This window comes from Camellia sinensis, chromosome 8 (genome assembly GCF_055761805.1).
Source record: "Camellia sinensis isolate YWXY chromosome 8, ASM5576180v1, whole genome shotgun sequence".
Lineage (NCBI taxonomy): Eukaryota > Viridiplantae > Streptophyta > Magnoliopsida > Ericales > Theaceae > Camellia > Camellia sinensis.
The window spans coordinates 16978921-17121261 of record NC_138968.1 but is presented as its reverse complement, the minus strand read 5'-3'; the positions used below and the strand labels follow the sequence as shown (position 1 = coordinate 17121261).

Genomic DNA, 142341 nt, shown 5'->3' with positions numbered 1-142341 from the left:
AATTATGATTTAGATATGACATGTTATCTTATTGACTTTTTAGCATATTTTATCTTTTTACAACTATTTTAACTTGGTAGTTTCATGCCAAACAAGGGCTTAGTAATATGACTTCAATGGTGTACTAGTTATTTCTTTTATTTTTTTCAAATACACAAAAAAAAATAATAAAATTAAAATGCCATTCACTTTGCTTGTTTTTGGTTTTCCAAAAACACTTTTCAGAAAATTCTACTTTCTTGTTTTTCGTATTTTTTTATTTTTACTGAATTTTTTTAATATTTTAAACAAATTTTTTTTAAAAATATTTAGACACCCCTAACATAAATACACATAAAAAGTATAATTTTGTGAAATTTTTTTTTTAAAAATTCACTAAATACAAATAGCCTATATTTATATTGATTAAATTGTTGGAGTTTCCTCGGGTGTATCATGTATGTGTATATATATACCTATATAGTGTTGTAGTGTGTATGTGAATTTCCTATTGTTTTTCTAGTGATAATTGAGTTTCCATCTACAATGGGATTTTGCTAAATACTGAAATGTTGTCCATTGCTTTTCTGCTGAAGATTGGCATTTGAGTTTCATCTGCTGACTTCTCAGATAAAGGGAACATAATTTCAAAGCAAACATTTTTAGTTCATAATAGCTGCTCTCTCAAGGTGCATTCAGTGGCAACTTTGAGAGTGAAATTACTTTCATGGACAAAACAGGAACATGAACTAGAAATTGGAAGGGTTGGGCTTGCTCAAGTTCAAATATGAACTTAGAAGCCTGTGTAGCTGATTCCATTTAAATAATCTGAACTATTTATTTTGTAAGATTCTTAGTATATATCGGTCATGAAAAAAATTAAGTTTATTTGATAATCGTAACTTTTCATTTTATAGTGTCTCTAAAAAATGAATGGTTTGTTTGAAAAAACATACTTGTCTATTTTTTTTAGAGATAAACGTCATAAAATGAAATAGTTATGATTACTGGATCGATTTAATTTTTTTTTCATGGATAATATACAAAGAGAACCTTACAAAATAAACGATTCAAATTATTAAAACACATGGCCCTCAAGTTCTCTAAAAAAGCCCAATCTACAATAATGATTCATCCCACTAAAAACATTACCACTAATAGCACTAATGTATTAAAAAAGTAAAAAAAAAAAAAAAAAAATACAACTCCAAGAACAAAACATCACATCATTAATGGCGGGACCCACTGCCACCTCATTAGTGGGAGCACTAATTAGTGCTCCCAAGCATTTTTCTTCTTTTTATGCACGTGTCATAACTGCTAGAAAATTGTAAGCCAGTTGAAGCAGCCACCTGCAAAATCGCAGGCATTGTTTAGCAAGCATGCCAAATTTATATGCACAAATATATACGTTTTACCTTAGAAAATGATGTCACATGACAAGTTTCACCTGCTTTTTATTTTTATTATGTATCATATGATTCATTATATTTACGAAATAATAGAAACCCACCATCATGACATTTGTTGTGTGAATCCGAAGATGACATTTGTTGTGTGAATTCGAAGTGAATAGAAAAATATTTGGTGGCCCGAAAATATGTGACTCGAATGGCTCAAAAATGACAAAACAATATCGTTTTACACCCAAAACAATGTCATTTTAGGTGTTTCGAGCCATTCGAGCCACATATTTTGGAACCACCAACCAATGCTGGAAGTGAATAACTGGTAAAATTCATCTTAGCTGATCCCGAGACAACACATTTTCTAGGTCAAGTGTTACTGTGCTCTTGGCAACTCTAAATTATATCATTTTTGAACTGCAATTTTGCTTCATTGTGAGCATATGTGTATATATATATGGCATGCCTCCAGGTGGTTTTAACAGCAAAGGGTTTATTATGAATCAAAAAAAAGAAAAGCACAATACAAGGCAAAATAAGGGTTTACTGAAATCAAAATAGCATCTGTTAATCGCCAACAATTTCCTTCGTTTTTTCCTCAACAAACACTATTTTCTGGGACCTCTGTTTATTCATCAGCAAAGTTCCATCACAATCTGAACAATTAAATAGCAATATTAACAAAATAACTGATAACATCCTCAATCCACTAAACATGATGTCCCATAACCACTAGATAATAACACGAGGTCATCAATCGACACCTCAACAGCAAAAGCTCATGGCTGAATCTATGCTTGCTAAAACATCACCTTCAGTTTATTCCCAAGTAGCTGCATTTCCAACTAACCCAAAACCAAATACGGGCTGCTAAAAATCGACTATGAAACACAAATTTGTCGAGCCGGGGTTGGCGAATCACGAAGAAGCATAACCTCCCTCTTGACAAATGATGGCAAGGCAAAGGCAGCTGTGTGAATCTGTCAAGAAAAATGGGGAAAAAAATTATTGAGTTCCAAATTTTCTATACAAATTCAACTGCATGTTCCACTACATGAACAAATGCTAACTTGCAACAGTAAGCCCCGGGCTTGGTATACATTATTTTTCAGGCACATGGTATACTCCCTCAGTCAAAAATTGTTTGTCGGGCATGAAAAATGAGAACTTAATAATAATATATTGTACCAAAATTTTTAAATTTTTTTTTTACCAATTAAAAGATCTCTTTAAGTACTTTTAATTTGTGAAAAAGATAAAAAAAAAATTGAAAATTTTGACATTAGAATACATTATTTTTAAGTTTACATTTTCCGTACTGGACAAATAATTTGATGTCAAGGCCTTGTCCAGACCATCTACTGATATTATTTCGATATTCGTTTCCAACAAAGCCGCTATCAAGTTTAAAAGCCTACCAAAAAGAAGGGGATCCAAGAGGAGCATAGCGACATCCTCTTTTTCTTTTATTTTTATATAATATAAAAGCACTTTTGCTCTAAAATCATTTGAGTCAAGCAAGCTAACCAGGCTAGCAAAAAAGAGTGAATCACTAATATATCCAAGCAAAGGAATGGATAACACAAATTATGATTTGAGCGATGGATTGTAATTACCTCAGAGTTGTAAAACTTTAGTTCTCTTCGATACTTGAGTGCTCCCTCTACGTTTTCAATAGGATTGATAGGATGCATAAAATCCACAGGTGGCCCCTCCGTTGAGCATATAACAAATCCAATGACGCCACTGTATGCACAATAAAGAAACCATTTTCAAATACTCAATAGCATCAAACCTGGTTAAGAAACTTCTAGAACTAAAATATTTTAGTAGACTAACTATGCCACTGCATCCACAATAAAAAAAAAAACCATTTTAAAATAAGAATTAACCCATAGCATGAATTTGTTAAGAAACTCTATAACTAAAATTGTGGAAAAAAATGAGACAATTTTTAGTTGAGCTGATATTTATACCAAGATGCTGCAGCCTGCAGTTCTACAAATTAAAAAAGAAAGGATAAATCGATAAAATTATAAACCAGACTAAGGGCTCCATAAAATCAAATTGTGAGGTACATGGAAAACCCACACAAACATTCGCATTATAGGGTACCTTGGATATGTGGGAACGTTTGCCCATGCATAGTGGACAGAACCCTTGAATGTTTCACGGCAAATAGTGATCATATCCTGAATAAGATGCGTGTGAAGCCACATACTCTCCGCCATGTTACAAAGAACACCACCAGGTCTTAATGCTCTTGCTATTGTCTCGAAAAAAGGCTTTTCCACAAGTTCTTGGGCAGGACCTAAATCAAGAAAAGAAGCCCAACAAATAAATAGCTTTATTTCATTATGTATTTTTGGACATAAAACCCATCTCAAGTGGGCATAGAAGTTTAAATTGGACCCTAAAGTCATGGTGTTCGGAATTATATAACATCTACCCATATGCATAATCATGTGCCTATATTCCAAATAGTAGAAAAATCAAGAGAAAACTAAGATATAACCTTCCATGTTGTGAATACATATGTTCCTAACTTTTAAGGACTAGAAATATAAAAGAAAAACTAAGACAACTGTTCATCAAATTTTTTTTTTTTTTTTTTGGCATAGTTTGAGATCATGAAGCATTTGTTAAGTAACATTATGAAAATAAAACAATTCTAACAGTTGTGCATAAGAAAATTTACTGAGTGATTATTTCAAGGAATCAATACTTCAAACTTTTTATGAATAGGTGTCAAAAGAATAGGGGATACATACGTGTAGGTCCTAATAAGTGGATTTATTGTCTAATAGGTTCTATGGAAAAAAATTTGTCATAAGAAAACGTCACTAATTATAAGTTTTAGCGACAATTTATAAAAATCATGACCAAAAAAAGTCACTAATTGTCAATTTTTAGCGACCTATGTAAAAAATTGTCACAAAAAAATTATTTTTAACCACAATTTTACCAAGATTTATTTTTAATAAGACTTGATGGGAATTAAGTCCAACTATTAGGATCTATTAGTAGTTTACCCAAAGAATAGTCCATCAAATAATTCATTAAAAAGATTCAGAAAGCCCTAGCCTAGCCTTCAAAAAGTTACACATAATTAGATTTGCCTCCACCTAAATAAAAAGCACTGTAACAAAGGCAAATAAATAGGAAAAAGGAAAACAGGTAGAAAGTGTGAATTACAAACATACCAACAGGGTCTGATGAATCAACAATAATTGCATCATACTTTCCTTCAGGTACATTCCGTAAAAATTCAACAGCTGCCACAATAATGAAAAGAAGATTAACAGGAAAGTCTAGCTATATAATCAGCTGTACAATTAGGAGCGTTAATTACGTAAATTATTAATAACCTAGATTAATGGATCCATTCAAAATGGGGCAATAAGATTTCAAATGCATATATTCACTAAACTGCATATAAAAAATAATTGGAACATCTTTTCCACATACCATCACCAATATGTAGTTGCACACGAGGATCCTCAAAGCCAATAGCTAACTCTGGAAAAAAAATTTTACTAACCTATAAACAAGAAGTTGCAGCAACATACTTGTTACATAACAAAGAACACAAATAATATCTAATCACATGAATGGGTACATCATTCACCACATACATCTATAACCATCTTATCAATCTCACAAATATCAATGAGCTCCACAGTGTTGTGGCGAGAGATTTCCCTAAGAACTCCACCATCACCACCACCTACAACCAAAACCTACATCAAGTAATTCAATTAAATTTGGCACACATACCTAGGGACAAACAGAATAATTATAGATTGCATAAACATGAAGAGCAGAAGATAGCTAGCTCTACCAACAATGTTTTCCTCAATCATTGGCAACTTAAATTATGAGTTCTCTTTCTACTTGTAAATATGATGAATTGAGGCTGAGAGTTCATAGAAATACTATTTGTTCACAATTTAACAAAGAGACAAAAACATGGTAGTCTAATATTCAATTCTAGAATTAAATTTGTCATACAATGCCTTCAATCTAATAGACGGAGTAAATTTTGCACAAATCACTCAAATACTATTTTGTCTGAAATTCCCTAGGAAGAGTGTGCAACACAGTGATAATAAAAGGAAAACCATTTTTAAATTTTTTGTTCTTATTTTGCTACTTTTTATATTAAGAAGATTAAAAAATGAAAGGGTAGTAAAACAGTGAGGAATATGGGCCCCTATAGACCCTATTCCTCAACAACAATCCCTAAGGAAGAAGTCTCGTCACACTTCCACAGTAGTCCTCAAACCTCTTGGTAGATTGATAATCAAAGAGAGTATATTTTTTTCACCATAACAATTATGTGTAGTTGGACATTTAACTTCAAATGTATCTTTAAGTACATATGCTTATTAAAGTTCAACTAGAATAAAAGAAAAGAAAAAAAGAAGCTGCTATGGATTCAAAAGGTTCCTTAAACTTAATTGCATTATAATTTCAATAATCTAAGTATGGCCATATGTCATTTGAAATTAAATTTGAATAAAAATAGAAACAATAAACGCATCGTGAACTATGGAACCCATGATTTATGAAAATTACAGTTTTGGGGGATTGAATTGAACAAAGGGGAAGAGGAGTTATCATCTCCTGATAGACTCATTCATCTTTCTCAATCAACTGAACAATGCCATCAAGCACAAGAACTTTCCCATATGTTGAGGACTGCGAATAAAAGAACCAGTATCAGCAGGAAATTCATAAATAAGACAATAAATGGCAGAAAAACAGAAAGCAAGTCATCACTGCGAAGAGTCTACTACTAGAAGCTGAAAATGCTGAACCTCAAAAACCAGGATTTCTTGGTACTCGGATTTATCCTTGTACAAAATCTTCTCTACTTTCATTGAGTGTGCTCCTCCTACAAGTGAAAACTCAAACTGACTTAACCATAGCCGTCGAATAATAAATCCTGAAAAACACTGACTAAATAAAAAGGGACAATTTTAATTTTAATTTTTTTTTTCTTCATTTAGAAGGAACACCAGAACACTCTACTCAAGCCCTTAATAATATAAGCATAGGTAATTATGAACAATCAAGATTTCAATTACAATTTATCATATTGCAAGCATGCCTTACATTACATCTAACAAAAAAAGTACATTCCAGTATGACTCTTTCCCCTCGAGGATATATTGACGAATGCATTATAAGTTTTCTGGCCTCTAATATGTTCCAAAGGTAACATGATTTATATAGGTGAGATAAAAAATGCAACAAAAATAACATATACCTGGCCACATTGGGTTATTGAAATAAACCCGCTTGCTAGCTTTACCTGTAAAAATAGAACAAATAAGAAAAGGAGTCAACAAACACCACCCTTCGACTATCATCAAGCAAAATAAAAAACCTGTACTACAAGGAAAATAAGGATGCTCGAAAAAATGTCCAACGGAAAAAACAAAAGCAAAGAAGTATAAAAATAACGACCAGAGCATGATTCAGGTTCGGAGAACCATCCAGAAACAACTGTTGAATGGCATTTAGCCTCAAGCTCAGTGTTTGAAGCCTAGCCTTCAAGCAACAGGAAGGGATAATAGCCTTATCCGAATCATTCACATTGTCATTCGCCTTCCCATCCATAATCTTCTGGCATTCCAAACCTTTTCCTGCGCCGTCCTCCATATATTATCTTTTTCTTCTCCAGCTCCTGTCTCAAACCAACAAAAATGTATTCTAATGAGAAAAAATCATTGTCATCAACAACACTGCCGAGGCATCATCAATAATGGTGTCCACAAGCACAAAGACAAAAGGCAAATTTATTATGTGACCCTTTCTTGGATATAAATAAAAGTGAGAAATCCTAGTAGACAAAAATAAGCAAGTTTTTCATGTGACAATTTTTTATTTATATTTTTTTTTGCTTATTCATCTTTTTGGATACAAATAAGCACACCGTGACAAAAGTGAGGAATCCTTTGCATACAAAGAAAGACATTTCAGCTTCCCTTAATATTGTGATTTGTAAATGTTAAGACAAATTTTCCTTTGAAAGAACCACTAAAGCCATTTTGTTTTTTCACTACGCTTTAACTCAAAAGCAATACATTGTAACCAAAGAGGAAGTATAGCAATAATAACATTTAATACACTATCTTTTAGAAATAGAAAGCAAATCTAAACACAAGTTTACCAAATTTGCCATGTATTTTCCGAAGCAAGAACAAGAATTGCAATTTAAAATCACAACAAAAGTATAGCATTTAATACACCACCTTTTCGAAATAGGAAGCAAATCTAAGCACAAGGTTACCAAATTTGTCACGTATTTGCCTAAGAAAGTACAAGAATTGCAATTTAAGCATCAACAATCACACACGCACTTAAAACTATTTCAAGTAACGAAAAAGTTAAAAGAAATCCTCTAAAACCCAAGTTAGTCCTTCCCTCCTAGTGGCTTCCAAAAAAAAAAAAAAAAAATCGAAACCAAGAATTTCAGAACCATGTTAAAAAATAAAATAAAACAAAAAAATATAGTAACGAATTTCCTTACATTTCCCGTCAAATTGAAATAGTTGAAACTTGAACAACTAAATCGATTGGACGAGAAAGCTGACGACAACAAGCCGACGACAACGACATTAAATTTTCAATTTCTTTTCCCTTAAGTTTATTTCCACAGATTTCTCGGGAACCAAACAGAGCATTAGGGTTTAACATACAAAAAAAAAAAAAAAGGCCCCGAAGTGAAGAAATTGGTACATGACTTACCTCTGTTTCGACAGATTACAGGAAGAAAAGGAAAAATTCATAGCAATTGTAATCATAATCTAGAGAGAGCTATAGAAAGAGAAAGAGAAGACGATGCTGAAAAGAAAGATAGAGAGAGAGAGTCTTGGAGAGAGATCATGCCTGATTTTAATGGCGATTTGGTTGATCTATATGCGTATCACTGTATATATGTAAACGTATATTTGTGTGTAGTGGGCGGGAAAGACGAATCGAAGAGAGAGATTTGTTTCGCACTTACATGACTTACCTCTGTTTCGACAGATTACAGGAAGAAAAGGAAAAATTCATAGCAATTGTAATCATAATCTAGAGAGAGCTATAGAAAGAGAAAGAGAAGACGATGCTGAAAAGAAAGAGAGAGAGAGAGTCTTGGAGAGAGATCATGCCTGATTTTAATGGCGATTTGGTTGATCTATATGCGTATCACTGTATATATGTAAACGTATATTTGTGTGTAGTGAGCGGGAAAGACGAATCGAAGAGAGAGATTTGTTTCGCACTTCTCCTCTGCTTCTCTCTCTCTCCGCTTTCGCAGGGGTTTAGAAGTAGAGCTTGTTTTTTTTTGGATGGAAACGATTTGCATATATTTACGGGTGATTATTCAGTACTCCATGAGTATCGACACGTGGTTTTTCATAATGTTTTGATTGGTGGAAAGACACAAGGGCCCACAATTTATGTTGGAGATGAGGGGACAACATGAGGCTAACTGATTGGTGATTGGTTTGGAGTATGGACACGTGATGCTCCGGGAGTATTGAATAATTTCCCTATATTTACAGGGAAAGAATTTGTTACACCTTTTCAATCGATGTCTACGGATGCATTTTTCCATTTCATAATTAAACCAACCAAAATATATATATATATATATATAATTATTAGAACCTATACCAAAGTAATTCTAATTAAAAAATAAAATAAATTATCTACACTTCTCTCAAAATTTAGCTAAATTATAGAGCCTCCGTTTGGGAAGTGGGTTGGCTTTTTGACTTTTTAGCTTTTTTGGCTATTTTAGCCTGGGCTAAAAAGTTTAGTTTGGGAAGGACTTTTTGGCTTTTTGACTTTTTTGGCTTTTTTTGTGAGAGAAGAATGTAATGATTATGGGTTGGATATGATATTTTGTTTTTTGTGGCTAAAATAGCCTATTTTGTTTTTTGTGGCTAAAATAGCTAAAAAAGCCCCGTTTAGCTCTTGCCAAACGGAGCCAGATTTTTCTTGAGATTTTATAAATTATATTCCGCCCTCTGAAATTTATATTCGCATAACAATTTAACCTCTATCATTAACTAAACGTTAAGAATAGTTAGGGAAATTCTATTTTCACATACCTACTTATCTCAGTACATACACTTACTGAATCATTATTTTAATGACAATTATATCATAAAGTAAAATAATCATAATAGACATCAAAACACACCCATATTATTATGTAAAACTATTCTCTATACATATATTTTAAAAACAAAAAAATCTCAGTGCACATATTTTAATAATAATAAAAAACTAAACCCTAATTCCTTCATTTTAGACAAAAACAACAGGAAACAAAGTAAATTAGGAGATTTTTATGATTTTTTTTTTCTTTTTTCTTAGCATTACTTTTCTAGTCAACCAAACAGATTAATATCACATATTTATACATCTAACCAAAAATAAAAGCATTATAAAATAATTAAAAATTCTTGGTTCTAGGAAGGAATTTTCATTACATATTAAACTTTTAAAAAAAAAAAATCATTTTTTAATTGGCTAAATCTAGCATTCTACAATAAACTCTTATGAACTAAACCCTAAAAACAAAACCTTAACTAAGAAGAAGCTGATGAAGCAAAATCTAAGGCTCTGTTTGGTGGAGCTTTCAAAATATAATTCCACACTCACTTTTGAGTGTGGTGTTTGTTTAGTGTTTTCAAAAGTTAATTCCACACCCATTAACTTTTGAAAATTCTTTCCAACGCGAAAAAATTTGGACTAACTGGTCGTCCTTCCGAATATCTGGCCGGTTGACCGGTACAGTGCAAATATATATATATATATATATATATATATTTTAGAACCTTTTATTTTTTATATTTTAAATAAAAAAAATTCAGAATTTTTAAATTTTTTTATGAGTTTTGAATAGAATTTTGAGTTGTGTGTTTAGTTATGAGTTACAAGTTTTTGTATCAAATATCATATGTTACATCAAAAATCCCTCACTCAATTCAAAACTCTCTTCAAAACTCATTCACCAAACAAATTTTCCACACTCAAATCATAATTCAAAAACTCACAAACTCAAAATACAAGTCTATTATCAAATCATATTTAGAAAATTCTACCAAACGCTACCTAACATTTTCATTATATATGAACTACCATCGAAGAAAATATATTGCAAACCTTAATTGGCTAAATCTAACATTTTCATTATATATAAACTACCAAATCGTTACCATGATGAAACAAAGATACAAATTAAACATCTTAATAGCAAAGACCCAGATGAGATTTCATTCAACTAATCAACTTGTAAACAAAAATATAGGGCTTGTTTGGAAAATAGAAAGATGGGTTTGATGATAGAGGTTAATGAAGATAATGGAGATGAAATTCTTTTAGGTTCAAAGTAACTCTTTGTTAGAACTTCAATTTCCTCTTGATCGGAATTTACGTTATAGCGATTCCGGTTTTGTTCCGACCTTTATTATGTTTCGGATTCAGGTTCCGTGGTTTATTGTTGTGTCAATGTCTTCTTTTCTCCCTCTAACTCTTGGAATTTGAGTTTTGGAATATCTTGGGCGTGTTTGGAACAGGTTGGTTGTTACTTGGTCTAGGTTGTTGTTGCCTAGATTTTGGCTTCTTCGCTCGAACGAGACTTCTTGTGCTCGAGCTAGCCTTGTGTAATTTGCCTCTTCGCTCGAGTGAGGTTTCTTTCCCTCGAACGAGTTTTGAGGGTTCTCAGGTTTCTGTCCCAGACGCAGATTTTCTAAGAGGGTAAAGTTCTTCGCTCAAGCGAGATTTCTTGCGCTTGAGCGAGCGTGTGCGTCTGTAAAACTTCTGAAGTTGTGCATTCTGTGCTCGAGTGAGGTCACTTGTTGTGTTTGGTCGCTCAAGCGACAACTCCTTCGCTCGAGTGAAGGTCTCGTATATCAGTTTGCAGCTGGGCTATTTTACATCACTTTTTGATTTCATTTCTTCCCAAAACCCTAATCTAGCACACTCTTTATCTAAAGTTCTCTCTCTCTCTCTCTCTCTCTCTCTCCACAAATACTTCAAGATCCAAGCATCTCTCAACCCTAGTCCCTTTGTTAAAGAGTTAGAGCATCTTGTGGGCTTCCTCTTGATCCGAACAAAACCGAATTTGGAGCATTTTTGAAGTTCTTCATTATCTCCTTTAAGCTTTTACTCTTGAGGTAAGGATATTCTACTCTTTAATATGGGTTTTAACGTAGATATTGGTCATTTTGTATAAATAGTAGAATTTTGGAGGATTTGGGGTGAAGCTAGGGTTTGGGTTGGAATTTTGAAAGAGGCATTTTCTACATTGGGCTTCTTATATGTATGTGAGGTCTTGAATATGATATTACTTGAGAGTAAATGATGAAATTTGGCCTTGGGTTTGATATTTAAAAAAAGAGAAGATTGCCCTAATTTGTGTTAAATAATTGTTTTGTATAAATAATGAAATTGACATGGGAAATATGAAATTGGAGGGGTGTATAAATGAATGGTGTTGTTAGATTTGTTAAATCACCCACCTATAGAAATTTGATAAATTATCTGTTTGATAAATTGTATATCTGATTAGAAATATCTGTTTTGGGCTATCGGTAGAGGATAGCTATGATTGTTGTAGAAACTGCATGCAGATTAGCGAATTGAAACCTATCGTTTAATTTACCTCATTAAATATGATGGTATGATTGAGATATTGAAAATGTGTTGTGAATAGTCATTGTATATGACGATGTCGTTAAATACATTGTATATGTATTATTGTTTGGGAGAAGATAGGGGATGTACTCCATTGTTTTGGAGGAGATAGGAGATGGACTCCATTTAAAATTAAATTGGCCAGAGTATCCAGGGTAAAAGTCCCAAAATCTTATATATATATATATATATATGGGTGCCGATTCCCTCGGATGAGAATTCCGTAAAATGGCAAGAAAATTGAAGTGTTTGAATAATGGTTGCTATTGAAGTATTGACGAATGAGTTGTAGTCTCGTTTGGAATTGTTTAGATAACAAAGGGATTATATCTATGGATTGATTTGAATAAATGAATGGAAATGGTTTGAGATATTGATGTCGTTATTGGTTGGTCATGAAAAAGATGTCAGTTGGTTTTAAGTATTGCACATTTATCTGATGCTTATATCTTAGTTAAATTTCATATACTATGTTAGTTTATCTCTATCGGGTTTTGGCTCACTCTACTTGGGAAACCATTTTCGGGTACAGGTGACATGCCACCTCCAAGGACATAGCTTGGGAGGATTAGGGGCTGAAAGCTCCATTTTTGTTATTTCTTTTGTATTAAATGCTTATTCAAGCCGAGGGCTTTATATGTATAGAGCTTAAGACTCTTTTGTTATAACCAAGAGATATCTTGGAAAGATATAAGCCCGTAGGTCATTTATTTTGTTGTTATCAATTAGTGTTGCATGTTGTAGTTCCAGAATGAACTTTTTATGAAAGTGTAATGCATGTAATATCTTTTATAATATAAACTCTGATAAATGAAAGTATAACAGTTCCATTATGTTCATAGATCCTGTGAATGGTTTATTAATATCATATTTGAAGGCGTTACACTCTTGATTATAGATCTACCCCATTGATTTGGCCTTGGGAATTGTTCATCGACTCCATGAGAGAGGTTAGATTGATGTGAAAGTGTGTGAAAAGAGGGTTAAGGTGGTGTGTGTACAAGTAGGGATGGCAATTTAAACCCGGCCCGATGGGGACCTAGTCCCCCAACCCCGAATTGAGCGAGTTTTTCCCGAAAAATACCCCCGACGAGGCGGGGATGGTATTCAAAAATCAATCCATGATCAGTTTCGGGCTGGGAATGAGGATAAGTGTTCCAGCCCCGTACCCAGCTCGGTCCCGTCCCTGTCCTCGGCCCCGTTTATCCCCGATGTGAAATTACTATTTTACCCATATATATATATATATATATATAAACCAAACCCTTATCTCAGTGATCTCACTTTCACTTCTCTCTCTCTTTCTGTCTCACAGCCACGTCTCTCATCTCTCTCTCCCTCACTCATTGACTTCTCTCTCTCTCTCTCTCTCTCTCTCTCTCAGATCCACCACCACCGCCGTCCAGCTTGCACCACCACCACCACCACCGTATCTCTCATCCAGATCCAGCGCCGCCACCGTCCAGCTCGCACTGCCGCTTCATCTCCGTCGTCGACTCTGCACCTTCGTCCACTTTATCACTCTTGCACCTCTCATCCACCTCGCACTGCCGCTTCACCTCCTTCGTCGTCCATCACGCCGATCTTCTCTGTCGTTCGTCGCAGTTCTATCGCCTCCGTCGTTCTCTCTCTCTCTGAGATCTAAGATTTGTTGATGATTTTGTTATTGTTGTTGATGATGATTTGTTGATACACAGATCTGTTGATCTCAGATCTCAGATCTGTTGATGATTTTGTGTTCTTGTTTTGTTATGTGAAGTTGTGATTTGTTTTTTTTTTTTTTTTAGATTATTGTTTTTTTTTTCTTCATTTAATATCTATGAATCAGACTGTACAATTGAACAAAAACATGTTCTTGGATGTTTACAAATTTTTTAATTTAAAAATTGTTTGACAGATTAAAAAAAACAAAAAAAAAATAATTTGACTAGCTATTATATTTTAGGGAATTTGTGGGGTCGAGGATACCCGATCGGGGATGGGGGCGGGGGGGTGATGGGCTCCCCGTCGGGGATCGGGGGTAGGGGCGGGGAATTTCTTACTGCCGGGGATCGGGGACGGGGAGTGTAGTCCCCGATCTCGGCCCGCCCTGTTGCCATTCTTATGTACAAGATATGAGTTAAGGATATGATTGAAATATTTGGTGTGTGAAATGAGAACAATAATTAATAATCAAATTACTAGGCCTCGTTTGGGAATATGTTTTTTTAGTAACTTTTGGGCTTTTGGCTAAAATATGATGTAAAAAAAACTAGTATGTTTTAGATGACTTTTTAGTTTTTTACGAAAAGATGTACAAAAAGTAGAGAGAAAATGAGAATATTTGACTTTTTAGTATAGCTTGTTGTTTTTTTGGTTTTTTAGTGACTTTTTGGCTTTTAAGCTAAAAAGTGATGCAGCCAAACGAGGTCTAAGTATGTACACTGAGAAATAATGTGCACTGAGGTAAGTAGGTGTGTGGAAATAGAATTTGCCAAATGGTTAGCTAACATTACCAAAATATTAATTGATGGACGATATTGCCTTTACTGAAATCCCTTTGATAAATCAACAAAATTTACAAAAGAATTACGTTAGATAGAAAAAAAAAATAAGTTTTTTGAACCATATTTGATTTGTTGTTTAAAAAAAAATTTCAAAATTTAAAACAAAAAATAATTTAATAAAAATAAATATGAAAAAATATATTTAATTTGTAAAAACTATTTCTAACCACTCAAAAGATAAAATTATATAAAAATAAAAATAATTTTTTATTTTTTATTTCCTAACCAAATTAATTTTTAATTTTTTTAAAAAAAATTAAATTTTTTTTTTTTTTTTAGAAATCAAACCAAACATGTTCTAAGAATTTTTTGACAAGCCATTTCTTGTGTTTTTAACTTATTTAATTATTTGTTAATTTTATGATATTTTTACCATCTGACACTACAATATATAAGAGTTTTAGAGACCAATTTTTTTGATCTATAAAAGTAAAAATTTTGTTGCAAAAGACATATAGGGACTAATTTCTATCGTCGTGAGGATAGTTAAAAAATCGTCCTGAAAAATTAAAAATAAGGCTTTTAGCGATAAAAATTCGAAAATGTCAATAATAAATAGACTTTTAGGGACAAAATAATTTGGTCTAAAAATGATTTATTTTTTGAGACAAAAAATTTGATACCAAAAAGATAATAATTAATTCCTAATGTTCAATTTTCGTTGCTAAAAATATAATGACGACACTTTTCGCAACAAAATTATTTGGTCCCCTAAAAATAATTTTGTCCCTAAATTTTGATCTCTAAAACCTTAATTTTTTGTAGTGTGATAAGTGTTTTTTCCATTTTAATTTTGCATTTCATAACTTATTTAAAAATGATAATTTAGCTAAACCTCAGGGGGAAATATGTAATTTATCTAAACCTCAAGGGGTAGGTAATTTGTCCGTATTTGTCATAAGGGCATTTTAGTCAATTTATGATATCCGTTAATGGCATTAATTGCGATGGGGTGGAATGTAATTTTTGAAACCTCAAGAGGAAATCTATAATTTCGTTAAATCTCAAGGGAGATGTAGGTAATTTGCCCTTAAAAAAATTATAATCAAATACTATGAGATATTTTGGAAAGATAGTAAAAACTGATCTTTTTGATTTTTTTGATTTTTTTGACTTTTTTTGAAAAAATGTGTAAAAAATGTGAGAGATGATATGATCTAAAATGTGTTAAAAGTTAGAAGATGACTTTAAGCATCTTTCCAAAATATCCATACAATCAAATATTTCAGGAGTCAGAATGAAAATAATATCACAATTAAAGAAAAATATTAACCATAACTAAAAAAAAAACACATAACTAGAGACATATATGGCACAATAAATTTCCCATATTTATATCTCCAGGAGAATGTGAAAATGAGAGGTCTCTCTCTATATCTTCACATACCTAATATTATTATTATTTTTTTAAGAATATGAAAAATATTTATATTAATAAACAACATACATAAATAAAATCCTAAAGGCCATTTTAACCAAACAACAAAACCAAAAAACGAACAACAAAAAAATAAGTCTGCCAAAAAATCAATTATGATTTGGAAAAAACTACCGATATTTTTAAAGATGTGATTTGAAAAAAAAGAATTACATCAAACCAAGTAAGATCTGTTTAAAAGTCCGCTACCCAACTCCGCTACCACCACTACCACTGCGAACTTTAGACACTGCCAAAAGTTAGAGTTGAGAAGGAAGTAGATCTACAATGGTATGGGAGAAGTCTTGAGAGAGGAGGGAACCATTGTACATTTAAGGATAGGTTTCTCAAGCTAACTATTTAAATTGTAGATTTATTTGTTGTGTAATTTTAGATTATTTATGAAAAAAAGTTGGAATCATTCAATAATTATAACTTGTGATTTTTTTAGATTTGTATGCATTTATGAAAAAATTAAGATGAATTTGATAATTATAATTAAGGTTTTTTATTTTAATTTTTTTATTTTTTTTAAAATTTGTATGCAAAAGATAAACAATTTATTTTTAAAAATTATCATTGTCTTATACCAAAATATCACTAAAACATCCAAGAATAATTATTGGATTGATATAATTTTTTTACATTAATGTATAATTGAACAAAATGGACAGTTAAGATTGTAGCAGTAGGGCTTGTGGTAGGTCTCATGTGGCCTAATAGTAAGTCGATTGGAGAGAAGATTTTCATTTTTTTTATTTTGGTGTGTGTACAAACTAACATCAATGTTAAGAATACTGACACCAAACACAAAATGTAATTCACAAAGGGTGAGTCTCACATCATGTGAGGTCTTCTTGCTAGATATATGTGTCTCATTTTGTATTTGATTTATATATATATAAATTTATTGTCTTCTTATTACACAATTAAAAAATAAAAAATATAATATATATATACATTTTTATAATTAAAATACACATATATTCAACTTCAAAAGCCCTAACTCTAACCATCTCCGACAAACTACTCTAGTCTCATTTCTTGACCACTCTCTTCCATAATCTTCTTTGCCATCGTTGTCTTTTTCCCTTTCCCCAACCACCCTAATTCCTCTAAGCTAATATTATCTATCACAACCCCAGTCCAATTCCTATTATATTTGGCCTGCGAATGTAGAGTTAATGAGAGAGAGAGAGAGAGAGAGAGAGAGAGAGAGAGGCGCTAGATTGCGAGAGAAAAGAAATGAGTTCATAGTGGTGGGTGGTTTGTAATGGTCGATAGCGGTTGCTACTAGTGGCAATGGCAGCCAATGGTGTGCGGAGGAGTGTATTGAGAAATTGGAATAATTTAATTAAGAGACAAAATTAGGGGTGCAACTTGGGCGGGTTCAACCCAAGCAACCCGAACTCAGTCCGAATTTTTTTAGGGCTTGGACAAAATATTTTCAAATTCGGTACGGGTTTGGGCAAAAATTCAGAAGTCCGAATTAAATTTGGGCAGACTTGGGCAAAGACATCAAGCAACCCGAGCAACTCGAAACCCAAATTATACATATATAGATATATAAAAATATTAAATATACATATAAATTATTAGTCATTACATGATATTAAAGTAATTTATATTATTAAATCATATTGAATATTTATTATATATACAAATAACATAAAATCTTACTTTTTTTTTCTTTTTATTTTCACTCATAAATTGTAAGGAATACTATAATGACATCTCTCTTATATTATAGAAATTATTTGTTTTGATGGTATTAATGATTTTCTATAAAAAATAATAATTGTAAATAGAGTCCAATTTTAATAATTTCATAGTGTAGCTGCAAAAAAAAAAATAATAATAACTGAAATTTATTTACAATTCGGGCAATTCAGGCAATTCGGGTTTAATTCGGGTCGGGCTTGGGCAGACAACCTCGAGTTACAATTCGGGCTTGGGCGCGCTTGGGTACGTCTCAGCACAACTTGGGCTGGGCTTGGACAACCTCCCAACCCAACCGAATCCGCCCGAGTTGCACCCCTAAATAAAACCATAAAAATAAAAATTGCATTAAATGCGTAAAGTGAGCATTTTTTACGTGTGAAAATAATTTGGTGAAAAAATAAAATTATTTAAGTTTCGTTTGGTATTGGCTAATATAATTAATTTTTTTGTGTTGAGACTTTTTTAGCCTCATTTGTTTCAAATTTTTTGTTTTTTTTGACTTTTGTGAAAGAAAAAATGTAATGAGGTTGAATGTGATATTTTATCTTATTAACTTATTTAGCCTATTTTGTTATTTTATGCTTTTTTAACTCCAAAATGATAACCCAATCCGGACTTAACATGAAATGACGGATATGTCTCTACAAAAATGCTAGAGATCTCAAAAATTTTACCAAATGTCTCACATGGGTGTGAGACCCACATGGGACCCACATTGTGTGGGTCCCACACCCATGTAAGACATTTGATAAAACTTTTGGTAGAATATTTAGGGTTTCTAGCATTACTCATGTCCATAATCTAGTTAACGTGGGCAAGCATTGAATATGGCTTTGGAAAGTAGTTGATGTAACGCCCTCAAAAAAATAACATTAAACCCATCACATAAGACATTCATTGACATATGAAATAACCACATTCTTCTATTCATCAGAGTTTCATTACAAAAGTATTACATGTTAACAACAAAAGCAAAATGCCCTACGGGCTTACAGCTTTCCAATTTACACTTGGTTACAACAAAAGAGTGCTAACTCATCTACACATTAAGCCCTCGGCTTGAATATACATGTAATACATCAAAAAGAAACTAAAACAACAACAATCTGCTCGCCTCTAGCCTCCCAAGCTATGACCTTGGAAGTGGCATGCTACCTGTACCTGAAAATAATATTCCCATATAGGGTGAGCCACAGCCCAGTAGAAATACACTAAACCAACCATGAACAATGACTAAAAGATTAGCAATTGATAGATGGCCAACACTGATACATCCACATAAATCACATTTTATGTCATCCGACTTATAAGTCCAAGTTACTTTTCATTTTCCCTTTTTCAACAGATGAGCATATTAGCTCTATCATCATCTCAACAGATATGTATAAAAACTATATCCCACATTCACAGATAAGCATATAAGCTATATCCACATTCTCAACAGATATGTATAACAACAATATCCCACATTCACAGATAAGCATATAAGCTGTATCTACACTTCACAAAGATAAGCATATTAGCTCTATCTCCACTTCTCTAGACAAGCATATGAGCTGTATCTACGGAGTTCATCCCCTATCTTCTCCCAATACTATCCGGTTTAGAGGTACATCCCCCATCTTTCCCTAAACCGCGGAGTACATCCCCCATCTCCTCCTCTACACATAACGTATACAAACACATTGGTTCTATATACAATTACTCAATACATACACATAATGTATTCTATCAACCGTCAAATTCCATGACACATTCCATTGATTAGTTTCCGTTTGCCTAATCATCATGCATTGTCTACAACAATCACGACTATCCTCCACCGATAGCCCAAAGCAATTATTTCTAAACAGAAAATAAATGCACAAATGGATATTCAATCAACATTTCAATTCGGTGTGTGATAAACAATTCAACTACACCCTTTAACCCCATGCACTCCCAATATCAACAATTCCATTTCATTTCCTCGTTTCCCACAATTAATTATCCCAATTAATCAACCAATGTAATTAGGTCATTTTCCATAATTAACATTACAACCCTTAGGTCCCATTTTCATCAATGATTCAACATTTATTCCATTCCTCTATACCAAACGTGCATCTAGGTTCATTATAAATAAAACCCCAACTTTTGTAAAATAACACAAAAGTCCCAAACTTTCACAAAATTACCAAACCAACCCCAACTTCTCAAAATACTAAAATTTAAAGACAAAATCCATAGAGAGGAGTAGGATATCCCTACCTCAAATTCGGAGCCCCAAGGGAGAAGATGACAAAACCCAACGTGCTCCAAATCCCGAAATTTTCAGATTAAAAAGTAGCCCTCGACGATCAACAACTTTTTTGTAAAGGCCAAAGATGAACAAATCACTCCTACTAGATCAAAATCTAGAGAGAAGGTAGAGTTCTAGAGTGAGAGGCTCAACAATGGTGTTTTGGAAAAGTAGGAGAGAGAAGAGAAAGTGAAAAAGTGATTTGAAAAGTCAAAACTCGGAACTTAAACCCAGTCGCCCCGTTCGAGCGTCAAACACCCCGCTCGAGCGTCACTCACAGACTCCCGCTCGAGCGTCAACAATCCCGCTCGAGCGGCGGATACACACTCCCAGAACTTTTACAGAACCAGGTCCCCGCTCGAGCTTCCAACTCCCCACTCGAGCGGCACTCACACAACCCCGCTCGAGCGGCCAACTCCACGCTCGAGCGTCCAACACTGCACAGGAAATACTGGATGGGTGCAATTCCCGCTCGAGCGCCAAAACCCCCGCTCGAGCGGACAGGTGAAAATCTGGGCAGCTAGTTTTGGTTTCTAAACTCAACCAATCCTGTAATAAACTTGCCCAACACATCCTATAACTCAAATACGAAGTAAAAAGGATGTAAACAAGATAATAATCAACTACCAACATCCACGGACACATGTCCGGATCACTGTACAACAAGGGTAAATCCGGGATCGCTATAACCTCCCCCCCTTAAAGAATTTCGTCCCCGAAATTAAGCATAGGTTTTCAAAAACAAGTTTTCCTCCATTTTAAACAATGTTACATTTTAACATTCAACAATTCGACCCATTACCGGTCACCCCCTCCCTTTAACAAGAGGCATTTCACAATATGTAAACAACATATGTACTTTCAACATGCATCAACATTACGCATTTCCTTTCCAATTTCAACAATATATTCAACATATATAATGTTACATTCAACTTCCATATGAGGCAAGTTCCAAAACATACTTCCAATAAACCAAAACATTTTCAATGTTTCACAACTTAAGACATATATAAAAGCTCTTAAGTTCAACAATAGTTCAAAATCTAAACACAAGATTACATATCAACAAACAAGTCCGAATATTTCTCACGGACTTCCAACTCACGTTTCCCAAGTGGTTTCCTCCATTCCGTGATGTTTCCACAAGACTTTCACCAAAAGAATGGTCTTACCACGCAGGACCTGATCCCGCCTATCCAAGACCCGAACCAGTCTCTCCTCATACGAGGCATCCTCATCTACCTCTAAATCGGTCCAATCCAATATATGTGATGGATCTGGCTCATACTTCCGAAGCATACTCACATGAAACACGTCATGAACTCCGGACAACTGTGGCAGTAAGGCTAAACGATAAGCAACCTCGCCAATCCTCTCAAGGATCTCAAAAGGACCAATAAACCGAGGGGATAACTTCCCACTCTTCCCAAACCTCATCAAACCTCGCCTAGGTGATATCTTCAAAAAGACATGATCACCTACTTCAAACACCAAAGGCCTTCTCCTACGGTCGGCATACGATTTCTGACGGCTCTGGGCTGTAACAAGCCTCCTACGGATAAGCTTAACTTTCTCCGTCGTCTCCCTAACCAACTCCGGACCCAACAAAGGTGCATCACCCACCTCGGCCCAACACACTGGAGACCTACACAGTCGGCCATACAAAGCCTCAAACGGTGCCATACCGATGCTAGACTGAAAACTGTTGTTGTAGGCAAACTCTACCAAGGGTAAGTGCCTCTCCCACGTCCCACTGAAGTCCAGGACACAACCCCGAAGCATATCCTCAAGGATCTGAATAGTACGCTCGTACTGCCCATCAATCTGAGGATGATAAGCCGTACTAAAGGTCAACTTAGTACCTAAGGCACTCTGCAAACTCTGCCACAATCTAACAGTAAAATGAGGATCTCTATCCGAGACGATCGTCACTGGGACCCCGTGCAATCTCACTATGTCCCGAATATACAAGTCGGCAAGATGATCTACCGAATCTCTCACGCGCATAGGAATGAAATGCGCCGACTTAGTCAACCGGTCTACAACCACCCAAATAGCATCACTACCCCGCTGAGTCCTCGGAAGACCTACAACGAAGTCCATAGTGACATGCTCCCACTTCCACTCGGCAATAGGCAAGGGTTGCAAGAAACCCGCTGGCCTCTGATGCTCGGCCTTCACTTGCTGGCAAGTAAGGCACTTCGATACGAAAACAGCCACATCTCTCTTCATACCCCGCCACCAAAACTGGCGACCCAAATCCCGATACATCTTAGTACCTCCCGGATGTACCGCAAGGCGTGAATGATGAAACTCTCGGAGTACCTCCTCACGGCAAGACTCCGGCACAAACAAGCGGTCTCGTATCTCACACTCAGGTCGGGATATACCGCCAAACCCTTCTCCACTTTCCCACTGGAGATCTTCTCTCGGAGGGATTCTACCTCGAGGTCACCTCTCTGTGCCTCTAACACTCGTGTCACAAGTGTAGGCTGCGTAACAACAGAAAACAAGGCCGCAGCCTCAACGGATTCACTCAGAAGTAAATCAAACTCCCCAAGTGCACCCAACATCTCCCATTCCCAGATGGCTATACTAGCTACATCACTAATGGATTTCCTACTAAGGGCATCGGCCACAACATTGGCCTTTCCCAGATGATAATGCAACTCAAAATCATAATCCTCGATGAACTCCATCAATCTCCTCTGCCTCAGATTCAAGTCTCTCTGTGTAAACAGATACTTCAAACTCTTGTGGTCCGAGAACACCTTGAACTTCACACCATAAAGGTAGTGCCTCCAAATTTTCAAGGCAAAGATCACAGCCGCTAACTCTAGGTCGTGTGTAGGGTAATTCTTCTCGTGAATTTTCAATTGACGTGAGCCATAAGCTACCACTTTCCCTTCTTGCATCAACACACAACCCAAACCCTCTCGTGAGGCATCACAATAAACCGCATAACCCAACCCTCTCTCCGGAATAATCAACACCGGAGCGGTGGTCAATCTAACTTTCAGCTCTTGGAACGACTTTTCACAAGTCTCACTCCACACAAACTTGACTCCCTTCCGAGTCAGTCTAGTCAACGGTGACGCTAATCTGGAGAAATCTTTCACAAACCGGCGGTAATACCCAGCTAATCCCAGAAAACTGCGGATCTCAAACACACTCTTAGGCTGTGCCCAATCTTGCACTGCCTCTACCTTGGATGTATCAACAGACACTCCTTCCCCGGATACCACGTGGCCTAAGAACTTGACTTCTCCTAGCCAAAACTCACACTTCCCAAACTTGGCATACAGCCTATGGGCTCTAAGCAACTCAAGCACCACTCTCAAGTGTTCCTCGTGCTCCTCCTCTGAAGGCGAATAGATAAGAATGTCGTCCACGAAAACGACTACAAATCGATCCAAGAATTCCAAGAAGATCCGGTTCATCAAGTCCATAAAGACTGCCGGTGCATTGGTAAGCCTAAATGGCATCACCAAAAACTCATAATGGCCATACCGTGTACGGAATGCCGTCTTCGGAATATCCTCCTCCCTGACCCTCAACTGGTGGTAACCTGATCTCAAGTCTATTTTAGAGAAACAACGGGAACCCTTCAACTGGTCAAACAAATCATCTATACGGGGCATAGGGTACTTATTCTTAACCGTAGCCCGATTCAACTTCCGGTAGTCTATACACAATCTCAAGGCACCATCTTTCTTTTTAGCAAAGAGGGCCGGTGCTCCCCACGGTGAAACACTAGGGCGAACAAAACCCTTATCTAGCAATTCCTGGAGCTGAACTTTCAACTCAACCAACTCTGCTGGAGCAAAACAGTAAGGTGCCATAGAAATCGGCACCGTGCCGAGCACTAAATCAATGGAGAACTCGATCTCCCGATGAGGTGGCAAACTAACGAGATCCTCGGGAAAGACGTCCGAGTACTCACAAACTACCCTCGGCAAAACAACCTGGGTTTCATCACACTCACCACTCTCAAAGCTAGCAAGTAGACCACTAAGCTCACTTCGCCCTCGCGAATCATACCCCGGTGGCAAAACACTACCAACCCGGTCTCCCAAGAAATGGAACCACTCCCCACTCAAGGTACATAACGTGACCCTCTGGCGGTAGCAATCGATAACAGCCCGGTATGACGATAGCCAGTCCATACCCAAAACAACATCAAAGCCCTTCATGGGCATGACAACAAACGGAAAAGGAAGCCTATAGTCGGCGACCTCTATATCACAACCTCTAACACCTTGTTTCAAGATCAGTTCACCCCCAAGAGGTGACACTACACAAATAGGAGATGCTAATTGTGCTAACTCCAATTCCAAAACAGATGCAAATGCAGCAGATACAAAAGAATGAGATGCACCCGTGTCAATCAACACACTAGCAACCGAGTTGCAAAACAGAAAAGTACCTCTCACTACCGATGGAGCCGGTACTAAATCCTGCGCGGTAACAGCATACACGCGCCCTGTAGGCCCCTGATCCACCTGCTCACCTCTAGGAGCATATGACTGCTGCATTGACTGGGACGACGAAGCCCCCAGATTGGCCCTCGAGGCCTGCACAGACTGAGCTGGCTGAAAACTTTGCGTCTGCCTGGAACCAGACGCTCCCGAAGTGGCACTCAACTGCGGGCAAAACCTCTTCAGGTGCCCAGGCTGTCCACACTGATAACAAGACAAGGGCTGCCCCCTGCCCAAACTCTGACTCTGCGGTCTAGCTGAAGAAGAAGCAGCTCTCTGACCCCCACCCTTCTGCGGGCAAACTGAAACCTTGTGACCCAGCTGGCCACACTTGTAACAAGCAAACTCCCCCTGATTGCCTCTCCCCGAGCCTGTACTCGGCACTAGAAAGGTCGATCTAGAGACTGCACCCTGAGGCTGCTGAGGGTTATAACCCCTCTGTCTCCTGCCATCACCCTGACCATCCTGGCTCCTCTTGGAGCCCCTCTGCTCTTCCTCCTCTTCCTGCATCATAATTTCCATATGAGCAGCAGCATCTACCAGGTGTCTATACTCTCGGATGTAAGACCCACCAACTCTCAACTTGAGGCCCCGCCTCAACTTCCGCTCAAACTCATAGCAACGGCGTTCCTCAGACGCCACCAGTTCAGGTGCAAACCTGGACAGACTGGTAAAAGTAGCCTCAAACTCGGCCACTGACAAGCCCTGCTGTTTAAGCCGGCTAAACTGATCCCTTAGCTTCTCCCTAGCTGCTGCAGACAAAAACCTCTCCTGAAAAGTATTCACAAACGCCTCCCATGTACCACTAACACGAGCCTTCTCGTACTTCCACCATTGACCCGCATCCCCCTTCAGTTGGAAGGATGCCAAGGTCACTTTCAGTGCTCCGTCCTCGATGCCAAGCATCTTGAACGTCTTACTCATTTGCTCTAGCCACTCATCAGCCTTCAGTGGCTCCTTTGGATCCCCGATAAATTCATCCGGATTAGACCGGAAAAACTCCCTCTTCAAGAAAGACGGTCCTGCCTCAGCTGCCTGATTCCCAGCTCTAAGAATACCCAAAGCTCCTGCTATCTCTCTGGCCAAGGCACCCATAGCCTGCTGACCTGCTGGCTCGGCCACATTGGCCTGGCCAACTCCCTCCTGTACTGCCGGAATATCACCCGGTAAGGGTACTTCCTGCCTCGCAGGTCTACCACGCCTAGCACCTCTTCTTCATCCTAACATCCTAATAAAGGTAATACAGAACGTTAACACATTCACAAATGTGCCGAAACTAAACACTCATGTCCTAATGCATGGACAACTGTAATTCACTCCACGTAAGCACATAAACACATAAGCACCTACGAATTTCATCTCCGGATAATGATAGCCCTGAGGCGTTACTAGAGTTCCGGTTAGAAACAGCATTGATCAAGTGCTTTTCCAACAAGACTCCCAGAAACCCAAGGATCCAATCAACATCCTAGAAACTACATTCCATACCCACATAGTCACATAAACATGTTATCAATTAAGCACATAGTATGCAACACTATTCCGAAGTCTCTATCAAGCGAGACAAACCCATTGTGATACTAATCACTTCCCACGTACCCAAAGTATTCGAACCCGGTAGGCTCTGATACCAAGTTGTAACGCCCTCAAAAAAATAACATTAAACCCATCAAATAAGACATTCATTGACATATGAAATAACCACATTCTTCTATTCATCAGAGTTTCATTACAAAAGTATTACATGTTAACAACAAAAGCAAAATGCCCTACGGGCTTACAGCTTTCCAAGTTAACACTTGGTTACAACAAAAGAGTGCTAACTCATCTACACATTAAGCCCTCGGCTTGAATATACATGTAATACATCAAAAAGAAACTAAAACAACAACAATCTGCTCGCCTCTAGCCTCCCAAGCTATGACCTTGGAAGTGGCATGCTACCTGTACCTGAAAATAATATTCCCATATAGGGTGAGCCACAGCCCAGTAGAAATACACTAAACCAACCATGAACAATGACTAAAAGATTAGCAATTGATAGATGGCCAACACTGATACATCCACATAAATCACATTTTATGTCATCTGACTTATAAGTCCAAGTTACTTTTCATTTTCCCTTTTTCAACAGATGAGCATATTAGCTCTATCATCATCTCAACAGATATGTATAAAAACTATATCCCACATTCACAGATAAGCATATAAGCTATATCCACATTCTCAACAGATATGTATAACAACAATATCCCACATTCACAGATAAGCATATAAGATGTATCTACACTTCACAAAGATAAGCATATTAGCTCTATCTTCACTTCTCTAGACAAGCATATGAGCTGTATCTACGGAGTTCATCCCCTATCTTCTCCCAATACTATCCGGTTTAGAGGTACATCCCCCATCTTCCCCTAAACCGCGGAGTACATCCCCCATCTCCTCCTCTACACATAACGTATACAAACACATTGGTTCTATATACAATCACTCAATACATACAGTTAATGTATTCTATCAACCGTCAAATTCCATGACACATTCCATTGATTAGTTTCCGTTTGCCTAATCATCATGCATTGTCTACAACAATCACGACTATCCTCCACCGATAGCCCAAAGCAATTATTTCTAAACAGAAAATAAATGCACAAATGAATATTCAATCAACATTTCAATTCGGTGTGTGATAAACAATTCAACTACACCCTTTAACCCCATGCACTCCCAATCTCAACAATTCCATTTCATTTCCTCATTTCCCACAATTAATTATCCCAATTAATCAACCAATGTAATTAGGTCATTTTCCATAATTAACATTACAACCCTTAGGTCCCATTTTCATCAATGATTCAACATTTATTCCATTCCTCTATACCAAACATGCATCTAGGTTCATTATAAATAAAATCCCAACTTTTGTAAAATAACACAAAAGCCCCAAACTTTCACAAAATTACCAAACCAACCCCAACTTCTCAAAATACTAAAATTTAAAGACAAAATCCATAGAGAGGAGTAGGATATCCCTACCTCAAATTCGGAGCCCCAAGGGAGAAGATGACAAAACCCAACGTGCTCCAAATCCCAAAATTTTCAGATTAAAAAGTAGCCCTCGACGATTAACAACTTTTTTGTAAAGGCCAAAGATGAACAAATCACTCCTACTAGATCAAAACCTAGAGAGAAGGTAGAGTTCTAGAGTGAGAGGCTCAACAATGGTGTTTTTGGAAAAGTAGGAGAGAGAAGAGAAAGTGAAAAAGTGATTTGAAAAGTCAAAACTCGGAACTTAAACCCAGTCGCCCCGCTCGAGCGTCAAACACCCCGCTCGAGCGTCACTCACAGACTCCCGCTCGAGCGTCAACAATCCCGCTCGAGCGGCGGATACACACTCCTAGAACTTTTACAGAACCAGGTCCCCGCTCGAGCTTCCAACTCCCCGCTCGAGCGGCACTCACACAACCCCGCTCGAGCGACCAACTCCACGCTCGAGCGTCCAACACTGCACAGGAAATACTGGATGGGTGCAATTCCCGCTTGAGCGCCAAAACCCCCGCTCGAGCGGACAGGTGAAAATCTGGGCAGCTAGTTTTGGTTTCTAAACTCAACCAATCCTGTAACAAACCTGCCCAACACATCCTATAACTCAAATACAAAGTAAAAAGGATGTAAACAAGATAATAATCAACTACCAACATCCACGGACACATGTCCGGATCACTGTACAACAAGGGTAAATCCGGGATCGCTATAGTTGAGATTTAGGGATTGTTTGGGATGTCTTAAATAAGTGCATTTTTTGACTTTTTGAACTAAAAAATTGAGGAAAAAAATATGATTGTTTGGGTTAAATTTTTTACTTTTTATGAAAAAATGTGTATTAAAAAATTGTATAAATTAGTGTGTAAGGGAAAATTAGGATTAGGAGTTGTGCAGCCGTACTTATTGACTTTTGGTGAATAGTGATAACTTTTAACTTTTGAGTAACTTTTTGACTTTTTACCTTTTTTTCAACTTGCCAAACTTGACCTTAAATGTAATTTAATTTGGTGTTAAGTCACATTAAATGTAATTTGATGGACTCTATCTATCGGAAAGTTATTGGGTATTTTTAGAATACGGTCACATGATATTTTAAAGTATTATAATTGATGGAGAAGATAGGGTTTATGATTTTTGTATTGAGTGATTGAGAAATATGAAGGGATATGATGAATGATAATTAGTGAAGGCGTATGGACATGTATAGTATTCCGAGAATACCCAATAATTTTTCCTATCTCAGATCTATTTCAATTATCCAAAATTGTTTGTTTTATAAAATTAGTTAAGAAAATCAATTTATGTCAAAAGTAAGTTTAATCAGATATTGACAGTTACATGATCAAATTAAATTTATCTTAAAAAATAAAAATCATAAATTTAATTTTGAGAATAAATTGTTTATATTTAGGGGTCATTTGACAATAGGTAAAATTAGCTAAAAAGTCATTAAAAAAGTTAAAAAATCAAAAAGTCATAAAAATAAAAAAGTTATTTTTTGCATGTTTTTTTTTCATAAAAATAAAAAAGTTATTCCAAAACACTTCAATTTTTTTAAACTTATATTTTAATCAAAAAGTCACTAAAAAAAGTTACTCTTCTAACAAACCCTTAATGTGCAGGGTGATTTCCGCACTATAAAAATGGGTAGAGCTTCATGGAAGACTAGAGTACTCTGTGTTGGGGATCGGGGATCCCGCCCAAGACTTTTCAGAAAATATACCAAGCAGTAAAACACACCCACACTCAAGGAGACACCATATTTAACGTAGTTCGGCCTCAATGCCTACGTCCACAAGAGAGGAACCAGTTATCACTACAACAATGGAAAGATTACAGAAAGATTACAATAGATGAGGAGCTCACATTCTCCTCACTCACCCACTCACCCGTCTCCCTGGCTCACACTAAGAGAGACAGTCTCTCCGCCTCACATCTCTCACTCTCTTTGGTTGCTCTTTTGGTTCTCTCTCTGATTGCTCTATCTCTCTCAACCCATCACCTCAATTTATACATAAAAGATGGAGTGCCTCATTGGTCACCACCTATCTTTCTACTAGCTCCATCCACTAGCTAGTGGGGCAGGTGGAGTGGAAGAACCACCTTCAAGGTGGGTTGGTGCTTGTAATGGGTTGAAATCCAACAAATCACCCCCTCAATTCATATGAGGTGATCCACAATAGCACCCCCTGCTTGGAGTGCCCGGCACCCCCAACAAAGTCTGCATAGATAACAAACTGTAAGGCTGCTTGATCGAGGTTTGGTCAGAAACCCCTCCGATGGTAAAGTTAGGGACTAGGGGAGAAGAAGAAGAGAAAATGCAAAGATCTTTTATATGAAAATGTTGTTTCTCCTCCAAGATCTTCTCTCTCCGCCATTTGTCTTGCTTGTCCTATTTGTGATTGCCTCCCGTTAGAGAAAGGCGACCACTCCGCCTAACACTTAGGTACAGGTCTATCGTGTGCGCATTTTATCCTTCTACGCTTCCATATCTCCATGTTTTGTTTAGATAGAGGACAAAGTTGTTTATCTCTTGTTGTCTCAACAAATTCATTTCGGAGTGGTTGTTCGACCTAGAAGTCCAACACATTGCTTAACCTATTTCGGAGCAAGCCTTGCATATTGGGCTGAGCTGCCTTGCTTCAGAGCAGGTGTTCAGTCGTTAGGCCAAGCTCCAAGCTTGTCCCACTTTGGTGCGGGTTTAGCGTTGGACCGAACTCTAAAACTTAGTTGGTTTCTACCCACTTCACTTAAGAAGAATATATAAATTTTTAAATATTTTTCTCATCTTAATGACGCTCATTAAAACTATCATGAACATAACCTCTTAAAAAACTGAAAGTTACACTTGCTCCTTGTTTAAATATTGAGATCAACTTAAAAACTTAAATAAAACCTAGCTTCCCTATTGTATAAGATTAAAACATATTATATTATATATAATTTATAAAACAAATGCAGAATATTTAAATAGGAAGTGAAAGTTCCATATTCCCTAATCTCAAGATCTGTCTAATTTTAGAGAAGTTCAAGGAATCATATAGTGGTTGGTGACCAGCACAAAGATGCTAGAACAATTGATGACTAGTCCAATATTCTGGAATAAGTTGATATTTTTATTGTTCTTAAAGGAATTTGGGGAATCTATTTTGTCAATTAAAAAATGAGTTCAGTATGCAGATAGTTATTACAGAATAACATAATGCTTAATTTATTGTAGTTTTGTTATCTATTATATTGAGAATATGCACCCTCTAGAGGAGTGTATTTCCACAACCTTGTCCTGGGGAAAAATGGAATTATGGCTTTATTTAGGGCTGTTTGAGAATTAATTTTTTTAGTGATTTTTTTTTTAAATAAATTTTCTATGAAAATACAAATAAGAAGTGGAGAAAATAATTTGATAATTTATAATAACTTATTAATTAAAATATTTGCTTTCCAAAACATATCTTGTGTAACTTATGAGATTGTCTTTTTATTTATTTTTTTAATTTATTAGTGTTCGGGCTAAAAGTTTAAATTTATATTGTTTCACCAAAATCTACCAGCTAAAATTGGTTGTCATAACGACATGTTTAAGTTAAATGACTAAAATATCCCTTATATATATCGATTTTTGACAAACAAAAACCATTCTCTCGTCTCTCTCTCTCCACTACCACCGTCGTTTCCCTCCACCGTCGTTCTCCCCCTACCGTCGTTCCCCCAACCACCAGCGTCTTTCCAGATCTGCTCAAATCGAGTTCGATTCGGTCGACACTGTTGTTGGTAAATTTGAATTAAAATTTACTCCAATAGTTGTGTCTTTTGAGATGAAAGGGTGTGTCCTTTTGAAGGATTACAACCTTTTTGAAGAGTCACATAGAAGTCTATATATTCCATTTCCCTCACTTCATTTAAAAAAAAAAAAAAAGAATTAGTCATTTTCTTCTTCATCTTTGCATCTATTCTTCATATCTTCTTGAGTCTAATTTTTTCTATAAAGAGAGTACATGCATAGTGAAGTTCGTTAGGCTTGCAATAGTAGTGCTGCTAGTGCAAGACATTGATCGTTGTATCCTAGGAGATAGACGTTGATTGAATCCTAAGCACCGGTGGAAGGACGAATCTGTCTTAAGGGAAGAGTGTCACACACTCGACTCGATCAGGTTTTATCTATTTATGTACTGTAAGTTTTGTTACATTATTATGTTAATTTATTTTAGTTTTGGTTTTGCCCAAAAACCGTATACATATTTTTAAATTATATTTTTCATATAGTTTGGTTAAACTAATTTTTCTAACAATCTTAAGACAGATTCGATCCTGTTTATTGTTTTCGGGAAAATATAATTATTTGTTTTTGTATGTGTTTGGGCACTTATACTGTGCAATTATTTTATATAGAAGTGATTTGCACCAACAATCTTAAGACAAAATTTCGGTTAAATCAATTTATTTGTGTTCGTTCTTATTGCATGTTTATATTTTTTGCACAAAAGTCTGATTACAAATTTATGACGATGGTGCAAAATATCTATCTTGGATCTTCTACTTTGTGTTTCTTTGCAATTATTATTGTTGTATAATTGGAAACTTGCACTGTGAATAGAACTTCACCTAATGGATAATATAATATATTTGAATGGCGTGGGCGGCAGGATATGTTGTTTCTTTCTTTGGATATGTTGATCTGTTTTTTTTATACAGATTTTAGGTCTGAGTTTCTGGTGTTTATTTGATCAGAATTGATCCATCGTTTATGCTTACTGCTAGTGTTTGCATTTAATTAATAATGATGTTCTAATCTACTCAGAATAAATACAGAATTAGTTTTGTGGATTGATAAAGACGACATGTTGAATCAACTTTTAATTTTATAATCAATTGTTTATGGTTTGAGAACTTCATGGAAAACAGATTTGGTTTGTTTTCTGTTTGTATTTTGGTTTAATGTTTAGTCAGATTCTATATTAAGATTGATGATATATTACTGTATCTATGTAATTGTGTTGCTGATGGTTTGAGAAACCGTTATGGACAAATTGGTTGTGATTAAAAGACAGAGAGAGAGAGAGAGAATACCAGGGAAATGGACAGACACAACCCAAGATTTATATCGTGAGTGGGTGGTGGTAGTGACTGGTGAGCCTTTCGGTTTCAGGTATTTCAGTGACAATTGATGTCAATGAATTCACTTTCACAGACAAGGCATCGCCAATGCCATATTTGTGAGGATAACTACCCGGAAGGTAAAATCCTTAACCCATTTAAGATATCAAACAAACAAACAAAACCCAGATCTTGTATTTGGTTCGGGGATTTGGGAAGGGATTTGGAAAGAGAAAGAAAAAAGGTGTGTGAAACTAGGTGAAATATAGGTATGTTTTATTCACATTTCACCTACCTTTCTATTTCTATTTCCAAATCTCTCCTCAAATCTCCTAACCAAACACAACATTAGTGTTCAAAACTGAGAAATGCCCTAACAAAAGGGTGAATGAAAGAAAGAATGAATATAGAGATACATACATATCACTCTCATCACACTCTGCATTTGCCAGAATTATTTAATTCCTCCACAACCACCACCGCACTGATATTATCTCTGCTCCCCGAGACATCTCTAGCTCGGTTAGTACTGCAGCTGCCTCAGCAGCATGGTGTAGACGTCCCCGAACGCTCCCGGGAGGGTGAGCTCCCGTTCTGTTCATTTGGGGTCACTACAGCTCAGGACTCTCAAATTTGTCACGGTTCTAAGTCTGAACCAAAGAGTCCAAATCTGGCAAATCGTTTTGAGAAAACAGATTTTTTTTGAAAGAAGTGTCAAACATTGACTGCTTTGCCAGATACAGAGTCGCCACCTAAATATTTTATTTTGGGAAAAATTTAGGAAACCCTGACTTGTTTGCCTAAGGCCACGTGTCCGTCATCACCAAAGTTGCCTCGGCTCGGGAACTTGGGTACGATTGGGGAAGGTCACTTCGTGAGCACCCCCGCTCGCCCGGTCAGAGACCGGCCTCTACTAACCATGATATCTATTTTTGAAAACATTGTGTGTTCTTATTCCGGTTATTAACCTAGATTACTATGTGATGCGCACAGCATACAAGTATAGACTGAGTCGCCTGAATTGGAACAAAAGATTTCATGTTTGTTTTTGAAAGATGGTTTGCTACTCGCAAGTAGGCTTAAAATGCAGATTTTACCACCCTCGGGTGGGCTTAGAAAAGATGGTTTTGCCACTATCTAGTGGGCTTAAAACTCACAGTTGATGATTCGTTCTAATCCAAATAACCCAACCTTCACCCACAGGCATTCAGGCAGTTATATCACATAAGCATATAGCCTCATGGTAAGCGTGCTATCATGGCATTCACTCACACGCATGCAAGGATGCTAAAGCATAAAACTTACCAAGTACTCCAAGTCAAAACAGAAGTTTACATTAGAAATCATGCATGATCCTAAGTATACAGAAATGCCTAATGCAACACATGCAAAATGCAACTATAGCAGGCTCGGCTGTTCTAAACATGGCATATGATGATGCTACAGCTAAACATGTATTCAACTTGGAATTGAAATACAAATGCAGTTAGTATGATGCGCCGAGCCCGGTGCATGCAAAACAGATGAATGAATGCAAACATGCTATCATACTGTATGCTAATTGAAATATGCCCTAATCTAACATCATAAGCAGGTAAATAAAAGGGAAGAAAGGCGTGGGGTTGGAAGACATACATTACACTCACGCACACTTATTACAACATTGCCCTCACGCAGAGGGTCCGAATAAATATACAGTCCCGAATAAAAGAATATTACAGTCCATTACAAATTAACTAAGAAAGCTGTAAAAAACTGGTGTGCAAGCCAGGGACTGCCTTGCTTCTGATGAATGATGCATGTCTGGGCTGCCTTGCGCGGAAATCCATGACGATGCCTCGATTAGCCTCTGTTTACACCTGTTCTTGAAATGCGTGCCAATCCTCGGAAGACCGCTGATTCTTGATTTGCTGCAACAGAGAGCAGGAAAGGGACATAGCAATGTATTTTCACAAATGTATGCATGCCTCGATCCTCGTGCCACCAATCACGCATATCGAGGCATGATGGCCGAGGAGTCGAATTGCACAATTTAATATAGAATGAATGCATATAAAAACACAACTAAAACCTAATTCCATCATGGATAATCCGGAGTGTCGGTGACTGGAGAATTGAGACACATTCCGTCACTCGGAGTACGAAATGCACCTCGTTTCCCGTGCCCGGGCTAACTCCTATCCCGAACACGATGCAATATGCATGACATGCATGAAATACAACTAAGATACAATCCTAGCATACACAATGTTATGGAATGGCATACACGCTATACGAGGTAATACACAGCCGAGCATACACAATGCTATGGATGAAATGGCATACGCAATGCAATAAATGGGCTTACACCAACATGAGAGAGCCTCAGCCACACTCACACAGGAGGCCATCAGATGAAAACAAGACAACTCGAAATGCGTACACGCGTGCACGCAAACCGAGGACCGACCCTCAGGCACCGAAATGCCACTCTAATGAGACATGGCAAAGACATGGAATATGATATGCAAACATGCAAAAAACAGTAGCAAAATGAGGGGTAAAACAGCCCCGAAACCAAGCGAAATGACACCCGATGCATGGAATTTCTCCCGAAATGCAAAGCTAGGTACATGAAATGGCTTACAACTATACAAAGCATGCATAATTGGTACATGGAATGAAAAGAAAGAAGCAAGGCAGCCCCAAAATAAGCATTTTTACAGTTCAAAGCATGGCCAAACAGCAAACAGAAATAGGGCAAAACTAGCATGCAAAAATGGTCCTAAATGTGAGATAAAGAAGCAACTCACAGCTTCTGTCCCCAAACAGATTAGGGCCCTTCAACAAAGTTGAAGAGGGGCCCAAAAAATGATCTTTCACAGTTTATGGCAAACCACAAAAACCAGCACAGGTATGGCTAAACTCTCATGCAAGAAATGGGCCAAAAGGTGGGCAAAGAAGAAAGTGAAGGTTTCTGGCCTTAAACACAAAGGGGCCCTTCAACAACATTGAAGAGGGGCCAAAAATAATGCATTTTACAGTTGATGGCCGGACCCAAAACAGTATGCATACAAGCCAAAAATATCATGCAAAAATATGGTCAAAAAGAGAGGTATAACACAAAGTATGTGAAGGATGCCTCTAACAGTGAAATATGCTTAATGAAACATGAAGAGGAGGCCAAAATAAGACTGTTTCCAGTTCTGAAAATCACCCAAAAACAGAAGCACAATAGGCTAATAAATCATGCAAAAATGGGGACCAAAGAGGGGTATAATGACAAGTGGTACATGGAGGACCCAAACAGTGATGAGCCCTTCTTCAATGTTGAAGAAGGGCTCAAAATAAGCCTATTTACAGTTTACATCATGCTCCAAAACAGATCATACATAGGCCAAAATTACTATGCAAGATTATGGCATACAAGAGGGATAATGAAGCAAGTGCGAGATGGGGACCTCAAACAGTGAGAGGCCCTTAAACAAAAGTGAAAAAGAGCTCAAAATAAGGCCATTTTCAGTTAGGGCCGGAGCTCGAAACAGCAAGCATGTATGGCTTATAAATGATACAAGAAATGGACCAAAAAGGGGGAAATGCTACTCACCCTTGAAGACAAGTCTTTGGTTGCTTCTTGGCTTGAGAAGTGATGCCTCCTAGCTGCTGGAAAGCTCCCCAAGCTGCTGGAAATGGAGTAGTGGTGGTGATGCTAGGTGGTGATGAAGAAAAGGTGGTAGAACTTGGTTGTTCTTGCTTGAAAGAGAGAGATAGAGGGAGATATGTTGCAAGGCTTGAAGGCAAAAATTTCCCAAACCTTCTTACAATATTGGAGGCTGGTTATATGGACCAAGGAGAGGGAGAAATGGAGAGGAAAAGGTGGGGGAAAAGGACCATGTTTTCTCCCAAAAGCTGTCCCCCGGATACAGATATTTTTGGGGGAAAACAGCTATACAGCTGTAAAGTACACACTGTAAGGATTATGGCCGGCTAGTTTTTGGAGCTGCAGGTGGCCGGCCGGCCACCTCCCATGGCCGGCCGGCCAGGGGTCAAAAGGGTCAAGGTGATTTAATGGCCGGCCATCACAAATAGGTGTCCTCCCAGATGCCCTCAACACAACCCTGTGGTTCAAATTTGTTAACTGTAAAACAGGAGAGAGAACAAGCCATTTTTAAGAAGGGTTCAAAAGGGTCAGGTGGAATTACTGGCCGGCCACCAACTTTTGGTGTCCTCCCATGTGTGTACAACACAAATATGTGGTTAAAAGTTCGAGAAAATGGCCCAAGGTTGTTCAACATTGGCTTGGAAGTGAAGAAAAACGGGCATCGGAGGGCGCAGGAGGAATATAACTGGTTGCTGAAACAATTGCTGGCCTCCCACCCTTCTACGGCCTTCCTGGTGATGAAACAGAGATACCTGCCAAAAATGAACGAAAACCGATGCAAAACGAATGCTCGGGGGCCAAAACGCGCAGTTTGGGGCCCCGAAAACTGCCTGTTAAATACCGAAAGTGGCATTCGACCACGAAGTGGGTCTCTCAGACCTCAGTGTCCCTCAAAAGGGAGTAAATAAGAAGTATGCCAAAAATCAGAGCAAACGGAGATGGTTAAGCGGTCCCGAACCGAGGCGCACGGCCAACGGTTCCGAAAAACCGGGAACCGGGCTCCGAAATGGGCAAAATGGCCTGCAGCCACAAAATGTAGCTCACGGCCACTGAGAGATGGTCTACGGGACCTCTCCCTCCCCTCAGGAAAAGAAACAGAGAAAACCGAGTCTGGTTCGCAAACCAAGACAAGGCACAGAAGAGGGTTCGGAAATCCGGAGGCAGGGCTCACGGCCACGATTCTGAGACTTCTGAACGAGCGCGATATGCAACATCACCAAGCGCTCAATCGGTGACGTCTGAGTCTTAAGGTCGGTCAAAAATGGGGTGTCTACAGTTGCCCCTCTTTGACAGAACTCGGAAGTCATAAGTGACGGGAGTGAATGTCAAAGCCCAGAGACGACCCATTTTTGACAAGGCCGAAAACTTAGACAAACGTACAAGATAAGCAGAGATGTGCCCGCAGGCATGCTCGCAGGCAAGGGGGCAAAATGCAACTGACAATGCAAGAAGCCGAAGGTACCTCATGACCATGTAAATGCAGCAAGCTGTAATGAAGCAAGTATTCGCAAATAGATGCAACAGTTTTAAGCAAGAATGCAAATCGAACTACATTTCATGCAGTTATGGTGCAATCTTAGCGAGCATGTGTGATAGATACACAAAAGTGAAGAGAGCCTGCTGGATACACTAATAAAGTGTGATTTATACACTAAGTGAAGCAAAGTGTGATAGATACACAAAGTGAACAGAGTGTGATTGATACACTGAAGGTGAACACAGAGTGTGATAGATGCACTATGTGAATAGAGTATGATAAATATACTGAAAATGAACACGAAGTGTGATAGATGCACTTAGTGAACAGAGTATGATTGATATACTGAAAATGAACACAAAGTGTGATAGATGCACTTAGTGAACAGAGTATGATTGATATACTAAATGTGAACACGAAGTGTGATAGATGCACTTAGTGAACAGAGTATGATTGATATACTAAATGTGAATACGAAGTGTGATAGATGCACTTAGTGAACAGAGTATGATTGATATACTAAATGTGAACACGAAGTGTGATAGATGCACTTAGTGAACAGAGTATGATTGATATACTGAAATGTGAACACGAAGTGTGATAGATGCACTTAGTGAACAGAGTATGATTGATATACTAAATGTGAACACGAAGTGTGATAGATGCACTTAGTGAACAGAGTATGATTGATATACTAAATGTGAACACGAAGTGTGATAGATACACAAAGTGAACAGAGTGTGATTGATACACTGAAGGTGAACACAGAGTGTGATAGATGCACTATGTGAATAGAGTATGATAAATATATTGAAAATGAACACAAAGTGTGATAGATGCACAATGTGAGCAGAGTATGATTGATATACTGAAAATGAACACGAAGTGTGATAGATGCACTTAGTGAACAGAGTATGATTGATATACTGAAAATGAACACGAAGTGTGATAGATGCACTTAGTGAACAGAGTATGATTGATATACTAAATGTGAACACAAAGTGTGATAGATGCACAATGTGAGCAGAGTATGATTGATATACTAAATGTGAACACAAAGTGTGATAGATGCACAATGTGAGCAGAGTATGATTGATATACTAAATGTGAACACGAAGTGTGATAGATGCACTTAGTGAACAGAGTATGATTGATATACTAAATGTGAACACGAAGTGTGATAGATGCACTTAGTGAACAGAGTATGATTGATATACTAAATGTGAACACGAAGTGTGATAGATGCACTTAGTGAACAGAGTATGATTGATATACTGAAAATGAACACAAAGTGTGATAGATGCACAATGTGAGCAGAGTATGATTGATATACTGAAAATGAACACGAAGTGTGATAGATGCACTTAGTGAACAGAGTATGATTGATATACTAAAAATGAATGAAGTGTGATTGATACACTAAAGGTGAGAATGTATGTGATAGATACACAAAATGAAAGAAGTGTGATTGATACACAAAACGAGAATATATGTGATAGATACACAAAAGTGAATATGCGCATGGTAGATACACAAAATGAGAATGTGTGTGATAGATACACAAAAGTGAATGAAGAAAGTGTGATGGATACACTAAAGAAATGATCTTAAACGGAACTTCTTTGAATGAACCGTACATACAATATTGTGCATGAATGAGAAAGAAACTTGATAGGTACAATGCAATACAATGCATGATGTTTAAGGAACGCAATAAACAAGCGTAACGGCGCTTTAGAAAGCACCTCATGGGGTGAGTGGCGATGAACCGCTCTACTCTGACGGGGATCTCCCCTCGTGCTCTTCGAACACTTACCTTCAACTCACAGTACAAAGGCTCTGAAATACTGACAAGGATTCTCCACGTAGAACACTTTGGACGCTGCCTTTCTTCCTGATCATATTCACAACTTTCCCTATTCTCCAACGGGGTGACAGACTAGGTTGGTTCAGTATCCAGAATTGAGGTGCATACACGCTATCTCAACCTATGGGGCTTCCATACAGATTTCAAGTCGAGGACACGCCTCTGGGTATTTAAACCAGACTTTAGTCCCGGAAATCCCGAACCTTTACGTTCTAGGCATCAGCCATTCGAACTCTAGCTTCCATCGTCGCAGTTGGTCTCCTAGGAACTCATTGCGAACACAGCCAAGATGCCTCTGGCAGGGAATGGTACTCGAGAAGAGCACTTCTGATTGCCATTTTGGCTTGAAGCAGACTTGATCTTGAGCTTGAGGTAGAGGCACACTCATACTTCGGAGCTTTGGCAAGACTTGAAGAGGTACACACGGAGTGTAGTCCTGGAACTTACTGAAGTTGAAACAAACTCAGATACCCGACATTTCCTCTTTTCTTTTGCTTTGTAGTCTGGAACCCATATGGCTTCAAATAGGTCCTAGTTTTGCTGTTCTGACATGACCTGGGTTGAACCCTGCGGTTTTTATGAAAGAACAAATCTTGTTTTGTACAGATGTAGAGAACGGCACGGCACTCTGAGCATAAAACGATTCATTTTTGCAATTGGGAGATGAGTTTTTGACCAAGTATTGAGCCTACAACTGAACACAGCAAAACGACTCAACAAGGAAATAAAAGGCACACAACCTAGACACAGCGAGTAACACTCGAAACGACTCGAAACAAGAATCAAGATAAAACAAAAAGACACGACACTCAGACGTGCACAGGGAGCCTGTTTCACCGGGTAGTGTTTCCCACCCTTTCTCATTTGGGATTCTCACATCACTCGGCCTTCAAGCTCTGTTTTTCTGAAAAAGCCCTCTTCTCACTTTTCCTCTCATCGCACATCTCTCTATTCTTCAATCTCTCATTTTTATCCCTCCCCAGGGTGGTTGATGGATAAAGAAAAAGTTGTAGGCTCTTGCCCCTAGCACTCAGCTAGATTCTCTTTCTTCCACTCACAGCTAGTGAATTCCTCCCACGGAAAGGTTGCGCTACAACTGGGTGTGTAGCAAATTTGCAGCTGACATCGGTTGACGATGCTCTGTTGGGGAGTTCGGACGTGATCAGATCTGTCCAGATAAGGGAGTGGAATATCTTGTCCCATTCCGGTTCGTGCTTCGCACTCGGCTTGATACCTCGTTGCTTGGAGGATAAGAGAGCTTTCAGCTCCTTTGTTGACAGTTTCAGCTGTGCCCTTTTCTGGCAGGGAGAGTGCCCTTCTTGGCCAGTATGGTGCCTTTTTCGACAAGTAGAGTGCCCTTTCTGGCAAGTATTTTGACAAAGGGGAAAAGACAGAACACCTGACTCAACTGTGCCCTTAGTTCATCATTTTGACCATTTTTTGTTTTTGCTTTCTACTAAAACAGTTTTGACCAACATGAGAGTTAGATTAACGCGCTTGTTCAATTTTCTGATTTAAAATCATGCAAGTCAGGCCATGAGCACTGAAAATTTTCCTCTTTTGGGTCCAAGAAATGGTCCAGTTTTGAAAATGGAATACTTTTCGAGAAGATTAGTCAACCTCAGTAAAAATTCTTAAAAACTATTTTTGCAAACGACCACTGCTCAACGAGCACGGAACCTACTCTTGAGATGCGCAACCTCGGATCCATGGCAATGGAAAATTGCCCCTTGTTTGAACGGCACCGCATGGCAACGGAAAGTTGCCCCTTGTTTGAAATGACACTGCGGCGTTTTGAATGGCAACGGAAAGTTGCCCCTTGTTTGGATAGCACCGCAGCGCATTGTAGTCAGTCCTCAGAGCGACGAACACAACCAGACTCTCAGATACAGAGAAGACAAAGATGACCAAAACCATCGCATGGACACAATCGATTTGGAAGTGTTTATGGCTGGACTTCAGAATGAAGTTGCCTACGTATCCCAAACATGGGAATCAAGCCTTACGTAGTTCGGGGTTAAGGTACACTCGGGTATTAACCTCTCCTTTTTAGGCTCTAACTTTTGCCAAGGCGCCCGTCGCGGGTTTTCGACCTTGCGAGCTTTGTTCTTCTTTTCTTTTCAATTCTTGTGTTCTTTTCTTTTCTTTTCCTTTTTTTTGATTTTCTTTTTTTGTTCTTTTTCTTCTTTTCTTGCTCTAACTTTTGCCTGGGCCGCCCTTCCGGGTTTTCGGCCAAGCGAGCCTCTCAAAGGGTAAAAGTGTTACAAGTCCATGCCAAATGGTTTTAGGATCTCGAAGCCATCCGTATCCAAGAGAGTGGCTGTTGTATCGATTTGCAGAAGGATCCATCTTCAGCTCTTCGAGCATGTCTGATATGTTTGCCCCTAGTTCGAGGGGTACTTCTGTTCTAGCTTTGTAAGCTTCTTCTGATCTTCTGATCTTTTTGATCTGACTTTCCTGCCCTCTTGTTCGAGGGTTGCTTCAAATCTAGCCACACAGGCTTCACATCGTAGTTGACCGTTGAACCTTCTGAATTCAAGTTCAAGGTTTGGAAGCGAAGGGGTTGAGTCTCGACGCTGAGAGCGATCCTAGGCTGCACAATCTCAAGAGCGATTCCACACAGGTCTTCGCAGGATCGCGCAAAACATTTTGTTTTTGAAAGTTTTTAAGAAAGCGACAAACCGCTCGCGCTGAAGATAGTGTGAAACCAGTCTGGATCAAGCCAGGGTCCTTCTCAGTACTCACGCTAACAAGCATGATTTCATTCATTAAGGGCTTAGCACGCCTCTCTTTCTCTCAAATGATCAAAGTTTTGCAAATCCCGAGGAATTCCTTCCTCTTCGTTTTCACCGCAGTGTTCAAAAAATTTTCTGAAAAACTTAGGTCAATGCAATGATTTTGGGGTGCAGAAGAGTAGGCGAAAAGTACTGCCGTTTCATTCAAACTTTCTGGCACAATTGGCGCACGGCCGAGGCAAACACAAGAGTGTGAAAATCACTGCTGTTTCATTCAAATCTATTGGCATAACTGGCTCCCCGGCAGAAACAGACTCAAAAGAAAGCCAAAAAAGACAAGCTCAAAACAAGCATGTGATGTCCGAGGTAACACCCCCGAAATCACCAGACTCCAACAAAACAAGACTGACTCGGTACAACAAGACAGACCCGACTGACTCAGTATGAAAAGATTGACTCAATACAAAATGACAAAACTGACCGAATACCCAAGTCAGAAACTAGCATTTGCAAATGCTCAAAACAGTGCCTATCCTTCCCACATCTAGAGTAAATCGAGTGCCACCCGCAGTTGGTTCAACCTCTGATCAGATCACATTATCCCCCCACAAATTCACTGATCAAGCGCCGATAGACTTTGTAGGACCTGGTGTGGCAATGACCCCGTTGTCAAACAGATCTTGTACATCATGGCGCAAACGAAAGCAACTGTCGGTGTCATGACCGGTTTGTTGATGGTAGGCGCAGCATTTAGTCTGATCATGCTTTGCAGGGATAGGATCGGATAGGGGCCGTTGTTCCAACTGTTTCAGATGCCCTTCCCGGATTAAGACCTCTAGAGCCTTTGACAAAGGCATATGAAGTGGGGTAAAAACCCTCTTGACTCGAGGTGGGTATTTGGTTCCTTGTGAGCTACTTCCGGACGCACCGGTGAATGGGGTAGCTGTTTTTGATACGGTGGTGGTAACCATGCCCACATCAAAAGATCTTGCAGCTGCATCACCACTGGTGGTCGCATTTGAACTGCGGGAAAACGCCCTCCTGGGCTGCTCTTTCTCCTGGTCAAGAAGGCCCTGCTTCATAGCATCCTCAATTTGTACCCCCATCTCATGTAAATCAGAAAAGGTAGGGAAGGGGAGTACAATCATCTTTTGCATCAGTTTTGGCTGGAGATTGAGCACAATCATCCTGATCTGGTCCTTATCAGTAGGTCTCAGGGTCATCATTGAAGCCTTGGCCCTCCAGCGGGCTACGAAATCAGAAAAACTCTCCTTAGGCTCTTGCCTTGTTGTCTCAAGATCACGGGTTGTGACCTCGATTTGCGTGTTATAGGAGTACTGCGCAACGAAGGCCTCGACCATCTCATCCCAGCTTCGTTTTACTGAATCCTCCAATTTGGCGTACCAGATGACCGCAATACCCGACAGGGTCCTGCCAAAAAGGGAGAGCTTTTGTAATCTTGTCAAGCCCATCGGGTGCAGAACATCTGAAAACAAACTCAGGTGGACCATGGGATCTCCTGACCCATCAAAACGGTCGATGTGAGGCATCTTGAACCTGTCCGGCAGAGTTACAGCTGCGTCGGTGTACCCGTCCTCAATGTCCGGGATGGACTTTACCCCCTGGGATTTCTTGAACAACTTTTCAAGCTTGCTCAACTTCAACGCTGTGGGATCGACCTCGAACTCGAAGGGAGAGTCCTGTAGATTGGTAGGTGTTTTGGATAGTTGGGGTAAAATTGGGGGCGGAGCCGGCCCGCCTAGAATGTCCGTATCATCCTGGACGTTTGGAGTCTCCCCAGGTGCTGGAACTCCTGCTGGGGGAGGAACTTGTTATGAAGCGGACGCGCCGCTTTGCTGTTGCAGCTTGGTGATGAGCTCGGCCTGCTGAGCCATGATTGCAGCTTGCTGCTTGGAGAATTCTTCTTGGCGGACAGCATCTTGCTGCATGAGTTTCATACTTTCTTGCATCTGGCGCATCATTGCCTCCATCCCTGACGTGTTCTGCTGATCCATCTGATTGACTGGTATCTATCCCTGCAGTAGAAACTGAGACCTCAGCCTGACTGTTCACTGGTGGGGCGGATAAGGGCCACTGATCTGGTAACTGCTGAACTGGTGATTTGTGCCTGACTAGCCCTTTTACCCTGCCTCTGGCAAAGGAACACTGATTGCCCTTGAACTGAATCTCTGACCTGACAAAGTCTATCAGCACAAGTTCGATGAACCTCGGGGAATATCGAAGCCTTCTGAAGCTATGGTTCCTAGACTACCCTAACAAAAGAGAAAATAGACAGCATCTCAGTCTGATTCCATCTGAACAGATACGAGCATAGTTCGAACATAGTTGAATGAGTGTGCCCTCTACTGAATTCTGCCCGTAAACTGATACCCTCAGGTAAAACTGATTCTTCCAAATACTGATGCCCGCAGGCCTGATGCCCAAACTTGTAGACTGATACATGCATTCCTATAGAGACGCACTCTAAAAGCACATAGCAGACAAGTGAGAGCCAAAACACCCCTATGTTGGGGTAAGGTTTCCCTGTCCTATTTTGTCAGGAGCTAGGGTTTCACTACGCACGCAGCGGTTTCAAACAACCTATAAACGGGTAAGCAACCTGTCCTAGTTTGGAATGGTCACTATGGATCCGAATATGCACTAGGTCGAATGGTCAAAAAGGGTGCCCCGGTAAAACCGGGGTTTGTGTTCCCATACTGGCAGAGCCCACAATCGGTCAGCCTTATGGTCATGCCTTGACAAGACAAGCCTCCGGCAAACCGTTCAGGAATAGCAGATGGCAAACACGGTGTCCTAGGCGCACCAATGCAAATGCAATGCAAAGAAACACACAAGTGTAGTCAAAAACAGATATCATGAGTTCGAGTTAAGTTCTCTAAATCCCCAGCAGAGTCGCCAGAAACTGTAGACGTCCCCGAACGCTCCCGGGAGGGTGAGCTCCCGTTCTGTTCATTTGGGGTCACTACAGCTCAGGACTCTCAAATTTGTCACGGTTCTAAGTCTGAACCAAAGAGTCCAAATCTGGCAAATCGTTTTGAGAAAACAGATTTTTTTTGAAAGAAGTGTCAAACATTGACTGCTTTGCCAGATACAGAGTCGCCACCTAAATATTTTATTTTGGGAAAAATTTAGGAAACCCTGACTCGTTTGCCTAAGGCCACGTGTCCGTCATCACCAAAGTTGCCTCGGCTCGGGAACTTGGGTACGATTGGGGAAGGTCACTTCGTGAGCACCCCCGCTCGCCCGGTCAGAGACCGGCCTCTACTAACCATGATATCTATTTTTGAAAACATTGTGTGTTCTTATTCCGGTTATTAGCCTAGATTACTATGTGATGCGCACAGCATACAATTATAGACTGAGTCGCCTGAATTGGAACAAAAGATTTCATGTTTGTTTTTGAAAGATGGTTTGCTACTCGCAAGTAGGCTTAAAATGCAGATTTTGCCACCCTCGGGTGGGCTTAGAAAAGATGGTTTTGCCACTATCTAGTGGGCTTAAAACTCACAGTTGATGATTCGTTCCAATCCAAATAACCCAACCTTCACCCACAGGCATTCAGGCAGTTATATCACATAAGCATATAGCCTCATGGTAAGCATGCTATCATGGCATTCACTCACACGCATGTAAGGATGCTAAAGCATAAAACTTACCAAGTACGCCAAGCCAAAACAGAAGTTTACATTAGAAATCATGCATGATCCTAAGTATACAGAAATGCCTAATGCAACACATGCAAAATGCAACTATAGCAGGCTCGGCTGTTCTAAACATGGCATATGATGATGCTACAGCTAAACATGTATTCAACTTGGAATTGAAATACAAATGCAGTTAGTATGATGCGCCGAGCCCGGTGCATGCAAAACAGATGAATGAATGCAAACATGCTATCATACTGTATGCTAATTGAAATATGCCCTAATCTAACATCATAAGCAGGTAAATAAAAGGGAAGAAAGACGTGGGGTTGGAAGACATACATCACACTCACGCACACTTATTACAACATTGCCCTCGCGCAGAGGGTCCGAATAAATATACAGTCCCGAATAAAAGAATATTACAGTCCATTACAAATTAACCAAGAAAGCTGTAAAAAACTGGCGTGCAAGCCAGGGACTGCCTTGCTTCTGATGAATGATGCATGTCTGGGCTGCCTTGTGCGGAAATCCATGACGATGCCCCGATTAGCCTCTGTTTACACTTGTTCTTGAAATGCGTGCCAATCCTCGGAAGACCGCTGATTCTTGATTTGCTGCAACAGAGAGCAGGAAAGGGGCATAGCAATGTATTTTCACAAATGTATGCATGCCTCGATCCTCGTGCCACCAATCACGCATATCGAGGCATGATGGCCGAGGAGTCTAATTGCACAATTTAATATAGAATGAATGCATATGAAAACACAACTAAAACCTAATTCCATCATGGATAATCCGGAGTGTCGGTGACTGGAGAATTGAGACACATTCCGTCACTCGGAGTACGAAATGCACCTCGTTTTCTGTGCCCGGGCTAACTCCTATCCCGAACACGATGCAATATGCATGAAATGCATGAAATGCAACTAAGATACAATCCTAGCACACACAATGTTATGGAATGGCATACACGCTATACGAGGTAATACACAGCCGAGCATACACAATGCTATGGATGAAATGGCATACGCAATGCAATAAATGGGCTTACACCAACATGAGAGAGCCTCAGCCACACTCACACAGGAGGCCATCAGATGAAAACAAGACAACTCGAAATGCGTGCACGCGTGCACGCAAACCGAGGACCGACCCTCAGGCACCGAAATGCCACTCTAATGAGACATGGCAAAGACATGGAATATGATATGCAAACATGCAAAAAATAGTAGCAAAATGAGGGGTAAAACAGCCCCGAAACCAAGCGAAATGACACCCGATGCATGGAATTTCTCCCGAAATGCAAAGCTAGGTACATGAAATGGCTTACAGCTATACAAAGCATGCATAATTGGTACATGGAATGAAAAGAAAGAAGCAAGGCAGCCCCAAAATAAGCATTTTTACAGTTCAAAGCATGGCCAAACAGCAAACAGAAATAGGGCAAAACTAGCATGCAAAAATGGCCCTAAATGTGAGATAAAGAAGCAACTCACAGCTTCTGTCCCCAAACAGATTAGGGCCCTTCAAAAAAGTTGAAGAGGGGCCTAAAAAATGATCTTTCACAGTTTATGGAAAACCACAAAAACCAGCACAGGTATGGCTAAACTCTCATGCAAGAAATGGGCCAAAAGGTGGGCAAAGAAGCAAGTGAAGGTTTTTGGCCTTAAACACAAAGGGACCCTTCAACAACATTGAAGAGGGACCAAAAATAATGCATTTTACAGTTGATGGCCGGACCCAAAACAGTATGCATACAAGCCAAAAATATCATGCAAAAATATGATCAAAAAGAGAGATATAACACAAAGTATGTGAAGGATGCCTCAAACAGTGAAATATCCTTAATGAAACATGAAGAGGATGCCAAAATAAGACTGTTTCTAGTTCTGAAAATTGCCCAAAAACAGAAGCACAATAGGCTAATAAATCATGCAAAAATGGGGACCAAAGAGGGGTATAATGACAAGTGGTACATGGAGGTCCCAAACAGTGATGAGCCCTTCTTCAATGTTGAAGAAGGGCTCAAAATAAGCCTATTTACAGTTTACATCATGCTCCAAAACAGATCATACATAGGCCAAAATTACTATGCAAGATTATGGCATACAAGAGGGATAATGAAGCAAGTGCGAGATGGGGACCTCAAACAGTGAGAGGCCCTTAAACAAAAGTGAAAAAGAGCTCAAAATAAGGCCATTTTCAGTTAGGGCCGGAGCTCAAAACAGCAAGCATGTATGGCTTATAAATGATACAAGAAATGGACCAAAAAGGGGGAAATGCTACTCACCCTTGAAGACAAGTCTTTGGTTGCTTCTTGGCTTGAGAAGTGATGCCTCCTAGCTGCTGGAAAGCTCCCCAAGCTGCTGGAAATGGAGTAGTGGTGGTGATGCTAGGTGGTGATGAAGAAAAGGTGGTAGAACTTGGTTGTTCTTGCTTGAAAGAGAGAGATAGAGGGAGATATGTTGCAAGGCTTGAAGGCAAAAATTTCCCAACCCTTCTTACAATATTGGAGGCTGGTTATATGGACCAAGGAGAGGGAGAAATGGAGAGGAAAAGGTAGGGGAAAAGGACCATGTTTTCCCCCAAAAGCTGTCCCCCGGATACAGATATTTTTGGGGAAAAACAGCTATACAGCTGTAAAGTACACACTGTAAGGATTATGGCCGGCTAGTTTTTGGAGCTGCAGGTGGCCGGCCGGCCACCTCCCATGGCCGGCCGGCCAGGGGTCAAAAGGGTCAAGGTGATTTAATGGCCGGCCATCACAAATAGGTGTCCTCCCAGATGCCCTCAACACAACCCTGTGGTTCAAATTTGTTAACTGTAAAACAGGAGAGAGAACAAACCATTTTTAAGAAGGGTTCAAAAGGGTCAGGTGGAATTACTGGCCGGCCACCAACTTTTGGTGTCCTCCCATGTGTGTACAACACAAATATGTGGTTAAAAGTTCGAGAAAATGGCCCAAGGTTGTTCAACATTGGCTTGGAAGTGAAGAAAAACGGGCATCGGAGGGCGCAGGAGGAATATAACTGGTTGCTGAAACAATTGCTGGCCTCCCACCCTTCTACGGCCTTCCTGGTGATGAAACAGAGATACCTGCCAAAAATGAACGAAAACCGATGCAAAACGAATGCTCGGGGGCCAAAACGCGCAGTTCGGGGCCCCGAAAACTGCCTGTTAAATACCGAAAGTGGCATTCGACCACAAAGTGGGTCTCTCAGACCTCAGTGTCCCTCAAAAGGGAGTAAATAAGAAGTATGCCAAAAATCAGAGCAAACGGAGATGGTTAAGCGGTCCCGAACCGAGGCGCACGGCCAACGGTTCCGAAAAACCAGGAACCGAGCTCCGAAATGGGCAAAATGGCCTGCAGCCACAAAATGTAGCTCACGGCCACTGAGAGATGGTCTACAGGACCTCCCCCTCCCCTCAGGAAAAGAAACAGAGAAAACCGAGCCTGGTTCGCAAACCGAGGCAAGGCACAGAAGAGGGTTCGGAAATCCGGAGGCAGGGCACACGGCCACGATTCTGAGACTTCTGAACGAGCGCGATATGCAACATCACCAAGCGCTCAATCGGTGACGTCTGAGTCTTAAGGTCGGTCAAAAATGGGGTGTCTACACATGGCTTTCATTTACGCCCTCACTGAATCTACTTTCGTTAAGTCTTCTCCTCTTCATTTTGCTATCTAGACATCTCCTGACGACCTAGCATGCAAAGTTGTTTGACACCACGTCCCATAAGCTGTCAGTTGCGAGAATTAGAAATTCATCTGTACTGGTTCTTCTACTCACTCTGACTTTTGGTTTCGGTATTACAAATGGTTTGAGGTAGTGATCCCCTGCATCAATGGTTCATAATTTAGAAATATTGTTAAGTGTTTACATTTCTACAAAGCACTAAAAAGTATCTAAAAACAATGGTGAAATGGATTAGTGATTTGCTATGGTCTATGGCAATGCCCAACATGAACTCAATATTCAATAAAACCAATTTAAGTGCACAAAAGATTTCACAAAATGAAAAATAGATGAGAAATAGAATGCAATGCCTAACCTAAATGTTTAACATGAATATTTTCTAAAATAGAGATTTGGATGTTGGCATGGTTCTAAATAGAGATATAAAATATGTCACCAGTTGTTTTTCACCATTTTATATCGCCTATTAACATGAATTCTTATGATTAATTCTCTTGTTTGGAGATAATTATTAAGAAATTAATGAAAACACATAACATCTTGTCGTGTAATTTTTTTTTATAGGTACATCGGAAATAAAAAAGGAGGGAAGAAGGTTAAGCCCTCTCCCTCAAAATTCCTAGGATGTCCGTAACCAAGAGGCTGCGTATCTCCGCTGGAGGGTCATTCACTACAAGCAAGTCCTCCGGTTGCTTAGCTTCAAACTTTGCGAGGGTATTGGCATAAACATTGCCTTCTTTCATTGTAGTGTAATTTGGTGACATAAAATGATGGGGAAAAAAAGTGATATATGGCAGTCCACTTCTAAATATTGGCATACCCATTTGTTTCTTTCAATGTCAATATACTGTAACAACCCTGACCTGTGATTAGCTACTAAACCTTATTTAAGAATGCTTAATCAGTAATTAAGATGAAGTTTTGAGTTAATTGCATGTGCTATGGGTTAATTGTGTTTATATCTATTCATGGTAGAAATATCTGTCTGTGTTTCCGTTTCGGTAAACGAATTGAAGGCCTTGTCGGCATTCGATCATGAAATTGTCTAGGCTATGTGTAATTTGAGATTTTTAGAATTTTATGGTAGGTTTAATTAAAATTTGATTCGGAATCAAATTATTAGAATATAATAATGCTAATAGATTAGTCTTAAGCCTAGTTTAATTAAACTTCACTAATTGACCTATATAAGGCTTATGTGTACACTTTAGAATCATCTCACCTTCATTTCTTTTAACACTAAAACGTGAGAGAGAGAGAGAGAGAGAGAGAGAGAGAGAGAGAGCGCTAGAGATTAAGACCAAAAAGAGAAAGATTGAGGAATTAGCTTGAACTTAAGCTAGAGACTTGAAATTTGGGAATACAACTTGGAATTCTTGCAAATTAAGACTTAAAGGTAAGACTTCAACTCTTTAGTTATGTAATTGAGTTGTTAAGTACATGAAATCAAGTGAAATAGGTGAATTAGCATGGGAATTAAGCTAAAAGAAAGGAATTGGGAACCAATTCATGCATGCATGTGCATTTCATGAAGTTTTAAAGTTATTTTCAAAAGAATTCTTTCATGCATGTTGTAATTCTAGTTTGGTTTTGAGAATTCATCACATTCTACGTCATTTTACCTTATTTGATCATGTTTTGGAAGGTTAGAGTTCATACCATTGCATGCATATTATGTTTTCACAATTTCAAGTTTGATTTTGAACAATTGGCATGCTTTTGGGCCTTGATTTTGTGAAATGATCTTTAATTCATGTTGTTTTTATAAGTTTAGACATGTTTTCTCAAGTTTTGGGCCCAAGGGATGCGTTTTGAAGCTTTGAATTTGAGTTTTGGAGCTTAGAGAGCAATCTGGAATTTTCGGAATTTACACTCTTCGCATGAGCGGTGAGAGTTGCACTCGAGCGAAGAATGCAAGCTCCCAGTACTTTTGTAGAGTTTAGGGGTTGGCTCGAGCGACAGAATCTGCCCGTGAACGACCACAATTTGTTTTGCACCTTGGCTCAAGCGACCAAGAGTTGGCTTGAGCATAAAATTCGAGGTCCCAATACTTTTGTAGTCATGGGCCTAGGCTCGAACGACAGAACCTGCGCTCGAGCAACCACCCTTTGTTTTCCTTATTGGCTCAAGCGACTAAGCCCTTCGCTCGAGCGTAAAATGAGAGCACTTAGAAGTTTTGCAGACCAAGGGGTCTGCTTGAGCGACCAAAGTTACGCTTGAGCGAATTGTCCTGTTTTTGAAAACTTGACTAAGTGTTTCAACTTACATTTTGGCATCCTCATTGCATCTTAGGCATTTCTAAGCATTAATTAAGACATAATAATGAGGACAAATATTAGAAACACACCTAGAATGAGTTAAGTGTTTTTCGAGCGTATGTTTCAATGTGTATCCACTATGTGTTTGTATAGGTCATGCGCTATAGACTGTCTGATCCGTCTGTTCTGACTATTCTGCTACCGGAGCTATCTGTGAGTAATAACTCTGTAAAGCTATGTTTGATTATAAGTAATTTCAGAATGATAAGATATGATATGGTTTATGAAATGCTATTTTGTGAATCATGAATGAATGTCCAATATTCTGAAATGTATTTATGGCATCCTTAGTTGACGTGGCCCTCTCGAGAGAGAAACAATACTATGGCCAATATGCACGTGGCCCTCGCCCGGGGGAAACAATACCGTGGCTTATGATCATATGGCCCTTGCTTGGGGGAAACAATACTGTGGTCTATGTTCACGTAGCCCTCACCTGGGGGATACAATATCATTGCTACTTGTGCACAAGGTTTTGACCTTTATGGTCGTCGGTATCTGCTATACATGTGGGTCTTAGGACCAATTTGATCTGATAGCTAATAGATGTACCATATATAACTGTTTATGACTTCTGGATAAGTATGTGAATCTGAATCTGTTTCTGATATGAACTCTGATTTCTAAATCTGTTTTGGACATCATTCATAAACCCTTTACTCTATTGTTATTCACTAGGCTCCAGCTCACCGTATTATTTATATATGTAGGTGACCAGGTGCGTAACCAAGCTCAGAGTTAATTGCCTGGAGTTTTGTTTTGTCAGCTATCCACTGTGCCTCCTAAGGAGGTTCTTATTTGAGAAGTGGTCCAGTTTAAGACTTGTTTTTGTATTTCTTCTGTTACTAACTGAGCATATCTTTTGTGTATCTATATATATGGTGACGCGAGGATGATGTCACAAACTTGTAAATTAAGTTTTAAATTTTTCGTCCCATGTATGTCTGCACAGCTCTATGGATGTGAAATTTGTATATGAGCTTCCGCTAACCCCTTTTTATTTGATCATTGACAAGAGGCCTTCGGTAATCTCAGGATTACTGGCCGGTTACGATGCTAAACCTATAGGGGCAGGTTTGGGTCGTGACATATACTCTGGTATATCAATGAGAATAAAAATGACATGCATATCAGCTGATTTGTAATATGTATGTTCATAGGCAATGCATGATTCAATTCACAACCAATACGATTGGTTCACAGCTGATACAATTGATTTAAATGCTATAAAACTCAATCATGATTTTTCAAAGAATCAGCTCAATAGCAGTTATTTCTAGGCAGGGTTTACCAAAAGCAGCTCAAACACAGAGAGCTAATTACATGGAGAACACAAATGTTAAATGGACACCAAGAAAAGACAATCCAATTTACCTAATCTAAAGCAATCAACCACTCAAAATCACAAAATTAGTTTTGGTTAATTTGTTGAGAAACATGTATGATCTATGTATCAATGAAATCGTAAACTAAATCTGTAAATCACAACAACGTTTTACATACCTATAGATCTCGATGTAGCAAGAACTCAAAAGACTCGACGCCCATTCCAGTTTATAACCCTTCCACCAGCACCTTCGATTCTTTCCAACTCATCAGGTCTATTAGGCTGTGCAAAAAAATGATCATATCAACAAAAATAGTCTAGAATTGCGAAATAAATGGGAGATTAAAATAGATCTTTATAAAAAAATAAATATATAGAACGTTTGATTCATCAAAACCAATATATTGATATCTTGATAAGTTTATGGGTTTAGAGTTATTGATGCAATCTGTCCTTACAGATTAATTGATTCTTCAATTTACACAAATCAAATGCATGATTTGTGGCTTGAATTTGGATCATTGATTAGGCTTAATCCCTATAATTACAAGATATGATCGTATTCTTCACCTATAAACATAGGTGTTTTCGTGTATGTAAATTATTTGAGTGAATCAAATATAATGTAACTGACTGACATTTTGGTTTGTGGGCATACACACAATGTGCTCAACTACATAAATTAGTGTTCTTCATTTTTCTTAAAACTTACATAATTAAGATCATGACTCATTCAATGAATAAAAATCTCTCATTCATAATCACATTAACAAATTTTTACAAGTTTTAAATTTTAATAATATATTATAAAATTATGATCTCTATTAAGATCAAAATTATACTACTTCAAATTACCTTATGATCATCAGATAGAGATATTGCAACACCTCCTCGAGACAGCACAACTCCCGAATCGCCGCAAGTCACAACCACCACCTCCTTCTCTCCCACCACTACCGCCGCCGTCGTCGAACCTACTGTCACCACCAACAACGCCGCTGTACTCTCCGGCGCCCTTCCACAATCACTCACTTCCTCATCCATCTTTTTAAAACACCCCACTATAACCTTCTTCCAATCCAACGACGTCATTTCCACTCCATCTTCTTCCTCTTCTTCAATCTCTTTCACTAGTAATCGGTGTAACCGGTCACGACAAGCGTGCGCGACACGTGAGCCTTCATGTCCATCATACACTCCAAAGAAATCAAAATCTCTCGAATATCTGATTAGAAGCCCTAGCTTCACTCTCAGGGCATCCTCTATTTCTTTTCTTCGTCTGATCACTGAAATCGATCTATGTGACAAGCACGTAATGCTCCAAGTCGAATCTCAAACACATGCATAAGCTAAGCCCAACACGGTATAGCTTAGCCCAAGCTTAAGATTAAGTACAAGTTAAAGTCTAAGACCAAACCTAGCGTATGCACAAGCACATGCCTAGGCTCAATCCAAACCAAGACTAACTCGAAATCTAAGCCCAAATTTATTGATGCCCACTTTATGAAACAATTCTCATTCACAACTCAATAGTTTTGGCCCATCATTTTTATATTGTAATCTTCTTACTTAAGAAAATACAAAACCACTCGGACCCACCTCAACGGGCTGTTCGGTTCCACTTTAATTTAGAGTTAAAGTTGTCGAAAAATCATTCACTGTGTTTGGTTTAAATTTTTTGAATTCAATTTTCTAAAAATTGAGTTTTTTGTTTTTCGTATTTTTTTTAATTTTTATTTTTAGTGAATATTTTAAAAATTGTAAGTATTTTTTTTTTACTTTTTTAGATGTACCTTACTTAGATGTATTTAAAAAGTAAAATATTTGTAAAAAAATATTTTAAAAAATCAATAAATACACAAGAATCTGAAAAATGTACTGAATTTTTATTTTATTTTATTTTTTTATATTTTTGGTATTTAGTGAATTTTTTAAAGATTTTTTTCACAAATATTATACTTGTTAAGTGTATTTATATTAGTTGTATCTAAAAAATAAAAAAAATAAGTAAAAAAAAAAAAAACATGAAACAGAAAAAATTTCAATTTTTTGAAAAGTGAATCTTGAGTTTTAAAACCAAACAAGTTGATTATTTTCCAACACAACTACTATCCACCACCGACCACCCCTCTTGCTCTCTCTCTCTCTCTCTCTCTCTCTCTCTCGACTCCAATTGCTCTCAGCCCTTTTTACCTCCATTTTCCTTTGATTTTAATGTGAGCAAGAGCCAAGAGATTAATAGAAGAATAAGAAAACAGAGTGGTGTGGATGCAACTATCAGAATTGTGGATAAAATATTTCTTTAAATTTAAATTATTTTAGGTGATGAAATCCCTATTTTTGAGGCAACACAACCCATCTCTATTTTCTTACTGCACTTTTTGACTTATTGGCTTATATGGGTTGGGTTTGATGTGATGTGTTAGAGAGGTGATGTGATTTAAATAAGATGATGTGACTTAAATAGGATAGTGACTTTTTGACTTTTTGTATTATTTAGTTTATGCCAAACCAACCCTTAAGTTCAGTTGAGAGTAGTGGTTCTGCTTCTACAAACTAGGTTAGAGCAAAAAGAAAAAAAAGGTAGTTTTTGTGTGGGGGGGGGAAAGGGGAGGAGAGGGGGAAAAATGTGGGTGAAAAGATGTGGAGTTTGTGTCAAAATGGAGGTCTTGTGGGTTTTGATCACTAGAGTTTTCAAGAAAGAGAGTGAACATGGTGCTTTTGAACCCACCATGTCCTACCATTCTTGTTTCTCAGTCTAGTGCAATGACTCGCGATCTACAACAGCAAAAAAGGGGGTTCAACTTGCAATGACGAGGTTCATGAAAGAGGGTAGGTGGTTCATGGTGGTTGGCGGAGAAGTGACGATGATGGTGTAGAGGTCAGTTCTCCAATCACCCATTCTTAAGGGTGTAAAAATGGCCCGCGGCTCGTGGGCGGCCCGAGATGGGCCCGATCCGATTAGGCTCGAGCCCAGCCTGGGACCCTGGGCCTGGGCCATCATTTTGAAGCCTGGCTTGACAGATGGGCCTAGCCAAGGTCCAATGTCATATTTGGCGCAAAAAAATAAAACTTTTGGTGAAAAAAAATAAAAAAATAGAAAAAAATGTTCAAGCTGAGCCCAAGCTCGAGCGCAGGCCCACTAGCCAGCCCAAAGCCCGAATATCCCCCGAGCCTAGGCCTGGGCCTAATTTTTTCGCCTGTGGGCTGGCCTGAATTTCGGCGAGAGCTCGCGAGGCCCAACATGGGCCTGTTTGAGCCTGGGTCGGGTCAAATTTACACCATTACCCATTCCCTTCTTTTTTCCTTCACAATTCATATCTGAGAGAGGAGAGAGAGAGAGAGAGAGAGAGAGAGAGAGAGAGAGAGAGAGAGAGAGAGAGAGAGAGAGAGAGAGACCATTGTTTGTTTAAGAGAAAGAGAGAAAAGAGGGAGAGAGGACTGTTGGTGTAGACAAACAGAGCAAAGAAATACGTGGGTCTTTTTTTGCTTTTATTGGTGCCACGTAATTTGGGCATAGTCGGGCTAAGGATTTTGTGTAGACCAAATATTATTGTTAAAATAACTATAATTTTACATTCATTTTTCATAACCATTAGATAAGAAATGAAAATCTTTCATTACATGAATAGAATGGAGAGTAAGTTTATGCAAAATATTGTTTAATTAGCAAAAATTGTTTAATTTGCACCGATTCACTTGCTAATTGCTAGTTAATTTGATATTAATTTCAAATTTATAATCCATCTATGAAATCCTCCCTTTCTACTAGGAGTGTCCACGATACAGTTCAGTTGGTTTGAGAGTAAAATTATAACTCAAACCGTGAATGGCAGATTGGCAAATAATCAAATCAAGGTTTGGGCAGTTTGGAGCGTTTTCAATTTGCTAGCTTATTGAAGAATATTTTAAAACAATTATCAAATATTTTCATAATATATAACACTAAGTTGCATAATATATTTCATATACATAATACAAACTAATTTTACATATATTTTTCATAAATATAACTACTAATTTGTAATAAATTTCACATAAATCTCTCTCACACTCATTTTTACTTTGATATTTCATCAGGGATTGAAAAAATGTATGTATTAACTATAATAGAGTGGTTTTGAAGGCGAATATAAATTTCAAAGTTTAATTCGCAGTTAGTAGATGAAATTGTGAGAATTGGGCAGTTTTAGCGAATTAGGTAGTATTTTGCGCAGCCTTACCCTCTGCCATAGTTAATACGTATATACATAATATATATTTATTTATTTCCAATGTAATATAAAATTAAAATTAAATGTGAGTGATATTTGAGATGTAGAATTTGTTTCAAATTAGTATTATATGTATACAAAATATTATTCAAAATAGTGTTATATATTTTTTGCATACGTTTGATAATTGTTTAAAATTATTCTTCAATTAACTAACAAGTAAAACTGCCTAATTTGCGATTTGATTACTGATAATAAATTTGTCACCATCCACAATTTAGTTATAATTTTATCATCAAATTATACCACACTACACCGCAGAGAGTATTGCTATAATAATTATTTTTTTTGGACGTTTTTTGAGCTCGCTAGTGTTGTTTTGAAAATTCAAATAATTCTTCTCTTAAATATTTGAGTATAGGTTATTATTGAAAAAAATCATATTAGTAGAGTGATTGGGATGGAATTGTTAAACCTTTAATTCCAAAATAATTTACACTTTTTAAAACTAAAAAATAATATTCATTTAAATAAATTTATTTTTCATTTTTCATTTTTCATTATCCTAAAAACTAAAAAATAAATATTTAAAAAAAAAAAATTCTACCGAAACAAACAAAGCGTTAGTGGTGTTGGAGAGTCCAGTACAGACACAGCGCAAGAAGAAGAAAAAAACAGTGAAATCAGCTAACTACTGTAGAAAAAAAGTGAAATCAACTAGCTAAGCAAAGCAAGACCCGTAAATCTGTACAAATTTCCAAGGATTAATGTGGTTAAAAAGAAAAAAATGTAACTAAATATTTTATTAGATATTATCATCCTATAAAATGCTGATCTTTTAAAAGATTTTTTTTTAATGGAAAATTAATCTTTATTTGTTCCAACTTACTTTTTTGGTTTAAGGTGAAAGCTTTTTTTGTGATATGTCTTATATTTTTTACTACATATTCAAAATTACTATAAGGGGCTTTTTATGGAGGTGGAGGGTTGAAGTTGAAAATTAGAGTAAAAAGCCAAATCATGCTTCACCTAGGCCCATGCAGAGGTCTGAGGCAACACATCTGATCCAAAGTTTTAGAGGTATGTGTTATAATTTTTTGTTAGAGTTTTTATTGTAGACTGGTTAAGTTTAGATGTTCAAAGTTCTGTAATTTTTATTCCAAGTAGTGAATTTGATTTCCTTCCCTCTATGAATGTAACCATATTGCTAAATCACGTTTAAATTATATTTTGTGTATTTAATTTATTTCTCTTTATTGTAAATGCCATAACTTACAATTAAAATTTTTAGGTGTTATTGTACAGTGTCAAAGCAATATTTCTAAACAATGACAAATGAATCCAAATTAAACAAAAATTTATACTTGCATAGCTCCAATCAAGCTAGTTTTGACTAAAATCTTTCACGAAAAATTGAAATGCAATCCAAAGGAAGCTATCTAAATGAAATACTAGTTTTCATACAAAAATTTAATCTAATGATGCATATATAGTTTCCCCATCATATGTTTAATAAGGCTGCCTCAATAATACATAAACAACAGAGGATGCTGACAATTATAATTTACTTAAATATGAAGCATTTGATATGAAACCATTTAAGGTTCACTTACATTCGAAGTGATGGAATTTATGCATTCACCTGATGGCTGTGTCAATTCTATGATCTTCAGTTGGCATCTCTTGTGGGCATAGAAAAGGTTTGGGAGGCATCTGCAATTGTTCAACATTTCCTTCAAGCATTTCTACAACTTTGTTCATCGAAGGACGATCACTAGGCTTCATTTGTATGCACCACAAAGCCACTATTATCATCTTCTTCACCATCACCCCTTCCTCCTCATTAGTCTCTCCCATTTCTATGTCCCCTCCTTCTTTGAATTGATCATAAATCCAAGAAGGAAAGTAAATTTGGCTTGTATGATCAGCAAAGGCATTCAAATTCCTCCTCCTACCAGTCATTTCCATCAATAACATACCAAAACTGTAAACATCAGCTTTATATGAAACACCTCCAATGTTTTTGTAGAATAACTCTGGAGCCATATAGCCCATTGTCCCCCTTGCTGCAGTCAAAGTCACAATGCTATCATCAGTTGAATATAATTTTGCAAGCCCAAAGTCGGAAACTTTTGGAGTAAAATTCTCATCAAGAAGAATGTTGTGAGGCTTGATATCAAAATGCAAAATTTGCATGTCACAACCCCGATGCAAATATTCAATCCCACGAGCCACTCCTAGAGAAATCTCATACATTTGCTTACAACTCAATGGTATATATCCTTCTTGAGAAAATATATACTTTTCTAGAGACCCATTTGGCATGAAGTCATATATAAGAGCTCTTTTAGATCTCTCTGCACAATATCCAATTAGTTGAACTACATTAACATGATGAATCCTTCCTATGGTAGCAACTTCATTGATAAATTCTTGTCCATTGGCTTTGGGCTTGCCCAATACTTTTATCGCTACAAGATGACCACTTCTAAGCTTTCCTTTGTAGACAGAGCCATAGCCTCCCTCTCCCAACTTGTCCTTGAAACCTTTGGTCATCTTTTTAATATCTAAGTAAGAGTAGCTAATTGGCATGAGGTGATTTTGACTTCGTAGATAACCTTCAATGTTATCAAACATCGATAAATGCCTTCTCTTAAACTCACGGATTAAAAATACAAACGCACATAAGGCAAATAGAATTCTTGTCAAAAGGATTCCTCCTGTATATAAAAATCACAAGATGACAAATTAAAAATCATTTTTTGTCCTGCCATTGTTAGAATTTGGTAGTATTTATATTAGTGGTGGACAAACATCAGGTTAAGTTCAGACTCAGTTGGCTTTAAGTTAAAAAATATATAAAAAACTCTTGTGCCCAAGTACAACCTAGTCTGACTTCGGGCCTAGAAGTCTCATCCAAAATCCAGCCCTAAACTAGTATTACAATCCCAAGCCCACCAAACAAACCCATATATTAAATAAAAACTAATATTATAAAACTCAGAATTAATAATTTTATATCCACAAAAACTAAATATCAAGCCATATCCTAGGTATAAATTTAGATAAATAAATTTTCTACAAGTATATACATATTTATTCGTAATATTATGGTAAAAAGGTGTGTACTATAAATAAGTTATAACAACTCAATTCTATGAGAGTTATAATTATAAGAAAAAAAAAAAATATAACCAAACACCACATAAGATATAATCAAAGAGTTTTTGGATCATAACTAAAATAATAGCTGTTGGCTACATATTTTGTAAAAGGCCAGTTACAATTCGACGCGTGGCAGAGTAAGGGTAATATATGAAGATTATTCAAGTCTTCGATCCTGATCGTACACGTGGCAGTTAATATTGGTTCTCACGTGATCTGAGTAGCATTGGATCAGTAAAGAGATGCAAGGTGACGTGGCTTCAACGGTTACTCACATTCAAATTCAAATACAAGAGGGAAGCCCAACTGCAAGTGATGGCGTAGTGGAACTACTTATAAGTCAGCATGATCAACGATCATGGAGGAGCAGTTCGACGGTTTGAAGTGCAGTTCGATGGTCATCCTTGAGAAGTATAAATAGCAGAGAAGGTCCCAGAAAAAACCCCTAGACTCAGATCCAACAAACCAGTCTTACTTTACATATTTTTCTTTCCAGTTTTACATTTCCAGTCTCTACATTTCCTGTTCTTTACATTCCTGTACTTTAAATTCTTGCACTGCACTTCATTCATAGGAGTAGTTTCAAGTAGATTGTCGCTGTAAACCTCTACGAGGCTGAGTTTGGATCATTGTAAGTTTTTCATACTAATGAAATACTTCAATTGCTCTTTATTTAACTGTTCTTGTGCTTAAATTCTCCTAAATCAAGCTACCAGTAAAAGTCCTTTTCATTGAGGCTGAAAGAATTACAACACAATCGTCTGATAATTGGTTGGCAATTAAAATTCTGTAAGGACTGATTGATCCTTGCTGGCACGTTCGCAATTACAAAAATAACCTTCAAAAGCCAAAAAGCCAACATATATTTTTTGGCACGCCCAGTGGGACTCATCGAAATGGCTAGACGTAGAAGACAAGGAGAAAATGAATGCTTGGAAGAAGGCGTGGAAGGAGAGGTAGAAATACCTAATCCAGGGGATAATGTGATAACACATCCTGTGGAAACTCCTATTTTATCAGAACCTATGGTTGAACAGACCAGCACTTCGGAGCAAGAACCACATGTTCATAGTATTGGACGAAACCAAGGAATTGGACCATCCACTATTCCATCTACTCAGCCAATAAATCCATGGGATGGCCTAGTAGATTCCATGGGACAACAATTAATGAACACAATGGAAAGGTGGGCAACATCCTTTTTGGATCGAATGAATAACCACCAACCAACAAATGCAAGACACATGGAGGAAGTAAATGTCCCTCAGCAAAGATTGGTTAGAGATAAACAGCCTATGCAAGTTAATGGACATTCTAATGGTCAAACTAGTAATCAGAATTATGAAAGACCACTACCTCATTCTTGGTACGAACCCATTTCGAGGCCTATAGCAGGCCAAAATGCTTCAATGTTTAATAGTGAAGCCATGCAAGTTGGTGGATCTGGCCCAGTACAAGAAAATGACATAAGAATGATTCCAAATCCCACGTTCGAAGCCATACCTGGCACTAGGGGGTACAATAATCCCTTATTCGAATTTATACCCAGGGGGTTGGAAGGTTTTCCCACAAATGGAAGGGACACAACACCTGTTCCAGCACCTTTCGCAGGTCCCTTCGCAGGACAGGCTCAAAGAAGTTACCCACACCCCCAACAGCAACCTGCACCACAGGGACAACCAGTCCCAAATGTACCACCTTATGGACCAAGAGGACCACAAGCACAAGTTTGTCCACCAAATCCTGTGTTTGTCCCCCCAGTAGTGGTTCAGTAGGCACAAAATATGGTCCCTAGGGACTAAATTGCTGATATTGTTAGGGAAATGTGTGGACCAATGGCTCGGGGGGTCCAAACTCCTGTGTACAGAAAACCATACCCAGAATGGGTCGATAGGGTACATGAATACCTAAGAGGTTTCAGGATACCAGATTTTGTCCTTTTTTATGGGAATGGAAACCAATCAACAGTAGAGCATATTGCTAGGTTTGCTGCTCAATGTGGTGAATTTACTAATCATGACTATATGAAGTTGAGACTATTCCCAAACTCTCTAACTGGGGGAGCATTTGTATGGTACATTAACCTCACACCTGGCTCCATCTAGACTTGGCAACAAATGGAAGAGGCATTTCATGCCTAATTCTTCCAATCGGAGCCAGAAGTTTCCATGGCAGACTTGGCAAGATTGAGTCAAAGGCCTGAAGAGAAGGCTACTCAGTTTATTGCCAGATTTAAAGGGCTCGAAATAAATGTAGAGTTATCCTGCCAGAGCCAGAATTCGTAAGATTGGTCCAAAATGGCTTAGAGTTCAGGCTTCGAAAGAAGTTTGACTTAACTGAATTCAGAGACCTGGTGGAACTAACCTATAAGGTGTCTAGGTATGAAGCATTACTAGAGGAGGAACAGGATCGAAATAATGCATCGTACAAGACATACTATAGAGATCCTAATTATGAGATCGATGCAGCAGAGATTGTGGGGAAAGAACCTGTGATCTGTGAAGCATTAATTCATAAGGATATAACAATTGACCAACTGTTTAAAAAGAAAGACCTTCATAGGAAGTACTCTTTCGATTTAACTAAGGCAGATGACATTTTTGATCATTTGCTTGCGGCCAACTTCCTTAAGTTACCAAAAGGAGTAAAATTCCATCTCCAAATGAACTTAAGGAAAAATTTTATTGTAAATGGCATAACTCTTGGTCTCACTCGACTAAAAACTGCATTGTTTTTCGAGACAGGATCCAAGAACAAATTCGGAAAGGAAGTTTGAAATTCCCAGCCAAAACAGAAAAAGCCATGGGGATCGACAGTAATCCATTTCCAGAGGTTGGAGAAAGCACAGCTAATGTTGTTGTACCAAACTTCCAGAATTTATCTCTGCAGGAATTGGAAGAGGTCAATGTGCAGATGCATATTGCCAATCAGACAACTACCAAGAAGGACATCAGAAATCTACCAGCTATTGGACAAGATTTTTCACACCACAGGGAAGACTGTGATGAAGAAGCACTGGATGATGATTCCCTAGAGGCAGCCGTAATGCAGAGGATGTGTCCCAGGTGCAGACTGAGTTATAAGTGGTTGAAAGGCCTTCCAGTTGATGGGAAACAATATTACAGGGATGTACAGAGGCGTCCCAAACCAACCAATGCTTATAATAAAAGGTCGTATCCGGCCAGTGTTAGGTAGCAGCCATTAGTGGTTGAGCCTGCAGTTGATAGAATGCATGCTAAAGGCAAGAGGCCCTTATATGAGTCCAGGCCACCTAACTATTACAGAATGGAGAGCAGTCATTCTGAAAGAAGACTGGAGAAGAGTTCAGGTTCTGGGATCAAAGCCAGAGATTGGCCCCCTAGACCAGCCTCACGTAGGACAGAAAGTGGTCATCTTCATCGAAGGCCTGAATCAGGCTCGAAACTTGAGGTTAGGGCCAAGCAATTGCCTACACAGCCAGCTTCGAAGATGGCTTCGAAGGAAGAAAAGGCCAGCTTAACATCTGGGTCAGTAAGTTCGTGGATACTTGGAGTTCCAGATTGGTTTATGATGCAGAACAAACCTACGAAAGTGCCTCCCCAAAGGGATGTTGGAGACCAAGGTAGGATGGTTAAGCCTCATTTGGTAGCCCCCAACAATTGGGTATTGCTTAAACACCAAAAAACGAAGGAACCAGATATGGTCCCCGTAATTTTCAGATCACAAAGGAGGAAAATTCAGCGTAGGTACACCCAGTACCAGCAAGACCTGAAAGATAGTTGAGAGAGTTCTTCATTGATCCAGATTGAAGGAAAGAAGAATCCAAAGTCAGACCATACTCCAAAGCTAACTCTACAAAGCAAGGTAGGTTGCAGCAAAGAACAGTTGGTTGAGGTTCATTCTAAACTAAAAGCCAAGGAGAAGGTTAGCTTAGTAGGATTGGAGAAAGCTCTGATGGAGAGTGGTAGCGAGACAGAAGAAGAAATTGGCATAAGCTAAAAGAAAGAAATGGTGGTAAAAGAAATGTTCGAAGCCTTCATGGCCGAGCAAACATTTTTGGTTGAAAAACTAATCGAGGAAAACCATTCGAAGGAACTCGTTAGCAATGAAGTGCCAGAATGCAGCATGCAGGATGCTTCTGAGGTAACTGATCAAGGTAGCCAAGAGGGGAAACAGGTACAGCCAGCCATCCAGTTTGGCTCGTTTCCTCCAGTATCAGTGAACATGGTGCATATACTACCTCATGAGTTCCAAGCTGGAGATGAGAACCAAGATGATCAAGAACTTGACCTAATTCCAGTCTCTAGTAAAGACTCACAAGTGAGTATGGTACAGGATAATTCCGGAATGGCTACCCCAATGGAAACTGAATATGAGAGCGAATAAGAGGTGAGCATTAACCTCTCATATCCTTTTGAGTATCCCTCGAATTCTATGACACAACATGTCAAGCCTTTGTATATCAAGGCTTTCTTCGATGGGATATAATTGAACATAGTCCTGATAGATAATGGGGCAGCAGTGAACTTACTACCTAAATCTTCTTTGAAAAAACTAGGGAAAAAGAATCCCAGGTTGATCCCAACCAGCACAACCATTGCTAGTTTCGCTGGAGACAAACAGATGGCTCAGGGAATTCTATCCATCAACCTGAGTGTGGGAACCAGGGACTACATGACAGCATTCTTCGTAATCGACAATAATGCTAAATACAATGCTTTACTTGGGAGAGATTGGATTCACACTAAAAAATGTGTGCCTTCCTCTTTGCATCAGAAAATAATGATGGCTTTGGGCAATGGAGAGACAGAGGAAATTGATGCAGATCCTCAACCCTTCATAGCCTGTGCAAACTTCGCAGAGGCCAAATTGTATATTGAGAGAGTGACACCACTTAGTATACTGAGGAAACCTGATGGCTCAGCCGAAGTAACGGCTGATGAGGAAGTGACACACCTGAAGCACTTAGTCCAGGAGAGTGTTGATGAAGAGGTTGTCATTAAGGATGACAATGATGCCTGGTTGTAGGCAAAGAAATGAAGTCCAAGAAGCCAAATCTTTGGCTCTAATTAAATTTTCAACATTGAATGTAAAATCAATAGTCCAGAAAGTACAGGAGCAAGAGAGAGAAGCTATGATAATTGGCTGCAAACAGAAGCAGCAGCAGGCTAGAGTTTTGGCCCTTGGTAAATACTGTGCATTGGACATTGAAACAAAAGTCCAGGAAATACAGGAAGAAGAAGCCTTATGGACAGATTTTGTCTATGAGGAGGAGGGAACCTGGGAACAGAACAAAGGAAGGAGGTTGCTTCGAAACTAAAAGAAATCAAAGAAGAAACTTCAATAAGTTCTCAGACACAAGACCCCTTAGAAGAAGTAAACTTAGGAGAAGGTTCTATACAACGGCCCACCTATATAAGTGCTTGTTTGAAAGTTCTGGACAGGGACCAGTTGTTGGTTGTCCTGAAGAAATATAAAAATTGTTTTGCATGGTCTTATAATGAACTACCAGGATTGGATATGTCATTAGTGAAACATAGGCTCCTTATGAAGCCCAATTTCAAGCCATACAAGCAAAAACCATGAAGGATGAGTCCAGAAGTGATTCAGAAAGTTAAGGAGGAGATCCTTAGACTACTCAAGGCAGGCTTTATTAGGACAACCAGGTATGTTGAATGGCTATCTAATATTGTGCCTGTAGTTAAGAAGAATGACAAAATGAGGGTATGCATTGATTTCAGAAACTTAAATCTAGCAACTCCAAAGGATGAGTACCCTATGCCTATAGTAGATTTACTGGTAGACAGTTCAGCAGGGCATCAAATTTTATTAATGATGGATGGACACTCTGGTTATAACCAAATCTGCATTGCAGAGGAAGATGTCCACAAAACAGCATTTAGATGTCCTAGGAATATTGGCACCTTCGAATGGGTTAAAATGCCATTTGGCCTGAAAAATGCTGGGGTTACATATCAGAGGGCTATGAACACCATTTTTCATGACCTCATTGGAGGGTATTTAGAGTGTTATATTGATGACATTGTAGTGGAATCCCAATCCATGGAGGAGCATCTGTTTCATTTAGAAGCAGTTTTTGAAAGAATGAGGAAGTTCAAGTTGAAACTCAATCCTCTTAAATGTACTTTTGGTGTATCATCTGAAAATTTCTTGGGTTATGTAGTGCACAAGAAAGGAATACAGATTGATCAGAATAAAGCCAAAGCCATCATTGAAGCCAGGCCTCCATCAAGTAAGAAAGAATTGCAAAGGTTCCTTGGACAGGTTAACTTTCTTCGAAGGTTCATTTCTAACACTGCAGGGAAAACTAAAGTATTTTCTTCCTTGTTAAGGCTAAAAGATGAAGAGGAATTTGTGTGGATAGCATAGCATCAAACTGCTTTCGAAGGTATCAAAGCCTACTTGGCCAATCCTCCAGTGCTGATGCCACCAAAGGGTGATAAGCCCTTGAAGTTGTACATAGCTGCAGCAGATGATTCATTGGGAGCCTTTTTGGCCCAAGACAATGAAGAAGGCAAGGAGTAAGCTGTTTATTACCTTAGTAGATTTCTAAATTCTTACGAATGTAAATATTCAGCTATTGAAAAGCTGTGTCTTGCTTTGTATTTTGCTGCAATGAAATTAAGATATTATCTTTTAGCTACAACTGTCTTGGTAATTACAACTACAGATTTGGTTAAGTACATGTTATCTAAACCTATGTTGAGGGGAAGAATTGACAAGTGGATCCTAGCCTTATCACAGTTTCATTTAGAATATGTTCTCCAAAAGGCAGTAAAAGGCCAAGTTTTAGCCAATTTTTTGGCAGACCATCCATCTCAAACAGAAAGCCAAAAGATAATGGAACTTGGAACAACTAATGTTGAGCCATGACAAATGTGATTAGGTCACCACAAAGGGTAGAAACCACACATGGTTTCAAAGTGGATGAAGCTACCTGTTTCAATAACCAAGCTAAATATGAAGCCTTAATAGTGGGACTAGAAATTCTTATTGGATTACAAGTTCATGCAGTTGACATATTTGGAGACTCTCAATTGGTGGTTAATCAAGTGAAAGGGATTTTCAAGTGTCAAAGCATAAGCATTTTGCCATACCATGTTGTTGCATTACATCTTCTTTCTCAATTTCAAATAGCAAATGTAACTCATGTCCCAAGATTCTTGAATAATAGAGCTAATGATGTGGCTCAGAAAGCTTCGAATTTCAAGAGAAGGGATAATGCCCAAAGGGACATAAGCCAAACAACATATTAGAAATTAATACCACCTTTGAGTAAAAGGAATGTGGTCTTGGAAGTCAATGATAATGACTTACAAGAACAAGATTGGAGGCATCCAATAATGCATTACTTGGCTGGTCCATCTTCGAAGGCCAGCAGGAAAATTAAATTGCAGTCTATGCAATATATGATATATGGTAATGCCCTTTACAAAAGAGGAGGAGATGGCTTATTGTTGGAATGTTTAGGCCCAAAAGAAGCATTAACAGCTATGGCCGAGGTTCATGAAGGCATCTGTGGTGCTCATCAGCCTGGTGTAAAGATGAGATGGTTGCTTCGAAGGCATTCTTACTATTGGCCAACTATCCTTAAAGACTGCATAGAATATACAAAGGGTTGCCAGGCATGTCAAAAGCATGGCACAATAAGGCATGTGCCCATAACTGACCTACATGCCGTAGTGAAGCCTTGGCCATTCAGAGGATGGGCCATGGATATGATGAGAAAAATACACCCATCTTCTTCGAAGCACCATTGCTTCATTCTAGTGGCCACCGATTATTTCACTAAGTGGGTCGAAACTAAGCCATACAAAGCTGTAGACCAGACAGAGGTTATTGGGTTTATTAAGGATTTGATCTATAGATTTGGCATCCCACAAACTATAACTGTTGATAATGGGACTGTTTTTGATAGGAAAATGGTGAAGTCTTTTGTGGCCGAGTTTGGAATTAGCCTTGTTAATTCCACCCCATATTATGCACAAGCCAATGGTCAAGCTGAATCATCCAATAAGTCCTTGAAGAAAGGAATACAAAAGGTTGTGGAAGACAATCCTAGGGATTGGCATGACTTATTGTTGGATGTATTGTGGGCTTACAGAACTTTCCCAAGGTCAAGCACAGGAGTCACTCCTTATGCCTTAGTATATGGGCATGATGCAGTGTTACCTGTGGAGATCAAAGTTAAGTCCCTGAGGGTAACATGCCAAGACCAGTTGGATCCTGAGCAGTACCATCAGAGTATGTGCTTGGAGTTAGAAAGCATAGATGAAGCTAGAATTCTAGCATTAAATAGCATTCTCTTTCAGAAGAAGAAAACAGCCAAATATTATAATAAGAAAGTCAAACACATTGGCTTTGATGAAGGTGATTTGGTATGGAAGACAATACTCCCAATAGGAATTAAAAGCCATAAGTTTGGCAAATGGTCACCTAACTGGGAAGGACCATATCAAATTCATAGAGTTCTGCCTTTTGGAGCATATCATTTGAGAAATTTGAATGGTTATGTGCATCCCAAAAAGATTAATGGCAGATATTTGAAGCCTTATTTTCTTACTCTTTGGGAAACACAAGGAATAAAATAAACACTAAGTACAAGAACACAAGATTACTCAGATGATAGACAAGAATTTGTTTTTTCATAAAGAGTCAAGTACATCATGCCACATATTGGCCCAAAAATCATTACAATGTTTTAATTGTTTTTGTACAAACAGATTTCCTATTGGTAAATGATGAGAATAGTTGAATAGCTGCAGCCATTTCTCCCTTTCGATCGACCAGTCCTTGGTTGGTGATTTGCAATTTGGTGTTAGTTCGGACTAAGGCCTGGTTCACTGCAGAAAGCTCCTTTTCAAGTTGAGCTTTCCTCTCCAGCAGTTGAATTCGAAAGTGAGAGGTAGAGGAGTGTTGTTCCTTAAGCTTTGACACTTCAGTATGCACTTGGGAAACAAAACTCTGGTCTCTAGCCAATTTCTCATCCGCAGCCTTGGCAGCATGACAAATGCTGATGTAAAAGTCGATAGTAGCTGTTGCCTGGGATAGATGACTTGAGACATTCATGCCGGACTGCTCAACAATTTTGCAGCATTGAAGAAACCCATTTCTAATTATAGGTCTTTGTAGAGCCTCGAAGGGAATCCTCGAAAAGGAGATTAACAGTTCCAGGCAGGTGTCTAAGTCTATCAAAGGTACAGCAGGCTTGCTGCTGGAGGAAGAAGAGCTCTCAAAAATTTCCAGCAAAGAGTCAGCTAAAACTAATGGCTCAGCTTCCTTATTGAATGTTGGAGAGGTAGAGGGTATGTCGAAGAGACTAGCTAGTCTTGCTTCGAAGACATCAACCTCATCCATAAACATAAGGGGCGCAGAAAGAGTTGTGGTGGAAGACACAGAAGACTGCATAGGGATAGGAGAAATGGGTGAAGCATCTTTAGCAGTCTCCATGGTCCTAGCCACCAATGAATCAAGTGAAGAAGGGCAGGAGGTAGGTAAAGGTGATAAACCACGGGTTGGAGAGCTACCAGCACCCTCAATAGGGGGATCAACTGCTATCAGAGATGGAGTAGCAGTTGGAATTTCCTTGGATGGAGGAGGAGGAGCAAGGCTCGAAAGAGAAGTAAATTGAGGAAAGTTGAGGGTCAAGTAAGGAAGATGTGGAGTCAAACCAAGAGAAAGAAGTGCAGGAATGCTTGGCCTCAGGGAAAGTGCAGGAAGTGTAGACCTTGGAAGTGGGAGTATGATTTGAATAGCCCTCACATCCTGCATCTGATCAATCTCAACTGAAACTGAGGGAGGCCTCATTGGAAAGATAAACTCAGTAGTTGTTGCTGCAAGAGGAAGAAATGTAAAGCGATGTCAAACTTCAATACCAAAAGCTGACAAGGGAAAAACAACAGAAGTATGAAAGAAATTACCTGCTCCAGAAGTATCGGCAATGATGGGAGAACTACGAAGGGAGTAATGTCCGGCAGTTTGTTGCCTTCTTGCAGTTTTCCTTTGTAGTGCATTAGCAGCAGCGGCTTCATTTCTCAGAAATTGTTGCTGCCGTCTCTTCTCAGCTCTCTCGAAGACAATTATGACCTTGGAATGTTCCTGCTCTACTGCCTTGGCAGCTGCTTCATGAATGGGGTCTTCAACCAAGTCAATAGCGGGAACAGTCACTTTCTTTCTCTTCCTTCTTGGCAATGATACTACCGGCTCCTTTTCGACCTCCCTTTCTTCAACTTGGGGTTCAGATTCTTCAGAGGTAAGTTCTTTCTCTACTATTGTGGTAGTTGCCTCGTCAGTAGGATTTTCGATTATATCAGAAGGGGAGACAGCCACCCTTTGTCTCTTTGTTCTTTGCAAAGGTACTTCTTGCTCTTGCTCAACCTCTCTCTCTTCTGTCTGAGATTCAGATTCCTCAAGAGGGAGGATTAGCTTCCTTTTCTTTTTTTGTTGTTGTCTCTCTTGAGAGTAGCTAAAGTTTCAGCTCTTTTAGGGGATTCTTCTTGTGGGGACCCTGCACCAAAAAAAATATGAGTGTAAAGGAAACAAACAAAAGATTCAAAAAGAAAAAGGGACATGAAAATACTAACCTTTTTTTGAGGCAGCTCTAGTGACTCTAGATGGAAGGGGTGAAGCTGCAGGAGCAGTTTTGGCAGCTTCAGGAAGAGGGGAAATGTTCTCAACTGTTGCTGACTTAGCCTTCGAAGGCACTCCTAACCCTATTAGCAAGTCATGAGGGTGTACAGATAGGCGCACTTCTATATTGGCTGTCCACCAGTTCTGGAATCTTTTCAAAACTAAGCCATATGGAAGAAAGGAGACAAATTGAAATTCATTCAATTCCTTAAGTAGTTTGAATATTGCCGCCTCTAGCTTTGATTTGGATATTCTCAAGTCTCTAGTCGTAAGGTGGACATTCGAGAGACTGCAAAGTGGAACAGGTATCCCTTGAGTGAACCCAAATTGTCTAGCAAACTGAGAAGGGCAATACACCTCAGATATGCATTTATAAGCTCGAGGGTTTAAAGTGCCAATGAACAACTCCGTTGGTAGCAGTATAGAAGCCCACATATCTTTATGAGGTGAGGTGGAGCACTCTTTATCAGCCAAAAAAGTTTGCAGCCAGGCAGGTCCTTTATTGGCATCGAAAGGACAAAAGAAGGAGGCAGATGGAGAAATAGGGAGTTGGTGAAAGAAAGCAAGGTAATAAGCAAAGGAAGCAGGATAAAGAACAATCCTGGCATACTTCTCTCCATAGGTGCTAGGATCCTGAATAAGGAATTTCAGGCATTTAGAATGCAGATCAGTGAAATAGGCGAAGAGTCAGAGCTGGAGCACCCAGAGGGGACCTCCTTGGTTAACATCAAGAGGTTTTTCACAAAATTGGGAGGGAGCAAGCTCTGTAAACATGACCTAAAAGATAAGGAGCAAGAGCTATACGTTTTTTCAAGACAAGTGCCTTCGCGAGTGGAGCGAACTCAGGCATAATCCTCTGAGATGATGTGCAAAAGAGAAATTTGCATAACCAGTATAAAATGAAGGAAAAGAGTTCTCTGTCTTTCACGGGGCCTTCCCTTTTATTTTCAGCCTTTACGAAGTCACTGTAAGATGAGTTTAAGGCTGGAAGGGAAAATTTGACAGGGAGGTCTGGGTAGTTGGGAGTGAAAGGAGAGCCAAGGGGTGAAAGCCCTAAGAGATGGCAAATATCAAGAACGGTGGGGGCCATCATGCCGCACCGAAATTGGAAGAAATTAAAAGCCATATTCCAAAAACATAGAGCAGCAGGAATTAAAAAGGGGTCCTCAAGAATGATGAACCTGGAAAGACGAAGGGCGTCGAGGATACAAAGCTCCTGTAGGTCATCTTCTTTCGCAGGTACAACTCTGTCATACCATTCCTCCCATTCGATTCTCAATGTCGGCCAGCAACGATGAGGCCGGGTCATTCTCCAATTGCTCCAGTCAAGCCCTCCTTCGTAAAGAAGAAAATGGTCCTCCAAACGGGGGTATAAAGCTGGAAGTTGGTCAAGGGCTTCCCGAAAGATGGGACCTAGGACGTACTCTTGTTGGTTGCTGTGGCGAGGAACAAAGAGACGTCCATCTATGGCGCTTGGCCCACCAGTTGTTAGCTTGGCGATTTCTTCATCAATACATTGTTTCAAAGCCATGGTAGGGCTGATACGGTCGCTAGCAAGTACCTTCAGCGAGGAAGGATCCATTGGTAGCAAGCAGCAAGGAAGAGAGGGTTAACAGAAGATCGGTAGAAAGAAAGGTTTGTGCGTTAAAAGAGCAAGTGATTTCAGAGCACGAAACAAAAGGGTTTTTAAAGCTTTTGTGTCTGGAAAATATATTGCATAAGTCGTTAAGTACTAGAAGTACGAATACGAAGAGTTTCCTTCAATATTGATTTTTTTGGAGGGAAAAACACAGCCCAGATGCTGAGGCGAGCTTCGAAGTAAAATATTTGGCTTCGAAGCCAAATTTTGGCGCCAAAAGCCAAAAAACAAAGGCTTCGAAACAGAGAAGCCGGCTTCGAAGCACATTTCCATACCTAAAAATATAAGAATACTCAAGTGTTTGTTTTACTCTAAAGGGTTTAAAGACCTGTTTTTAGGTTTCTTAACGAAGGTGATGTCTTTCGAGGCAAAACTTGAGACTTTTTGAGGATGAGATTTTGTGTTCGAAACATCAAAACCAATGGTTGGTTTATAGAAAAGTTGTCTGTTGAACTAAAATAGCACGAATTGTTGTTCGAAGCAAAAGATGGTCAATTTAAAACTAAATTGATCATACTAACCATGATTAGATGTTGTTTATGGTTAAAACAAGCTTTAAGTGTAAGATTGCTAGATTCGAAGCACTGATTCTAATTCAAAATCAGCCAAAACTGTCAATTGTATTCCATAAATTGGAAAGGTTCACGTTGATTCTTAGTGTTTCATTTTTTGAGTCCATATTCGAAGAATAAGATTGTTCAGTTTGAAGCTCTGAATTGGCTTTTAAAGACAAATGGAAACAGGGTCGAATAATGCCAAATACAGAAGAATTTTATTTATATTAAAGCCAAGGCAATTACATCGAATGACTCTATCTGGGTATAAACTCAAGCTCATAAAAATAAGGAATGGAATAAATAACAAGATCATGAAATTTAGTCCAACAATGATTAATGAATTTTTGTTCTTTCTTTATTATATCTTCTATTTCTTCTAACATTGGCTGCATGAGTTGATGTGCTCTCACTTCGTAGTAGAGCTCTTCAGCCTTTATTTCGAAAGCTTCCTCTCTCAATCTTTGTTCCAATTCGTCTATGACCAAGTCATCCCAATACGTAGAATCCTTATTCTTGAAATCATCGAATTCTTCGATGAAGTTCTCTGCTTCGTACTGGGCATGAATTCGAAGAGACGAAAGTTGGTCTAAAGATTGTGTAGTGGCCATAGAATTTCGATGCTAGTAGAGGAGCAATGGAAGTTGGTCTAGGAACATATGAAGTTCAGCTTGGGCAAGGGGATTAAGGACATGGCCCCTAGTCAGAATATCACAAGCCCATCGAAGGTTCTTGAGAGGGACTTCGTCCTCAAGAACATTGATGGGCAAGTGAGAGAAAGCTGCAAGTAGAAGTTGAGCTTGTTTCTGCTCAGTTGGAGTAGGGGAAGGTGGAGGTTTGTAAGGTGGAAAGACTTTATCCATGGAAAGGGTAAGCCTCAGTCTCTCTGTCCAGCAAAGAGTTAGAGGAGGGGAAGGTGTGGATGCTTCAATTTCAGGAGATAGAGAAGAAGGTGTGGATGCTTCAATTTCAGGAGATGAAGAAGAAGGTGTGGATGCTTCTATTATGGGAGATGGCACGGGAGCAGAAGGAACAAAGCCATTAATATAATCGAGCCAGTCAGAAGAACAAATCTTCGCCTTCTGGGCTAAGAATGATGGGTTGTACCCTTGTGCTTCTTCTAGGCGCCGGGCAGCGTGCACTATCTTTGTAAGCATGGAGGATGTGTACCATGCTACAAGCAGATTCTCCTCCAAACTACGTCGATGGTCAATGGGCACGTAGGGGTAGACCACTGAACTTCGAGCGTAGGAAGGAAACTCTAAAGGGCCAGTGAACTCAACAAAATGATGGTTGATTCGTTCCCTCAGATCACAAGTCTCAGGTGTTGACCAGCTTGTCCAGTCAGAAACCTCAGAAGAGGAAGAAGTTGCAGCTTTATCCCATGCAGAGGTTTGTGAAGAAGAGTTTCCCAAGTCCATATTTGTAACTTTCCAAATCAAGGGTTTGAGAGCAGTTTGTTCGAAGTACAAGGGGGAGTTAGAGGAAGAACTTCTTGTATCTATATCTGCAACTTTTTGAATCGAAGGATTAAGGGCAATGTGTTTGTAATCCAAAGGTTGGTAATTTGCAAAGGCTTCCATGACCTGAATATAGAAAGGTGGGTAAAGATGGCTAATTAATGCGTGGAAGTTCTTTCGAGGAAGGGCAGCATTATCATATGACTCTTCGTGTGCTCGATCAATGGAGGGAAAAATTGATTCGGCCATAGAAAATGTATCAGTCTGTTCGAATACTAAGGTGGTGGAGGTGTTCAAAAGATTGAATGAGAGTTTTAATGCAGATGATGAATGATAGTTGCATTCCTAGGGGAATGCAAACCCCATACACGTTCTAAAAAATACGGGAGAAAGGCTTTGATCCACTAATATCACCAAGTATTGGGTATATTAGTGCAGGGGGCAATGTTGGCTACATATTTTGTAAAAGGCCAGTTACAATTCGACGCGTGGCAGAGTAAGGGTAATATATGAAGATTATTTAAGTCTTCGATCCTGATCGTATACGTGGCAGTTAATATTGGTTCTCACGTGATCTGAGTAGCATTGGATCAGTAAAGAGATGCAAGGTGACGTGGCTTCAACGGTTACTTACATTCAAATTCAAATATAGGAGGGAAGCCCAACTGCAAGTGATGGCGTAGTGGAACTACTTATAAGTCAGCATGATCAGCGATCATGGAGGAGCAGTTCGACGGTTTGAAGTGCAGTTCGATGGTCATCCTTGAGAAATATAAATAGCAGAGAAGGTCTCAGAAAAAACCCCCAGACTCAGATCCAACAAACCAGTCTTACTTTACATATTTTTCTTTCTAGTTTTACATTTCCAGTCTTTACATTTCCTGTTTTTTACATTCCTGTACTTTAAATTCCTGCACTGCACTTCATTCATAGGAGTAGTTTCAAGTAGATTGTCGTTGTAAACCTCTACGAGGCTGAGTTTGGATCATTGTAAGTTTTTCATACCAATGAAATACTTCAATTGCTCTTTATTTAACCGTTCTTGTGCTTAAATTCTCCTAAATCAAGCCACCAGTAAAAGTCCTCTTCATTGAGACTGAAAGAACTACAACACAATCGTCTGATAATTGGTTGGCAATTAAGATTCTGTAAGGACTGATTGATCCTTACTGGCATGCTCGCAATTACAAAAATAACATTTGAAAGCCAAAAAGCCAACAATAGCGTAACTAATATTATAATGAATCATAATTAACATCACAATATGTATAACCAAGTTATATAATTAAGTCATAATTAATAACATAATAGATCATAATCAAATATTATAAATATTGTAATTACGGGGCATATGATATGTAACATTTCTCGTAATATATGTTAACAATTGGGTCAAATCAGGCCACAAGAAACATTCCTAAATCCAACCCATTTAATAAGCAGGCTTCAAAAGTCATCCTAACCCAACTTTGTGAGCTTCAATATCAATCTTTAGTCTTTAAAAAATAAGCTTGACAGCCCATCAGGTCGTGCCCAACCCTAATCCACCTTAAAATCAATTGACAAAATAACTTTTTCCAGTTAAAAAGGGGAGTAATTTACCTATGATTTTGAGATCGTAACCCCAATAACGATCTATAACAAAAATTAAACAAAAATCAGTCGACATGCATAAAAATTACAAATAAATTAAACTAAAATCCAGAAATGAATAAGGAACTCACATTGACAATGCGGAGGACTCCACCCTGGAATTTGAACTTGAAAGACACACAACCTTAAAACTAACCATAATGAAATTTTCAATTAGTCTTAATTATCAAAGTGATCAAAAGAGTCTTGATAGGAATGAAGTAACCGAATGAGATCCCACGATATGAACATTGGTATGATAAAATTGCACCGCAACATATTAGAGTTTTTGGAATTAATATTTTTGATCTTTAAAAGTAAAAATCTTATTGCAAAATATATTAATTCTTATTATCGCAATAATAATTGTTAAAATGTTGTTTTGAAAAGTCAAAAATAGAGTTTTAGTGACAAAATTTTGAAAATTAATAAGGAGCTTTTATTGTTTTCTTGCTCACTACAATAAATTAAGATTTTAAAGATTAAAATTTAAAGATAAAAGTACTTGTTAGGTAAGAAATATTCTTATTGTCAAAAATGTCATTATTATATTTTTAACGATGAAATTTGAACATTAGTATTATCATTTTACGACCAAAATTTGTCTCTAATTTTTTTTTTTGGAATCAAATTATTTTGTCACTAAAATGCATTTAATAGCAACATTAATAAATTTTTTGTCACTAAAAGTCATGTTTTTTACTTTTAAAAACATCTTTTTAATGACTATTATCACAATGACATGAATTGGTTCTTAAATATTTTTTGCAATAAAAATTTCACACTCTTATAGGTTGTAATGACTTTGAAACAAATATGAATGGAGAAGGGAGAATACATACAAAAGTAGACATCACTCAACGTATCTGCATTTTTTGAAAGAAATAAACAGTGTTAGAGACCAAAGCATTACTATTCCGTGGAATGTAGAAATTTGCGAACATTAACTACTAAGAGATAAAAGGTCAATCCCAAAGCCTGATTTCTCCTTTAATTTTACAAACTAGTGTTCCATTTGGCTTCTTGTTTTTCAATTTGGACAATAAGAATTTTCGTTAACGATTCGAACCCCACTGGGGGTCACCCCAGGAACCCCAGTCCACTGTGATCGGCTAGTTTTCTTTTTTTGTTTTTTAGTCACCAACCCCACGTGTGTGTGGGGTGGTAAGGGTGGGGAAAGTGGGGGTCTCAATCGGGTCTGAAGAATTTTTTACTTTCAAAATGATCTTGCGGATTAACTGCATACCATATTTTTTTATTTAAAAAAACAATCCCCAATGTATATTCCAGGGCAATTACACTCTCATAGTTCACTTTGTTTTTGAGGCTCACTAAAAGTCCATTTTTAGTCGCCAAAAGTTGACTTTTTAGTTTTTCCGACTAAATTTTTTAGTCGCTGGACTATCCTTCTGTCTAGATACTATTTGGGCTTGTGAGACCCGTTACAGGTTCTATTTTGATATTTTAAACCATTCATTTTTTAAGATCTTTCATGTATATCATCTACCAAATTCAATCCGATAACTCTAACTTCTTTAATTTATTGTCTTTGTCACCCAAAAAAAAAATGGATAGGCTATTTTAAAAAATATGCTTATCTTCTAATTTTTGGAGACATTTCAATAAATTGAACAGTTTGTAAATATTAGATTGTTCATTTTTTTTTTTAAATAATGTACATGAAGGATTCTATAAAATAAATCATTCAGATTATCGAAATAAAACTCGAGATGAGTCCCATGGACTCGAACAACACTCTCCAGTCCAGAGATTTTGGAGTGCAACCAATTTTTTCCCTTGTTTTTTAAATATCTTCTAATTACATTGATTAAGTATTAGATTTCTAACTCTTGTTTTAATGCCCATGTATGAAAAAAAACACTTGTTTTAATGTGTTTCTTTCTCACTGACTATTTTAAATAAGTAAAAAATAAAACATAAGAATAAAAATAGAAGAATAAAAGTCAGAGGGTGAAAATGATAATTTGCACTATAAAATTTTAAAACAATTCTAGAATGATCAAATCAAGCAAGTCAAACTTAAGTTTCACAGATTTGTGAAATAGTTGAGAAAATGAATCAGTATTACGGAGGCGGTGTCCGGCCCAGAGGAGCTTTTTGTGTTTTCTTCTAGACAAAATTTGAAATAAACGTTGTGTGATTGCTTAGAAATGAAACAGATATAGATGGAGGAGGGGGGAATACTTACACGCCAAGTAATATTTCAACCCATCTGCAATTTTTGAAAGAATAAATAGTGTTAGAGATCAAAAACATTACTAGTCCCCTTGAAATATAGAGATATTAATGTGAAAACGAGAACATGAGACTGATGGAAACTAGTAGAAATTAAGTAGTTAAGCCGAAAGTCTGATTCCTCATTTCAATTAACCTTGTCTTGTCTATCATTTCAAAATTATGTGTTTCATCAAGCTTCTAGTTTTGGAGTTTGTACAAATAAAGATACATCATGCGTATCTTTTGTATTTTGTTAACGGTGACATCAGCTCATCACTAATATGTAGAATAGAAAAACTCACTTTCAAATGTAATTTTTTATATTTCAAAATAAATTCTACACATATACATATAGTGAGGGTTTTTATGCATATATTATAATTTGTTATTGAAGGATTTCCCCCACCCCCCTTTCTTTTTCATAATTGTATGTAGATATACATGTATTGAATTTTATTGAAATATAGAAAAAATGTACAATGTGTATCTCTAAAAAGGTGTATATGGTAAGGAATGAAGGCTATGAATGTTTGTAGTATGTAATATGATACTTTGTGATAAAGTTACGAATAGTAAATTTATGGTGTGCACTTTAAAATTATGAATTGTGAAATTGTGATACTTTGTGATTTTTTTTATGACATTTTATAATTTTTGTTATTACATTTTAGGGATAGAAAAGTTATGGCAACTTTTGCTATGAGAAAAGTTATGACATTTTATGATCCGTGTTACGAAATTTTGTGTAAAAATAATGAAGCATATAGCATATGCACCTTTTTAGAGATGCAAACTATAAGTAACTTCAGGCCGGTCCTGAGTTATTAGGGGCCTAAGGAGAATTTTTTAATTGGGCCCTTCATATATCATTACTCCTCCCCCCCCCAAAAAAAATTTGTTTGGATAAATAAAAATGGATAAAAATTTATTTCTATTGCATTACAATTTAACAAAATTTAGATAACAAATATATATATATATATATATATATAATACTTGAACTTTAATTAGTTGAATCAAATCTTTATTTTTTAGCTTACCAATGCTATAATAACTAAAATTAATTGGGGATAAGGATGAGAATTTTCGACACAATTCAAACAATATTTAAAATTGGCAAGTTTGGGTTGACTATTTTTCAACATGAATCCAAGTATGACACGACTCAATAACATGAATTATTAGTTATATATTTTAATGTTCGCTAAGGGATGCCATGATATTTTTTTAATCTTTTATTTAACTCCATCTAACTGAATAAAAAAGTATGTAAAATAATAATTAAGGCTAATATCTTTTTTTTTATTTAAGATATGTATTTTTTTTGTTACCTTTTAGAGTCAATCTAGTAAAAAATATAAAGTAATAAGGTACAATTTTTTTAATTAGAAAAATTAAATTGAATTAAAATAAAATATTCTATGAATAATTTCATTTAGTAGAAATAAATTTTACAAAATTTAACTTATGGGAAAAATTTTAATCTCTCCATATACTTGCTAAGTTATTTTTAACTAAAAATGAAAGTTTTCACATTAAATATCAATCGAATACGAATCAAAATAACACCATACGATAACATGAAAATAAATGAATTGAGCTAATATTGAAATCATTATGAAATAACACGACATGATACACTTCCCTTGTTGAGGGCCCTAAATTTTGTTCAAAATTGAGGGTCTGAGGCGACTAACTTAGTCGCCTCACCTTAGGGCTGGCCCGATAAGCAACTCCATTTAATATTTTTTGAAAAAACTATAAAAAAAAACTTAGGGTTTTACTCTTATAACAAATGAATTCTAAATTTTTAATTTTATTAATTTAAATTTAAAATTTATTTTTAATCTAAATTATCTGCATATTTTTGATAAGTACAATTGAGGGGAAAAAAGAGTTATTTATACATTTTATATACATCTATATTAATTTTTATGATTAAAATATTATTTTCTGTCAATTGTTCCTAACAAAAATAGGGGAATTGTTTAGATTGAGAAAAAATTACTAAAAAATTAAGATTTAAATTGACAAAATTTAAAAATAAAGATTTATTTTGTTACAAGAGAGTCAAACTTTAGAGTTTTTATTATTTATATTTTTTTATTATTGTTGTAATTTTTCCATATGTGATAATAATATAATGCTCATTATAAAAATTAAAATAATAAAAAATAGGAAAATTTAGTCAAAAGTCCTTTAAGATAATTGTATAGTGTTAAACAAATATTTTCTAGGATAAATTACACTGACACTCCTTGAGATTTCTGTTTAATATAGATTTTCCCATCACGTTTGAAAAATTACATTCCGCACCTTGAGGTTTGTAATCTTATTACAAATTGTCCCTGAATTACTGGTGTCATGCCCTAATTTTTTTTAAATGACCATTTTACCATTTTTCTTACCATTTATTCTTTCTATCACCATGACTACATTCTACAATATTTAATTATTAAATTTATCTGAATATATTCTTATTAAGTGATGATATATAAAAATAAATTTTATATAAAATTTTTAAACATAATGATAAAGTTTAATGGTGACTTTTCACTTTAAAACAAAATATCCATAAGCATGATTTATATTTACAACATCACTATCATAATATTTTTATGATTTTTTTTTTTTGTATAAATTTTTATATATGAATAGAATTTTTCATTTTTATTTCTACCATCAATTTTCTTTCTCGTCTACTCACCCACATTTATTACATTATTATCAAGCACTGTCATTCACATTTATTACGTATTATTGAATTTTTGTATTTTTATATTTTTTGTATTTAGTGAATTTTAAAAATAAAATCACAAAATATATTTAGATTAAGTGTATCTAAAAATAAAAAATAAAAAATTGCTTAAAATATTAAAAAAATTTAGTAAAAATAAAAAAATTCAATTTTTTGTGTGAATTAAACCAAAAATATGATTGTTATTTCTCTTAAAATGACATGAACAAAATATCAGTATTGTTTTATTATTTTATATGTATGAAGGTTAAAAGACAAATTTGTCATTTTAATCTGACAAGAGATAAATGTAATTTTTTAAATATGAAGAAACAATGTATATTAAATAAAAATCTCAAAAAATGTTAGTATAATTTATCCTATTTTCTAAGGCATAAAATCCTTTAAAATTTATTTAGAGAAATATTTAATCCCCACACAAAAAGGAGCCCCCGACTAGCCCAAATTTGCTTGCACCAAATTTGCAAACACTCAACCTATGCTCACCTCTCTCTCTCTCACACACAGGGACCCACGCTCCCTCCTAGGGGTGTTCACGGGTCGGATCAGATTGGGTTCTTGGTATATTCGCCACTCGAACCGATCATATCGGGTGAGAGAATCTGTCATCCAATTCCGACTTAGTAGCTGTTCGAAACCATGCACTTCGGGTAAGGGTTTTGGCGGTCGAGTTTCGGTTGAAATTGTAAAATCCTTCAGACCATGAATAGATTTGAGAGGGATGAAGGAAATAGGAGTTTGGAGGAGGGCATGAGAGAGGCGGTTTCAGAGATGAGCATATTTAAAAGGAAAATAGAGAGATATGAGAAAGGGAGTTACATAGAGGAGGATGCAGAGGAAGGAGACTTCATCAAGGTTGTGCATCGAAGCCATTACCGGTGTGAGAGATGTGGTGACAGAGCTTATGTTCTCATCAATCTAAGAAAGAGATCTAGACAGCAACATAACCACTTCTTTGTGATTGAGAGAGAATACACAGTAGAGATAAATCTCTGCAGTAAGGTAAACAATAATAATATTGATTGAGAAAATATGTTGGGAAGATAAAAAGACCTCTTTTTTAGAGAGAGAGAGAGAGAGAGAGAAAGAGAAAGAGAGAAAATATAGAGTGAGAGAGTGGAGATCACCTCTGCAGCAGAGAAGGTGATAAAAAAAGGAGCAAAAAGTGACTATCACAAATAGAGAGAGAAAAGAAGTTGAAAAGATAAGATGCGGTGAAAAGTTAGCGTCCAGATCCTCTAGAGTGATCCTCTGAAGTGATCCTCTAGAGTGATCCTTTATGGTACAACACGAGTCTCATTAATGTATCCAACGGCTGAGATGATCTTTCGTCAAAACGGCGTCGTTTTGGTGAGCCAGACCAAAAAAAAAAAAAAAAATTGCAGAGTTGCAAAGTTACAGATCGAGAGGGAGGAGGAAGAAGAAGAAAAAAATTTACAGAGTTGCAGATTGAGAGGGAGGAGGAAGAAGAAGAAAATGGATTTGAGAGAAACCGAAAGAAAACAGATTTGAGGAAGAAGAAAACTCTAGGTTTGAGAGAAAATGGGTTTGAGAGATGAAGAAGAAAATGAAAGTTCATCCATGGCGATGAACTTTTTGAGAGACCAAACCCATTAACCCTCTCGACTCGATCTGCAACTCTGCAATTTTTTTTTTTTTTGGGTCTGGCTCACAGAAGAAAATGGAAGTTCATCCATGGTGATGAACTTCTTGAGCGACCAAACCAAACCCATTAACCCAACACAGCAAAAAAACTTTTGTTTCTTCTTCAAATCCATTTTCTTCTTCCAGTTTTCTTACATTTTCTTCTTCTTCCTCCGTTCAAATCCATTTTCTTCTTATTCCTCTTCCCTCTCGACTCGATCTGCAACTCTGCAAATTTTTTTTTGGTCTGGCTCACCAAAACGACGCCGTTTTGGCGAAGGATCATCTCAACCGTTGAATACATTAATGGGACACGTGTTGCACCATAAGGGATCACTCTAGAGGATCACTTCAGAGGATCACTCTAGAGGATTCGGACGCGAAAAGTTAAGTGTAATTTTTTAACAGCCAATCATATAATGCCAAGTGTATATGGAAGGAAGAGATTGGTTTCAGAACATTAAATATATTTTAAACTTTCAATCCTAGAAAGCTACGTACAAGACAATCGGATGGCTCAGGTGTAGGCAATAATTTTTCTTGGAATCCAAACACCGATCGATCAACTAATTTTTTTTGCATTTTTAAACCGTGGTCCGACCGTGTAAGATTCGAAATCGACCGTTGCTCAACGGTTCGAGTCGGTTTGGTCAGGTCCAACGGGTTTATGAACAGCCCCCCCCTCTCTCTCTCTTTCTCTCTCTCTTCTCACTCCCTGTGTCACAACTCTCTCTCTTTTCTATCTTCTCACCGACGCCCATCACCGCCAACAAGCAAACACTCTTTATCTCAGCAAACAATCCCAATTTTGCATATATAAAGTGGGTTTCTGTCATCTCCAAAGTACAGTTATTATCATCTCTAGCCTCCTTCTCTCTGTCTTTTCCCTCATTTTCCACTTGATCATGGCTTAATATCCTCTGGGTTTTCTTCATCTTCCCATTTTTGTCTTTCTCCCTCCTTCCTATGTTTAATTGTTTGGTTTCACTCTTAAAATGCCCTTTTCGTGAGATACTCTAACTCACTCTCTCTCTCTCTCTCTCTCTCTCTCTCTCTCTCTCTCTCTCTCTCTCTCTCTCCTGTGTTTAATTATTTGGTTTCACTCTTAAAATGCCCTTTTTGTGAGATATTCTAAATCTCACACCATGATCCTTTCAGTTTTCTAATTCCATTTTTTAAACCTCGTTTTGGATTCTCCAATCTAAACCAACTCATTTTTCAATCTTGAAAAGTAAAGTGTGTATTCCTTTAAATAAATCCCAAACTGGGTTTTTAGTTCTATTTTCAATCTTTAATTGCATTCCTCACAAAAAGTTCAATCTCATTTCTCAAACCAATCAACTCTATCCAATTCTTGTTTCTTTTTTCAATCTTGAAAAAGTAAAGTGAGTTTTTCTTTTAAAAAAATTCCAAACTGGGTTTTGTTCTATTTTCAATCATTGCTAAAAAAAAGTGGGTTTCTATTCTAGTAAAATGGCAGCTCTGGGATAGCTTTAGAGAAACCCATTTCTCTCTTTACAAATAGAGAGAGACTACTTTTAGCGGCGTGGTTTGTTAAAAGGGGATAGTGGTTCTGTTGGGAGTCATTAGTAACTTTCCTTACTCTTTAGAATCTTCTCACTGTAATATTTTAAAAGTTTTTACATGAATCTAAAAAATTTCGGAAAGATCTACAAGACTTTGGAAAGACTTAGAAAAATTCGAAATATTCTAGAATATCGTAGAAGATTCCGAAACATTGGAGAAGTTTGGAGAAATTTAGAAGACTTTGGAAAGATCTACAAGACTTTGGAAAGACCTAGAGAAATTCGGAATATTCTAGAATATCGTAAAAGATTCCGAAACATTGGAGAAGTTTGGAGAAATCTAGAGAAATTTAGAAAGTTCCTAAAAGTTCTAGTTTTTTTATATAACTATAGAAACTCTATTTCATACTAGAGTAGTTTAGATAGTTCTAGAGTGTAGTGAAAGTATGAGTTTATTCTAGAAAGTTCATCAACTAATATAAGTATGAGATGAGTGGATGTATTAGGTATTGGACAATTGAGTGAAAGAAGAGTGAGTCCAGAGTGAGTGGTCAAGCACTTCAAGAGTGATCTAGTGTGAGGTATCTTAAGGTCTTGTGTGAGGAAGACACAAAGTGTGAGTGTTTGAATGTATATGTGAATGAATAAGTGAAGTATATTAGTGTGTGATTGTGTACAAGTGTTTTGTGTACTAGAGTGTTATCAATAAATGTTGTATTTCTGGGTTCACTAGTGTGTCAAATTCAACAATCTTGTATCCGAGCTTGGTCGTTCGGCGACCAACACAAAGAGTAATTGAGATTGATACAAGAGATTGTTGAAGTCAACGAGCATAGTTGTTATGGCGGATTTTGAAAACTTCATTGGAGGTATGGAGAAATTAAATTATTATAATTATGATTATTGGCGAATATGCATCGAGGCATATCTTCAAGGATAGGATCTATGGGAGATCGTTGACGGCAAAGAAACTGTGTTATCTAGAAGAAAATGTAGATGCTTTGCGAAAATGGCGGATTAAGGCTGGAAAAGCGATGTTCGTGTTAAGGACAACCGTTTAGAAAGAGTTATTGGAGTATGTTCGAGAGGCTACTACTTTAAAACCAGTCTGGGATATATTTGGGGCGTTATTTTTGAAGACAAACAATGTACGACTTTAGTAGCTAGAGAACGAGCTTGTAACGGTGACACAAGGATTAATGACTATTATCCAATATTTTCTCAAGGTAAAGACTATTTACAATGAAATTTCACAACTTGATCCTGAGTAAAAAATTAGTGAGTCTAGAATGAGGTGCATTATTACTCGAGGTTTAAGACTCGAGTAAAGTGGGCTTATGGCCGCCATTAGAGGATAGTCCACTCATCCATAACTGTTTGAGTTGGAAAGTCTAATGGCAAGTCAAGAAACTCTAGCAAAGCAAATGGCTGGAGTCACACTGAAGAATGAACATGAAGAAGAGGCGCTATTCAGTAATAAGAGAAGAAATGGATTGAAGTGACAAAAATATGCAAGATTGAATAAAGAAGAAGATGAACAATCACATGATGATCGAAGCTATCAACGAAGGGGAGTTCAACATGATGAAAATGATCAAAGAGCTGCTAGATTTAGACGACACAACATAGAGTGCTTCAATTGTGGCAAGATTGGCCACTATGCAAAAGACTGTCGGCTAAGAAGAAGACCAATCGAAGGTTATATGGTAACAACCAACGGTTACCAAGATGATAGTGAAGAATAATGGGATTTCCAAGTTTCATGTGCAATGTTTGAGACTGTGAAACCAGGGTACTTAGAAGAAGAGCCAAAATTTGAAGAAGAATGAAATTTTGAAGCATCTTCTATAATGTTGTCACTGAAACAGATTCACAAGAGGAGATAGATTTTGATAAAGGTGTATATGAGCAGTGCAATGCAATTATCAAGGAAGTGGATGCATACTCTATCACAAATGAGTCAGTTCTTGCAGTTGAGTCTCAATCTTCAGGAGTTAAAGATCTAGAAGTCCACTTATCAGAGAAGTTGGGGGAGAAAACCCAAGAAGAAGAAGAAGAAGAAGAAGTGATAAAGTTGCAGCAACCAATATCTGCAAGGCAATGTCAACCCAATTCAAGGTATGTTGATGCATCAACATAGATTCAAACGTGGCATTCACTATCCAAATTGGAGGATGAGAATCCTATAGTTGACTAAGGATATATCACTTTAAAAGAGAGAAGTCAATATTGGAAGAGATGGAGACAAGTTTTTTGTGGCAAAGGACGATCTTGCAGATATACTCATGAAGAGTTTCTGAAATAACGTGGCATGGTTACATAATCCAAAAATGAGAGTTAGTGCTGAGGGGGAGTGTTGAGAATTATCACAAACTCTCTTCACTCTCTAGAATCTTCTCTATGGAATATTCTAGAAGTTTTCACATGAATCTTGAAGATTCCGGAATGATTTAGAAGACTCTAGAAAGACCTAAAAAAATTTGAAAGATTCTAGAATATCATAGAAGATTTCGAAACATTGGAGAAGTTTGGAGAAATCTAGAGAAATTTAGAAAGTTCCGGAAGGTTCTAGAATATTTTAAAGAAGTATAGAAACTCTATTATATACTGGAGTAGTTTAAATAGTTCTAGAGTGTAGTGAAAGTATGCGTGTATTCTAGAATGTTCTTCAACTAGTATAAATATGAGATGAGTGGATGTACTAGGTATTGGACAATTGGACAATTGAGTGAAAGAAGAATGAGTCTAAAGTGAGTGGTTAAGCACTACAAGAGTGATCTAGTGTGAGGTATCTCAAGGTCTTGTGTGAGAAAGACACAAAGTGTGAGTGCTTAAATGTATGTGTGAGTGAATAAGCGCAGTATATTAGTGTGTGATTGGGTATAAGTGCTTTGTGTACTAGAGTGTTATCAATAAAGGTTGTATTTTTGGGTTCACCAATGTGTTAAACTCAACAGGTTCAAGGTGATGATTGCTGATAGATCTAGAAAGGTGAAGAGTTTTGGGTGGCAATCTGGGGTCTAGCCTTGGTTGGGCATGGCTGACGGTGTGGTTTGGATGAAGAAGGAAGACTGTATTGATGATTGGTAATTGTGGAGGTGAGACAATGGTCGATGAGGAAGTGCCGGTGAGGATGTGGAGGTCGGTTCTCTAATTACCCCTTCCGTTCTTTTTTTTTTCTTCCTTAAATCAAAGAGCAGTGATGGAGGCAAGCATCGGCAAAGAAGGAAGAATGAGAAGAAAAAAAGAGGGAAAGAATGGGAATAAGAGAGTGAGAGAAAGAGAGAAGGGGGTTTGGTTTGGGAGCGTGATTCCACACACTTTAGGCAACTGGAATTTTGTTTTTTCACATTAAAGCCACGTTAGTCGAGCTGGTTAGAGGGGCAAATTTTGTGTGCAGGTAGTGAAACGCATTTATTTATCATGGCTTAAGGATATAAAAGATATAGGAAATTCTATTTACACGTCGCTTTTACTCTCAGTTCACACTATTATTTTATATTTTTTTTATTACCATTGTGCCCCTCAATAAAATTACCTTTTAGGACAAAACCCTAAATCCCCTCAACACACACCAGACACCACCACCATTAACTCCAGCCGCCGGCACCATCAATATTAGCTACTAGTCCTCTCCCATACTTAGTTTCATTGCTACGGCACTGGTTCTCTCTCTTCTCAACTCCGTTGCTGCAGCCGTCGCCGCCTTCCCAACCACATCCCTACCTCCAACACCCTACAACCACTATCTCCGACAATCTACCATCATCGCACTTTCAAACTCTAATGACCCACCATCATCGCAACTCACCTTCAATCGACGATCGATCATGCGTAACCTAGAGAGAAGTATTTGTTGAAGAAATGGAGAAAGAAATATCAGTGGTGCAAGGTGACAACAGGGTAGGGTTCCAGCGGTTGTGCGTCGCGGTAATGAGTGGTTGTGGTGGTGGTGAGGTAGTGGCGATGAAGGTGTTGAGATGGTAGTGAGGCAACGACAGTGACTGAAGGGGGCTGAGTAAGGGCACCGAGGGAGGGGAGAGTAGAGTGGCAGCCAGTGGGCAAGTGTTAGGGTTAGGGTTTGTTGAGGGAGATAAAGGTGATGAGGGTAATATGGTATTATATGAAAATTATTGGTGTGTATTGAGACAAAATCAACATATTCAATGTGTATGGTGTGAACTTAGTAAATAGTATGTACAGAGAGTAATAGTGGTATGTAAATATAATCACCCAAAAAATATGTCTTTTATTTTATACAACTTTGTCCTTTTATCTTTTATTACTTCTCACTCCCTATTTCAACCATATAAACTCTCTCTCTCTCTCTCTCTCTCTCTTCATATATATATATATATATATATCGTCTTCAATATTTCAAGTTAAAATATCCTATTAGATAGCAAGAGATGGTTCCACAATCGAGCCATAGAACTTTAATGATTGTTGTATTTTGAACTTTATTTGTTGTATTTTGATAATTGTTTAGATCGAAACTTACGATTGAGCCATACAAGAGATGTGTATATCGTTTGTTTCTTTGAATAAAAAAGTGAATAGATTGCTGAATTTTTTTTTTTTGTTTTTGGTAAGAATGAAAATTGAATAATGTGTATTTCGTTTCTTATGATTATTTTTTATTAAACCTGATTGAATAACGATGTTTTTGTTTGCTGTTATATTAAATTTACTTTTGTTTGCTTTAATAATATGTGACTTGTGTTTTATTGGCTGATATGCTCTGTTTTAATGATAGTGAAATTTTACTCTAGTTTGCTATGTCAGTATGTAATCTGACTTTTGTTGGTTGACTCTGTTTTAAATTAACAGCAAAAACTCTATTAACATTATCATTTTATTGTTTTAATAAAATTTTTATTCAATATTTCTACTTGTGACAGTAACAATTATAGTGATTATGATGGTATTTCACTATTTAAATACTAAAAATTCACAGTAAAATTTACTGTGAATTAGAGTAAAATTATATTGTTGACGTTAATTTCAATGTTAAAAATTTTGATTTTCTTTTAAAAGGAATTTTGTAACCAATATGAATCTTATTTAATAGATCTTGACGAGAAAATTATAAAAATATCAAATTTATTAAAAACATGCACATAAATTTAAAGTTATATCATTTTAAAATTTAAAATACTCATTCAGTGTTAACATATTAGTCATTTATTCTATTTTTTATTGTCTCAAAATACTATTTTTTTTTTCAAAAATCAAAGTTTAAAATAATATGAATTTTTTATTTTGCCCTTTTTTAAAATTTATTAACAACACAAAAAATAGAATTATGATAATTGATATTTTTTAAAAAATATACTATTAAAGGGTAATTTTGAAAAATTAATATTCTTAATGTGTAATAATTGTATTACTAAAAAAAATAAATTCTTTAAAAATGACTATTATTTTGAGATAAATAAAGTATTAAATTAGTTATTAAGGATTTTTTTTGTGCTTGTTCATGGATGAAAGTATTATTATGATGAGTTTTTGATAAAATTTTCTTAAAAAAATAAGATTAAAAATAAATTAAAAAAGAGCGTTTTGGACGGACGCACCTAGGAACGCCCAAATTCCGTATAGACGACCACTTTCCTTTCGGCAAGCGCCGACGGTGGCATTTTGATCATAATTAGAGAAGCAATGGGCCTGACGTATGCAATGTTTGTAGTCGTAGAATTGCCAGGAAAGATCAAATCCATCAGCCAATGCGTTGTGGACCTCCAGCAAGCTCGTAATGTCACGTTCTACTGTACTACCATCTGGAAGCTTGGACTTCCTCGCCGGAAAAACCATGTCGACGCTGCACAAGTCTTCAACATCTGACCAACTAAGAGAATTGTAGCTTCCAACCAGAACATATGAATGCCTTTTCGCCGATGACGAACTGACCGCTTCTCCTTTGATTTCACAGGAAGCAGGAGTACTAATATTGCTACTAGTGTCTATGTAGAGAGGAGATTTCACTGGTTTTTCACAACTCACGAACGCTGCAAATTCATTCAAATAAGCATCATACGGATCAACTCCAAGAGAAAAGTTGTGACGAGATAAAGAATGAAGAGGAAGAGAGGAGCAACTATTCCTCTGTATCCCCACATCCACCACGCTGATAACTCGATTGCTGTAGTTGATCGCCTGGACGTAGTATTTACCAGAATACAAGTATAGCACTGTCCGATTGTTCTGGCACTCAAGCTCGAAATTCTTGTCTCCACAATTATCAAGTGGGTTGGATTTGAGTCGAAACGGGAAACTGATGTTATGGATGTCACCGCAAGAATTCTTTTGGAGGAGTTGCTGCTGCTGATTTTGATTATTAGTATCGCAATTCACACAAAACAAAAAATGAACATGAACAACAAGGGCTATGTAACTAGCAGCGAAGAGGAACATTCCCCTAAACATGATGGAGAGAGAGAGAGAGAGAGAGAGAGGAGAGAGAGGGGGGGGGGGGGTGTTTAACAAGAAAACAAAACCATATATTTCTCAAGCCACTTTACACCTGACATCATTTTGGAACCACCGAAGGAAATATCGCAGGTTTTCACGGTAGAGGATCCATATTCCTTTACAACCTCCCAACTAATTGACATTATAATCAGAGTTATATTAAGGGTCTCAAATAATTTATTAAATTTTCTATTAAATTTCTCACATGTGATCCTACACTCATGTGAGTTTGTGTAGGTTCCACGTCAAGTTTGATAGAAAATTTAACAGATTATTTAAGGTCCATAGTATTTTCCTTACAACCAAACCAATGATGTAAGGGAAAATGACACTCACATTTAAGGATTAGAAAATATACTGTTAATTCTACATTTTTAACATAATTACGTAGGTTTTCTTAAAATTTTAATTACTGGTTTTCTTAAAGTAAGGTTAATTACTATTTTTTTGGGACTTTGTTGAAAATTGTTAATTACTCTATTTTTTTTTTGGGTCTACTTTGTTAACGAATGTTGATTACTTCGTACTTTGTTTAATTTGTTAAAAAGTGCTGATTTTTTTATTTATTTTGTTTACTTTATTAACAAATGTTGATTCCTCTGTATCCCCACATCCACCAGGCTGATGCTGCCGAGCAAGGATCCTCTAGAGTGATTTTTTCCTAAAGTTTCTAGAGTGTTATATTGTGTGGTTGAGATTTATTGGCAAGTCACATCAGAAAAATTGATGTGACTTGTCAGTAAATCTCAACCACACAAAACTTTAGGAAAATTTCACTCTAGAGGATCCTTGGTGGATGCTGCCGCTGACGTAAGTTTCATAGTTGATGTAAATGTTATAGTTGATGGCCTGCACGTAGTATTTACCAGAATACAAGTGTAGTACTGTCCGATTGTTCTCACACTCAAGTTCCAAATTCTTGTGTCCACAATTATCAATTGGGTCGGATTTGAATCGAAAGGGAAACTGATGTTATGGATATGTTCACAAGAAGAAGAATTACAACAATTTACACAAAATAGAACATGAACAAGAAGGCTTAGGTAACCAGCAGCAAAGACGAGTCTTCCCCTGAACATGGATACACACACACACAGGTTTAACAAGGGAACAAAACCATAAATTTCTGTTGGTCACCACGAGAGTTGTAGAGACTTACAAATGTAAAGAAGGCTTACAATACAAGTAGCCACTTTGGTTCATAACACCATTTTGTCTCCTAATTGAGATTATAACCAAAACAATAATGTTACGGTAAATTACACTACCTCCCTTAAAGCTTTTTTTTTTTTTTTTTTTTATTTTATAAAAAAAATCGTTAACTCAACTCTCTCGACATAATTACACTATTATCTCTTGATACTTTAATTATGGGTTTTCTTGAAAAAGTGTTAATTACGTGTGGTTTTTCTTTTTTTCTTTTTTTTTTGGACTTCATTAAAAAATTTGTTAGTTACTCTGTTTTTTGTTTACTTTGTTAACAAATGTTGATTACTTGTATTTTGTTTAATTTGTTAAGAACTGTTGATTATTTTTTATTTTATATGTTTACTTTGTTAACAAATGTGGATTACTCTTTATTTTGTTAACAAGCGTTGATTACCCCCTTTTTTTTATAGGTAAAAAGTGATACTCAATTTTTTAACAATTTTCTGTCTGCTACGTGGACTAATAGATGTGTTAGATTGAAATTTGACCAAAAATCTAAGTAATTGACTGTCTCTTTTTAAATGTCATGAGATAAAGTGGAGGGTTTCCAAGTGTAATTACTCCATAATGTTATGATAATTAATTTTCTTATTTTATTTTATTTACTATTATTACTATTTTGAATAACTAGGTATCCAACTAAATTTACCTACACCTTAACTAATTTTGGACGACCAATCCTATCATCCACTTGTTGAGGCCCCATTTAAAGTCAAAATAAATGCCCTATATGGACTAAACTAAAAAAAAAGTACCCCAAGTTAAATCTACCGGGCCAACCCCATAATGTATCACCACAATATTAGTAGAAATCATATTTATTATGTGATGTATCAGCACAATATTAGTAAAAATCATAAATGGTAACACCTCTCCAATACTATAATGTTAAAATGGTTAGGCACAATTAAATTTTGATATTACTATAGTATCAAAATGTTAAATTTTAGTAATGTGACTTCATTAGTGTACTAGCTATTTCGTTTGTTTTAAAAAAAAAGTTCAAATTAAAATGCTATTAGTAAGGTTGGTTGTGAATGAGAAAAATATGTCAAAATTTGGAATTTAGGTAGAAAGACCACTTTATCATAAAAAAGAAAATAAAAGGAAAATGAAAAGGAAATCGAAGAAAATAAAGGAAGAAAAGTCAATGAAATAATCATCTGACTGCAAATGTAATAATTAAGACGAGGGTAAACACTCTACGGTCAATTTCACATTTTGTGTGTGATCAATCCATTATTGATTCAGTCAATTTCACATTTTGTGTGTGATCAATCCATTATTGATTCAATCAATGAAGAAGTCTATCTTGTTCAAGTTACGTGAACAAGTACCAAACATTGGGAATTATCCGGAAAGAGTTAGGAACATAAACATGGAGGAGTAAGAACTCTTAATGTTGTGTTTGGTTAGAGAATTTGGAGAGAGATTTGAAAAAAAAAAAAGAGAAAATGTGTGTGAAACTATGTGAAATATAGGTATACTTTTTACACATTTCACCTATCTTTTCCATTTTTCTTTCCAAATACCTCCTCAAATTCTTAAACCAAACACAATATTAATGAAGGAATTGATTGTATTTTGTCCTTTATTCCCCACTCTGATTGATACTCTTCTAGACAACTTGAGAAGATTAAACCATTTCGTGGATGCACACCTCCTTCGGTCAATTTCTCATTTTGTGTGGGATCAATCCATTATTGATTCAATCAATGGAAAAATCTATTTTGTTCAAGTTACGTGAACAACCAGACATAGGGAATTATCTTAGAAAGAGTTAGGAACATGAAAGAAGTAAGAACCAATCTATCTATCTATACTATATATATAAACAAATGTAGTGGGGTATGAGATTTCTCCAAACTCTTAATACTAAATTCTTATGGATTCTCTCTCTTACGTGTCACTTCTCAAGTCTCCCTTCCCATTTTTCCTAATTTTTAATCATTTGTCAATTATCTAAATCTCAAAAGCCAAAAGGATTATATTTAATTAAATAAAATGATAAATATTTAAATATGAACAACAAAGATGTAGAGATAAAAATATAAAAAAAAATAAAATAAAAAGATAACTATTCAAATTTCAACTACAAAATAATATAAAGAGTCAAATAAAAGATAAAAAAAAACTAAATAAAAAATATTACGAGTCAATTAAAAATAAAAATAAAAAGCTAACTATTTATATATGAACAATTAAAAAAAATTAAATAAAAAAATATTACAAGTCAAATGATTTTTAAAATAAAAAAGGTAATTATGTATATATGAATAACAAATAAATATAGATGAAAAAATATACAAAAATAAAAATATAACTATTTAATGAAAATTCAAATAAAAGATAACAAAATATTTAAATAAAAAAAATAAGATTGGGATATAAATATCCCAAAAAGATGATAATTTTTTTAACAATCTATATTTATCTTTTGTTAGTTTGTTATAGAATTTCTATATATTTCAATTTAATCTTTTTAAAGTTTATCTTTAAGTGGAACTTAATATTTTATCTTTTTAAATCATCAATTACTTATCCATACAAATTTTAAACATGATAGAATACCATATATATCTTTTGTTTAAGCATAATCTTTTTAATATAAAAACAAGTTCCTGTAAAAGAAACATGAATAGAAAATTTATATAAAAACTGAAAATTAATTTTATAATCTACAGATAAAGATAAAAAAATAAACAATTAATTTAAAAAAATTAATTTCATAACTTATAGATAATTTAAAATTTCTTCCCATAAATAAACAAATAAAAGTTGATAAATAACTTATAAAAATTAATTTCATGGCCTACGAATAAAGATAAAGATTAAATAATTGATTTTTTTTAATAAAAAAAAATTACTCTCTTTTTTTTCCCCCTCATTTCGTACTTTAATTAATTTCATTATAGATATACATATAAAAATTCATAAATAATTTATGAAAATTTATTTCATGACCTATAGATAAAGATAAAAATTTTAAAAATTATTTAAAAAAAATAATTTCATTACTTATAGATAAATAAACATATAAAAATTGATAAATAATTTATAAAGATTAATTTCGTGGCTTACAGATAAAGATAAAGATTAAATAATTGATCTTCAAAAAATTAAAATAATAAAATTTAGATAAAGATATGATTTGTTAGTCTATATATTCATAAAAAACATATATATCTAAATCTTTATTTTGATTTACTCTTTTTTTTTTCTCCTATCACATATTATCTTTTTTTATTTTAAATTTTTTATCTTATGAAATGCTCTTATTTATAACTTCTTACCTCCTATTAACTTCTTAACATTCTCTTGATAATTTTTATTATTCGTTATTATCTACCAAATGATAAAGATTGTAAAAAAAAAAAAAAAAAAAAAAATTATCGCTCTGAATGAGAATGGTATTAATAATGAAATAATAAAGGCTACATGGGAGAATGTAGCACAAAAATCTCACAAAATTAATTTTCTTCACTATATTTATAAAATGTAATAATTTGAGATTCTTTCTATTAATTATTAAAAATAATTTGCATTAGATTATTGTTATGTTTTTATTTTTATTTTTATAAGGCTATGATTCGTTATAGTATTTCTTCAATCCCATCCCTAAATTCTCTCTTTGAAATCTTTGTTTTTTCAATAATTAAGTTTAGAATCAATTTCTTATTAAATTTGTTTTCTTGATCCTTATTTTATTGAAGGATCGAGACAAATAAAACTTTCATAAAATATATGAAATTAATGAATAGAATATAAAGATGATAGGGAAGTACTACATATTTGTCAATATCTCTATGTTATTATTAGTTGATTTGCTAGATTATACTATCATTTTAGAGTCCATTTGATTTAATTCAATGTTCATGACTCTATTTGTATTTGACCATTTTTTCGTTGAGTAACCGATATAAATTTTTTTTTTTTTTTGGGTATATAATGATTAAAGCTATCATTTGTTATATTTTTTCAAGTACAATTCAAATAATTTTTTATCATTTTTTTATAAATAAAATGGATTAAAACTATTCTCTTATATAATTTTTATAATACTATGACATTCTTATCTTGATTAATTTTTTTAAAATGATGTAGGAACTATGCAAGTATTATTCAAGCTATGGAGAATGATTTATACTTTGATATGATATGAGTGTGTCATTGATAGAGGAAATCAAAGATAAAGAGTTGTTAATATAATCAATTAATGATTTGTTTGAGAAGTTCTTTCTATAAGCAAGGTAACAAACTTAGATTAAAATTTTTAAAAAACTACTTATAAATTATAATTAAAAGTTGATATTTATTCATAATTTGATCTCACAATAATAATATACACCATTGATTTAAAGTTTAAGTAAATTTATGATAACTTTTCTAAGCTTATAGAATTTCTCTCTTTTAATGTTTTGTTTAGTTTGATACAAGTTATTTATGTTATCAAGTGATTGTGATACTATTACTTGCATGAGTTTTTGTATTTGTAAGAAAGTGAGCTCATATAAATGGATATTATTATTATTTTTTTGTTACAATTTGTATTTTTCCTTATTTTTTTCTTTTTGTTAATAATGTCTCATTTAATTGAGACTTTATTCTTTTTTTATATTTATAAAAGCACTGCAATTATCAATTTGTAACTCTCCCACTTATTGATTATTTGTGTTTAATTTTTTTTTTTTGTGTAGATGTTAGATTGAAAATGAAGAACACATCAAAATTTATTAGATATGGGTTATACTTTAAATGTATTCATCAGTTGATTTTTTATTGTTGATTATCCTATTGAAATAATTCATGATTAAATTTATTTTTAGTAACTCATTTCCTTTGAGAACTAAACCACAAATTTTTTCTTTGTTTAAATTTTTTATGTATTTATTTAGATTCAGAGTTTGAGCAAATGGAAGATATCTCATATTTAAAATGTTAATTTTTTTTTGAATAATTTAAATATTTATATTCTTTATGTTTGTCAATTCAAGTATAATGCATTTTCAAACATTTTCTAAATTTTTTTTTATAATCATTCCAAACCTATTTGTGTTTAATGAATCAATATAACGAAAAAACAAATAGCATGTAAAAAATTTTAACTACTAACTAAATATAGTGGGAATTAAAATTAATTTTATTTTAATTTATTATATTATATGAGATGATTAATGTAATATCTACTATTGATTAAGCAAAATTAGTGTTACTTAATTTAATATATTAGTCATTTTGATTAATTATAATATGCTTTTATTACTCTATTTTTGGTTGTCTGAAGTAATTCTTAGATAAATTAGCTATTATATATGTGATGATTTACTAATGTATGATAGTTTTTTAAAATTTTCAATGATGTGAAATATTAAATATTTTTAATGATGTGAAGTAAGATTTATATATACAAATCAAATAAAAATGTTAAGAAATATAAATAAATAACAATTTTTTTTTAGTAATTATTGACTTTCTAAAAATCTGTACATCGCACGAGTGACCACTAGTTAAATGTAGGAATCGATTGTATTTTGTCCTTTATTTCTCTTTTAGACAAGTCAAAGAAGACATGAGAAGACTAAACCTTATCACGACACCAACATGTGTTTCATGGATGCACACCTCCTTCTCAAGTTGCACAAAAATTATTAAATGCTTTGACGTCAGATATTAACTAGATGTCACCCGTGATATATGTATGGAATAAAATAATATATTATTTATTAAAAATATAATAATTATGTTTAATTTTTTATATTTATCTTTCGTAAATAAAATTTTATATTTAAGTTTAAGAGTTTTATTTTAAATGTTCCTTTACTATAATATATAGTATAGATAGATTAAAATTATTGTATTGACAATTTTTTTTTGATCGGCAAAACAAAGAAATTTCACTGATGTAAAGTACAGTACAAAGTACAAAACAAATTACAACAATAAAAAAAGGCAAGTGCAAAAGTATCACAATGAGTTAAATCATCCAAACTATGTTGGCACCAAAAAGTCCATCCTATCGTTTGCTAACGCCCCGAATTGATGAGCAACCAACCAAATAACAGAAAAAACAAAAACAACCACCAACTACCACCAACAGCCAACCAGAAAATCATCACTTCATTGATTCATAATCAGAAAATTAACAAGGTCTCAGGCCAAATCATCAATGCACATCAGCCATCAATTCAATTTAGATACCAGAATCAGATTCATCCCCCAAACCATAACTCAATTCAATTCAAACCTACAGCCAGCCATCAATTCAATTGTTGTATTGATAATTAACAATTAAAATGAGACTTTGTTATAAAAAAAATGACATAGTTCTAATACTTTACTATTTTAAAATAAAAATATATGAATTTAAAAAAAAAATTATATTGATTTTTGAAAGGAAAATAATTAAAGATATTTTAAAAACTTAATGAGTAAGAAGGAATGAGAGATTGACTAATAAGTCTCATATTATGGACTTGTGATCCACATAGTCCCATATTTTTTTTTTTTTTGTAATCCATTCAGTCCTTTTGGATGTGTAATGACGCCCATCACATTGAAGTGTTACATTTGGAGAGTTACGTTGGAGTATTACGTTTAAAAAAAGTACACTAAGGAATTTTTTAGTGTGTTAGTGTTTTGGAGTGTTACGTTTGGAAAAAGTACACTAAGGAGTCTTTTAGTGTGTTACATCGAAGTATTACATTTGAGGAGTTTTTTTGGTATGCTACATTGGAGGAGTGTTACTGTCACGACCCAAACCCGCCCCTATGGGTTTAGCACCGTAACCGGCTAGTAATCCGAGATTACCGAAGGCCTGCTTAACAGTAATACAGTAATACAGAGTACAGGGGCTGGCGGAAGCCAATACAGTAATTAAAAGAGTGTCCATAGAGCTGTGACAGTCTGTATGCAAAAAGACTTTTCATATATAGATATAATCAGTGCAAAACAGTATATACAACATTTACAATTTTTCAGGACAGGGACTTAATCCATATTGAAACAGTACAGTACAAAAACATTCAATCTATACAGTTATACAAAACAGATACAGAGACAGACGGGGAAATTAAAACACCCTTAAGCCATAGCTTGGCAGGCTCGGAACCTCGCGGTGAGGCACAGTAGTTGGCTTGACAAAAAGGGGAGTCTAACCCACGCTCCTAGCTCCGGTCTGGTGCCTGAATACCTACATATATATATATATATATATATATATATGAGCAGTGAGCTAAAGTCCAGTGAACAACATAATGCGTAAAGAGGTTAAGAATGAATGTCCTTACAGTCATTCAGTCATAATAGTCGTATGTGGTACATCCATTAGTATAGCAGTACAGTAAACAGTAGGTCTTAAAAGACCGAACAGTAAATGATGGCCATCATATCAGCAAACAGTAGTGGTTCCAACTTGGGAACCGACAGAGATCTCTGTAACAGTAGCAGTAATAGTAACAGTAGTTGCTATGGATGCCACAATACAGTTCAGAATAGAGGACATACATTCAATCAGTAAACAGTATCAATTCAGAAACAGTTCAGTTTAAACAGTCACATTTGAACATATCTTTACACAATTGTTACTCACAGGGTTCTGGGCTATAAGCAGCTAGAGCGCGTCTCCGGAAGCTAATCCTATACAGTGACAGGACAAACACACACTAAGTTTCACATTCGGGAATCAAAGACTTAGTCTCTACTTATACTCGGTGTGGTTCTACATCTATATCCTCATTAAGATGCCTTAAACTAGGCCTAAGAATGCCTAGGATGGGATGAGGATGCAAAGATGCATTCAGAAAATATTTTCAGAATTTTCAGAAAACAGAGGTCCCGTTCAGACAAAGGTATCCGCTCGAGCGTAGACTTTCCCACTCGAGCGTTTTGCAAAACAGGGCAAAAGTACTGGATAGGTGAAAATCACGCTCGATTGGGTGCTCGACACCCGCTCGAGCGTAAGACACAAGGTCCCGCTCGAGCGCCAATTCTTCCGCTCGAGCGGACATCAAAACAGTGTAAAGTGCTGGGAGCATGAATTTCCCGCTCGAGCACCACTTTCCCCGCTCGAGCGGGAGTTCAAAATCTGGAATTTCCAGATTTGAACTTCCAAGTTCAAAACAAGTTTCAATGTATCAAATTCGATCATTTTGGGCCCATTTTCTGGAAAACACATAAAAACCCATAATATAACATATTTCAAAGCTCAATTTGTAAAATCAAGGCCCAAAGGTAGTTCAATTAAATCCAAATTCAAACCAATTTTCATGAACAAGATGAACATGGAACATGCATGGATTCAATAACTTCAAAACTTCAAGAGCTAGCTCAAATGAGCCAATTCTTTCCAAAACATGATGAAATCATGGACTTAAACATAATTATGAGCATGCATGTAACAATTTTCCTTGGAATCAACTCAAAATTCAACAATATAAACATGCATGCATGGAATGAGCTTCAATTCCACAAATTAAACTAATTCATGCCCTCAATCTCTAAACTTCCATAAACCATGCAACATATAACTTGAATACATGAACAAAAAGGTACAATCTCTACCTTAAGTCTTGAATTAAAAGCAAGGAGGCTCAATTATGCAATCTCTCTTCACTTCCTTCAAATCTCCAAGCTAAAATGGATGAATTCAAGTTGAAAACACTCTTTTCCTCTCAATCTCTCACTCTAGTCGGCTATACTCTCAAAATGACTGAGGAAGAGTTGTGTAATGCAAGACTAAATCTTAGACAAAGTTTGGTGTAGTGGCCCACTCAAATGGCAAGGTTGTAATTAAAACCAATTTATATAATTTATCAATATTGATCCAATTTAATCATACTAAATCAGTTTTCGAATAAATACACCAAAATCACATAAATTCTAATGATCAGAAATCGTCAATCAATTTCAAATTCGGCCGCCGATAAGGCCTTCAATTTGCAGTTTAAACATAAAACACAAACAGATAATAAAACAGGCAGCAGATAGAAATGCAATTTAATTAACATATTCGATCAGTCAGTTCAGTATTTCAATCGATTCAATTACTAATCATGTTCAGTCTCAGTTTAGCAGTAATCAGTAGGGTTATCAGTAAACGGTGGTGAGGGTTATTATAGTCTCCCCTCCTTAAAAAGAGTTTAATCCTTTAAACTCGAGTTACCTTCATTCTTAAAGAAAACAGGATTTAGAGGAAACAGTTTAGGATATCTTTTAGCCATGTCATCTTCCCTTTCCCAAGTGGCATACACGCCACCATGGTTTTGCCAGTCAACTTTCACTAACGGGATCTCTTTGTTTCTCAACTTTTTGATCCGTTTGTTCATAATCTGGATAGGCCGTTCTTCATAAGTGTAGTCATTACTTAGCACTACACGGGTCGGCTCAATCACATGGAAAGGATCCCGGAGGTAGTCCCTCAACATAGAAATGTGGAAAACGTTATGCATATGCTCCATTTGAGGAGGAAGCGCAACTTGATACGCCACCGGATTGATTTTCTCAATAATCTCATACGGTCCGACATATCTCGACGCTAATTTGCCTGTGACTCCAAAACGAGTCTGACCTTTCATCGGTGTCACTTTCACAAAAATGTGATCACCTACCTCATACTCTCTGTCTCGTCTTCTGACATCCGCATAACTTTTCTGTCTGCTCTGTGTGGTTTTTAGTCTCTGTTGTATCAGTTTTACTTTCTCAATCGTTTCATATACAATCTCGGGCCCAAGCAAAGGCCCATCTCCAACTTCTGCCCAGCAAATCGGAGATCTACATTTTCTGCCATATAATGCCTCGAAAGGCGCCATACCAATACTTGAATGAAAGCTGTTATTATAGGCGAATTCAGCCAATGGCAAATGGCTTTCCTAGTTTCCTTGAAAATCAAGGACACACATTCTCAGTAAATCTTCCAGAGTCTGGATGGTTTTTTCTGACTGGCCATCTGTCTGAGGATAGTAGGTACTACACAGTCTCAGTTCAGTACCCAATGCAGTCTGTAAGCTTTGCCAAAATCTTGATGTAAACTTCGAGTCCCTATCAGAAACAATGGACATAGGCATTCCATGCAGTCTAACAATTTCATCAATGTAGAGTATAGCCAATTTGTCCGCATTATAAATTGTTTTGACAGGTAAGAAGTGAGAAGATTTAGTCAGTCTATCAACAATATTTAAAAGGATATAGTTTTGTATAGCTATATTTTAAATTCCAAAATTTATTTTAACTTTCTATATAAAAAGATTGAAAATTTTAAATAAAGGCTTGATTTATTTTGAGAGGGAGTAGGAATGGCAATGCGGCGGGGCAGGGCTGGCCCGGGGATTACACTTCCTGTCCCCGATCCCTGATGGTAAAAATTTTTCAGTCCTCGACCCCGATCCCCGACGGGGGACCTATCACCGTCCCCGTCCCTGCTCCCTAACGGGGATCGGGTTTTCCTGACCCCGAAATTCCCCGGACCAAAAAAAAAAAAAAAACTAAACAGCAGCAGCAACAACAATGATTCAACAACATCATCAACAACAACATCATCAAACAACATCATCAATATACAGAGAGTGAGAGAGATCTGAGTAGAGAGAGAGAGAGAGAGAGAGAGAGAGAGAGAGAGAGAGATCTGCACAACTTAGATGTGGCGGAGGGAACCAACGCTGGAGGAGGAGGAGATAGAGCTCGGCGACGATGTTCGGTGCTCTCTTTCTCTCTCTCTTTGCTTTCTGCTCTCTTTGCGAGGAGGAGGAGGAGGAGGAAGAAGAGGTGGCGCTGATTTGTGAGAGACGATGAGGAAGAGAGAGATTAGAGACGGTGAGGAAAAGAGAGAGAGAGAGTAGATATGAAATGAAATAAAAAAAATGAAATGAGAGAGAGAGAGAGAGAGAAAGAGAGAGAAATGAAACAATTAATCAAAAAAGTATATATATATATATATCACTTCAGGGACAAATGAGCTGGGGTCGGGGCCGGGGCCGGAGCCGGAGCTGGGGCCGGAGCAAGGGCTTGGGCACTTATCACCGTTCCTGGCCCGAAATTGATCGGGGATTGATTTTTTAATACCATCCTCGTCTTGTCGGGGGTATTTTTCGAGAAAAACCAGTTCAAGTCGGGGCTGGGGGATCGGGTCCCCGTCGGGTCGGTTAAATTGCCATCCCTAAGAGGGAGGGGGTGGTTGAGAATTGTGTGTGTGTGTGTGTGTGTGTTTTTTTTTTCTTTTTCCCTTTCTTTCTTTCTTTTTACCATCAATATATTTGTATTAAATAATTTTGAAGGTTAATATTTATATCCTTGGCATAGCTAATAGATGTTTTAATTTAAAAAAAAATAAAAAAATCAAATATTCAAAAAATTAAACTTAAGGCTTTGAAACACTTAGGGCTTCTAAGATGAAAAGTCACTATAATATATAGCATAGATAGATAGATAGATTATGAGATTTAGGAAAGAGAAAAACATTAGGGGTGAGATTTTAGAAACTTGTAATTCAATTATTATTTTTTGAATCTATAGTTACTTTGTTAGCGAATAGTAAATTACAAAAATTAGCAATTTTAGTTTTTATTTTTAATCTATAGTTACTTTATCAGACAACAGTACTATTTTTAAATTACAAAAATTAGCAGTTGTGATTTTACGTTCTTTTTAATCTATAATGTTTCTTTTTTTTTTTTTTTAAAAAAAAATATAATTACTTTGTGTTTTTTTTAATGTATAATTTTTTTTTTTTAATGTATAGTTACTTTATTATGAGATGAGATTTAGGAAACAGAGAAAAATTTGGAGGAGAGATTTTAGGAACTTGTAATTCAAAATTTTAGGTGGTTTTCTTTGTTTTTTGTTTTTTTTTTTAAATAATCTATAATTACTTTGTTAGCCAATAGAATTATTTTTAAATGTTTTTAAAATTACAAAAATTAGCAATTGTGGAATGAGACTTTGGAGCTCTCACAAGCCTTCTCACTAAAAATTTCCTTTTTCTTATATAATATATACTAGTGGTCACCCGTGCGATGCGTGGAATATTAGAAAGTCAATAATCACTAAAAAAAATTTGCTATTTGATTGTATTTCTTAATATTTTTATTTAGTTTGGGTATATAAATCTTATTTCACATCATTAAAAATATTTAATATTTCACATTATTGAAAATTCTTAAAAAACTGTCATACATTAATTAAATCATCACATAAATAATAGCTAATTAATCTAAGAGTTACTTCAGACAACCAAAAGTAGAGTAACAAAGACATATTGTAATTAATCAAAATGACTAATATTAAATAAAAGTAACACTAATTTTGTTTAATCAATAGTAGATATTACATTAATCATCTCACATAATATAATGAATTAAAATAAAATAAATTTTAATTCCCATTACATTCAGTTAGTGGTTAAAATTTTTTTACATGCTATTTGTTTTTAGTTATATTGATTCATTAAACATAAATAGGTTTGGAATGATTATTAAAAAAAAAAAGGGTTTGAAAATGCATTAAAGTTGAATTGACAAACATAAAGAATATAAATATTTAAATTATTCAAAAAAAAAATTAACATTTTTTATATGAGATCTCTTCCATTTGTTCAAACTCTGAATATGCATAAAGTCTATGATTTCAATTGAATGGTGTTGTTTAGGCGCATGCAGCTCACTGTTTTGTTTCGTTTTGTTAATTTAAATTGTTCATTTTGTAAGGTCTTTTTATGTATATTGTCTATGGAAAAAAAATTAAGTTGATCTTATAATAAAAGCATTTTTAAAAATAAACTATATATATATATATTTTGAGATAAACGCAAAAAAAAAAAAAAAAAAAAAAAACAAATGAGTGAGTTACGGTTATAGAATCAATCTAATTTCTCGAACAACACCCTCCAATTCAAATGAGGACGGGAGGAAAGCTAACCCATTATTAATTATTATATTTGTCTTTCCAAATATCAAGACTCTAAAAATCAAGCAAATTTAAATTAATAAGAGAAATTCTACTATACATATTGCAATTTTTTTTTGATATATCATCATATAAAGAGGTTATGACATTTTTTAGTCTTGATAAAACTTTGTTGCATAATCTTGTCAGTTCCAATTATAACCAAAGTACTATAATAGATCATAACTAAACAAGTGTTGTTAACAACACCCAATTTTTTTTTTTAAAAAACTCTCACCCTTTTATATTTTTTTGTATTAAAATTTTATCCCATTATAAATTTCAATTTAGTTCTTATTACTAATTTCTCAAACCTTAATCCTAACCTTATCTACTCCCACAAATTAGCTTTGACTACGACACGTCCTAGCTTTGGCAATCCACTTGAGACATAATCTAATAACTCTTCATAACTAAAATAAAAATTACAATAAATTATATCTAACACTACAATGATTCATAACTCAAAAAAATTTACACCCGACAACCGCATTGAGTCATAGTTACATATTACTTAATATGTAATGAAATGATTACAAAAGATTGAACCAAGAGGAAGGCGCTGGAGAGCCTCTCTCTCTAGGCAATTTCCGACTTCCCTCTGTGAACTTTCCGGCATGTCTTCAGCAAGCTTCCAAAATGCTTTCAAAGTGTAGATCTGAGTTTTTTTATACCTAGGAAGGAGGATTTAAGAGTTTCTCTCCCAATTTTGGCAAAATTTTCTAGATTTTCGACACCCACAATAGTTCACTCTTCTTTAAATCCTTCTCTTATGCTATTGTGGATTTTCTTCTTCTTTAACTATGACTTTTGGTAGTGACTGAAGTACTGCGGCGACAGCAGCAGAGTTGACCAGTGGCGCTAGGGACAACATTTATGGTAATGGCGGGTTTGATCTAGATCTTACTTTTCCTAATTGAAAAATCTAAAATCCCTGAGATATTGATTCGTGATTATGCTTCAATTAAATAGTGAATACCAATCCCAATCAAACAATCAATAACAAATCGACACAATGATTTAACGTGAAAAACCCCCTCAATTGGAGGGCCTCCAATTGTGACAAAAAAATCATGGGCCAAAGCCACAAAAAATCCATTAAGATGACAAAAATGAATTACACATGTGTATCCTCAATTACCTAAAAAATCCACACCCGAATTGAATTGACCTCGATGTGCCTCTTCCACTACAGTCTGCACCTCAAAATTGTCTTGCCCAACGTTGAATCTACAACATTGATGTTGAATCCACGAAGATGAGCCACTCCAGAATCCACCAAAGCTTCAGGACCAAGTTCTCCAGAATCCACCAAAGAACATATATCTCTTTTGTGAATAAAAGAATAAAGACAAACCCCTTGATGATACCAATATGAAACTCGTAGATCTACTGATCACTCTCAAATCATCAAGGAAACACTTATAAAGATACCCTCTAATATAAAAAAAACCTTGGTAGCTTTGCTCTCCTAGAATTTGGACGGCTTAAACCTTAAAAAAAGTAAACAGCGCGCTTTATAATAAATAAATTCACGAGGATTGCTCGAGCACACACTTCATCACTTGAGCGGTGTGAGTAAAGGCGGTGCAAGCCGATTGCTCGAGCGGTAAAACTTGCTTCCCAAAAGTTTTGTTTCCAGGCAGAGATACTGGATGCTCTTCTTCATGGCTCGAGTACACAAATGACCACTTGAGTGGTCAAACAACTTTGGATGCTCAAGATAGTTAATAACGTGGCAAACAAGGGATGCTCAAGATTTGGAATGCCAACATAAACTCCTCCACACAGGCATAACTCGGGTTGGATTCGTATCTAAATACTCACAGTCTCACTGAAACAAAAGAGAGAATAAAATTATAACTGAAAGGAGTTCTGTCAAACTAGATTGCCAATTACAAAAACCTAACACAAATCATATCTGTGAGAAGATTAGCAGTTTTTCCTATATTGTAATTGTTTTTTTTGGTAGTTTTGTTTTTGTTGTTTGTAGTTTTCTTTTAAAGTTTTACTGTATTTATTTTTCTTGATATATATGTTTATTTTTATTTTAAAATAACTTCTTTATAACTTTCTAAAAGAAACTATAACAAAACATCATAATAAAAAATACGTACACCTAAAACGAGAATATGGATAATAGAATTTTAAATTATGTCAAGACCCACCCAAATACTTCTCGAAGTGGTGGCCAAGCAATTGAACTTTGATGCGGTTTGATTTGTCGTCTTTACTCATCCACAGATCCACGAAATGTTAAAGCTAGTCCTTTTGAAAAATGTGTGGTTAAAGACAAGTCTACACATTTATATGAGGGTTTATATTCAAGTCTAATCTAGAAAAGAAAAATTAAAATTTTAAAAATAAAATAAAATCTGAGAGAATATGGATAATAGAATTTCAAATTATATCAAGACCCACCCAAATACTTCTCAAAGTGGTGGCTAAGAAATTGAACTTCGACGTCGTTTGATTTGTCGTCTGTGCTTAACCACCAATCCACGAAGTATTAAACCTAGTCCTTTTGAAAAATGTGTGGTTAAAGACAAGTCTACACATTTATGAGAGGGTTCATAGTCAAGTCCAATTTAGAAAAGAAAAAAGAAAAATAAAATAAAATAAAATTTGAGAGAATATGGATAACAGAATTTCAAATTATATCAAGACCTACCCAAATAATTCTCGATGTGATGGCTAAGCAATTAAACTTTGATGTGGTTTGATTTGTCATCTCCGCTCAGTCACCAATCCACGAAATGTTAAGGCTAGCCTTTCTAAAAAATGTGTGGTTAAAGACAAGTCTACACATTTATATAAGGGTTCATAGTCAAGTCTAATTAAGTTTTAGTCCATAAAGTATGGTTTTCTTGTTATTTTAGTTCCTTAAGTTCTAATTTTTCATTTCTGTTAGGTTTTTGAAATTGGCAATCTCGTTTGACAAAACTTCTTTCAGTTGTAATTTTATTTGCTCTTTTATTTAAGTGAGGCTGTGAGTGTTTAGATGTGACTCTAACTTGAATTGTGCTTGTCGAGAGGAGTTTGTGTTGACATTCTGAGTCTTGACCAATCATTGTTTGCCACTTTGCTGACTATGCACGGGGATCGAGCTATTGTTTGATCGCTTGAGTGGGCAATTGTGCGCTTGAGCGGTGATGTGGTACATCCAGTATCTCTGCCTACAAACTAAACTTCTGGGAAGCAAGTTTTATCGCTTGAGCAGTGAATGTTGCGCTCGAGCAGTTGGCATATATATTTTGCATTGCCCTTACTCATATTGCTCGAGTGGTGAAGTGTGCGCTCGAGCGGTCTTCACGACTCTATTTTCTATAAAGTGTGTCGTTGGCTGTTTTTAGGGTTTATCCCATCCAAATTCTTAGAGATGAAAAGAAAACAAAGTGTTTTATATTAGATGGTGTTTTATAAGTATGTCTTTGATGATTTGAGAGTGATCAATGGATTTACGAACTTCATATTAACATCATCAAAGGATTTGTTTTCATTATTTCATTCACAAAAGAGAGAGGTGTTCTTCAGTGGATTTCGAGGAACTTGGGCCTAAAGCTTTGGTGGATTTCAGAGTGGCTCATCATCATGAATTTGACATTGGCGTTGTGGATTCAACGTTGGACAATACCATTCTGAGGTGAAGACGGTGGTGGAAAAGACACATCGGGGTTAGTTCAATTCGGGCGTGGATTTGTTAGGTAATTGAGGGTACACTTGTGTAAATTCTTTTTGTCTTCTTAATAGATTGTTTTATGACTTTGGCCTGTGGTTTTTTTTTTATTATTATCAAAATTGGAGGCGCTCCAATTATGATTTTTTCCGTGTTATATTGTTGTGCGGATTTGTCTTTGATTGGTTAATTGGGATTGGTATTCATTGTTTAAATTCAAAACATAATCATAAATCAATATCTCAAGAGATTTTAGATTTTTCAATTGGTATCAGAGCAGGTCGCTCAATCTTTGTTTTTCAAAACTATAGGAGTGACATCTTGTTTGTTTTGTGATAAAGGATGCAATTCGTGAGGGCAATTCTACGGTGTGACCAACCCTACTTGACTACCCCTTTTGGAAAGCTTAGATGAGAGCATTTTTGAAATCTATTGATGAAAAAGTTTGGCAATCCATCATGTGTGGGTGGACCAAACCAACACTTACCATTAATGGAGTAACATTCCCCAAACCAATTAACAAATTGTTGGAAAATGGCTTTGAATATTTTTTGCTAATTTTGAGCATTAATTAAGGTAGGACCCAAGCGTTATTTTTAACGTTACTAATTGCGTTCATGTTTAATGCTGCGTAGTGAATAACATCGTGTATTTGGTTGCACAAAACCATTTCCGAATGAATGAGAATTCAACGCGCATTTTTGGGTTCGTGGAAATGGCTTTAGGTGGGTTTCCTACACATTTGTGAAATGGGCTTGTCCTACATTGGAAAGACTTAAGGATTTAAATGGGTATATAAACTCTAGCTTGGGATACTTGGGATGGGCCCCAAAGGGTACCTAAGTTTGTCGAAGCGTGAGGTTATGGGTAAAGTGGGCTAGACCCATTAGACCCAAAACAAAAACACACGTATGCACCGCCGTCCATCCGTCCGCCCGATTAGGCAGGCTGGGCTGGGCTTGGGTGCGGGTGTATGGTGTGAGGTTGGGTTGGGTTTGTCCGACCCAATACTTATATTTTTCGGTAAAAAACATTTGTATTTTATTTATTTAATTTTGAATTTTGGTTTCAAAATTAAAAATAAATTTGTCCAAATTTTTTTCTCCACCTTAACAGGTTCATACCTATTAAAATCCACTCGAACAGGTTCATACCTATTGAAATTCCACCTGAGCAGATTTGTTTCTGTTCAAATCTATCCAAACAGGTTTTCTACCTATTGAATCTGTCTGAACATGTTTTCTATATGTTGACACCTGTTCTGAAAAGCCATATGGTCTCCTATAAATAGCCTGCCATCCAACAATTCATTTTATCTAATTTTTTTCCTGAGCATTTCATATTTCTTCTTCCATTTCTATCTTTCTGTTTTCTGCATTTGTTCTGCACTTATTTTTAGGAAGAAAAAGAGAGAGTCACAACATAGTTTTGGTTCGCCAGACTTGAGTTTGTAGTGCTGCCAACGAAGTAGTAATCATTGTATCTTGGAAAGTAGACGCCGGTAAATCTCGAAGCACTGGAGCGAGGGCGAAATCTACTTTATGGAGATTGTGTTCAACACAAGTCTCAGCGTTTAAAGTTTCTGTAAGCATTTAACTTAGAATTTAATTCATTGAGTTAATTTCTGAATTATTTAATTTCCTTTGTTGTTTATTTTATTTATACATCTTTTTACACATACACACAACCATTGTGGGAATAACAATCTTAAAGTAGATTTCTGTTTTATTTTATTTGTGTGTTAGACAGACGAATATTTTGTTTTGAAAAATTAAATAGTAGTCATATATTGTTTAATTTCTTAAATAGTAGTAATATACTGTTTAATAATTTATTTGATAACATAGTAGTCATATACTGTTTATCATTGGAATTTTGTTATAAAATATTATTCTATATATTTTGTGTGTATATTAAATTCTGTATAAATTTCTAATTGATGCATTATTATTTTGTTAGAAATATGACTACTGAAACAAATAGTACTGAGACTGTTCGTACTCTGACCCTCACATCCGTTGTGCTAGTGATGACTTAGGCTTGTAAATCATGGGGAGAAGCCAGAAAACTTCAATAGAAATGATTTTAAAAGATGGCTACAAAAGATGACGTTTTATCTTAGTACATTGAATTTGGCTTGCTTCACTCATGAAAAAGCTCCGACACTGAACGAGGGAGAAACTGACCAGCAAGTGGTTGCCGCAGTCGATGCATGGAACATGGTGATTTTCTGTGTCAGAATTATATACTTAATGGGTTGGACGATACACTGTACAATGTGTATAGTGTCAAAAGCATTGCAAAAGAATTGTGGGAATCTCTAGATCATAAATATAAGACAGAGGATGTCGATACAAGGAAATTTGTTGTCGGCCGTTTTCTGAATTTTAAATTGATAGATTCCAAGATGATTCTTAGCCAGGTTTAAGATCTCCAATTAACCATGACATACATGCAAAAGGGATGGTTCTCAGTGAATCTTTCCAAGTAGCGACAATCATTGAAAAATTGCCACCATCCTTGAAAAAATTCAAGAATTACCTGAAGCATAAGCGCAAGGAGATGAAATTGGAGGACCTGATAATGTGGTTAGAATTAAGGAGGACAACTGTGGTTCCGACAAAAAGTTAGGAAACCATATCATACAGGCTAAAGAAAATGTTGTGGAACATGGACAAGGGTCAAAATTCAACAACAAGAAGCGGAAACATGATAACAATGGTCCCAAACAAGGATCCACTGGTAAGATCAACAAAGGGATCAACAACAGGTTCAACAAGAGGTTCAAAGACAAGTGTTTTGTGTGTGGCAAAGATAGACATCGCACTAAGAATTGTCACGTTCGCAAGGACGGAGGGAGTTCAAGCAAAAAGCCAACACAAGCCAACATAGCCGAGGATTTTTATCTTTTTGATGGAGTGGCAGACATCAATCCTGCTGCAGTAGTCTTTGAGGCAAATTTGGTGGGCAATCCCAAGGAGTGGTGGGTGGATACTGGAGCAACCTGCCATATCTGTGCAGATAAAAAGATGTTAACCTACAAAGTGATAGAAAGTGGGGAACAACTTTTTTATGGGAGATTGCTCCACATCAACTGTAGAAGGACAAGGAAAGATTGTGCTGAAAATGAACTCGGGGAAAGAACTCACTCTTAACAATGTACTCCATGTACTGAAGATTTGCAAGAATTTGATTTCTGGGTCATTGTTAATCAAGAATGGGTTTAGATTAGTCTTTGAATTTGATAAGGTTGTACTCTCCAAGAGTGGAATGTTTGTGGGGCGAAGTTACATGAGTGATGGGCTTTTTAAGCTCAATGTACTAATTGTTGTACCAAATTTGGTTATTAATAATAAGAACACATCTTCTATTTATATTGCCGAGTCTTTTTTTTTATTTTATTTTATGGTATGGTGGATGAGGACATGTAAATTTTAATTCTTTTCGTAGACTTGTTTCTTTAGAATGTTTTCCAAACTTAGAGTTTGATCCTAATCATAAATGTGAGATTTGTGTTGAGGCAAAACTCACTAAGGCATCATTTAATAAAGTAGAAAAAAGTTATGAACCTCTAAGTTTAAGCATTATTGTTATGTTTACTTATTGAGAAGTAAAGATGAGGATTTAGAAGCTTTTAAGCAATTTAAGCTTGAGGTTGAAAATCAACTTGGCAAAATTATTAAGGTAGTGAGAAGTGACAGAGGTGGTGAGTATGATGTATCATTTAAGGAATTTTGTTTTGAACATGGTGTTTTTCACCAAACCACTGCACCCTATTCTCCTCAGTCAAATGGAGTTGCTGAGAGAAAAAATCGAACTCTTAAAGAGATGATGAATGCCATGTTGATTAGTGAGGTTACCTCAGAACTTGTGGGGGGAGACAATTTTGTCTACTAACTTTATCCTTAACAGGGTACCCCACAAGAAAATCAATTAAATACCTTATGAAGTATGAAAAGGTTGATGACCTACCTACAATTACCTCAAAGTGTGGGGGTGTTTGGCCAAAGTGGCAGTCCCTAGTCCTAAAACAACTAAGATAGGACCAAAAATCATTGATTGTGTGTTCATTGGTTATGCAAATAATAGTAGTGCATATAGATTTTTAGTTCATAGATCTGAAAATCCTGATATGCATGTAAACACTATTATTGAGTCAATGAATGTGTCATTTTTCAAACACATTTTTTCTTGTAAGGAAACTAAAGAGACAAGTTCAAATAAAAGAACTTTTGATACTGCTATAGATAGTAGTGAAGACCAAAATGATAATGAAGAAGGTGAACTTAGACATAGCAAGAGGGCTAGGATCTCTAAATCATTTGGTCCAGATTTTCTGACATACCTGTTAGAAAATGAGCCTCAAAACTTCAAGGAAGCAATGTCAAGTTCTGAAGCTCCATTGTGGAAAGAGGCTGTGAATAATAAAATTGAATCTATTCTGTAAAATCATACTTGGGAACCGGTGAATCTTCTAACAGGATGTAAACCTCTTGGATAGAAGTGTATATTCAAGAGAAAAATGAAAGTAGATGGTTTAATAGATAAATACAAGGCTAGGCTTGTTGTTAAGGGAGATAAGCAGAAGGAAGGCCTTGATTATTTTGATACCTATTCACCAATGACAAGAATAACATCTATTTGTATGCTAATTGCGACTGCAACTTTGTATAATCTGGGGATACATCAAATGGATGTTAAAACAGCCTTTTTGAATCTTAAGTTAGATAAGGAAATCTATATGGAACAACCAGAAGGGTTTCAAGTTCCCAGCCAAGAGAAAAAGGTTTGTAAACTTGTCAAATCCCTTTATGGTTTAAAATAAGCTCCAAAACAATTGCATGGAATTTTGATCACGTTATACTTTCGGATGATTTTATGATAAACGATTGTGACAAATGAGTCTATGTTAAACACACAGACAAAGGCTATGTCATAGTCTGTCTTTATATGGATGACATGCTCATTATTGGAAACAATAATGGCATGATTAAATCCACAAAGAAAATGTTGAACAAAAAGCTTAACATGAAAGATGTGAGAGTAGCAGATGTAATTCTAGAAAGAAAAATTACTAGAACATCTGAAGGATATGCTTTATCTCAATCTTATTATGTTGAGAAGATTCTAGAGAAATTTGGAAAGCATGACGACCGTCTTGCTATGACACCTATTGACATTAGTCTTCATTTGTCAAAAAATACAAGTGCAGATATATAACAATTAGAGTACTCTCGGATAATCAGAAGCTTGATGTACTTAATGAATTGCACTAAGCCAGATATAGCCTATGTTGTAAGCAAATTGAGTAGGTACACAAGTAATCCAAGGTCCGATCATTAGAAAAACAATAATTAGGGTACTTAGGTATCTTAGACATACCCAGAATTATGAGTTACATTATACCAAATATCTAGCAGTACTTGAGAGGTACAACAAAGCAAATTGGATATCGGATACTAAAGACTAAAAATCCACTAGTGGATACATCTTTACCCTGGGAGGTGCTGCAGTCTCTTGAAAATCCTCCAAGCAGACATGCATAGCAAGCTCGACAATGGAATCTGAGTTTATCGCATTAGATAAAACAGGAGAAGAAGCAGAATGACTTCGTAATTTTTTAGAAGACATTCCAATGTGGCCTAAATCTATGCTAACTATATGCATTCACTGTGATAGCGAAGCAGCAATAGGACGGGCACAGAATCATATGTATAACGGTAAGTCTCAATACATTCATCGAAGATATAATACCGTTCGACATTTGCTCTCATATGGAATAATTTTCATAGAATATGTAAAGTCAAAGGAGAATATTGCAGATCCATTGACTAAAGGGCTAGCTAGAGAGCAAGTGTACCATTTATCGAGGGAAATGGGATTAAAGCCTATTACTTAAAAGTCGCCATAATAGTTACCCAACTTAGTTGACTGGAGATCCCAAGATCTAAGTTCAAAGGGACAATCGAATTATGGATGACTTCACGTATCACTAAGAAGGTTTTCTCATACCCATTTCTATGATAAGAAGAGTGATACTTGTAGCGTTAGTAGGATAAGCTTTGCTTTTAATGATTCTTATAGCTTGGACATCCAAGTGGGGTATGGCATGATACTCTTAATAAGAAGTCATCCATATGAGTGTGAACTGGGCCGGTTCTGTGATAATTGAGAAGGCTAAATTCTCTAGAGCACTCATGAATTAGCAGGTGTTGTTCAGAGCCAAAATGAACACAACTGTAAGAACCAAACTGTGTCTGTGGATACACTATGTGTAGTCTATTGTCTTGGCTTATACAAACAGCTGAACAGTTCAAGGCATTGCATCCACTGATTAGCCAATAAGTCCGATAGGTTTTCACTAGAGGAGGTTCAAAGCCAAAAGTTACCTATCTCGATGTGGTGTATCTTCTTAATGTACTCTTTCTTTATGTGCATCTTGTTGCATGTTTGTTATCGTGAATTCCATTCATGTGAGGATTGTTGGAAAATGGCTTTGAAAAACCTTATTTTTTGCTAACTTTGAACATTAATTAAGATAGAACCCAAGCGTTATTTTTAACGTTATTAATTGTGCTCATGTTTAATGCCGTGTAGTGAATAACATCGTGTATTTGGTTACTCAAAACCATTTCCAGATGAATGAGAATTCAATGCGCATTTCTGAGGTTGTGAAAATGACTTTAGGTGGGTTTCCTACACATTTATGAAATGTGCATGTCCCACATTGGAAAGGCTTAAGGATTTAAATGGGTATGTAAACTCTAGCTTGGGATACTTGGGAAAGGGTACCCAAGTTTGTGAAAGGGTGAGGTTATGGGTAAAGTGGGTTATACTTATTGGACCCAAAACAAAAACACACAGGCCGCCGCCACTGTCTGTTCGGTCGGTTAGGTGAGCGGGCGGGCGGGCTTGGGCTTGGGCGCAGGTGTGTGGTGTGAGGTTGGGTTGGGCTTGTCCGACCCAATACTTATTTTTTTGGCCAAAAACATTTGTATTTTATTTATTTAATTTTAAATTTCTGTTTCAAAATTAAAAATAAATCTGTCCAAAATTTTTTCTCCCCCTTAACAGGTTCATACCTATTAGAATCCACCCAAACAGGTTCATACTCGTTGAAATTCCCTCCGAATAAATTTATTTATGTTTAAATCTTTCCAAACAGGTTTTCCACCTGTTGAATCTGTTCGAACAGGTTTTCTATCTGTTGACACCTGTTCTGAAAAGCCACATGACCTCCTATAAATAGCCTGCCATCCAACAATTCATTTTATCTAATTTTTTTTGAGCATTTCATCTTTCTTCTTCCCTTTCCATCTTCCTGTTTTCTGCATTTGTTCTGCACTTATTTTTAGGAAGAAAAAGAGAGAGTCATAACATAGTTTTGGTTCTCCAAACTTGAGTTTGTAGTGCTGTAAACCAAGTAGTAGTCGTTGTATCCTGAGAAGTAGACACCGGTAAATCTTGAAGCATCAGAGTGCGGGTGAAATATACTTTAAGGAGATTGTGTCTTGCACAAGCCTCGACGTTTAAAGTTTCTGTAAGCATTTAATTCATAATTTAATTCGTTGAGTTTATTTCTGAATTATTTAATTTCCTTTGTTGTTTATTTTATTTATACATCTTTTTACACATACAACCATTGTGGGAATAACACAAATGGGACACAACAAATTACTAAAATAGTAGTTGGAATATTAAAGCTATCAATTCTCTTTTGCGCTGTCACACTCGAAGAGTTTAGTCGTATTTGTAATTTTGACGTCACAAAAGAGGCTTAGGATATCTTACAAACTATTCATGAGGGCACTCCTTCTGTTAAACTTTCAAAACTTCAAAGGCTCACTTCTAGTTTTGAAAACCTTTTCATGAAAATTAGTGAGACCTTTGATGAATTTTATGCGAAGTGGAGTGACATTATAAATACCAGCTTCAATTTAGGTGAAAAAAAAAATTAGAATCCAAGATTGTGGGAAAATTTTTGAGATTCTTGCTCGATCGGTTTCAACCATAAGTTACAGCTATTGAGAAGGCTCAAAATGTTGACAACCTCAAACTGAATCATTTGGTTGGAAATCTCCAAACCTATGAGGCATAAATGAATTTCAAAAAGAAACAAAAAGATGATATTGTTTTTAATAGTGCTCATAGAGTTGGAAAGGATTCCGATGAGGATTGTGAGTTTGATTCTAAGATTACGGATGCTTTTGTAAAACAATTTAAGAAATCTTTTCGTGAAATGAAACCTAATCTTGTGAAATCAACTCACAAATCCAAGGGAAAAGAAAATTTCAAAATTGATCCTAAAATGAAGAAGAAAGGAAAAATACAATGGACACCTCGAAGAGTCCAATGCTATGAATGCCAAGATCTTGGCCAGTTTGCTCAAGAATGCCTCTATCGTTTGGGGAAAAAAAAAACTTTCGTTATCACTTGGGATGGTGAATAAGAGTCTGATAAATATGAAAGTGACAGTGAGGCTCAAGGCGAAGAGAGGCATGAACAATTTCTTACTTTCATGGTGGTTTCTAGAGTTGAAGGACGAATGAAGTATCCCAAAAGGCCGGTTGAGAATGTCACTGCTGATGAATCTCCAGGGAGTGATAATGAAGTAGATGGTGAAGAGCTTTAACAAGTTTGTGAAAAGTTGTACAAGGAATCTCTTATAACTTATCTAAATTAAATGACAAACTCACTATCAAACTCAAAACTTGTGAAAGTGAGAATTCCAAACTAAATGAGGAGATTTCCGAGGCTAGGAATGATGGCATCAAGGTCTCTAATGATCGACAAGCTCTTCGTGCAAAACTCTTGACTTGTGAGACAGAGAGGTATGAGCTACAGAAAATCTGTGCAACATATGAAGAAAATATTGAAACTCTAGAGATGTCTCAAGTTGCCTTGGAAAAGCTAGTCACAAAGAAAGAGAAAGAGCTCAAGTGTGCTATGGCTACCATTAGTCTTTGAAACAAAGGGTCAAAGACTTTGAACAATATCATTGAGTCTCAACAAATGGGTTATGATAAGAGTGTCAATGGCTTTGGTGGTGACAAAGAGAAAAAATAGAGTACATCCACATCTCATGATATAAGAACTTAAGGAAAGGGGGAGCAAAAGGTTCAACATGAAGATGGACTTCTCAATCTTCTCAGAGTTAGTAAGGTCAAACAAAAGAAGGTACACTCTATTTTTATTTGTCATCACTGTGGTAGGCATAGTCATATTCGCAAATATTGTTATGAGTTGTATGGTATAGAGATAGAAGAAATTCTAATACCTCGTGAAAAAGAAGACATTTCATTCGTCGTAAAGAGGTTAAAGGTCATATTAGACCTCATTGTTCTGATTTGCTTGAGACCAAACATAAAGAGAGGTTGTGTTTGGCTAGTCCTAGAAACAAGATGTTGGAAACCAAGTTGAGACGAGCTCCTATTGAATGGGAAGAGAACCACAACGTTACGGCGCCACTCAAGAACCACAAATCGCACAACATTGTTCATACTTGTCACGAACCAAACTCGCCCCTATAGGTTTAGCGTCGTAACCGGCCAGTAATTCTTGGATCACTGAAGGCCTCTAAACTGATTAACACAATTAAGGAGCTAGCGGAAGCAAATACATAAATATAGTTGTCCAATGAGCTGTGCAGAACTACATGAAATAGAATATATAAAACTTTATATACATTTCCAAAAGTCAGTCTTGCATTATACCCACACATATTAAGGCATCTTAGGTATAGCGAACAACAAACAAGTTATATATACATAAGCAACCGAAACTCATAACATGTGACACTTTTGGAACTCCCACGTGAGGTACAAAGGTTGACTGACAAAAGAACACTGATCCAGACAAAAGTCTTTAGGCCTGATCTCCAGAATGCTCACCTATAGATATATATATATGCACACAGTGAACTATAGCCTAGTGAATAACACTAAGGTAAAGGGGTTAGTGAACGAATTCCGAACATTTCATAATCATAAATCATGTCGTAACATAATCATTCTCATATCTGAACATAATAATGATACATCCCATAGAACACATCACATATCATCTTCCGACTAGAGTAATCGGTTCCGGATATCGATTAAACACTTATCACCACAATGAAGTGGTTAACAAGATCTCGTAATCACATATATGTCATGGACCCGCATTAACATGTTGTCCCCCATGACTTGGGACTATCTATGGATGTCATAATAGATTTCAAACATAGGACATTCGTTCACGTAAACGATACCATTTCATAAATCATAACTTAACATATCTCATTTAGAACATAGTTCATATAAACGTATCTTTACAATAATGTTACTCACAGTGGTTCTCGTAATTGGTCAATCAATCTTCAAACATTGACCTGCAAACACAAAAGTACATAACACAAACATATCTTATCATATATATGTACTTGGCCATTACGGCTTAGTTCTCTTTACATAAGTTTCTTAACACATTGTTCGAAACGCACTCTTGAAATCTCTTAACTTAGTATATTCCTTTCTTAGTGTGATTCTAATCCATAACCTCATTACCATGACTTAATTAAGGCTTAGGAATGCCTAAGATGCAACGAGGATGCCAAAACATGAGTTGAAACACTTAGTCAAATTTCTGAAAACAGGGTCCCCGCTTGAGCGTATCTTTCCTCGCTCGAGCGGACATGCAAAATGTGAATGGTCGTTCGAGCCCAGATTCCTTCGCTCGAGCGGTCTGCAAACTTGGAAAAAGTACTGGTTGGTCTCAATCTACGCTCGAGCCACAACTTCCACGCTCGAGCGGTCAGTCAAAATACAAAGGGTTCGCTCGAGCGTGACTTTGGTCGCTCGAGCGGAGCGCTCATGTTTGCAAAAATATTGAGAGTTTGTATTCTCCGCTCGAGCGCAGGTTTCCTCACTCGAATGGATTGCGAAATTCTGGGTTTTCAAAACAGAGTTTTGAGCTTCCAAATGCAATTTCAAAGGCAAACTCATGCATGGCTTGATCATAAACTTGGAAAACTTACCCAAAAACTTGAACACATGATTTTTTACTAACTCTTTTTGCTCAAAACTCATAGATTTAACTAAAATTGGGCCCAAAATTCCCATGCATGTAAGTTTTACAAACCTTTTTTCAAAACTCATGTCATAAGCAATTTTAAACTCAATAGTTCCATGCATGTCCAAATTTCATTTTCAAAACATGAAATTAAACTTTAAAACATGATAATTCAAACATGCAAGTTCCAAGAAATTTATAATTATAATTATAATTATGGATGGTAGAATTCTAACTCCAATGACCATGCATGAAACATTTAACTTCAAATTCTTTTTCAAAGCTCACATATCATGGAGGTTAACTTCAAAATAACTCAATTCAAGAATGCATGTGAAATGTAGCTTCAAAACTCAATTTAAACAACATATTCATGATCAAAACTAAAGAATTGTGCCAAAACTATACATGCATGTTAAGCTACTTCCTCCTCTTGGCATTCTTTAACTAAAAACATGCAATTAACCTCATATAGTTCACGAATTCAACTCTAAATCATATACTCTCCAAGAATTAAGGATTAGATGCTCACCAAAAGCCTTCAAATACTCTTGTTCTAGTACAAACTTGAGCTACTCTAGCATAATCTCCAACTTTTCTTGAATCTCCATACTTTCTCTCTCTAAGATGGAGTTTACCCTCTCTCTAGAATATGATTTCAGAATTTTCCACTCAAATGAAACATGCTTGAGCTCAAGAATGAACCTAAGAGCTCATATATATAGCTATGATGCCATTATACAATAATTAGAACATTGGTCCATCCAAACACAACTTAATCAATCGTTCTGAATCATTTTTTAATAAAAATTGCCAGATGATTCTAAAAATTCCAAATAACACATCTATGTAATCAATTTCGGTTTCGGACGCCGATAATGCTTTCAATTTTCATACCAAAGCAGATTTCACAACAGATATTACTACGAGTAACAGATAGAAAGCCAAATAATATACAAAATAGATGATAAATATATAATTTATTTTAATCCCCTCATTAACATCTTTAATTATGGAATAGTAGCTAATTACGGATCGGGGTTGTTACAATACTAAAGCAGTTTGGGTGAGAAAGCGTGACTTGGGTTAATTTGTTTATTTGTTTTTGTTTTTGTTTCGGTTTTTTTTGTTTGTTTATTTATTTTTTAGGTCATTTGTTTGTGTTCGTTCGTTTTTTTCTTGCTTTGTTTTTCAAAAATCCAAAAAGATTTTCTTTGAATGGTTTTGCAAGCTTGAAAATTTTGAGAAGTTCTTGGTGCATATTGGAATTGATTAGAATATTCATTACTTGTTAATAAGTATGTGTTATCTGTGGTTGTTCTCATTTTGGTTTGTGTATACTTTGACTAGTATATCTCATTCTGTACACACTCTTAAATTAGCAAATACTGGACTCTTCCGCATAAGTGATTAAAGTTCTCTATGGACTACTAGTAGTGTTTCATGTGTTTTTCTTGAGAAATTAACCAATACTAGTATATCTAGGGTGATGTTGAGTCTCATAATCCCCTACTATCTATTTGCATCTCCATTGCTTACCTCTGTGTATTTGTCTCTCATGGCATGAGGAAAAGGTTACCTTAGAGTCACCAACTAGACTACACTATCTTTTCCATCATTCTCTGGTTTGGTTTCTATACTCTTGAGCATGAAACCCATTAGTGAGTGTGCAAGAAAATTGTATACAGTGTTTGAAAGGAGCATTCACATTTACTCAACAAATGCCCCTTAATCACTAAAGGTTTGACTTTTCTCAGTCATTTACATATTCTCTTGCCGGAGTGTAGCTTGCTTTTCGTTCTCCATTCAGATATGATTAGCCCTACAGTTCGAACTCCCGTGGTTTTGAATCTGATTCCACAAGTACAATGTAAAATAGATAAACACAAATGAGTCTAAATTCGACAATTCTTTTGGAAAACCGAGTTTGAATCAAAATGTCAAAAATGGACTGCTTTGCCAGATTACAGAGTTGCCACCTAAATGTTTTTGGGAAATTTAGGAAACCTGAGACTCGTGCTAAAAGCCATTAGTTTGTCATCACCAAAGTGTCTCGGCTCGAGAACTTAGGTATGAGAGGGGGAGGTCATGAATTGAGCACCCAACTCACCCGATTAAAGATCGGCCTCTACTAATCATGATGCGATTTTTATTTACATTATATGCTCTTGTTTTGATTATTAATCCTAACTTACTATGTGTTGCACACAATGTATAGACTAATTTGCAAAAGTTGGAACGCTTTGACTTTATGTTTGTTTGAAAACTGGTTTGAATATGCGTCACTTGAAAAGGTGAGTTTGTATGTACATTAATCAATTTATCCCAATCTACACAATTATCCTTCATCTACAGACATTTAAAGAGTTATACTACTTAAGCATTTAGCCTCATGGATTCATGCTTTAATGACATGGCAACAATCATACGCATGCGGTATGCTAAAGCAATTAAATGCTCACCTAGTACTCCAAGCCAAGCCAGAAAGATAAAAGAGTTAGAAAAAATACATGATCCTAACTAATGCAATATGACTAATGCAACACATACATTTATGCAATTAATGGGCTCGGCTACTAACATCGTATTTGAATAATTTGATAGCATGAGGTCCAAGCACGTATTCAAAGAGTTAAGCAATAACAATGCTTTGTTAGAATGATAAGCCAAGTTTTGATGCGTGCAAGACAAATGGATACTTTGGACATGGAAAATGCTAATTAAAACGTGATGTTCTATTTTACCATCATAAGCAGAGACATAAAAGGGCGAAAGAAATGGGGTTGGAAGACATACACACTTATTACATTGTTTGCCCTCATGCAAGAGGGTCCAAATGAATGTCCTAGCTAATTAAGCTAATTATTACAACACCACAAATTAATTAACTATTCTAGCTAATTAATTAAGTACAACACAACACTGAACTAGCTATTCTAATTTTATGACAACAAGGGTGTTATAACAATACTAATTACAACAATAATAATTACAATTATAATATTAATACAAGTAACAATGAGGCTCAACGATCACATGCACAGTGTCCAAAAACTACTTTGTCTGCCTAGACATGCTCTATTTCACCCTCAGCTATTGCCTTCTGTTTTTGCCAGAATTCACTGTTTACCAAACATTAGGGGCCGGCTAGCCCTAAATGAGACTCGGCTGGGTCCAAAAGCAGCCAGCCGTGCCCTAATTTTATGGCAATTTTTTTTTGTGCTCTGAGGCGAGAATAGTGCAGACAGAGCCTTTCTAGGCCCTGTTTGTCCTTTCTGCTTTTCTCTGTCATGGGGAACTCAAGAGAAGAACGACTTCGAGTCTGAAACCATCAACGATAGCAAATTGATTGCTTGATGATTTCGGGCATGTTAGGACAAGAAATTTAATAAATGCAATGAATACGACCACTCCTCCTTCCTATCATGGAAATTCAAAGAGAAAGGTAGACATGCCTCAAGATTCATCAAAACATTATGAATTGATACGTGATGATTCTTGACATGATGGATTCGGCATAACGTCTGACCGAATCCAACCAATTTTAATCATCTTCTTTATGTCAGTTGAATTGCTTTTAAGTCAATTTTATTAATCCTTTTTGATTTACCTTTCCATTACTTAATCAATTTGTCCAGTAATGAGAGTTACGTCCACCAAAGGGAGAGAAGGGTCAAATGGGAAGTTATTTTCAACATGAGAGAGACATAATGCCTTGATAATGAACCCGCGAAGAGATTAAACCATTTAGCATTGTAGGTGTCTTTCTTATGCTTAAACAATACTCGGTTAAAACAACCCTCAAAGAAAAGAAAAACCAAGAAAGGAGGGAGGTTGCAGAAATGATTATGCAAGGTTGATTTATTACAAAAAGTGACACTCTCTACATGGAAGAAAGGTAAATAAGGCTATCAACTCGAATGGCTCGGTGTCTAAGGCCTAAACAATCAAAGCCATGAGGACTTACAACATAACAAGCAAAGTATTCAAAGCATGAACTAATTAAATGAATTAAAACAGCCTCTAAATAGCCCCTAAGGTACAAAAAACAGTAGCTAAAATGAGGTTTAAAGAGCACAAAAAGATAGCCAAAACAAAGAGGAACAAAACTAGTAAACAAGAGCAAGGAGGGGTGGCTAACCCCTTTACTTTTGCGACTTCTAAACCATGTTTTTCAGCCTTTTTAAGCTCTGAAAATTAGTATGAAAACCAAAGAAAAGAGTTCAAAAAAACAAAGGGTATGAGCTATGGGATAAGGTGCAAGAAAGGGTGTTAAGCCTCTCTACCTTTAGTAGCTCTTCAAGCCCAAGCTCCAATACTTGGAATGGATCCAAAACAGTAGGAAAACACAAGAAAAAGATTAAAATGAAAGCAAGGAAAAAGGTGACAAGCTTATGCCTCTTGAAGAGAGCAAGCTTTGGTTGTTGATCAAACTTGATTCCAAACACCCTTTAAGTTTTTTAAATATGGTTTGAAACTCTAGCAAAAAGCTTCAAGAACAAACTCTAATGGTGTATGTATTGTGTATGTATAGTTGAAGAAGGTTTGAAGGTGAAGAAAGGTATTGAAGATGAAAGGGGGTCTTTTTAGCTCTTCAAAACTTTTGAAAAAATTTTTAACCCTCAATTCTAAGGAAGAGGTCGAATTTATAGAGTTTGAGCCAAAATGGCCAAAAATATCTTCAAAAAACAACAGTAGGCGATTTTTCGCCAGCTGTCCTGTTCATCACTATTGAGAGCCGGCCGGCCCCCAAAACACACAGCTGAACCCAAAAACTAAAGGTTAGGTCTAAAAAGGCATTATGGACAAATTTTTATTGATAGCCGGCCGGCTCTAAATGAGCCACGACCATATCTAAATGGACCTGGTCGGCTCAAAAAATCCGCATTTGAGGCCCAACTTCAAACGGGCATATCTCCCTTATCCGGACTTGATTTTAGGTGATTCTTGAGTCTAAATTGAATCTCTGGAAGTCTACTTTCCAATGGTGGTGGCCTCACATCTAAATTCTAAGTGGTCAGAGATATATGCCTAAATTAGTGAAGGCTGCTCATTCTTTCCCAACGGTTTGATGCTCAACTTCTTCCTAAACTAGTTTTCTTCCATCACCTCCTATTTCCTTCAACTCCAAACCTATAAATAAGATGTTTTAAATATTTTTTAAAGAGTTCACATCCCTTTCATTTATTTCCACTTTGTTCTTACTCGGTTTACGAAAAAGTGCAATATTTTAAATGAAATACGAGCTTCGGAACATCGTAAAAACATTTGGAAAAATATTTTGAAAAGAGGGCTTTAAAGTCTAAAATAGTTTGGCCAAAATGGGGCGTAAGGTTTGGAATTAGAGGTTGAATCCAAATTTTTTTGTTGAGAATTCAAAAGATTGCATAGTGTAAATTTCATCATCGGGTGTTCGGAATAAAGTGCCCAAGTCTTAAGGGCATTCAAAAATGGGGTGTCTACATGGAGGTCCAACCATGAAATCAATACTAGGATATGAATCTAGTGTTTGTCAAACTCCAAGAGCCATACACACATTTTTCTCATGAGATTTATGCCTTTCACATGTTGCATCACCTTCTTTCATGAAAAATATTCTAGAGGTTGTGTACATTGTTTTTTCAAGTAATTGTGTTTCTTTGATATTCTTGTGTGTTTTAAGGTACAAATATGAAATTCCTTACTTGCTCCACCATATTGCGCTTTTTTTTTTTTTTTTTTTTTTTGGTGCTTGTGGTTGCTTTTGGTGAGGGGGAGTTTAGTTAATCATTAAAGGGGAGTTTAGTTAATCATCAAAGGGGAATTTTAGATTTGTTTATCATGGACCTATATTGATTGGTTTCGTAAGAGAGATTGGTGCTAGTTGGTTTGCATGTTGCTTATTTATCACATGCTATTGATTATTACATCATCTTGTTCTTACTTTAGTTGATTGCGTTTCCTTTGACAATTCATGACAAAAAAGGGGAGTGTTTGAGGAGGAGATTTTTGAAGTGATGGTGCGTTTGATAACATGGTGATCTTTTCAAATTTTCATATTATCATATTGTCATTTGTTTCATGCTATTATATACTCCTATGGCACTAATAGCTGTTTTGCAGATCTTGACCATGAGAAAGATATCTTAGTTGGTTGTAATGGGTTAGAGTGATTATGATTTTATTTGTTAGGTGTGTTTTGTCATGAAATTGCCAAAGGGGGAGATTATTAGGTTTTTGTAATTGGCAATCATATTTGACAAAACTCTTTTCAATTGTAATTTTATTCGCTCTTTTATTTAAGTGAAGCCGTGAGTGCTTAGATACGAATCTAACCTGAATTGTGCCTATGGAGAGGAGTTTGTGCTGACATTTCGAGCCTTGAGTAATCCTTGTTTGCCACTTCGCTAATTATGTACGGGGATCAAGCTGTTATTTGACCACTTGAGTGGTCAATTGTGCGCTCGAGCGGTGATGTGGTACATCTAGTATCTTTGCCTGCAAACTGAACTTCTGGGAAGCAAGTTTTACTACTCGAGCAGTGAATGTTGCGCTCTAGCGGTTGGCCTATGCGTTTCTCCCCTGCTTTAGTCACACGGTTCGAGTGGTGATTCGTGACTCTATTTTCTATAAAGTGCACCGTTTGTTTTTTTTAGGGTTTAACTCATCCAGATCCTTAGAGAGTAAGAGAAAACAAAGTGTTTTGTATTAGAGAGTGTTTTATAAGTGTTTCCTTGATGATTTGAGGGTGATCAATGGGTCTACAAACTTCATATTAACATCATCAAAGGATTTGTTTTCATTATTTCATTCACGAAAGAGAGAGGTGTGCTTTGATGGATTTTGGAGAACTTGGGCTTGAAACTTTGGTGGATTCTAGAGTGGCTTATCATCGTGGATTCGACATTAGCGTTGTGGATTCAACATTGGGCAAGACAATTCCGAGGTGAAGACGGTGGTAGAAGAGGCACATCAGAGTCGGTTCAATTCAAGCGTGGATTCGCTACGTAATTGAGAGTACACTTGTGTTATTCCTTTTTGTCTTCTTAGTAGATTATTTTATGGCTTTGGCTTGTAGTTTTTTTTATCATAATTAGAGGCGCTCCAATTATGATTTTTTTCATGTTATATCGTTGTGCCGATTTGTTTTTGATTGTTTGATTGGGATTGCTATTCATTGTTTAAAATTAAAACATAATCACAAATCAGTATCTCGAGAGATTTTAGATTTTTCAATTTTAATCCTCAAAATTAGGGGTGTTCATCCGATATTTCGATCCGCCCAAACCGACTGAACCGAACTGATCCGCTGCATTTGGACGGATGTGTATTGACGAGCGGACGGTTACTGATCGATTTTTTCCAATCAGCCTAGTTTTGGATGGATGGCGGATTTGAAGTTCTTTTCGCTGCAACCGAACCGCCAAACCACGAGCATTCTTAGTAATTTGTAAGACTTTGTATTTTCAATTTGTTTAGATATTCTGTTTGTGTTTTCAATTGAAAAAAAGTTTAGATATTCTGTTGTGTTTTCAATTTGTTTTCAATTTGGAAATCCTTTTGTCAAATGGCAAGTGTTGATATATGATATTTTTGTGTGGAAAATATAAGGCTTAGTTTTGTCATTTTTTTTAAAATCAAATAAAATAGTTTTTGAATAAAAAAAATAATTAAATAGTTTTGATAATCCATGGTTTTCTTATATGTGTTTATTATTGGTATTTGACAATTTACTTGATAATGTTTTGATTATGTTGAGTTGGATTGTTATCCAAAAAAAAATGTTGACAAGTTGTTGTATTATGTTTAAAATTTGTAAAAGTTTAAACCGCCAAGCTAATTTGCATCAATCCGCCAATCTGCATTCGCCAATCTGGCAAACAGATGGCAAATTAGAGGTTTCCTGGCTGCAACCAAACCGCAAAACACCCCTACTAAAATTTGTAAATTTGAGTCAATTTGGTCATAACTCTAATGTCCATCTACATTGATAACGGAGACAATATAAACAAAAGACAATTTTGGCCCCTAAATTATGTATCCGTTGTCAATTTGTGTCAAGTTAATCCTAACTCCAATTATATTATGGCACATATATATTACCTTAAATATATACCGTAATGTACTATGTCATCATACATAACATCTTTCTCATTTCTCTTTTGTTTTTGGGTAGTAACTCAAATCACAAATCAGAGCCATCATAGGATGAAAGAGATCAAGTGGTTGTTTGGGATGAGGCTAATACAGTTAAAATGTAAAAAGTTACTAAAAAAAAGTCAAAAATTCAAAAGTCATACAAAAAAAATCAAAGATTCCTCATTTTTTTCTAATTTTTGCACATATTTTCGTAAAATGGTAAAAAGTTATGCCCAAACACTTTTGTTTCCTCCCTCATATTTTAGTTAAAAAACTACTAAAAATTACTTCTCAAACCAATCCTAAGTAAAGTTGAGAATAGTGGTTGATAGATGAAATTTGACTAAGTTAGAACATTATTATAGTCATTTAACTATTGCATTTAATGGAGTTGGCTAACAAGGGATGTGAGTGTAAAAAGGGGTTGACAATAATATTTAAAAAAAAATAGAGAAGGTTTTATTGTAATTTACCCTCAAAATAAGTATAAAATATTTTTCTCATTATCAATGTAGACGGAAGTTAGAGATATGATCAAATTGACTCAAATGACAATTTTGAAGATGAAAATGACAAAATTGAAACTTAAGGGATTAAAATGACAAGAAATGCATAATTTAGGGACAAAAACTGTTTTTTATTCTTATTTCCCGTTATCAATGTAAACGGATGTTATAGTTGGGACCAAATTAATTCAAATTGACAATTTGGGGACCAAAATGACAAAATTAAAAGTTACGGGACTAAATAGATAAGGAACGGATATTTTAGGGACAAACTATCTTTTAGAGAATATACTTTACCCCATTCATTTTTGAACCCTCACATTTTGACTTTTTCAACTATGAAAATGTATCACTTTCATTTTTGGCGACTAATTCAATGACCACTTTAATTTTACAATTCAATAACTAGAATATTTAAAACTCTTTCAAAAGTTATAATAAAAACACAAATCACTAAATCACCTCGCTTCACTAAAAAAACTTTTACCGACGAATAGTGTTATCGTCGCTAAATGTTTAACTCTTTGCTCACGCCAACTTATCGTCTTCAAAAGTTAGCACATTAATAGCAATGCTCATTGTGTTGCTAAAAATAAGCTTCGTAGCTAAAATTTTTAAAATTTTGGCGCCAACTAATACTTTTGGCGCCAACTAATACTTTTGGTGCTTAGTGAATGTTATACTTTTTTAGTGACGGTAATAAATTGTGTCAGTAAAAGTTTACTTTTACCAACGAAATTCATCATTGTGTCACAAAAAATATATTTTTGGGTATGAAAAATTGATGTTGTCGCCAAAAGTGCAATTTCTTATAATGGGCAGAGGCACGTGAGGCTTAGGGGGTCACGTGTCCCCCTCAACTTTTCCAAAATTATACATTTGCCTCTAACAATATATATATATATATATATATATATTTCAATTCAATCCTTTCAAGTAATTTTTGAAAATTTTATATCACTATTTTCTCTACCTTATTTTTAAGAAAAATCTGTTTAATTTGCCACTTTAAAAATTAATTATACTAAAAAAATTCTTATAAATTTATATTAGAGAAATATTTTATGTCACAAAATTTTTGTCATTGTTTTATACCACCTCTTATATGAACTCATAATTGATTCATTTGTTTACAAATAATTATTACACAATTCATGACAACTAATAAAATATTGTCATGTAATTCAGTTATTCATAACGGTGAAAAAAATTAAGTGATATAAAAAACTACTGTATATTATTTATTCACATTCCATTTGTGTGTGCGTCTTAATAAAAAAATTGTTTTAATATTTCATCAGGGCATTTGATTATTTTTTAAACTGTGATGATCATCATACATAAAATTAAACTAATAACAATAAAGATAATGATAGATTAACTTGAGCGTATATTTAAATATAACTTTTGCATTTCACTAATTTTTAGTCCTACTATCAAATAAAAAAAAAATTAAAAATTAGATTAAGTTGGATTACACTTTTTTTTTTAACATTTCAACTCGATGATGCCCCTTCTAAGATAAAATACTGGCTCCATCACTCACTATAATATATAAGAGTTAAAAGAGAAAATTTTGTTGCAAAAGACATTTATGGACCAATTTTTATCGTTGTGAGTATAGTCGCTAAAAGATCATCTAGAAAAGTAAAAAACAAAACTTTTAGCGACAAAATTTAAAAAATGTCACTAACAAATAGACTTTTAGAAACAAAATAATTTTGTCTCAAAATGATTTATTTTTTGAGACAAAAAATTTGGTCCCAAAAGGGCTTAATTTTCGTTGCTAAAAATATAATAACACTTTTCACAACAAAAAATTTGGTCCCTAAAAAATAATTTTTTCCATAAATTTTAGTCTCTAAAACTTTAATTTTTTGTAGTGATTGCCTATCACCACAATGAGTTTTTTTTTTTTTTTTTTTATAATCAGTTGTTTAGTCAACTTAAATGCACATCGACTAATCCTAGTAGACCAATCCCACCGCTCAGTTCATCTTCATATTTTTGTTAAGTAAAACTAACAAAAAAATAGTTTTTCACTCATGATACTAAACGAAAATGAATATTTTAGACATTTTATGTATACTTAGATTGAGTTTAATGATTAAAATACTATTTTTTAATCAATTTTACTTAATAAAAATATGTGAATAATTTAAATTGAAAACAAATCAAAAATTTTAATTTTAAATTGACAAATTACATCTCATGATTTATTTTGTTATAAGGTCAAACTTTAGAATTTTATTTGTAATTTTCTAAAAATAAAAAAAAAATTGCACGAGAGAACTCGTTAATGTTGATTAAAAACAAAAATAAAAAATTACATCGATCTTTTAAAAAAAAAAAAATTAAAAATACAATGAGCTTTATAGGTTTTGTATAATTACATTGAGTTTCTTTAACATTTTAATTCATATAATACTTAGTCTAATTTCATAATAAATTCGTAAGTCATATTAATAAAAAAATAATGTTATGATGCTCTTCTCCATTAAAATGTCAGTATATTTTATATTATTTATCTTTAGGTTAGGTTTTCACTCAATTTATAGAAGTGTTGGTGCCTTCAGACTAAGTAAAAAGGATGTCCGTGTAATTATACTCAATTCACATTGGCCTTTTTTTCAGTGAACTTTTTTTTATAAATTTTGTAAAAAAAAAAAAAATCTGAACACTTTTAGGGCCTATTTAATTAGCAGAATTAATAGTAATAGAATTAACAATTTATGAGATTAGTATAATATTTTTTTTCTATCTTCACTGAATCTTTTTTGATTTTTTAATTTTTTAGGGGAAATTGCATGTCAGATGTTTTTTCAAAAATTAACTATAATTTTTTTTTAAAAAATATGATTTTATTTTTAAAAATTTGTAAAATTTATCACTAATTTAAAAATATTTTTCTAAAATACCCACTCATCTTTTTCTACTCTCTAAATCATTTTACTCTAGATGGGCCTAAAAAAAATTGGAAAAAAAAAAATTAAGATTGGAATCTATGACTCTTGATGTGAGAGACATTGACCGTAGAAGCAGCTACTAAATAGATAAAGACACAATCAATTAATAGAAATGCTTTGATTCATGAAAAAAATAAAAATAAAATGAATTTCACACTGAATTAAAATGAGTAAAATGTGAGTTTCCCTTAGAATAATTATAATTGAAAGATATATATTTTTTGAATAATTTTCTAAATATATAGTATTGTAAATAATTTATTATTATTATTATTATTGTTATGATAACTTATTTTATTATCTTATTTTATTTATTATGTGATCTATCACTACAATATTAGTAAAAATCATTAATGGTGTTACCTATTCGAGATCCATTCAACCATCTCTAGTGCTATAATATTAAAATGGATAGTCAAAGTTAAATTTTGATATTACTATAATATCAAAATGTTAAATTTTAGTAATACTGCTTTTTATTGATGTAATGATGTAATATGTATTTTTTTAAAAGAAAATTTCACAAAAAAATCAAATTAAAATGCAATTTGTAAGTTCCATTGTGAATGAGAAAAATATGTCACCAAAGAAAATACGAAAGAAGAAAAATGAAAACAAAGAAAATCAAATAAAAGAGAGAAAGAAAAGTCAACAAAATAACCATCTGACTGTAAATACGAATTGAGACGACTGTAAACACTATACTAATGGTCAATTTCACATCTTGTGTGGGATCAATTCATTGATTCAGTCAATAGAGAAGTCTATTTTGTGCTACGTGAACAAGTGTCAAACATTGGGAATTATCCGGAAAGAGTTAGGAATATCAATAAGGAGAAGTGAGAATCACTTAAATGAAGAAATCAATTCTATTTTGTCCTTTATTTTCCACTCTAATTGAGACTCCAATGCAATAATTGAGACATGTGTAAACACTCTACTAATGGTCAATTCCACATTTTGTGTGTGCCCCATGTGAACAAGTGCCATCGAGAAAGAGTTATGAATATGAATAAGGAAAAGTGAGAACCACTTAAATAAAGAAATCGATTGTATTTTGTCGTTTGCTCCCCCAGTTGAAACTCTTTTTAGACAAGTCAAAGAAGACTTGAGAAGAGTAAACCTTGCCACAAGCATGTACGTTTCGTGGATGCACCTCCTGCTCAAGTTGTACAAAAATCATTACGCGTTGCAATTTTACACTTTACATCAAATTTTATTTTGATTTTTATACATAAAATTATAATAGTCAATATTTTACATTTTGGATCAAATCTCACTTTGATCCATACACATAAAATTGTAATAGTTAATCTCTTGCATTTTTAATCAAATCTTACTTTGGTTTCTACACAAGTATCAATATTCCTCTTCTGTAACTTCATTTTTATACCTTTAATAAAATCTAATTATGTGACAAAAATGTGACTAGGAAATGAGAGTAAGAAAGGAAAATCATTCATATTTCTCACAAATACACTTTGTTCTACGTGATAAGCAGATGCGAGTTGTATAATACTATATATGTGTGTGTGTGTGTGTTCGTATGGTAAAAATTGGGACGAAAAGATAAGAAAATAGAGTTTTTAAAATAAATAAAATATGCGACAAAGAAATCAAAGAGAAAGAAAGAAAGATGAATAGACACGTGAAAAATATAGTTTCGTGATTCTAATTTATGCAAAATCCTAGTTCATCTTCTTAATTGTTCACAATATGCGTTTTGCTTTAACTTAATATAGTCATATTTTGATGTAAATTTTAAGATAAAGTGTGTATTGGTGAAAAATGTAGATGATTTTCCTTTGTTATTCTCATGCGTAGTCACATTCTTATCACATGATTAGATTCTGTTAAAGATTTAAACAGCTGACTAACAGAAAGAGGACATTGACACTTGTATAGGGATCAAAGTGAGATTTGACTAAAACTAAAGGGTGTTGACTGTCACAATTTCATATGTAGGGACCAAACTGAGATTTGACCAGAAGTGTAGGGGGTTGACTGTCATGATTTCATACATAGGGGTCAAAGTGAGATTTGGTGTAAATTATAAGGGTACAAAGTGTAATTTATCCAAAATTATTAAATTCTTTGACATTAATGTTAATGGGCTAGACTTGTTAGAAATTTATGATTTTAATCGGAGGGTGCTGTTTAGATTCCCGTAACTTATTACGAGTTTCGTTTATTTATTTGAATTATTTATTTTATAAGATTTTTCGTTCATGAAAAAAATTAAGTTAATTTGATAATAAAAGTTTTTTCATTTTATCACTTTTGTCTTTGAAAAAAACTACGACAAATATATTTTTAAAAATAAATCATTAATTTTTTTTTTAAAATAAACATAAAAAAAAAAGGAGGTTACTATTGTCGGACCAACTTTATTTTTTTCATAGACGATATGCATGAAGGGCCTTATAAAATGAATTATTCAAATTATCAACACATGCATCATGATAGACCCCCCAGGCCCAAACAACACCCTCCAATCAAAGTGAGGACAGAAGGGAAAACAGACTTTGATCCTTTCCATTCCACGTATGTAATGGAAGATTTCCATTACATATCTAATTATTATGAAAAACAAATGTAAATTTGTAATTATTTTCAATTAAAAAAGATAATTATATTCACCTCACTATTAGATGATATAATGGAATCTCTCCATTGTAAATATACAACAAGCTAACCCATTATTAATTATCATATTTGTCTTGCATATTATCTTTGAAAATATTGATAAGCTAAACTCTAAAATTCAATAAAATTTAAGTATAAAAGACAATTTTAGCCCTTAAAGTATGTTTTTTTTTGTCATTCTAGTCCCTTGAGTTTTAATTTTGTCATTTTGGTCCTCACGGTTGTCAATTTCAGTTAATTTGGTCCAAGGTTTAATGTCTGTTAACAGAAATATGAATAAAAGATAGTTTCGGTCCCTAAAGTATGCATTTCTTGATGCAGATCTTGCTTTTCCAATCCATATTTGTGAGAAGATTGGTGGTTTTCCTAGATCATAATTTTATTTTTTATTTTTTATTTATTTTTTGCGATTTGTTTTTTGTTATTTGTAGTTTTTGTTAGATTGTTTGTTCGGCCTATTAAGGTCGTCTTGTTTTTATTTTTCTTGATCTGTATGTTTGTTTACTTTTATTTTAATATAATTACTTTATAACTTTTTATAAATATATATGTTACAAAACATCATAATCGAAAATATGTACACCTAAAAAGAGAACATGGATATATAGAATTTTGAATTATATCAAGACCCACCCAAATACTTCTCCAAGTGGTGGCTAAGAAATCGAATGTTCAATGGGGTTTGATTTGTGGCCTCCGCTCAATCACCATTCTACGAAAAGTAATACTAAAATATGTAAAATATTTGATAAAATTTTTGATAAATCTTTTACGCTGTGTTTGGTTTAAGGATTTGAGCAGGGATTTAGAAAAGGAAAGGGAAAAGTTAAGTTAAATGTGAATAAAATATACCTACATTTTACATAGTTTCATACACTTTTTCTCTTTTTCTTTCTAGATCCCTTCCCAAATCCCCAAACTAAACACAGCATTAGAATCTTTTCCATTTTTCATCCAGGAAATGTTAAAGTTAACACTTCAGAAAAATGTATGGCTGAAAACAAGTCTACACATTTATATGAGGGTTGAAGTCAAGTCTACTATAGGAAACAATGCAGAATCTCACTTATAGTCAAGTCTACTTCAGAAAAGAAAAATTAGAAATTAAAAAATAAAAAATAAAATAAAATTTGCAAAAGGAAATTTTCTTGGACGTTAGTTAAAAATAGAAAAAATTAGTCTAACATCCCTTCCTAACTTTTAATAATGGGAGAAATTTATAATATTTTTTTATACTGTAAGGTCTCTCACCCACACCCATATATCACACCCTCTCTTTCTCTCTGTCTCTCTCTCCCCCTCTCTCTCTCTCTCTCTATATATATATATACATATACATATACATATACCAAATTAGAAAAGAATTTTTTTTTTTTTTAAAAAGAAAGTATGTAAAAAAGGCCACTGAAAAAAGTAACACTTTTTTTTTTTTTGTTGGTGTCTTTAGCGAATTTTTTTGAATTTTTTTGACTGTTTTAAGTCTTTTTACACTGGATGAACCTAAAAAAATTGACAAAAATTTAAAGACAAACAAAACTATAAACAAAACAAATTTTAAAAGAATAAAAAAAGATTGGAACCAATGACTTTTGATGTAAGAGGTAGGAAGACCACGTACCCCATAAATCCATCTAATGAGATCTCATAGCAAATAAGAGTTTTAGGTATTAAATTTTTATTTTTAAAAATGAAAAATTTGTTACAAAACATATTTGGAGACCAATTTTGGTCATCAAGAGGATAATGTTTAAAAGGTTATTTTGAAAAGTAAAAAAAAAAAAAGGTCTTTTAGCAACAATTTTCAAAATGTCACCAATAAATATATTTTTAGAAACAAAATAATTTGGTCCTAAAAGATTTGTTTTTGAAACAAAAATTTTAGTCCTAAAATGATAATAATTCTTTGCTAAATATTCAATTTTTTTTGCTAAAATTAGAATAATACACTTTTGGCAACAAAAATATTTGGCCCATAAAGAGTGATTTTGTCCCTAAATTTCTTCATAAAACCTTAATTTGTTGTCATTTCTCCATTATTTTTGTTGTGTTTAAATATGTTTGTTTGAATGATTTTTCTAGATATATAATAGGGCAAATTATGACGGTAATCCTTGTACTTTATCTCCTTATGTCAATTTAGCTTATGTATTTTCAATTGGCTTAATTTTGATCATGAATTTGTAATTTTATCTCAATTTAGTCTAATTGATTATAATTCTTAATATTTTTTTTATAGAAATATGCACATAAGTGTCATGTGCCATATTTTTAAGGACAAAATTATAAACTTACTCAATTTAGTTAGTTAATCTCAACAAATTTAGTGATAATTTTTCTTAAGAAACACTAATGATATTATTAATTGGATCAAATTGAAACAAAATCTAAAATTAAAGGTCAAAATTAAGCCAATTAAAAATGTAAGGACTAAAAAGTGATAAAATATAAGAACTGTCCAATATAATATATTATTAATATTATTATTATATTTTTTTTATTTTTTATTTTTTATTTTTTATTTTTTGAACCTCGGTACAAAAATTCTCTCTCTAAGCCAACTCCACCGCCATTAACAAATTCTTCCATCACAAAACAAACAACGCACACTTGGGAGAGTAGAGTGGTTAGGATTTTGTTTCAGAGTATCAAATATTAGCCATTAATTAATTAAGATGGCAATCTTTAATGGTTTTTATTTATTTATTTGTTTGTTTGTTTTCTGAGGAGGTTTAACCTTATTGGTCTATTATGTCAGTTTCTTTTCCTTAGCACTGAAAAATACATTTATTATGAATCCATATGATAAAATTTTTAATTATATATATATATATATATATATTTGTGTGTATATGTATTTTAAAGGTGATAGTTTAAGAAGTTTTTAAACTTTTGCAAGTGTATTGAGGAAACTAGAGATTGCAGGTGAATTGATCCTTCCTCTTTTTAATTTGAATTGTCAATGAGGAGGTAGAAATTTACTAATATTGTCTATTATGATTGTAGATGGAGTCCTAGGCCTGAGTCTTTTTGTTATGGTTGTCATTACAATATATCTTGTCTATAGATCAAACAAAATGAAAAAAAAGGATCAAGTAAAGATTGACAAATTTTTAGAGGATTACAAAGCTCTCAAGCCTACAAGATATTCCTTTGCAGATATCAAGAAAATAACAAATCAATTTCAAGACAAAGTAGGCCAAGGAGGTCACGAAATAGTGTACAAAGGCAAGCTTTCCAATGATGTTCATGTTGCAGTCAAGATCCTCAACAATGTGAAAGGAAATGGTGATGAGTTCATCAATGAAGTGCAAACAATGGGTAGAATCCACCATATCAATGTGGTTCGCTTGGTGGGATATTGTGCTGACGGATTCAGAAGAGCTCTTTTTTATGAGTTCTTACCAAACAATTCACTTGAAAAGTTTATATCCACTAATAAAGAGAAGAATTCACTTGGTTGGGAGAAGTTGCATGACATTGCTCTTGGCATAGATAAAGGAATTGAATATCTTCACCTAGGGTGTGATCAACGAATCCTGCACTTCGATATTAAGCCTCACAATGTTTTGTTAGATAATAAGTTTACCTTGAAGATCTCTGATTTTGGTCTAGCAAAATTGTGTTCAAAGGAACAAAGTGCTGTTTCCATGACTACTGCTAGAGGGACTGTGGGTTACATTGCACCCGAAGTGTTCTCCAGGAACTTTGGGAATGTGTCATACAAATCAGATGTTTATAGTTTTGGGATGTTGTTGCTAGATATGGTTGGAGGGAGGCAAAATACGGCAACACAAAACAACAGCGAGTGTTACTTTCCGGAATGGATATATAAACGTTTGGATCAAAGAGAAGATCTAGGAATACAAATTGAGGAAGACGGGGATGCGAAAATTATAAGGAAAATAACAATTGTGGGACTTTGGTGCATACAATGGTACCCAGTGGACCGACCATCGATGAAAGTTGTGGTGCAAATGTTGGAAGGAGATGGAGACACTCTAACAGTTCCCCATAGTCCATTTGCTTCCACAAATCCAATGTCAACAAGGGGAGCAATAGGTGGAAGAACTTTTAATAGTGAGTTAGAAGTAATTTCTGAATCTGAATGAAATAATGAATTAGCAATATTTTTTTGACTATGTAATAGGATTAATCTCATTATTCTTATCAATGAGTGTAGAATTAATTGTTTATGAATGGTGTTAGAAGTGGGCGCCCATGTGGCATGACTATTTCAATACTTTGAATTTATAACTGCAACTCCTGCATTAATGGGGTTTGTAACTCTTGCATTAATGGGGCTTGTAACTCTTGCCTTTATTGCAGAGGTTAATGGTGCATTAATGACCAGCCATAAAGGCTGGAGGTTTTTCCTCTCTCCCCTATACATGTATAAATTGAGACCCTCCTGTCAAGTCTAAAACACATAGAAATTTCCCATATTCTGACTCTCTCCAAAAAACAACGATCAAAGCTGTTTGCACTGTGATTTGTGTGGGTGATATTCACTGTTGTAATATCACCCCACTGCTGGGTTGACTGATCAGATTCAGGAAGCACGTGATTTACCCACGAGATCCTTTCTATTCAGACTCTGCAGGAAAGGTATGATCATAATTTTTATTCTACTGCATTGTACTGCTGATTTACAAATGGTATTACTATGGCCTTTCAATACTACATCTTATATATGGCTTTTGTATTAATAGTCCTCTTGTAATGGTGTGCTCTAGATCCTAAGGAGATTTTTATTAAAGTATTTTTTTACCCAAAAGTTTGACAAACCAAGTACTCATCATCTTAGTAATGGTAGTTTGAATAGCATTTAAGGCCGAATATGACAATATGCTATGGAATATATCAACAAAAATTCTAACTATTCGACAAAGAAAGCTTATAGTTCAGTGGTTTTCTTTTACGAAGGCTACGTTGGATTTGGGCTCATTGTCTACTCTCAAGTTGATTTGGTTTTGACATAGTACATTTTATCGATTTGTGGAAAAATTTATTTAGGATTGTTTTGCAATTTGACTTTTTTTTTTTTTTAAAAAAATAACTTTTTATGAAAAAAACTTGTAAAAAAATTAAAGAAAAGTGTTGACTTTTTTATAAGGATTTTTTAGACTAAAGTGTAACTTTTCAAAATAGGCCTTAGTCAACTTAGACTTTTTTTGTTATTGTTGTTTGTTATGTAGGGTATTCTAGGCCAGCTTACGTGCACCAGACTAATTCCCTACAGCCCTGAACAAGCCTTCCGAAATAGAGCTTATGCCCTGCGGTCCTTGGCCCCAAGGTATGTGTTTGCTGGCTAGGGGATTTAAACCTGAGACTTGGGAGGAAGCAAACCTGCAAGCTCCAATTGTCACCTACTAGGCCAACCACCCTGTAGTTCCTTAGACTTGTTTTGAACTTTCTAAAGCTTTTTTTTAGGTGTTTCCTTATTAGTTTTAAATTGAATTGTAAAAAAATCAACTTTGTCTTGATTTAGCTCGTTTGGCATAAAGGTTAAGGTTTGGGTTGGGGTTATTTTAGTCACAAAAAGACAAAATAGACTTTTTAACTCAATAAGATAAAATATCACATTCAAACCATAATCATTTTATTTTTTTCTCTCACAGAAGTCAAAAAGTTCATCTCAAACGAGACTTTTTAGCTCAGGTTAAAATAGTCAAAAAGTCAAAAAGTTAAAAAATCAACTCCCATTCAAAACGAAGCTTAAGAACTCTTTGGCTAAAAGAAAAATATACAGTCCGTCACTCCTTTGATTGGATTTCATAGTTTCTTGGGGTTTGTTTTTGTAGAGGGGCCATTGGCTTCTTCAATTTATTTATTTTTTGGAATTTTCTCTTTGTTTGATGATCTTTCATGTTTTGTAAATTTTCGCTTGGTTTCTATAGATCTTAGTGAAGTTTTGGCATCCTTGATGACCTCTTGTAGTTCTTGCTTTGGTGGTCTTTGATAGATCCTTGGAGGCTTTTTAGAGGTCCCACTAAGAGTTATTTCTTGTTTTTAGCTAATTAGAGAATTTAATTATTGTTCTTGTCTCTATTTCTCTCTTTGTTTTTAGAATCTTTAGTTGTTTTTGTTAGATCTTTGGTATATTGCTACGAGACTTGTTATTTGGTGCCTCACAATGAGAGTTTCTTGTTTGGATTAAAGAAGGATTCCCATAACATATCTAATGGCTATCAATTAGAAATATAAATTTATAATTATTTAATTAAAAAAGATTATTACATTCATCATTAAATTTTTTTTTATAATTATTTAATTACCAACACCCTCTCGAGATTTGACTAAAATACAGATTTCCACTTGAAGTTTGAAAAATTACAAATTGTCCCCTAAGGGTTATATTTACATAACAAATGAGGGGGCAATTTGTTATGGAAATATAAATTTTAGGAGATAATTTGTTATGGAAATATAAACCTCACGAGACGGGATGTAATTTCTCAAACCTTTGGAATAAATCTGTAATTTAATCAAACCTCGAGGGGTGTTAGTAATTTGCCCTTAAAATAATGTATCAATTAGTCGTAGTTTTTTTGGTTCAAAAAAATTATATACTCCATTGCTTTTGAATTTTTTTTTATCAATATGAAGCCATTATGAAGGGTCTTAGGGGGCCTTCTCAAAATAAGGAACCTTAAGACAATCCTTGTTTAGAACCCGGTAGGGGTCCATTTAATATACCTTAGGAATAATTTCTGAGTCTGTAACGCATATGATATATCATTTACTTATATATTTTTGTGACTTAAGTTACACACTTTTATGAGAATTTACGACACAATTTATGATTAATTTATGCTAATTTGTGTTTTGTGAGGTAACTTATGTATATTTACGAGAATTTGTGTCAAATTGCGATTTTTCAAAATTTTGTGGATTAACTTATATGAATTTGTGTTTAAGTTATGCCATTTTATGAGGTGACTTATGTAAGTTTTTAAGAACTTATATCAAGTTATAATTTCTTAAATTTTTATAGATTAATTTATGCGAATTTATATTTATATTGTGTAATTTTATAAAATAACTTATGTATTTTTACGAAAAATTACATACCCTTCGAAATATAGTGTGCAACCGTTGCACACCTAAACACTTTCTTGTGAGCTCTGCTTTACACATGCATACATGAAGCTAAAAATGAACTTTTTACCGACTAAATTTAGGATTTGTTTGAGATGTCCTAAATAAGTATATTTTTTGACTTTTTATGAAATATGAATTGAGTTTGAAGTGATGTGGTAAAAAGGTGATGTGACTTAAATAAAATAATATGACTTAAATAAGATAGTAACTTTTTAATTTTTTGACTTTTTTTTTAAAATGCCAAACCAAGCCTTAGTCGGCAAATGTTTGAATTCATGTAGTGTTATGGGCTATGCTACAGACTCCCAGCTGGGGCACCCCCAGTGACCCCCAGTGGCAGGTGACACACTGCCATTGGATGGAATTCAAAAAAAAAAAAATAAAAATAAAAAAAAAATTTCAGCCTATCAGGAGCGACCCAGTGACCTCCACTGGGGGTGGTAGGCATTTTTCGTAGTGTTGTCTTAGGTCCCATATCACACGCCAAGAGGACAATAATTAATGACTCTGTATTTCATGATGGAAGGCATTTACTTATCCTAGGTCCCATATCACATGGCCAAGAGCACAAGGCAAAGGTGCATTTACTGGTGAATGCTATGCATTCACGTGATCCAAGTCACTTAAAGTGGGACCATTTTTTATCAAGTGAATTATAATTGTAATTTTTTAAATTTTTGTGAATTAATTTATATGAATTTGTGTTAAATTACGTTATTTTATGAGGTGACTTATGTAAGTTTATAAGAATTTATATCAAGTTATAATTTCTTAAATTTTTACAGATTAATTTATG

General features: G+C 35.6%; 3 protein-coding genes and 2 pseudogenes across 6 annotated transcripts; 1 reads left to right on the top strand and 4 right to left on the bottom strand.

The window, feature by feature from the left end:
- Positions 1-1927: 1927 nt before the first annotated feature.
- LOC114285756 (spermine synthase) lies at positions 1928-8398 on the bottom strand. The gene is given in 12 exon segments (XM_082882128.1): positions 1928-2365; positions 3002-3131; positions 3501-3696; positions 4589-4660; positions 4854-4926; positions 5021-5125; positions 5964-6086; positions 6206-6282; positions 6658-6702; positions 6858-6932; positions 6935-7103; positions 8283-8398. Coding segments are annotated over 11 exon segments (1113 nt in total). The 5' UTR covers positions 7053-7103; positions 8283-8398; the 3' UTR covers positions 1928-2266.
- A 41281-nt stretch (positions 8399-49679) lies between these two features.
- Positions 49680-56310, bottom strand: LOC114285758 (protein phosphatase 2C 51-like; annotated as a pseudogene).
- Positions 56311-59062: 2752 nt separating this feature from the next.
- LOC145796834 (putative receptor-like protein kinase At5g20050) lies at positions 59063-91488 on the bottom strand. 4 transcript variants are annotated; one of them, XM_082882125.1, is made up of 7 exons: positions 91041-91488; positions 90444-90875; positions 78911-78934; positions 77544-77567; positions 76794-76853; positions 76672-76704; positions 59063-60342 (listed from the first exon to the last, which is right to left on the bottom strand). In XM_082882125.1, the coding sequence occupies exons 1-7, from the start codon at positions 91291-91293 to the stop codon at positions 59261-59263; spliced, it is 1908 nt and encodes a 635-aa protein (XP_082738251.1). In that variant the 5' UTR covers positions 91294-91488; the 3' UTR covers positions 59063-59260. The 4 variants fall into 4 exon arrangements, with proteins under 4 accessions (XP_082738251.1, XP_082738253.1, XP_082738250.1 ...); XM_082882127.1 differs by having other exon boundaries at positions 59063-59688; XM_082882124.1 differs by having other exon boundaries at positions 90444-91488.
- LOC145797433 (uncharacterized) lies at positions 69402-72998 on the bottom strand. The gene is made up of 4 exons (XM_082884584.1): positions 72189-72998; positions 71371-72049; positions 70708-71241; positions 69402-70620 (listed from the first exon to the last, which is right to left on the bottom strand). Exons 1-4 carry the CDS (start codon positions 72996-72998, stop codon positions 69479-69481), a joined length of 3165 nt encoding a protein of 1054 aa, XP_082740710.1. The 3' UTR covers positions 69402-69478.
- A 45949-nt stretch (positions 91489-137437) lies between the features above and the next one.
- On the top strand, positions 137438-138553 carry LOC145797596 (rust resistance kinase Lr10 pseudogene; annotated as a pseudogene).
- The last annotated feature ends 3788 nt before the right edge of the window (positions 138554-142341 follow it).

What these genes read in the sequence shown, in the direction of transcription:
- LOC145797433 (XM_082884584.1), bottom strand. Translation starts at nt 72,998, where the DNA reads ATGGATCCTTCCTCGCTGAAGGTACTTGCTAGCGACCGTATCAGCCCT. An exon ending in CTCCTTATCTTTTAGGTCAT is followed by an intron (nt 72,050 to 72,188) that starts GTTTACAGAGCT and finishes TTCCTTATTCAG; the next exon opens with GATCCTAGCACCTATGGAGA. An exon ending in TGCCGATACTTCTGGAGCAG is followed by an intron (nt 70,621 to 70,707) that starts GTAATTTCTTTC and finishes TTCCTCTTGCAG; the next exon opens with CAACAACTACTGAGTTTATC.
- LOC145796834 (XM_082882124.1), bottom strand. Translation starts at nt 91,293, where the DNA reads ATGTTTAGGGGAATGTTCCTCTTCGCTGCTAGTTACATAGCCCTTGTT. An exon ending in GTTGAGTGATGTCTACTTTT is followed by an intron (nt 76,854 to 77,543) that starts GTATGTATTCTC and finishes CATTATGGTTAG; the next exon opens with TTTTAAGGTTGTGTGTCTTT. An exon ending in GAGTCCTCCGCATTGTCAAT is followed by an intron (nt 76,705 to 76,793) that starts GTGAGTTCCTTA and finishes TTTTTGTTATAG; the next exon opens with ATCGTTATTGGGGTTACGAT.